At 36.5% G+C, this 144,179-nt stretch overlaps 1 protein-coding gene across 1 annotated transcript; it reads right to left on the reverse strand.

Moving 5' to 3' along the window:
- Nucleotides 1-17,827: 17,827 nt before the first annotated feature.
- daw (activin beta chain dawdle) lies at nt 17,828-82,311 on the reverse strand. The gene is made up of 5 exons (XM_081761356.1): nt 81,790-82,311; nt 34,769-35,005; nt 26,487-26,662; nt 22,743-22,943; nt 17,828-20,099 (listed from the first exon to the last, which is right to left on the reverse strand). The coding sequence occupies exons 1-5, from the start codon at nt 82,268-82,270 to the stop codon at nt 19,944-19,946; spliced, it is 1,251 nt and encodes a 416-aa protein (XP_081617482.1). The 5' UTR covers nt 82,271-82,311; the 3' UTR covers nt 17,828-19,943.
- Nucleotides 82,312-144,179: the final 61,868 nt, after the last annotated feature.

Below are 144,179 nucleotides of genomic sequence, written 5' to 3' on the forward strand. Positions count from 1 at the left end.
TCCTTTAGCCTAACCAGCATAAGCGTGGGACGTAAAACTCAAAGATTTCATTTCATTTTTTTTCTTTTCATATTTCTTTAGTCATCCGCTTCGTTTAGCATAAGAGGCAACACTGTGGAATGTTTTATTTGTTTAAAACAAATTTGGGAGGATAAGTTACCAACTCTTCTCGAGATATCTACCTTGTTAACACGACTTTCTCTCTTTTTGTTAGGTAATCAGTATTGTTCCCTTTATGTGTCATCTCCCATAAGTTTTCAACAATCTGTTTTTCACTACTTGGAGGAGGAAAATGTGTACATGGCAACTCAGTGGTAGTGTGCACCTATATGGCAAAGGGTCCCTCTTTCGATCCACGACCAAGTGAGTTTGCGATGTAGAATATTGTATCAATTGTTCATTTTTTCCTTTTCTGCGGAGGATACTCCCATTTCTTTGCTAATCCTCATTGCACAAATTCTTCCAAAATCATTAAGTATTATTAATATGTGTCCTCTCCACCACAGATCATGGGTCATGAACCTATAGATGTAACGATTTTATTTAATTTCATTTTATCCATTACATTTAATCCCTGCTGCAGTTATACAATCACGCACAACACACCCAAAATCCTTCGCCATCTTGATTCTGTTCAAAATATCGATGGTCTATCAACGACATTTTGATACTTGCTAAGACGTCGTTCCATCTGTTATGAATTGGACCCATCTTTCCTAACGAAATATCTGGGACCTCCAACTTCCTGTGGGAAACTCCCTTGCTCCGTCAATGAACAATTCAGAATCGTACATTTTTGGGTAGAGCAGACTACAGGTCTAAGGCAATAATATGCCACCTCAAGTCAAAGGCTAATAGTTTTGGAGATATTCGCCCCAAAATTCATTTTCCCACTGTTTTGAACAGCCTTAGCTCTGAAATTATGCACTTCTGATGACTGGCCCATTCGAACCTTTTTCTTAATTTGATGTGACGAATCACCTGTTTCAGTTTGTTGGTCTAGTTCATTAGCACCCTATATATGTGTATATATATGGACCCAACAAGATCATAGCTTAAAATCGGCAATGATCGGAATTGAGTACAAAACATTTAATTTGTTGTAATGATCGTTAATTTGTTAATATTTTTAAGTAATATTTTTAGGTTAAGGGCCGTGACTTGCCACCTTTTTCATATGCAGTAAATCAACTGAGCTGTTTAAAATGTCATATTCAAAATCACTACTTTTACGTTACCAGATAGAATCTGTGTCACCATGATACATTTTTCTCAATCTGTGCTTTTCCTTTCCACTGGTTTAGTGGGTCGTGACTGATGTAAGGGATTCCCTCCCATAAAATCTCAGTGCTGACAATGAATATTAAGCTCCAACCAATCAAACCGTTTCTTTTTTCTTATCTACCAGATTGTTGCACTTCTCGTATATTGCTACAAGTAATCCAGCAGCTAGGAAAGTCCTGTTGGGAGTTTGAAAGCCAGAAGGTTTGTTTGCTTTACCGAGTTCTACTATCTTTAGTGTTTTTAAAAAAATTGGTCACATGTTCTGAATCATGGTCATTATTGCGCAATGGCCGCCATCTTGAATATTCCTTTCGTATTCACTACATTTTTCTTAAATACACCTAGCTCAAGCTGTAATTGTCGCAAAGTTATCAGTTATACCTCGTTCGATTTGCAATAGTATAGGCTTTTAGATGGCGTTATTCACTTGTCAGTAATACACACAAGAGGGAAAATTTTCCCTTTTACCGATTTTTTTGCTATTGTTATATGGCAACGCTGAGTTCTAGGCGAGAAAGAAAAATTACATACATTTCCTGTAATGTGATAAATATATGCTGAAAGTTTTGTCTTGATTGGTTCACTAGCAGAGGAGTAATAAAATATTTTGTATTTTATGATTTTGGTCGCTCTAACAATCTTTGGATTTAATGAAAGCACTTTTGTCACATAGAAAGACCTCGAGCTCAGACTGTAATTGCCGCAGAGGTACAAATAATATTTCGTTTTATAATTTGTTTGATTAGAGTAATACATGGTGTGGTGATACAGTTGACCTGCAAAAATCTGAATTAAATTATGAACAGTCACGGCGAAAGCAATGGGAAGAGTTGCTTTACGAATTAGTACCCTCATTTTGTAAATCATCAAGTACTCAACGTAGACGTGATACCTTATTTCAGATATCCTATTTCTTAATACACAATGGCTTAAAAAACACCGTTACATGTCACTAATGCTCAAGCAATACACCATTTAAGTAGATCCAAAACTCTCATCACCATGTTGAACCGTCAAGGGCTATGCTGCAGTTATGATGATGTACTACGTCAAGATCAAATGCTAGCAAACAGGACTATTATTAGGGCTAAAGGACACCGTGTTCCCATACCTCCATCAATAAAACCCAACATTCCTGTTAAAGGTGTTATGGACAATTTCGACAAAGAAGCTACATTTTCAGGAATGCATGGAACACACGACACAGTACTTGTCTTGTTTCAAGACCATCATCTGAGTGATAAATTTGACGTCTCGTTAGAAGAACCTGATAGTCCAGAGAGACACCTGGGAACGTTTGGCATTAATGTCACTTCACGAACTCTCACTAAAGATATAGATGCCCAAAAACTATTGTACTACACAAAGCCAAAAGCAAGGTGCAGTATCCTCAGTACTTTCGTTCCTAGCAATGACATAATTACAACAAATGAAATAAAACAGCCAGGCAAAAATTTAGATCTCATATGGTTTATTTCAAGATATTTTAAAAATCCAACGTACCTCAATTAGATTTCCCTCAGGAAGTTGAGATTTCCTCTAGAAACGCTTTTATGAATGCACTGTCTGAACATCCATCTAACAGGACTATTACGGGATATACTCCAATACTACTCTATCCTGCAACTCAGTATGACTCTATTTATACAACAATGCGTAATTTCCAAGATATCTTACACCAGTTAAATATCGAAGAGAGTTCCCTGTGGTGTGACAAAGGCGTATATCATATAACTAAAGAAATTAAGCTTCTTCAACCCGAAAAGTTTTCCAACATATTCCTTGGCTTTGGAGGATTTCATCTTCAGAAAGTCGTGCTTGCATGTATTGGTCTATACCTCAAGAGCAGTGGAGCTTTGGAAATTCTTGTTCAGACTGAAACCATGGGTCCACACACTTTAAAAGGAAACCACTATAGCAGGGGAATTAGAGCAATAGGAATGCTTTGTGAAGTAATGGAAACATTGGGTGGAAGGCGTTTATAGAACAGATTAATACAACTAAATACTCCGAATTGTTTTCAATAGCAAAACGCATACAGTTATCAGTGTATGAAGAACAAAGTTTATCTAAAGAAACTAAATGTGCTATCGAAAACCTGAGTGCCATCAAAATGGACTTTGAGAAATTTAGAAAAAGTGGAGCACAAAAAAATGAAATGTCTGCTTATTGGGATCAGTTTGTCTCCACACTTGCTCCTCTTCTCCGAGACTTAATTCGAGCGGACAGAGAAAATAACTGGGACTTGCATGTTCGCAGCCTAAGAGAGTGTTTGCCACTTTTCTTCTCATTTGACAGAACAAATTATTTACGGTGGTGTACTCTATATTACCACGATTGCTTAAAACTAAAACAAGAACATCCTCTGATCTATAATGAGTTTAAGAACGGTCATTTCACAGTTCAACATAGTAAAATGAATAACAATAGCTTTAGCAGCGTTGCATTGGGTCAAGCACTAGAGCAACACTACAATAAGCCAGCCAAGGGATCTGGAGGCATAATCGGAGTAGCCAGACGAAAAGAAGCCGTGACAAAACGTGCTCTTATCAAACATGAGAAAGAAAATGTAACATACTTTTTGAGACGGTTTTGTGGCCTTAATGAAGACGATGAATATGCTCTGCATCATGAGTTTTCGAAGTCTTTAACAATTCAAGAGCAGCAAAATATTTCAGAGATGATAACTCTTGTGTTTGGATATGAAATCCCTTTTCGAGAGTTGATAGTTGTGGAAATTCTACCATTATAAGTAGAACAAAAATTGATCAAGTAATAGCTGAGTACTTACTCTCTATACAAGGAAAAGGAGATACTAGCTACAAAAACTTCGTTCAAGAAAGGCTTATTGACAAATCCAAAGGTATTCTAGATCCCATACATAAACAATTTCCAAAGACAAAGAAACACATATCTGCAACCGAGACGGCACTCCAAGAAACAAATAATGCTATTCGGTTTATAGAAATAGCATGTTCAAGAAATTTCGATATTGAGACAGTACTAAAATACGAGCTTACATCTACATCGTATTATCTAACAGATGATGGGTTCTTAAAGAAAGCAGATAAAGCACAACTCAGCAAAGAACTTGAAAAACACTTTTTAAATAAGAATGATGTGGTTAGTCATCTACCAACGCAGGAAACGAGAGCAGCAATGGTGATTGACTTTATGGTGTACGCGCGAAAAGTCTATGTCAAACGACTTATGTGTAAGACGTTTGGAGACTACTTTGACTATTTATGGAAAATATTTTTAAAACTCTCCGAAGGTTGTTTGCACACTGACATAGTGTTTGACTTGTATCAAGATAAAAGTATCAAAAACTGGGAGTGACTGAGGCGACAAAAAATGTTGAACCTATTTATGTGATTCCTAGTAGCCCAAATGCACCCCTTCCTGTCAACATGGATACTTTTTGGGCTTGAAGCCAGAACAAAGCACGTTTGCAAGAACTCTTCATTGAGTGGATTGTCGATCAAGGAAATTCTATAAAATCTTTGTACTTGGGAGGAGATCACAAACATAATCCAAAGCTATGCCTGAAATTAACCGAAGGATCTGTTAGTTTGGTACCAGATCTTTACTGTGAATGTGAGGAAGCTGATAATAGAATCATGAAACACATCCAACACATGGTCGAAACTGATTCCATTGAAAGAGTTATGATTGCCTCAGTAGATACAGATGTTATGATTTCCACACTATATCATTTCAAAAGGAGATATAAAAAATCTGGCCTGAAAGAACTGTGGGTTGTCAAAGACACACGACCATCTATGAGGTACATACCACTTCACAAAATGACGGAGAACATGGACGATACACTTTTATATGTTCTTCCTGCTGTTCACAGTTTAACTGGTTGCGATACCACAAGTAAGGTTGGGACAAAACTTATGGCACATAAAACAGCAATGACATCAGGAACCCTGTTGAACAATTTTGGGGTTGCTCCCTTGGATGAAGAAATGATACAAAATGCCGAGCTTTTTATCGCAATAGTACTTGGTTCATCAAAAACAAACTGTGATATGGTACGATTTGAACAATGCCACAAAACAAAAGCTATCAACTTTTCTCAACTATGTCCACCATCATCAACGATAGTCTTTCATATACAGCGTGCATATCTTCAGTGCTACATATGGATGACTGTGCTGGACGAATCCATTCTCGCTGAGATGAACAGAAGATGCCGTTTAAATCCACAAATTCAGCCCCATTAGTACTCTAAGTGGGATGATGACATGTAAAGATAATTGAAAATCATTGGTATTAATGTCAAATTCATAGTTTTAGGGCTCCATAAGTTCATTGGTGACAGTTTTGGTGTCCTTTATGTCCAAAATGAAACGTATTCTCCCCGTGCGAAGAACGGGTATTCTGCTAATAATAACTAACGGACGTTTCACATAATCAACCCTTTAATGTATTTCTCGCTGCTCAAATTTACTCACTTGTGCGGTATATGTGTGTAAAGTAGAATTAAAACCTGTTGCTTTAAGTATTTTTTCCGTTAGCGAAATACATTGTAGGCTATATACAGTAGGACGTCGATAATCCTAACGTAAAAAATCCGAACGCGTTCCCTAGAAGCTCTTTACATTTTGTCTTAACGCTAGCGATAAACAAACAATAGCGTGTCCCGTCGACGTTATGTGAAGTCAGTGTTTTTACAAAAGTTCATTTATATGTAATTGTTTGTCATACATATTTTTATTTTTATTTTTTCTTAGGCCTATAAGTTTTAAGTGTTACTTACAAGATCAGTGTTATTTAGAGTACAAGCGCGTTCTTCAGAAACATTAAATCAACTGAATCCACTAGAGTATGATTACATAGAAGAAGCAGGATATCTTAAGCCAATAATAACGACTGGATATTTCAGACCTCCTGAATTTGTCTCTCCTTGTATGTGCAAGACATGTGCAAAAGTTAATGTTTGTCCTTGCAGAGTGAAACAAATACCGCTTTGTCCATTCTGTAAATGTAAAGTGAAGAATATGTGTGTAGATGTGGGATGAAAGTGTCAGTTTATCAGACATTTGTGGACTGTTATGTAAGAAGAAGAATAAATTGATGTTTGAAAATATCACTTGATATCAAATTTGGAACTCATTTCTTAATTACGAAACATGAAATGTTACGATTTTTAAAAAATCTATGTCTTCACTTGTGAATTAAATATTGGGTATTAATGTTTAGTGAATTTCTAGTAGTTCCACTTCTATCTTTTAGTGTTTCCACATCATTAAAGGAAAATATTTCGTGTGAATTTTATATTTATTTCCCTTATACTTCCTTGTCATAAGTTATAATGGCACATATGTTAGATTAATCCACACCATTTATTACTCTAATCAAACAAATTATAAAACGAAATATTATTTGTACCTCTGCGGCAATTACAGTCTGAACTGGAGGCCTTTCTATGTGACAAAAGTGCTTTCATTAAATCCAAAGATTGTTAGAGCGACCAAAATCATAAAATACAAAATATTTTATTACTCCTCTGCTAGTGAACCAATCAAGACAAAACTTTCAGCATATATTTATCACATTACAGGAAATGTATGTAATTTTTCTTTCTCGCCTAGAACTCAGCGTTGCCATATAACAATAGCAAAAAATCGGTAAAAGGGAAAATTTTGAGGGAAATTTTCAAAATTTCCCTCCTTTACTTCCCTCTTGTGTGTATTACTGACAAGTGAATAACGCCATCTAAAAGCCTATACTATTGCAAATCGAACGAGGTATAACTGATAACTTTGCAAAATTACAGCTTGAGTTAGGTGTATTTAAGAAAAATGTAGTGAATACGAAAGGAATATTCAAGATGGCGGCCATTGCGCAATAATGACCATGATTCAGAACATGTGACCAATTTTTTTAATAACACTAAAGATAGTAGAGCTCGGTAAAGCAAAGAAACCTTCTGGCTCTCAAACTCCCAACAGGACTCTCCTAGCTGCTAGACTAAAGTAGAGAAATCTGCTTGTAGAAATTTAAACATCTTAAGCCAATTTGTTAATCGTGGCTGAAATTTAAATATGTAAACAGATACAAAGAAAACAACGTAAAATAATAGATTTACTTTTTGTTTGATGAATGAAGTGAAACGAAAACTTTCACTTTAATATCCCACGATTATTGCACGATTAACTCTTTGAAGCACGGTGGTATATAAAATGTGCTATAATATTAGTGCCACCGTGCTTCAAAGAGTTAAGTGAATGATGATAAAAGAATTGGTGGAATGAGAAACTGGGAGGAAACTGGAGTACTGCGAGCAAAGCGACGACCACGATTTTATCCATTACAAACTTATTTGGCCGGGTATCGAACCAAGGACCCCACGTACCAGAGGTAAGAGCTCTACAACTGAATCACTGTACCTTCTTCAATGAATGTTTGATGATAATGCACAAACTTATCTTGTACATTTGAAGCTTTCAGAAAATGAGAATACATTCAAATATTTTATGTATTTTTTTCGCAATTGAATTTTTAAAACAATTATCCGCTAACGAAAATAATTATATAGTTTTTAAAATGCGACGAGCTGATTCCATCTCTCCGACAGCGGTCAGAAGTTTTCCACAACTCAATTATGGCGTTATTTAAAACGATATTTTCTTTGCGGATTTATCAGATATCATCATCGTAAAGATTAACACATACTTTTGACGCAATAAGCAACGGTTGCCAGGAATCCCTATTTTTTATTCTCTGTGAGTAAATAGTAAGCGTTTTCGTTTTGCGAATGAGAGATGGAACGTGGTACTGTCTGTATCCATCAAGGATGTTATAAAATAGAGAGTCTGCCTATACGTATCTTCAGCATATGAACTCAATGAAGCCGGAAAACAACTGAGCATCGTCTGAGCCGGCACATGTGATTGGCTACTCTCGTTTCCGCCATGATTGTTGGCTCGGAACATTGCGATCTTAATGGCGCGGAGTGGGCAGAGTAGGTGTGGCGAAGCTGTGACGTATGGCTTCACGATTTTGTTCTACGGGCAGATCCTCTATTTTATAACATCCTTGGTATCCATGCTGTTTATAATAAAAGACATGGCTGTTGTTACAGTCGTCGGGTGTCCCTTAGCTCCTGCGTCAATTATGTGTTAATCTCCATGATAATGAGATAAGATAAAATAGCAATAACAATGTTGCGGTAATCTGCACGAAAATCGAGTTGTGGCAAACTGCACTGTGGCAATCTGCAAGTAATCTTTCCGTCTCATAAACATAGAAAGAAGACTAATGCTTACTTTCATGGGTTTTCCTCTTTCTTTGGATTCAATTGTCTTGATTACTTGATTGAAATAGTCAGCACACTTTCAAATAAGATTGATGTGTGTAAATATACTAACTAAACCCACAGGTTTAATGCCTCGTTCACAAGAGCTTTCCATTGACTTCTGCCCTTAGCCAACTGGATCCAGTTTTCTACTTTCTACCTAGGTATTCCTGTTTCTGCGATCCATCTCAATATTGTCCTCCCATCTGTACTTAGGTCTTCCTAATAGATGTTTTCTGATTAAATTTTCAGTAAAGACTTTGAAAGCGTTACTATTTTCTTCCATTCTGGCAACATGACCTGCCCACCAGAGCCTCCTAGAGCCTGATAACCCTAACAATGTTTGGTAAACGATATATATTTTGCAGTTTCTCGTTATGAAGTTTCCGCCATTCCCCATTTATGTTCGACTTGGTCCGAATATTCGTTTCAGGATCTTGTTCTCAAACACTTTCAGTCTACGTTCTTCCCTCAGAATAAGCGAACATGTTTCGCAACCATACTGTACAACGGGCTAGATTATCTATCTATATTAAATATATTGATCACATATTTCTCAAGATCTAACTATTGAACTAAAATAATCTATATGGGAAGAACATTTTGTATACAAGACACTGAATTAGCATACAAAAAATTATGTCTGCACCAATTTTATTAGAGGAAAAATAAGTCATTGTTCGATTGGATACTGAAGAACAAGATTTCATCGTTCAACAAGAAGATATCTGGATATATGACATTTTTATTATGCAAGCTACAAGATGGTCGAGTGTACTAAAAATTGTGTTCTTTCTCATTATGTTGACAAATATGAAAATCTGTTATCTGTATCATAGTATTTGGAGAAGAAAGTCCTGTAAAATTTTAACAGAGATGATTTGAGAGAAATTCTATACATATTGCACGAATCTACTTTTATTCACTGATCTGAATGGGTTTTACTAATTCACGTATCTATTTGTTGGTTTGTTCGTATAAGTTTAGCTTTCCTTTTTAGCACCGATGCTATACGAGACATGAACCTACAGTTAAGGTAGAATTTAAACCACTACAATATGCTCAGTGATCTTCCACCGGAAACCGAACCCAGAATCACGTGCACCGTAAGGTGCATGCGGTAACCACTAGGACAGAGCGTAATTATCGTCTAGATTTATGTTGTTATAATTAAATTGTATTTTTTTTCATTTAGGAGCACATACAATAATTATTGCTAACACTGTTCACTATTTGTCACATTCTGTCATCAAACATAGTCTAATAGTTTTACGAGCTATTCATTAGAAGTAGAGATCCCGTTGGTCTAACACCCATTCGCTTTTTTCTTTTTATATCGAATGACCAAATTTATTTCGTTATTGAAATTTTTTCGTGTCTTTTTTTCTTCAGAATATAGAAACTAAATATTTTATCATGTTATAATGAAAGAAAGCAAGTGAGTTCCGTTTCACAATGTGAGACTATGATAGACTTTCAGAGTATGGGAATTCAATACTCAAACTTCAAGTAGTATATCTATAACTATTGGTTGCAATGGATTAATAAGATTAAAGATAGGACCAATTTCTCTAAGGCTGAATTCATATCAAAAATCCCTTAATCACTGTGCCTTACTGCTTTTGTTCGACGGCGATAAAAGTAGGAACGAGAAATAGTTCATTTGAATCAATTTCAAATTCAATAGATGGTTAAGGAAGTAGATAGAGCTTACTATTGAGAAGCTACATCGATTGCAAAACATTGAATATCGATTACTTTTACCGTGTTTGCTCTACAGAAATTAGTATTGACACCGGAAGTGGTAGTAAATTTCAACCACTTCAATTTTTGGTAAAGTGTTGGGCATTGTGATGGTATGGCCACTTGACACCCTGAATCAATTGCCGAAAACCACTTGTTGCTATTTATTGCTATTTTTGTTATATGGTGATAAATATTGATGATAAATTTTCAAAAATGTCGTTTACTTTTCGAGCCCTTGCACTTGTAGTCAGGATTTTTACTGTAGTTAGTTCGTTTTTACTGAAGTTATGTAAACCCTTTACACAATCGGTAATAGATAATATTTTATAACTTCAAAACCGGCTTAAATCATTTTACGGCAATCTAAAACGGTATAGATTCACCTTAGTTCATGCAAACTAGTAAAGAAAATACACTTCTGCTGAAAAATTAAGGGAAATGTCAGAAATATGTGTTACAGTCATAGTGTTAGTACAGACTGTATACAAAGGATATAACCATCACGGCACCCGTGAAAGTAGATACAAAATGAAGAGCTTATTTTTAAAAGGAAACATTTGAGTTTTTAAAATTCGAATTCCAACAGATGAGCTTTGTCGAATTACGCAAGAGGGTTTATGCAAACAGAGATGTTTTTTGGTAGAAATCACAATGTACAGTTAGTCGTTTTTACCAAAAGAGAATATATCCACCTTGTCTATTCACGTCTTTTACTTCTACTGAAAAAATACTAAAGGTGGACATGTTTTCTTTTACAAAAATAAGCTGCTCAAATAAGCATAAGGTAGCCAGTTAGAGCCTGAAGAACAGGCAACACTTATCAGGGAGGAATCAGGAGAGTTGTATCAAAGGCGTATCACATCTTGCCTTGAGATAATGAAAATGTGCTAATGACCTGTGTAATTACCTTAGACTACAAACATCTACAACAATCGACCATATTTTTCACAAGGTTATCCAACACCACTTGGGGTATGGTGTCCTACTATTGCATTAATGCAACTTGCAATGCATTAAGAATCGTAGGAAGTAATGTTGTCCAAGCGCATTCTTTATATGCTCAATGGAGCTTAAATCAGGAGAGTGGGCTTATGGGGATATCCTCGTCTCAAGTTACTCATCAACTGAAGATACTTGATGTGGATGTCCCTTCTCATCATCCATAAAAACGAAAGCCAGCACAAGTGATAATTTCATGGATCGATCAGGCAAAATTCTTCACCCGGAGGAATTAAATTTCTGATCGTGCTCAATGTGGATTACCAATATTTCTGCAGCACTACTTTTCACCATCCCTCATATAACGAAAGTGCTCCCGGGGAAAATCTGAAATCGCCATCGGGCAAGACCGACTGCATCCGTGGAAAGCTAAAAATGCCGGTGTAGTATGAGGCTGCAATGTGTTTGAGCTGTAACAGATTCCCGTTTCAACAAGAGTAACGGTATGGGACTCCCCAACATGATGTCACCACTTCCTCCATAATGATCCTGTTATCGAATGTTTGTGGGGCGGTAACGGGTTTCAGATACTCATCGAGAGTCACTTTATACACTGAGCTTGGACTCGTCTGTATATGAGAAAATGATAGTTTTGTGAGAACAAATCCGTAAAACTTAATTCTTAAAATCATCTATTTGGATTTAAAATGTTACCAAAGCAAACAACAGCAATTTCGAAGGTTTTAAAATTGTTCATAAAAGTTGCATATAAATTGATGCTTTAATAAAAGTGTGAAATAAAATATTCATCTATTAGAATATACAATAACAGATCTCACATATGAAGATAATTTATTTAGTGTATCCAAGGATTGTATCCAAAGATGTAAATGAAACCAAGAAATCACATAACCACTCATATTCTTTTTTAAAACTTTAAGTAAAATGTAAAGTAAAGTCTAAGTAAAACAGCTCTCCCAAGCGAGAGAAAAGTTTTAAAATTTCCATGTTGCCCACCAACCTATGGTTGAGGTGAACAAGAAGAAGAAGTAAAATGTAATGATAGCACTGGAACGAAAAGCCATTATTGGTAACAAATTTAAAATTATTTTTCAATGACACCACTTAATCTGAGTTCATTTCAATTTTATTATGTTTTATTATATAAAACATTTCGAAGATTTACAGGCACTAATATGTTAAAAAAATAAATAAATATTACAAACATGCGAGCAGACAAAGGCGATGTCTTTGTCAGGTAAATAGTAATAATAATAATTAGCAAAGATAATAAATTAGTTGGAAGAGAATTAGTTGTCTTAACAGCTGCCGTCATTTACTTTCCTATTCCTAAGCAAATTTGTAATATCCTAACCTTCATTTTGTAACTTTATTATAAAAATTTGACATGCAGTTTTTTTATATAAAAAAAAGTTTGTAATCGCAAGTAATTCATAACTTTTGCTCATTTGAAGATTTCTTGCAAAATTTAATTTCTCTTACCTACCAGTAATTAAAAGTTAATAATGAAGAAGAAGAACGTGGACAAATCATTTGTATATTTATACTTTGTGTAGAATTATGATATCTAAAACGAATGGCAGATTGTCATGAAGCTCGATTATACAAGTTGATATATAATTATAATCAAACATTGGTGCCTACATTTTATTAAAAACATATGTATATCGAAAATTGTGGAACTTTTTTTATGTTTAGATATATTTTCAATAAAACATCGTAAAACTTTTCTCAAGAGTCATACAAAACATTTGGATGCTATTTGTTATTACCTCCACAAAAAGACATATAACAATTTAATTTATTTGCTGAAAGAATCTCTATATTTTATATAAATGATTAACAATTTTAAAAATTAGATTTTTATTCTAGTACCTTTAACAAATTGTACATTGATAAACCATGTCCCTTGTTGTATAGTGTCTAATACAATACCTCTGTATACACAAGGCAAATATAACTGAATTTATTGAATGGTTTTGTTCTCAAATACTCAAATGCAGAAAGCTTTTAACCGTTACAATGAATATAAAGAATTGGCTTGAAAACATAGATGCAAATTATAAATTATGACCACAGATCATCATTCAATAAATCAAGAATAAAACTGACTCTAATTATTGTTATTACTATTTCAAATTCATTCGGTTTTCCACATATATTTTAACTGTATTAAACTTGTATTTATATCAAATGAAACTTAAATTTCAAAAAAATGGTCACAACCATTCACACAATTGTCGCACTGTGTTCTACGTTTGCTAATTGATACTTGGTAATCATTTGAAAATTACATTAATTCTTTAAACATATAAGTAGTTAGTAAATGTTTAATTTCTAGACGAAAGTTGCATTAAAATGCAAGCAACTATTTCTATAAAATATTTGTCTCAAAATTATGTTATGAATAATTATGTTGTTGTGAATTCTTCAAAAGCCTATTGCTGACCTACAATCGGTTCCAAATAATCCTTGTAATAGCTATAACGATAATGGCATAATTGACATATATTAACGTGAGATAATAATAATGTTTTCTTAAGATGGAGCAATAGGTTAACTTTAACGAAGAAAATAACATTCTGTCATTTATATAATGTCATAATAATTTACTTCGAACAAATATAAGGGGAAAATACTTATACAAAAAAAAATAATAAATTAAAATTTGATTTCTTAGATGAGCTTGTTTATCTTCCGAATTTTTGCTAGAGAATAAAATAGCTTTTTCATTTGAAAACATTTCGAAACAAAACCATTCAAGTATTGTAGAAACAAAACAATTCAAATATTGTTAAAACTTGGCTCAAAAACCTGTATATGATATGATTGTACTAAAACTATTAAACCTTAAATATTAAAAACCACATATGAAACAATAAGTGGGATAATAAATCAAATTGTACTTTTCCTCGATACAAAATATTAGTTTTTTATTCATTAAAGTAAGTTAAGTCATTTTAGAATTCAACAAAATATTTAAATACTATATTTTAATCTACTTTAAAGTTGCTTCTGCTTTTCAGAAAGAATATAGGAAAATCAAATAAATTCAATACTGTTCCTAGGTAATGTATTCTCGGATTCAGTAAAGTTTCATTATATAAGTCTCATTATTTGCTTTCCTAATTAAATTTTACATTTTAAAAGAAGTGTACCAAATACGTACTTGGTAATGTTTGTAAATTCTAGAATTGCTTCTTGTTGTTTTGCCAACATATTGACTGATTTTACAGTCATCGAGGAATTGAAACAAAATATTTTAGTAGGTAAAAGTAACACATAAATATTAAAATATACGTATAAATTACTACAAAATAATTATGAACTCAAATTTCTTCACTGATATTATTACATTCTTGTAGTTGCTTCATTAGATACAAAAATCTTTTAACACAGTCAGAGGTTATCAAGCAGTTGTAAGCAATCTCAAGAATAAGAGCAAACAATGAGAACTTCCCACAATGTTTCATTATAAACTAGTAGATTACATACTGAGCAAAATTAAAAGTAAAATAGTAGTTTATAAACTCTGAGTAAAACATACATTTGAAAGTATTAATGATTTAATTCGCTTGTGTTTAAAAGAAAGTATGTGCCTTTATAGTTACTTAGGGTTAGGCAATAAAAAAGAACAAATTTCTGTATAACACATACGTGTCACTATGATTGTTTGATTACTTACTTCTAGTATTAGTGATTACTTATCAATTACTATAAATTACAATTACTGTATTACTTAGGCAATATTTAGATAAATCCAGAGCAACATGTTCGTTGTTACGTTTATAAACAAAAATAATATTCAACACTGTGTCCAAGCAATCATTTTAATCATGAAAGTATGACAAGACTTCTTATTCAGAGAGCTCCATCATGATTACATAGTTAGCTTACGCACTTTCGGCGCGGGAGACCTGGTGGGAGTTCATGTGATTCGGATCTTAGGTTAAACTGTGAGTCCATGTCTCATATAGCCTTGATGTTGAATGGAACGCTAAACTTCAAATCAACCAAGTAAACATTTAGTCATTCAGGAATAAGATTCTTTGAAAACAGAGCAAACGAATACGAATAATCAAATAAATTTATGAATATTGTACAAAACATCATCATCACTTAATTTATAAAAAATAACATGCTTAGGAATATAAGAAATTCTCTTCCTTCTCTAAAGATTTAGTTTGTAAATATAATCTACACAATCTAAAGGGGACTACACACCTTGCACTGACAAACAAAAGAAAATACGAGGTCAGTGACGAGATCAGTGGGGAAATAATTTAACAGCACTACGATATCAACAATTTTCGACTATTTTTCTAAACAAAATATCCACAGCAACAAGTGCTAAAATACTTTTTAACGTGCTACTTGCTCTACTGCTGTACTTATTATTTGTGCGTTTTTAAGTGAAATACAAACTTTGTAATATCGAGATTGGAATGGGAATTGGTGTAAATTGATCTTGATAATATCTTGGGAAGAAACCGATTTTGCATCATTAGCAACATGGAAGAGGCTCTGGTAGGCAAATCTGCTGAAGTAATTGTCTTCTCAATGGCTTACAATAATATCGTTTCAGAAATTATAATTTTATATATATCTTAATAAGGAAGAGAACGAAATTAGCACAGACTAGTATGTCCCTATTACCCAATATATAAGTTTCATAAATATCGATTTACAGAAGAAATGATATATTACAGAAGTGCCGTCTACATGCTTGCTCCGGGATTCAAGCATCCATTGGGGACTTTTAATAAGTTTCCAGCATCCACTGGACTTTGGCACTAGGATTAATTTCGAACTTATACTTTTGTGTCGTAAGAAAATGAAATGAAGGCATCTAAGGCGAGCTTTATCAACATGGATACAATCTATTTAATTACGTAATGCAATCTTGAACCTATGATGACAATCAATCCAGCAACATGTTTTGAGTAGTGTGCGGTATATTTATAGGTTTGATTGCAATCAATTTTAATATTTTTTCTACTGCTAAACATTTTTGAACTGATAAAAAGAACGCCGTTGCAGCTTGAAAATACTTTTTATTTCAGTAACCTCTGTTCGATTGATAGTCATTCACACTTCTCAGAGAGAGCTCCTAGTTTGGGAAGTACTGATCAAAAGATAAAAACAAGATATGATTTTTTCTTTAAGTATCGAAGCGTGAGCACACATGGGGAAAAAGTCGGTGTCCATGTTATACTGAATAATTTAGTACTGTCAATGGTCCAAACGAATCAAGAGTATATAAATTAGGCATATTATCACTTACAATGTACTATTTATTACCTTTTACTCCCACCGCTATTAATGATGTAAATGGTTATTAGGGATTGTAAACATACTAACACAGTTAATTACTAACATGAACACTGAGTATTGGAATCTTATTGTTCATGGTAATAAATTTTAGAAATTGTTTTTTTTAATGTTTCCAAGCTTTATCCTTGAAAGATAAGTCCATTTGGAAGACTACTTAATTAAAATAAATTAGTAATAATATTTAACTTTGAGATGTTATGTAAGTAACACAAGATTTTGTGACAGTAGCAGCGATGCCAAAAAAATGACTTGCTGCTTACGCATAAGATGAAATTCAAGTCTTTCATTCTGTGTTAATTTCACAACTTTTAAAAAGCACCGAGAACACAAATAAAAAAGAATGACGAGAGCATCAGAACAGAAAGAAAAATACATAAAACAAATACAGTATTCAATTTTGTATATTCTAATTAGAAAACTTATTCAATTTTGCATTTTAAGAAATGAGAAACTAACTTCTACAACGTTCGACTAAACACCTGAACTTTTGCAATGAAAACCATATAATTCCACTATGAATTCTCAAATATCAAGTTACTAGCAACATCTTCCACAATGCGGTGGCTTGTTTAAAATACCTGTGAATATTTTGATTCCGATTCTTGGTTTCTAATGATTATGGCAACTATGCAAATAAAATATACATTATTCTTCAACAAATTGAAACTTTATGATAGATTTACTAAAGCAATAGAAGGCATTTAAAAAATTTCGCTATAGTGCAAGTTCGTTCTTCATTGATTTTTAGCAAATATTTATTATAAATAACCACTGCCTTTGCTTAATATTTAACAGGTTAGTTAAATCCAAACTCAAGTTTTGGTAAACTACAATCTCGGGTACTAAAAATGTTCATTTGAACACATTTGAAATGGTGATCGATCTTCATGAGCCCAATAGGTGTGAAATGTACACAGTTATGGTGTACACAGTTTTGATCCCCAAGTTAGTTGTGTATCAAATTTGGGATTAGGAGTTAGTCAAAATATAAGCCCAATTTCCAACTTTGATAACTACAGAATCAAAGACATACACACTATTATATTTCATACGTACCTTGAGTTTGTCAAGATCTACTATCATGTTTTTGGATGAGTTTTATTCTTCGCGCCTAAACAACAATCACTGACTTTTGTTATATATATATATATATATATATATATATATATATATATATATATATATATATATATATATATATATATATATATATATTGCATAAATTGGAATAGGAACAAAACCCTACTTTGGCTACCTAATAACTCGGGAACTAAAGGCCTTTACTTGACTACATTCAAAATGGTGGACGTATAAAATATTGAGATGTGCAAATTTTTAGTTCCCGAGTTATTGCCTGTGAATTTTGGACCTTGGATTTTTTTTAAGAAATGGAAATCTAGAAATAAATACAAATCACAGCTAAATTAATAATAACCCAGGAGCCAAAAATCTGCATATGATAATATTTATTTTAATATGCCTACTAAACTTCTTAAGGTTTACCACTATCCCAAATTTGGTCAAGATAGAATGAATTTTATCAAATATATAGTATCCTAGAGGCTGATGTTTTAAAACCAAAAATCAAGTGAAGAACGAGTGTTTTTTCCATCACTATTGACATTGGATCTATGCAACAGGCAAATACATTACACAGCTTGCATTTGCAGTTAACATAGAAATAAATATCTAATTGAAGATATATATATGTTAAAATAACATTTCATTCATTGTAAAATATCCTGTTATGCAGATACACTGATCAACGGTCAAACGTTCACGTAGAACAGAATAACTCATGTATATTTCAATTGAAAACAGTTTTCCTCGAAAATAAGGTAATTATTGTTATTCTATGCACAAATCGTCAATCATCATTGGCAATATCACAATGAAACATAGGTTCATACCATTCGACCTGAACACTTAGGAATAATATTCACAAAAACACTAAATCAGTACAATCATATTTAAAATAATCCCTTGCTGCAAGTAGTTCGTTGTAAGGAGATGCTAATTTCATAAATATTTGAAACAATAAATGAAATGTATCAGACACATGGCTTAATTTAATAATTTACAGTTTAAAATATCTTCTACCGAATGAGTACTGCAAGCAAACCGCCGGAATAAATATGTCACAGAATTAAAATGTAGAACGTTCCTAGTATCTCTGTCTTATTACAGTTTGAAGGAATACATATTCATCACTATAGTACAACACAAGATGTAAAGAAATGATACACATGGAACAACGAACTACTTATCTTTCATATACCCTGTGCAAGAATTAATGTAATAGTAAATGAACAAACAAATACATGAATAACAACGTGCAACTAAAACCCCAATTTCTAGGCAAATGAACTGAAGTAAGGATTTTAGTAAGTCTTCTCGGGCTATCAGCCAGGTGAAGGTATTGACATCCAACGTTTCGAATGCAGACGGATGTCAATATCTTCACCTGACGGATAGCCTGAGAAGACTTACTAAAATCGCGTCGCCAGGGAAGATTCAATTCTTTCTTGAAATAAGCAGCAAGGTAAGGATTGGAGAATATGTATCTGGTGATTCCAGCATGCATTCCTTTACATTTTGTGTCTGCTTTAGTGTCTCCGCAGGCGGGTAGCTTTTCCCTGTTTAGATTGACCGCATCTTGCTGTCACGTGGTTGGCAGATTGCAGTTCGCATACAATAAGTATCAAAGTTACTGGTTGCAGACGGACCTTCTGCTGAATACTGCTAATTGCTGTAGTCAAATCGCAGTCGATCTCGCTATCTACCGCAGTGGATGCCAAAACTGAAAGCATGTTTTTTTCTTTGCCAGGCACTTACAATTCGATTTAGAGCAACATGCAGTCCGTTTGGAAATATGCTACAGTCAAAATTAACCATTTTGCTGGTTATGGTCAACTGCTGAAAGCTACCTATCTGTTTATCCCCTTGGTATGATACTGTAAAAATTTGTTCACAAGTAAGTCAATATTATGGGCAAACTTTACAAAAGTGTTATCCTTATAGCTCTGACCATTCCAATCAACAAATTGCTATACTTACTTAACTGTAAAATAGCTAGTGCACAATTAACACTGATTTCACCTTCAGAATTAAACTTAAGTATTTTTTTTTAAAGAGATGTCAACTCCGGGAATTTCAGTATAATTCACTAAGGAGTGTGAGATACTTGACTCCTCTTCAAAGCAGTAGCTCTCGTATTTTCCTTTTTCTCTGTTTTCTCGGTGCTTCCAACTACTCACACAGATGCAAAGATTGAGTGAGAGCATCCGTTCACGTGCCATTGTTCTTAAAGTTACAAACAACCACATGCCTCTGCTACCATATTTGGCAGTGTCTTTTGTTGAAACACTGTGTCATTAACACGAACCAATACAGTTATAGAGGACATCGATGTTGGAGAACAACATGGAATCAGTTCAGGACTGTAATTTCCCCTGGAAACTGCTCTCTGAAAGAAAACGAAACAATTATATAAATGTATGCATTGAGAATTAGATATAGGAACTTAGATCAATATGTATATCATACAATTGAAGGAGAAATATCACAAAATTTATTAGAACAGAAATTAAACAGATGTATCAGAAGTATATTGGTAGTCACTAGCATATAACGAATTGAATTGTTAAATGAAAAAGCTGAGTTAAGTGATAGTTTGGGTTTGGCTACACTGTATGTGGTGCTCCAGATATAAGTCCTACAAGAAAATTTTTGGTTGAAATATATTGGAGTTTTTTTTTTTATTCAAAAAGCATTTTCTCAGTGAAACAAACAAATGCAGCTTTACTATGCAAGGAAGGAAACATTAATTTTTAAACATTAAATGAACACCACAGGAGAAAAGCCAGAAGTTTAGAAAAATAAGAAGCTCTCACATTTGATGCTATATTTGGTCACTTTCACGTTGTTTATACAATGGAAAGGTAAGATACAAGTATTATTCCAGTGAAGTAAACGGATCACTAGATCAGTTGTAGCATGTATGTAAAGTAACATTGATCTCAACATCTATTCCTTGTATTCCTTTCCTTCGTTCTGTCGTCTCTATGTGAAAGGAAAGTCTATGAAATCTATGATGAATGTACTTCTGATAATGAAGCATTTTCTGGTCACGTTCTGGACTATCCCAACTAGAAAGTTGTATAGATTCATAACGATTGTATACTGTAATATAAACATTATTATGAACAGAAAAACTAGTATATACCATGAGGTTCTTTCTTTAGAATTGAAGAGTAAATGAAGGGATATTAGCCATGCTGGAAAATTCGCCGTAGTTGTGGTTTTTGTAATTGTAAATTTAAAAAAATATAGGTTGGAAACGCTCACTCATGCCGCTAAAAAATCAAGTAACATGTGCCTTGTTTGCACTGATATCTGCAATGTGGTGAGCGAACTAGCAAGCAAGCACTACAGTTTCTAATGCACAGTTACGTAGAAAAAAAACGACAAAGAAAGGCGCAAAATTACAGTAATACGTTGGAAGTTCTTATTTTTTTTGTGAGGTAAGAATTATATTCAGTCCCAGTAATTATTGATATAATAACCGTAAACTGCACTAATGTTGTGAAAAGATTTGCTTTAGAAAGCGTGCACAAACAAGTAAACAATCGTTGTTTTTTTTTTCGACTATGCATTTGCAGGTAAGTTCGCCAGAGTAACGTACAATGCGGCGAATTTAAAATTTATGGCAAATGTGGAAGGCCAGAAATTTGTCTGTTGTTCTTCTAACTCGGAAGAACATTTGTGCAGCGACAAAATACAGCAACAAGCAAGGTGTGGGGAAAGTGGACTCCGATGATAACGACAGCATTCCTACAACTTCAAGGAGTGAACAATATCAAGACAGAAACCAAAGTGCAGTGGCTTCTCAGAAATAAGGATGTAGTGGAATAAAAAAGAAATGGGGGAAAGCTAAACGGATCAATTCAACATTTTGTGGTGACTGTGGAGATGATTACTTCAATCCCAAAGGTAAAAAAGTGGATTGGTACCAATGCTTAATTTGCGTAAGTTGGTTTCATGCAAACTGCAACAAAGGTTCAATAAAACGGCGTGGTTTGTATACAATGTGTGATAATGGAAACGCACTTGATTCCGATTTAGAATCTGATTAAAATAGCGTTTGTCAAGGTCGTATACATCTGTAGATCTACGCTCACCCTTGTAATATGTTTCAATTGTATCCTTTGAAACATGGTAATTATACATGCTTATATTGTATTTTACAATACTTTTTTATCTTCTATGGTAATTCTGGCTCCTTTACGTTTTGTTGTCTTTGGCACCTCTTTTTACACATAGGCCTACACACACACTAAAAGTGACGATAAGATTATATATAAATTATATGGCGAATTTCCCAGCGTGTGATGGGAAGTTCGCCACTTTTCTTTATTTTCGTATTTTTAGTATTACGGCTTAATTATAAGTAACACAGTATTTATTTTGCTCATAATCTACAATGACTACTTTATGTATAGTATAAATTTGGTCCTTCTTCCCTAATTCGTTTAGAAGAGAAAAAATAAATGGCATTTTAGTGGCGAACTTCCCCTCACTTACCCTATATATATGGTAATGACTGATTTAATGAAATTACTATTACGTGTCGATGATGGATGAATTGCTGGAATGAAAATGTGGGAGGGAGCGGGTGTACCTCAAGGAAACCAACGGACACGATGGTGTCCACCAGAAACTTGAACCAGTTACCTTACACACCAGAGGTAACCGCTTATCCACTGAGCCACGGTAACCTCAATTGTGTTTTCAAACTGTAATTGCTTCCCAAGGCATTGCCTGACACCACCTGACCAAAATGTCATCAAAACATATGCGTATACGATTTTTTTTCAATATTTTGTATCCGTAAGATTGAATTATAATTACCACCCATTGGAGAAAGATTTTTGGGTAGTCCAAGTAGAAGACAGCAATATATTATCTAGGTATAGATTTTGGGACAAATATTAGTGTGAACAAACGTGATTAGATTGAATTACATTACCAGAGCGACTTTTTTTGTATGTGTAACATTAAATCTGGGAATTTCACAAACCACATAATTACTTCATTTAGTCGTACTTACCAAAGCGACTGAACCACGTCCACGAGATACAGTTACTGATCCACCATCTGCACATGATCCTTTACAAAAGTAAGCGTTGTACCCAGGGGGCTGAATGATCCACTCGTCCCACTGGATGTCCGCAAAAGACACGTAAAACACATCTCGACAACAGCCTGATACTTCTGGAGTACAATTGATGTGTCGGCGCGGGCGTACTGCCTGGAATGGAGTAACATTGGAATTTCGTTTGTCTGTATTATGTAATATATGTTAATTGCTTATGTATAAATAATTTAAATATACAGCATATCACAAAGTAAAATAAATATAATACTACTTAGAAGGCACAGTGGCAGGAAAGAGATGGAGAGGGCGAAAGAGACTACAATTAATGGACGATATCAAAACAGAGAAATCGTACGTGAAGACAGGGCCGGCGCTAGAAGTTTTGCCGCCCTGGGCGATACTTTTACATGCCACCCCTTTACTATTTTCTTTTTTAAATTTTCCTGCCCCTGAATTCTTTTCTTTTTTAAATTTTGCCGCCCATCAGACTTGCCGCCCTGGGCGATGGCACGGCTCGACCCCCCTTCGCGCCGGCCCTGCGTGAAGACCTTGGAGAATGGAAGCTTCTCAGTTGCAGCAAGTAACCTGCCAATAATGGCAGAATACCTATGATGATGATTATGACTTCTCTAGGAACTTCTACGCTGTTGTCTTTTGTGTTGAAGAACCGTGTTCGATTCTACGTAGATATGTCTGTGATTTTAATTCCTTAAACTGTATGTCTAAGTATCATGACATTTGGTGCTGAAAATGTGATCTTACACTCCAATTAAATAAAAACTACATATTCATTTATAACCTGACCCAAGATTCTTTAGTACCGGAGCTCGCAACAGCGGAATGATTAATGCAGTTATCTTTGCTCAAGTATTGATAATATTATGTTGTCATAATGTTGTTTTATATCTATAATTTTTCAGTTGCAAGCTTAACACTAATAAATAAATAAATAGAAATTTACCTAGGCGCACGTTCAATATCAATAATTTCACTTCTCTTGAAGATGATGCAATAAAAAGTAGCTGCGTTACTAATCTACCTCAAATGATGGCCTATATAACATTTTAATGTTTAATCTCAACCCGTTTGCGAGATAGAGAGTCGTGAAATCCTCAAGAAACACAAAAAGTTCAGCGTTCACTCACTGACTCATCAAACTTTATAGAGCACTTTCTTCCAGTGGACATGGAAACTTTAGATTTAGCACAAATGTGAGATTTGTGATACAAATCTCAATACTTGAAATTTCACATCCAAGAAGGAAAATTAGGAAACAAAGGCAGAATTTATATATAACTACTTCACTTGATTGAAAACATATAGGGTACAGCTGGTAGACATAGAAACTTTAAATTGGGGACAAATGTAGGATTTATTGTGAAAGAAAAGGGAAACAAGTCCAAAAGTTGGAAATTTCTACTCCAAGAAGTAAAATTAGGAGCAAGCGCAAAATTACACGTAGTTACGTCACTTGATTAAAAATCTATATAAAAATCTTGTATACATGGATACTTGAAAATTGGCACAAATGCAGGATTTGAGATACAAGTAAAGGAAAATAATCCACACACTGGAAAGTTTTCCTCCAAAGAGGAAAATCAGGTAGAAAGAGCAAAATTACACATTGTTACATCACTTACAACAACGGTTCAAAACGTATCGGGTACTTCCTGTAAACATGGGAACTTGAAATTGAGTACAAGTGTAGAATTTGTAGTAAAATGATGAAATAACATCCGAAAACTCGAAATTTCCTCTCCATGGAGGAAACTTACGGCTACATTCCATACCAGTCTTCTCTAAAATTGCGTAACGCAACGCAAAACGGACAAAAATTAATTATAAATACTATTAATACTAAGTAAAGCGCAAAATTTGCGTTGCATTGACGGAAACCTTTATGCAATGGGGCCCTTATAGGGGCAAAGGCAAAAATTAGATATTGTCACATCACTTCTGCAAACGATTGGAATCTTTTAGGTGAACTTGTAATTTGGCAGAGGCGTAGGATTTTAAAAAACAAATAAAGGGGAAGAATCCGAAAACTCCAACTTTCTTCCTCCATGGAGGAAATTTAGGGTAAAAACTGAAAAATTTCACATTTTTATTTTTATTTTATTTATTTATTCTTTTTTGATTTTTAATTTAAAGTCCCATGCTTATGCACCGACACTAAGGCAGACGGTAATGATAAGACAAAATGATGGAATGACAAAAGTGGGGGAAACGGAAGAACCCAAAGGAAACCCACGCATACGGTGTTTATGGACCATAAAGTTCACTTGACAAAAGCTGGGATAGCACCAGGGGCCCGAGGCGCGATATTTTATGTCCATACAGACAAGGCGGACATCCAGAAATTTTATTGGGGGTCCAAGCTTTTGGAGGGTCCAAAACTACAAACCACTACGTTTATGTATGCGCCCCTAATACAGACCTTTACATATGGATAGTCGCTGGAGACTTATCCAAGATGGCGAATTCTGGAAATGAAAACGACGAGCTCTAGGTACAGATGTCCCAACTTGTAAGCCTGGATCTGGTAATCAAGAATGGAGCGAAAGCTCTGTGCGTAGATAGCAAGAAAGAATTCAAGTCCGAGCAAGGCGTGTCCAAGATTAGTGAGGGAAAGTTTGAGGTAGTGTGAGATTAGCGAGTGGAGTCCTCGTTGAAAATGATGATTCCAAGCCCACGCGAGCCAAAGAAAACTCCGATTCCAAAATGGCAATACGTTATGATGCGAGTAAGCAAGGGCGTAAATAAGGGCCCGTAGACCCCACATTCCGGGGGGCCAAGCCATCAGGGGGCCCACAACTCGTGAAGTGAGACATAGAGAATGGGCCCCACTCCACGTTGTCTGCGTGGTGGTCCCCAAGCCTTTAGTTACGCCACTGGAGTAAGGTACTGTCTGCTGTAGACATCCTAGTCCAATGATTCCCGAACTTCTTGACATGGCGTCCCCTTCATAAACCCTGCATAATTTGCACCCTCTTTCTGCCTGGTCACGAGTGTTTTATGTCTGATTCCTTCTGTAATTTAAGATGCAGCATTAACTTAATTCATAATAAATAAATAAATAAATAAATAAATAAATAAATAAATAAATAAATAAATAATAATAATAATAATAATAATAATAATAATAATAATAATAATAATAATAATAATAATAATAACCATATTCTCACCAATTTATGTTTATTTCCAGTAAAACTTCTGGATACCATTTTAGTGCAGTATTATTATTTTTTTTTTTTTACCAACTTTGTTGTTAATGAAATCATAGTTCTTACTCAAGAATTATTTCGTGAAAATCAAGTAAAATAAAATGCATAGTTTTACGTCCTACGATTATGCTTTTCATGCTTAATGAGGCGGATAATCAATGAAATTTAATTATGATGAAAGAATTGGTAATACGAATGTGGGAGAAAACAGGAGAACCCCGAGAAAACCCACAGACATGATGCTGTTCATCACGAATTAATTTGTTCTGGGACTGAACCAGAGCTGAGCACCGTCTCCACTTAATAGTAATTTTGTGTTTCTGCTGTATTTAATAATAATAAATAATCCTTTTTGTTACAACATTCGTAAGCTATGTGATTACGAATGTAGTTTATTCCTCTCAGTAGTGTGCGTCCCCCAGATTGCCAACCATTGTCATAGTACGAGATAGGTTTGAAATCGTCTTACCTTCTGAGCTTCGGTGTTAATAACAAGGAAAGGTTTATATCCTTCATCTAGAGATAAAGGACTCCTGGAAGCTTCCATGGCACAAGTTTTACATTCCACTTGAATCACTTGAAACCATTCAGAATTATCTAACCATAACTTGATAGACCAAGACAAATTTATTTTCACCCAGCCCTCTGTGGAAGAAAAAAAAAAGTATTGTTAATTTAGTACAATTAGTTTCCAGATACAGTCAAAACACAGTAATAATTTTGCTTGTATTATAAGACGTGCATAAGGTAATATGTACAGTCTTGTTTTTTAAAAACGGTTACTCACATTTCCCTAAAAATCCACTCTCTCAAACCAGAGACATTATTCGGAGCAAAAGAAGGCGGGGCTAATTGCGCTCTCTGAATTTCAGAAATACATAATGTTTATTCGATTGTACAATAATTTGTTAATAAAAAATGTGAAATTCTTACACGAGTGGAGAACCTTGCTCCGTCTAGCAAAATCTGAAATGACGCAGCTGTCTCAACCGTAGAAAATTTTAATAATACTATTTATACACGGTAAATGTCTCAGTGCGTCATGCTTGTTCCTAATAATAAACAGTTATGCTAATAGATGTCGCTATATCCGTTATCACTTACCTGCCTGATTATAGTAGATGTCGCTAGCGTCCAGGCAACTTGCCGATTTAAAACTGTTGTGGCGATTTAATTGCAGGCCATAGTAATTGGAACGAAGCAGTTGGTGTCAAATATAGAAGTAGGAGAGGAGAAAATTGAATAGGTGACTAGTTTCCAATACCTGGGTAGTATTACTAATAATGATATGAAGTACGAATGTGAAATAAAAACAAGGATAGGAAACTGCGAAAGAGGCTTTTAGAAGGAAGAAAATTGTATTTTGTGGGACTTTGAATAAAGAATTTAAGAAAAAAAGTTTCATAAAAGAATGCGTGTTGAGTATTGTACTGTATGGATAAAAAACAAACATTACTCAAAAATGATTAAAAACGTTTGGAAGTTTTCCAAATGTGGATGTCGAGAATAATGTAGAAAATTAGTTGGGTCTAGCGGGAAACAAATGAGAGGGTGTTAGACATGGTGAGGGAGAAAAGAACAATTTTAGATATTAATGAAAAGAGGAAAAGAGACTGGTTGGGATGTTGTCTAGGAAAGAACTGTATCATGAGGGACGTGCCAGAGGGTATGATGGTAGGAGAGAGAGGAAGGAAGCGAAAGAGGCCACAATACATGGATTATATCAAAAAGAGCACGTAAAGACGAGGAAGTTAGCGGAAGACCCTGTAGTATGGAAGCTTCTCAGTGGCAGCAAGTGACGTTTGCAATAATGGCAGAATACTTCTGATGTGATATATATATATATATATATATATATATATATATGATGTGATAATGATGATAATATGATATAGTTTCAATTTAATTATTTCAAAAAGAACAGTTTTAACCATATTTTGATTTGAACATATGGTTGATGACTGGAGAAACACAAAAAACAAAACAAAAAATGTCAAATGGAAAGAATTGGAGCTCTTAATTGGGCACGATTTTAAACTGCAGTGTACAGCGAGCAAAAGCTTTAGGGGGAACTACTAGTATGACTTAAAATAAAGACCGCAGTTGTCAACAAATTCACATTCATTTAATTTATTGTATCATAAGTTCAATTACGGATAAGAATGCACATCTTATCAATGAGCGGTGGTAACCACGTTTTTGTTAAATAAGGCTGTACACCATGTATGCTGAAGATGTATGGTAAAGAACATAATACCATATATTCTAATATTATATTTATAAATAATATATGATACATCCTTGTTCAAAAAATCCTGGCCTTCACTTTTATTTAAAATAGCATACTTATTCAATGAAAAGTTCTTGACATTCTTCAGCCGAATACTCGTTCTTCCCAGAATATCGTTTCTTCGCACGGGGGGAATATAGTTTGGACATAAAGGGGTGAATTTTTATTTAAACGGCATCGGAAGTGTCACTGTTCGCCTCAGCGACCCTTAAAAGTATGCATTCGACACTAACAACAGTCATTTTTGATCATTTTTAAATACCTCCCTCCTCCTCCTCTCCTAAGTTTCACCGTCAAAGTGAAATGATGAACATCATCCCAGGTCCAAAATTCATCTATCTTGAAAATTTGATCAAGATCGGTCGGGTGGTTTAATAATTTTTAAATCACAAATATAGTGACTTTCATATATATATATATTAATTTCCTTTTGGTGCCCCTTTATTGTGTCAAATATATCAATAGTCAAAATATACTTTACAATAGTGTTGAAGGAATTGCCAATTTTTCATATTTGAGAATCTCTTGCAACAATTCCGAACTTTAAATCTAGTACATTTCATCGTGGTAGAAAAAAGTATTCTTCCAACAGCACGTACGAAACTGTAATGTTTATGCTTCAAAACAAAAATCACACTTTTTTAATTTTCATTTCATCTATGGACAATACGATAACAGGGCATTTCAAAGAACAGTAGGTGGTCAGTTTTTCATGAACAAGGCTGCATTTATTTTAATATTAGCAGAAATTCTTATTCTTGACATGCGTCAGAAAAAAAAATGTCTATGTAAACAAACTAAAAACGAAAGAAAAATATCAGTCATTTTCTACTACTTTTACATGTCTCGGTAACACTCCCTCTCCACAGGCAATAGCGTACGGAGGAATTTATTTCGGGAGGGGCCCAAACTCAATATGAGGATATTTTATATTAAAGTCCCTAAAATTGCCCCTAAAATTAGGATAAATTTACACAAAAGTCAAAATTTCGGTGGTCCTAACCCCCAGGACCCACCCCTGCGTATGTTCCTACCCGCAGGTGACTCCCGGCCCGAATACAATAGGGACTGTATTTGGAAGTCAACGCCCGTGGGAATTAATCTTTTCTACAACGAAAACTATCAAATTGACACTAACATCAGTCATTTTGGATCATTTTTACATGCCTCGGTATCCTCCCCCCTTTGATTCCCGCCCCGCAGCGGGATGGGGTGAATTTGGAAGTTAATGTGATCGATCTCAGGAATCGCGAAAACTAGAATTCATCACTAATATCGGTCATTTTCTACTACTTTTACATGTCCCGGTAAACGCCCCTGATACCCCCTGGTTCTCAGCCGATGGGGGCTGTATTTGGAAGTCAACGCCTGTAGGAGTATAACCATTGATCTCACCGGCCGCGAAAACTACGGACTTGACACTAATATCGGCCTTTTTATTATTTTTACATGTCTCGGTAACTCGCCACCACAGGTAACCCCCCGGCCCGCATACAATGGTAGCTGAATTTGAAAGTCATCGCTAATGGATGTATCACCGTTGATCTTAGTGACCGCGAAAACTATGGATTTGACACTAATATCGGTCACTTTGGATTATTTTTACATGTTTCGGTGTCCCACCTGTGACCCCGGCCCTCAGCCAAATGGGGTGAATTTGGAAGTTAATGCGATCGGAGTTTCACCATTTAGCGACCGTGAAAACTATGAATTCGACAGCAATATCGGTCATTTTCTACTACTTTTACATACGCCCCTGAGACTCCTCTGATTCGAATTAAAAATAAAGCGCTTCATCTTGGTCTGGGGCCTGGACTAAGGTACCCCTGACCAATTTGGTGATTCTTCGGCTACTCGTCTGGTCCCCAGGCCGCACACAGATAGACAGACAGACAAACACACAAACTCTTTATTTTATTTATATTAGATTATGGTGAATATTTCGTACAAATTAAACTATTTGGAACGCGAGTAGCAAAATATTTATCAATTTTCTGGAGTAAACAAAAGGACAATTTTTTTCTTGGTACGTTGTGTATTATTGTTAGAGTGCACTGAAACATTATTCAGCAAACTATAATTTTGCACATAGTTTAGCAATTTTTTTGGAAATCAGTGCAGATTTTACTTTAAATCGTGTATAATTAAAAGATCAAATTTTCTGAGTAAGTAGCTTGATTGAAAGATTTGAAAAGTCAGCAGCATGTCAGGAAATGAACTGTGAAGTTTTAAATCCAATGGGGTCAAGGACAAATGAACAAGAGAGGGATCACGAGGAAACTGCATGGAACATTTCAAGGGAGCTAAGTTAACAAGATAAATACTACCATTTTCTAAAATATTACTATTTCTTAAATGACCACATATACTGGTGCACTTTCAGGAGAAGAAAAGAAATATAAAACTTAAAATAACGTACACATTTGTATTTTTTTTTAAATAAAGAGAACAGAATATCGCTGAAAGATTACTATTTTCTCGCATTATTTCTTTAAGATCATTGACATAGTAACTACATAGATGTGATGAATGACAACAGCAATAAAGACATATTTACACAATTATCTACACAAAAGTGAAGGTGAGTGTAAATCCTACACCGGTAGCATTGTTGTTTCCACTGACACTTAAAGTCAGTAGATTGAGAATGTTTCGTAAGACACATGGCAATCGACTAAACTTCCCATGAATGCTGAATGTGTCAAAACATGGTCTTTGATTATTTTTAGTACAGCAGATGTGCCTTGTTTTATTGATTAATCCATCATTGTATTTCACGTGTTGGCTTTTATCTAAGTCGATATTTAAATAAAAATGTATCCACAGTAATGTTTCTGGAAATTTAAAATTCTTACAGTTGAAAAATTTTCATCTCATTGTCAGAATACATTAGCAAGAGAAAGAAACTCATGAAAGAATTAGTGTTTTATGAGTCTATATATATAAAATTGAAAATCACTATGTTTGTGACTCTAAATCTCCCGAACCGTCCGACCAATCTCGATCAAATTTTTGACATGGATGAGGTTCGAGGCTGGACTGGTTTTCGGCTATTGACTCTGATGGTAGAACTGAGGGATCGGGGGAGGGGGAGCGGGTATAAAAATAAATAAAACTTAACAACTCCTGAACCAAGCTTTCAACATAGATGAGGTTCAGGTCTGGGATCGTTTTTATGATTTAAATTTGACGGAGCAGCTATGGGAGGAGAAGGAGGGGGTAGATATATAAAAATCAATTTATGTAGACTGAAAGTTACTATTTTTGTAACTTAATAACTCTTGAACTATCAGACCGATCTCAATCAAATTTTCAAGATACATGAGGTTTGGATCTGGAAACATTTTTTGTAATTGCACTTTAACGGTAGATCCTAGGGTTGGGAAGGGGAGGAGGATGTATAAATAAAAACTAATAAAACCTAATAACTTTTGAACCACCCAATCAATCTCGATCAAATTTTAACATGTATTGAGGGTCGGGCCTTGGGTGTTTTTTATCGTTTCAGTTTGACGAGCCAACGTAGGGGAGGGGGAGGGGAGATATATGTAAAAAAAATAAAAATGGCTGCCTTTGTGACTTCATCACTCTTGAACCTCCCAAACGATCTCAATCAAATTTTCAACCTCATGAGTTTAGGGGCAGGAATTACTTTATACTATTCACTTTGACGATGCAACATGAGGGAGGAGGAGAGAAATTTAAAAATCATCACAAATGACCGATATTAGTGTTGAATTCATAGTTTTCGGGGTCAATGAGAGAAACAGTGACACTTCTGATGCTGTTTGAATCCAAGTTCAGCCCTTATAGTTGGGTAGGGAAAGGGTACAGCCTTTAAACATTTAAAAATGGAAGGGGGATAAACATTTAAAAATGATCGAAAATGACTAATATTATTGTCGAATCCATAGTTTTAGGAATAGCTGAGATTAACAATGACAATTCTGATGCCGTGTGGTGCAGCACGGAGGAGGGGGAGGGCAAGCTATATATAACAATGATAGAAAATGATCAATATTAGTGTCTAATCGATAGTTTTCGGGATCATTCAGATGAACAGTGACATTTCCTATCCGGTTTAAATCCAAAATCAGCCCCGCCACTTAAGGGAGGGGGAGAAAGAGACACATATATATATAAATGATCGAAAATGGCCACTATCAGTGTCGAATTTATAGTTTTCTGGGTCGCTTAAATGAACAGTGATACTTCCGCTCCCGTTTAAATTCAAATTCATCCCCGCAACTGGGGGAAGGGGGAAGATATTTTAAAATGATCGAAAATGGCCGATATTAGTGCCGAATCCACATGTTTTGGGGTCGCTGAGATGAACGGTGACACTTCCGATGCCATGGCCCGCAACATGGGGAGGGAATATATATATATATATATATATATATATATATATAATATATATATATATATATATATATATATCATAGTTGGGGCAAGGATCGATATTAGTGTCACGTTATCTCAGCGACCCAAAACATGTGGACCTTCGGCCTAATGGCCGTTTATCGATCATTTAAAATATCTTCCCCCTTCCCCCAGTTGCGGGGATGAATTTGAATTTAACGGAGGGAGTATCACTGTTCATTTAAGCGACCCAGAAACGTAATATATGCTAGTAACTGATATAACTATACGGACCACAATTGCCCCGTGTCTAACAATTAAACGCAGCAAACCTTTGGAACGTTGATCAGAGTAGGGATAGACAGTGCAGTAAAAATGTTAAGGAAGAAAACAACGTAAGTGAGAATGATAAATGGTCTACAATATTTCAAGACAATTTTGAAGAAGTGAGATTTTAGATGAGGAATAGAAAGGTGAGTGGGAAAAATAATATTTCAATTGTCTTAATTTGGATTATGCAGAAAAATAGTTCCAAGGTTGTAATGAAATATGACAGAAAAAAAGTGTCCAAGAGATTTCTTAAACCCAACAATGAAATCATTGGCAATGTATCACTGGTGAAAAATTCGAACCTAGAATCAAAGAATTTTTGGTGATATCTCATGCAGCAAAAACTATTTTTCGAATATTAAACAGGTTTTCTCAAAGAACCGGCAGGAGAGTAAAGAGCCTACTGGAGGTTATTTAAAGTAATGAAAATACACAGGTTGAGAAGAAATTATTTTGTGAAAGACGCGGTAGAAACAAAAAGGAGAGGGAGAAGGCTCTAAAGGTATTGAAATAGACAACTGCTACGAAAAGACGAAAAGGTTAAGTGAGGACGGTAGTGGTTGGAACCTCCTCAATTCTCGACAAATTAAAGGATATTGTGATGGATGATCAAATTCGATGACTTCTTCATTTGAAATTTTCACCAGAAACTCAATGTCATATAATTTTCAAATTCAACTGAATTGCTACAAAAACTGAAATAAAGTACTTAATTTCTGCCTCTGTTGGAGATTACTCATTCTGGCTTTTAATTCTTCAATTGAGGAGACTAGTATCGAAACCTACCATATCCATTCTTCACTTCCACTACCATATCTTGCGTATATTGTCTTTTAAAAAGTATTATTAATCCTCAGTGCTCAATTTTGAGCGTGCGAACGTGTTTCTAGACAACAATGAACATATTTCATTGTTGAATGAACAAAATTAAAGTTGCTTGTTAGAACAGAGCTACATATATTTCTCATTGTTTCTAAAAACAAAAATATGAATATGGTTGGTTTTGATACTAGACCCCTCAATTACAGACACTGTGAGCCAATGTTCCACATTTGTGTAGATATTGAGCACTATCAACTATTGTGTCAAGAATTTGAAGACAGTGAACAAATGTGAACATTTTGACTTACCAATGTGATTTTGGAGCCTCTCTATAACCAAAGATTAGACTCATCACTTACTACAATACAACCAGTGTAGCTTTTCAAGAAAGCTACCTCGATAAATAATAATAATAATAATAATAATAATAATAATAATAATAATAATAATAATAATAATAATAATAATAATAATAATAATAATAATAATTCTATCCCTGCAGGCTAAGAGAAGAAACCAGGGGCGTCATTTAGGGGGGCAGGAGTGGGCAATTGCCCCCCCAAGAGTTTGAGGAATACATATACTTTAATCGATTGTCTACTAATATACTAGTACAAAACGTCAAAACCTTATGTTGGTGATGCTTTTACCCCCCTCAAGCGAAGCCTAAAATGACGCCCCTGGAAGAAACCCTACCTAATGTATTAATTCCTGTAGACAGGTTTTTTGAAGTTTGTATCAAGCTTTCTTTAATAAACATGTAGTGATACAATTTATATCTTCTTCAAGAGTCTCCGCTGTTACAACTAGAATTCAGATTAAACGGAAGTGAGTTAATACCAGTTCTAGTGGGTGCTTAATTTTTAATTAGTCAGGTGTTTGTATTACTAAGTAGAAATTTACATATTAATAGGGTAGTATGTTTCGAATATATAATTGTGTATTACCTTTTACTGCTACAACTTCAATGGCAAGCAGTTTCGTTTTCTTGACGCTTCGGTTGAGATCCCAATGAGCAACTTGCGAAACGATCATGGTTTGATTTGTCGTAATGTCTCGAAGATCTCGAAGCTTGTAGATCCACAATTCTGCAGATGAAACTTCGTGAGATTGGAGATCAGACGGAAGATCAAAGGTGAAACAAGCTCCAGGATTGACTCTCATGTTGTTACATCTGGCAGTCTCTGGAAACAAGAACAATCCACACCATGAAAAATAATACTGATTACAACCACTCCACAGTCAACTCAGTGTTCTACCTTTAGTGTATAAGATTGTTAATCAACAAACGCAATAACATTTTAATACTTTCGCTGCTGGGCTTATAAATCCCAGAATATCTATCTATGCAGCTTCCAGTTTTCTGTCAGTTTAGTGCATTTTCAGAAGATTCATATCAAGTAGTAAAAAAGTAAGCACGCATAATATATGGCAAATACATCTTTAAATGTTCTTTTCTAAAGACGAAAACAACACTAATTAATATTGTTGGATGTAATTGCTACAATATTACTTCAAACAAATGCTCTTTCACTTTATCAACTTTATCAGGTTTTCTAAAGATGGCGCCCTCGGACTACAGAGCGCTATCCTACAAGTGCAGACGCTAATTGCACAATGTGGCAACGTCACAGATAAAAACCATAGGGTGAATCTACCAATCTATTAAATAGTTGCATCTATTCTTTCCAGATGGCAGTTAAAGTTGATGTAGATTGATAATAGCACCATCTATTAGCCTAACAATCGATTTAAGTGCTTGATAGATTCATAGAGCAATGCTAATGATTCCAAGTTAATCTGCGACATTGCCACATAGTGAAATCTTCGATTCTTCATACCGGCTGAAGGAGGCCCCTGAGGGTATAATATTATATAGCACTTTCGCTTTATTTTGACCTGAAGAAAGCGATCTGTTGTCCGTGAGCACTATTTTTAGAACCCTTGATACATATACATATATGAGAGAAACATCAGGTGAAAAAGTTGAAAAACTTGTTTATTATTGCTATCATTGGGTAAAACTGCTACAATATTTGCTATATATTCGTATTCCTTCAAATGTTACTACAGAAAATAAGTGAAACGACTTCAGCACAAAATATTCATCTATGTTAGTCAGCAAAGTATCGCTAAACAACAAAATTGACAATAGATTTCATTCAGCATACAACATTTTCGAAACTTAATCGCTGGATGTCAAACAAATTATGTTTTCTTTTGGATGTAAGCCCGAATAATTTTCCCACAAACAGAGAACCTACCACCACCGACTACCCACAGAAGATATCTGAAAGACTACCACTAATGTGTGTACCGAGAGCAGTGTTGCCAAAACTTTGATCTCAAAAGTCCCAAGACGAGGGATTAAAAAACTAATTAGATGGAAAAGTCGCCAACAATTATTCACGAAATTCCTTGTCTGTATGCACAATTTTCAACTTTTAAATTTAATTTGTATTTTCAACAAAGCCAAGTCTACCAGTACTGCTACATACACATGCAATATGCTCTATCTAAAGGATGCAACCAATTCTTATATTCGGGGGTCATTTCCTATTGTTTTCTATGCTGTTGATCTTAATTTAAAGTAGTGGGTTCAGTTATGTTTGGAGTTTAGAGGACTGCTTCAATTTAAGTTCCATTTCTGCAGCTAATCAGTAATGCTGTATTATTTGTCAATTAATGGAAGATCTGCAAACTAAAGACACTGAAAGCTTGAATTGTTCTTCATTAGAGGGCAAGAGGTAGCAGAAAACAAGGTGGGACACTTACCCAACTCGTCGTCTTCTGCTGATTAAAATAAACAAAAAGAAAGAAGAAACATTTGAAAACTATTTCGAACTAAGAGTGCCAATTCCACCGATATGCAAAAGAAACAATTATTTGGAGCACAAAAGTCTCTAGATTTGTAAGTCGCTAAATCGTCATTTTAAAAAATCACCAAAAAAGTCGCCAATCGGAAAAATGAATTTTGTTGATATCTTGACTTTCCCCACAACCTGGCACCACTGACTCAGAATCTCACTCTGTCCTAGGATTGAAAGTGCTAAAACGTTTGAATTACGTCATTGCAACATCGAAGAGAAAAGTAACGTGAAACACAACAATGTCAAATGTTTCTCAATCTTAAACATCTAACTACCATCACTAGTCTACGTGAGCGTTGTGTAGGATAAACACTATCTAATTAGGTTTTCTTACTGTGTTCCATCTCCATCCCATGATCATTACAAAAGCAAACGAATCATCATTCGTTTGCATTTACTATTCGTTTCTTTCTCTTAAAAATGCAGCACGGGATGTTAAAGTTATCTCGTATATTTTAATTGCACTGCAATTACGACTTGTTGTAAGAAACTTTTAATAATAAGATCAATGAATCCAATGCAGTTATCATCACAAGTACATTGACTTAAGCAGTAAATAAGGAAAGTTCTACTCCAAAGTTGAGCTGATTTTGAACTTAGTTCATGAAATTCAAGAAAGCTCAAATTATCAGAAATAGAAAGTACCCATTTTTAGAAAACATTACTTTCTTTTTCTGAAAGATCCCATAACTGGACACGCTTATTTTGATTCCAGTTTCGGGTCTAATATAAAATGCTACTTATTTTATACAACAGTAATTTTATTTTGCTCCAATTTAATCGGTGTTTACATTTTTCTCTCTTTATATACTGTATATGTAACTTAAGATCTAAGATAATCAAATTAATTATCGATTTACGAGGTATAACTCCTCCATATGAATTCCAAACAATGGAATTATGACCACTAATCAGAATCAGTAAAATCATGTTTTAAAAATGATAATGAAGTTAGATTCTTGTTTTTCTATTCAAATCATGTATATCTTGGCTCTGGGAGTATCATTTTATTAAAATGAGTTTTTTTATAAAAAAATAATATAGCTTCTTTATTGTAGAAATTCAACAATATGAATACTTCACAAATATTCTAAAGGGTCTTTCAAAGAAAAATTAGAGGGCCTACATCATTCAGTTAGTCATGAGAAGTGTCATTTATAATCAACCTTCCTTTATCCAGACATGGTGTCAAAATATAGATGTTTTATTTAGGTTATTCTAAAAATTTTACCATACACCACACAATGTGAATTAAAGGATCACTTGTCAGATAACACCTTATTGTTTATATATAGAGAGGCGTTGTTACAGTGTGATACGGGTAGGACATGTTTCACCCAATAATTTTGTGCTTGTGTGTCACGTTTCATATTAATATTAACTTCTACGATGTTAAATGTGGTTAGGGTACATTAAAGTATTAAAACTTGAAACAGACCTATCAGAACTTCACCATAAAAGTTGCTGTTGTGCCTACATATCTATATATTCTGATACACTATGTTCTGAAACAGGAAAAGACTGCAGGCACAAAGTAAATCGGGGATAAAAATATCTAGAAGTTCAGACGCGACTTACTCGGGAGAAGTCCACAAAGGGTTAAAGGTAGTTGTAACTATCTAATGTTTCATAAATTGATTATGAATTGGTACAAAATTACCACACGAGTTGAGAAGTAATATTCAAACAAGTTAAATATGCACAGCCCTAAAAACGTTCTTAATTTAATTTTCACTTTTTCTGTGCAAGATTGACACCTAATTGCTATTTAAACACTAGTTACTTTTTATGTGTAAGACTGCCCTTTAATTTATGTTTATACAGTATTTATTACATTTTTATTATGCTCAAGTTATTGATTTAGAGGTCTGTGCATGACTTAAGAACGAAAAGCCTTTACAACATATTTCAAACAGCCAAAGCCTACTCCCATTCAAAGTTTTATCTCAGTCGGATGAGTGCGAGATATGACTTCATGTTTTCGAAAATATTACTCAAAATTTGACCGCCCGTAACTCGGGAACCCAAAGTAGGCATAACAATATTTCACGCGCTTGTATAGGGATAGCCCTAAATGATTCATCGGGTTTTACTCAAGGGCCTCCCAGGTGGCCAGATCTCACGCCTGTGGGTTATGTTAAGGACAAAGTTTATGTACTCCCAATGCCAGCAACGCTGCAAGAACTGCAGGACTGTTGCTGCGACGGGCATAGACGGAAACATGCTAGTGAACGTTTGGACGGAACTGGGTTACCGTTTGTATGAGTGCCGGGTGAGGAAAGGCACATACATTGAACATTTGTAGAATGTGATGAGTGTGTGTATCGTTTCATGTATCACTCGTCTTTATATGTCGTATACTTGTAAATTAAAAGTGTTTTGACACCCGATGAATTAATTAGGCTAAACTTTGTGTATATCAGGTCAAATTCTACTACAATGCCAAGTTTGTTTTCGATCGGATAAATTTGGTTTGAACTCTTACAATATACTGTGTCCTTGATTTTTTAAAAGCTATAAATCAAATTGAGGACGACAATTGTATGAACCACAAGGATTTAATTTCCTCTCTATGGGTGTTCATGTTACACTTTCTAATAGTTGAGTTGATTTTGAGTTTAACGTCCCGTTCAGCAACGAGTTTATATGAGACGTGGACCTACTAATTAACGTGGAATCGGAATAACATGAACACCATCCGGGAATCGAACCCGGGTCTCCCACGTCAAAGGCGCATGCTTAGCCACGAAGGAGCTCAACTGATGGGAATGGACTCACATTAGAAAATAGTGATGGGAATAGGTACCGCAACTCACGTGGAGGATCTAGAACGACTCGAACACGTTGCTTTGTTCCAAACTTTGATTACACTTTGAAATATTTCAAAGAAATACATTAGAAGAAAAATAATATTCAAAAATTGTAGGTGCATTTTTATTTCAGGTAAGGGGGCCGGCACGGTAGCTCAGTGGTAGCGTGGGGTCCCTGGCTTGATGCCAGGCCAAGTAAGTCCGTGGTGGACAACATCGCTTCCGTAGGTTTTCTTGGAGTATTCCCGGATCCTCTCACATTATCATTCCACCGTCATTCTCTTGCCTTAATCATCCGTCTCCCTTAGCCTAAAGGGCAAAAGTCGTGAGGCGTTAAACTGAAAGATTTCATTTTATAAGAGAAGAGAAATAATTCTCATTCCACCAATTCTTCCATCATCATTCACTTGCCTTAATCATCCGTCTCCCTTAGCCTAAAGGACATAATCGTAGGATGTTAAACTAAAAGATTTCATTTTATAAGAGAAGAGAAATAATTCTCATTCCACCAATTCTTCCATCATCATTCACTTGCCTTAATCATCAGTCTCCCTTAGCCTAAAGGACATAATCGTAGGATGTTAAACTAAAAGATTTCATTTTATAAGAGAAGAGAAATAATTCCCATTCCACCAATTCTTCCATCATCATTCACTTGCCTTAATCATCCGTCTCCCTTAGCCTAAAGGACATAATCGTAGGATGTTAAACTAAAAGATTTCATTTTATAAGAGAAGAGAAATAATTCTCATTCCACCAATTCTTCCATCATCATTCACTTACCTTAATCATCCGTCTCCCTTAGACTAAAGGACATAATCGTTGGACGTTAAACTGAAAGATTTCATTTTATAAGAGAAGAGAAATAATTCTCATTCCACCAATTCTTCCATCATCATTCACTTGCCTTAATCATCAGTCTCCCTTAGCCTAAAGGGCAAAAGTCGTGAGGCGTTAAACTGAAATATTTCATTTGAGGCAACGCTAGTTGAAATATTTAACATTATGTAGATCGGGGACACCCCTATTGTTACGCCACTGCATTAAGAGAAAACGAAACATAGTAAAAGAAAATTCTCGGACTTCGCAGGCCGAGATTTGTTATTGAAGCTTACAGTCAGATCGTTGGATTGAAGTGCCACATGTGATGGCTTTGTTTTATATCTCCCGAGAACCACGAACTGACAGCGTGCAAAGGCCATGGAGGCTCATTTCTTTCTGTTCGTGTAAGGAAAATGCGTCACTTAATTCGTTCCAAAGAGCAGTTATCAAAGTCCATAATAAGCATCTTTCAACCAGGATGTTTCAACATAATTCGTCAGGTTAATAGGACTCGCAGTGTGAGCTTCAACTCATAAAAACAACAGTTTTAAAGCTGAAATGCGATAGTGTCCACGGGCTTCAGTATTAATGATAACATATCACTGGACATCATAAAAATATTATTTATAGATATTAAATAGAGCATTGGTCCCATTTAGCTGAATGAAACCGTATAGGATTGTTTTTTTTTTTCTGAATACTGTGTGCTGACTAATCAAATCAACACAATTAAAAATATGTTAATCTTGATGAATTTTTCTCTGAATAAAATTAAAATTCTTCCTATAAGAAGACTATGAAGGTTAGGTAATTCATTGGACTAAAGTTTAATGTCCCTTTCAGCAGCAAGGCTATGTGAGACGAGGACCTATAGTTTAATGTGAACACCGAACCACAATAGTGCACTCAAATATCAAGGCTTTCCCATCGGGAATTGAACCCGGCACTCTGTGCAGCAAAGATGGAACGCGCTAGTCACTAGACTATCTGGGAAGGCTTGTAGGGATTGGTCTTGGGAGAGGAATAGTCAGAGTACTCTTTACAATATCCACTTGATATTGATAATATTTTTTCCCTGTATGTACGGAAAACTGTACCGTATAAATTTTATGGACTATGGAACCGGGAGGTTCAATTTTGCGTTCGCAAAAGCTCTCCCTTCACTTCTGTCCTTAGCCAACTGGATCCAGCTTCTACTTTGTATTCCTATTTCTGTGAGATCCGTCTTAATATTGTCGTCCCATCTGCGCCTAGATCTTCCTAATGGACGTTTTCCGATTGGACTTCCAATTAAAACTTTGAAAGCGTTCCTACTTTCTTCCATTCTGGCTACATGACCTGCCCGCCAGACAATGATGACCCAAACAATGTTTGGTAAACGGTATAAATTATGTAGTATCTCGTTATGAAGTTCCCGCCATTCCGCATTCCCGTGCCTTTTGGGTCCGAATATTCGTATATTTTATTCTAAAATATTCTAAATCCCGGATTTTATTCTAAAATACCCTAAGTCTGTGTTCTTTCCTCAGTTTAAGCAACCATACAGCAGAACACACAAGTTTATCATTTTATATTTTTTAACTTCATATTCCTCGACAGAATTCTGGACAACAAAATATTTTGAACTGAATAATAACAAGAATTTCCTGATTTCAGTCGACATTTAATTTCTTCGTGAATATGATTTTGGTCTGTTTATATTAACTGTAGATATTTGAAAGTATCCACTTTGTCGAAAGCATTATTTGATACTTTGACGCATCCATAATTTCCAGTATTACGATCCCGATCAACTTCCATGTATTTAGTTTTCTCTGCATTTAGTTCTAAATCCATATCCGTGTAAGCGTTTAATAAGTCCTCTGCTTTTCTTTCTGTTGTTCTCCTATCATCCTCCATCAGATTTACATCATTAGCATATGCATAGAAGTTCCAACATCTACTACGACATCCATACGTACACCTCTCCTCTCTAGTAGACCTTCATCTGCAAGTAGTTGATCTTCAACTCCAAAAAATGTGGTATCCTTGTCAGACTTGTTACCTGCCTCTACTTTTTTCATAAAAATCAGACAAACCGCAAACGCGAAGCTAAATTTCTCACGTTCTCAGATCACGGTAAAACACCTAAGTAATCTAAGGAAAGTAAGACAACGTAATCATCTCGGCCTCAAACTACAAAAGACAAACTATTCCCCTTGTGAACTAATACTAAAGGAGATCAGTGTTCAAAAGAAATAAAACGCCAAGTAAACTGCAAGTACCTTTAGAAGATTACTGTGCTTTCTGTGGGCGATACTATTATAATCCTAATGTCTTTCGGTTGAGTGGTTACAGTGCATTGGATTCAAAGTATGGTTACATTAAACATGCACCAAACAACCAGACGTTTGTGATTTTTGATTCAAGAATAAGAATACTGGAAAGAAAATATAGTGTAGAATGTTTACCCAAAAGTTAGTACCAATGGATTGTGTATCATTGTCATGGACATGAACAATATACTCTAAAAGTGTAAAATAATCAAACATTATGCTATCTATGATACTTTATATGCTTGTATATTTCATTTATAATATTACATATTAAGGAATGAAAGCGTACTTGTTTGGAACTATACAATTACGTATTTTTAGTTCACTATATATTCTCTATCATGTAATCTCTTACTGTAGATCAACCTCACTTTGTATTTTATTTTCTTCTCAAAGTAAAAGAGAGTGCAGACATGCTTTGGTTTGCTGTAAGTAAGTTGAATCATAAATTTTTATCTATTACACCTATTCCTTTCCTAATACGCGCGTGTTACAAGAACTAATTTCTGAGTCATCTTACCCCAATTAATGAGGCATCTTTCTCATAGTTGGGGGAAGATTGCAAATGTCCTCTTCCAACGTACTGGCTATGCAATGTTCTGAAGATGTGCAGGTTACCAAAAAATCAAACCTTCAAACTGTACCAGTGGTTTTTTTCTGTACACAATTTTCATCGTCTTACGATCTTCTAAATATAAAATTAGAGCGTCTTCGCCCGAACCACTCTACGTACATTAAAACCCTACAAGGACATAATTTGATTTGGTGTAATTTTTTTATATATAGAGCCAGCATCTATTCTCTCACAGCTCTTGAATATCATTAAATTTGCAATAAATACGAAATAGACTACTGCGATCTATTTTTTCTTACTAAATAAATGCTGTCATAATATCTACAACTGTATAATATCACTTTGTTCCTTTATTTGCGTTGCGAAATATAGTCGCTTTCTCTGAGAAAAGAACGCAGACTGAAAGTATTTGACAGTAAAAGACAGAGACGAATATTCAGAGCCAAGAGGAACAGGAATGGAGAATGGTGGAAAGTTCATAACGAGGAACTACATAATTTATACTGTTTAAAAACACTGTTAGGGTCATCAAATCTAGGATGCTCAGATGGGCAGGTCATGGAACCAGAATGGGAGAAAGTAGGTACGCTTCCAAAGGTTTTACTGGAAAGCCAATCGGAAAACGTCCATTAGGAAGACCTAGACGCAGATGGGAGGATAATATCGGAATGGATCTCGCAGAAATAACAGTAGAAACTGGATCCAGTTGACAAAGAACATAAATCAATGGAGAACTTTTGTGAACTCCCTAGTCCATAGGTCGTAGAGTTAGTTATTAGAACTTTGCTGTGGATGTATGGTTATCACAGTAGATCCAAACTGATGTGCCGTGAAATTTCAAAATTTAATAAGCCAATCAATTAGAACCAATTTTCAGGCAAACTGTACCATTCAACGTCTCCAACAAGAGCAACTATGAACAACACTACATAGAACCACTACTCTATAGAAATTTATAGTTTTACATTATTATCAGTGTCGTGTGCAAGGGGAGCTATAGGGTTCTATCCCCGTCAACCAAGATAAACAAAAATCATGCAAAATATGAGATTAAGTGATTGATTTCCCCTTGATAAAAACTGTGTACGTCACTGACTTATAATTTACATTGTTTTAATAAAAAAATTAAGCAAATGTGTCGCAATATCAAAGGCGTACAGTAAGGTGTGTCGTCAATTAAAAAGGTTGAGAAATACTAGATTATCGTACATGCATTCGACGCGAGAGATCCAGGTTCGATTCCCGGTGGGAGCAAGTGTTGCTCGGATCTTACGTTAAGCAGTAGGCTATAGATCCACGTCTCATGTAGCCTTGATGCTAAAAAGGATACTGAACTAGCAGAGTTATTTCAGATTTTGCTTTCGGGAGGGGCAGACAAAACCCTAATGTCAGTAGATTTTTAAGTTTTTTTCATTGGATTAAAATGTATATAAATGTCAAAATCAGGGCAGAGGTGTCCTCATGGAGTTCCAAATGATGTCCCTGCATTGAACTCTAACCAACTGAGTTTGATAGTCATCTACAACAAGATTTCGGAATCAAAGTATAGCAACAAGCGAAAATATAAAAATTGTAACATATTCAAGGATTTGATATTTCAACTTCTGTCCGCTTTTATTTTATGGTTTTCCATATGAACAAATCCCCAGTAAGAGTTTGCTTCCAAGAAGATTCTCTTTTTATCGTACTTCCAATCACGAGAGAACTAACTTACATAATAATGTTTATCGCGAACATAACGAGGACTCTTGACATGTCACATATTAACCCGGAACCAAACAAAACTTTTCATTAGAAATTAATTGACGATATCTAAGTGAAATTTGTAACAGCGTTTTTTTTTATGACATCTAGAAAGCAGAGATAAACCAGTATCTGTGATAACTATTAAAGTGAATGAGTTTGAATTGTAGAACATTACCTTGTGGAGTGATCAAAAATAAAATAAGCATCTTGTCAACAAAAACAACAAAATCTATTTTGAAATATACGAGAGGAATTTAGTACGTATAACGTGTGATGGATGCTAGAAAAATGAGAATGGATCAAAGATTTTAAACCTGTGAAATAAAGTTAGTAAAATGAATTTTCAAATTTCCTTTCGAAACTTAGCAAAATTAATGGATGATATACAATATGTATATACAGAGTATAGCAAATAATGAGACATGTTTTTTATAGCTTAGCTTAAAAAAAACACTCTATTAAGTAAAGCACATCTTTAAGACGGACAATTTTAAGCTATAATCTGGAAACACTGTGACATGGTCCACTAAGCATGACTATATATACGCCGCCATTTTGTTAGCCGTTTTGTTGTTTTGTGGTTAGTGCGACGCCATTATCACGGAAGCAGCATCAAGTAAACTGCGGACCTTAAATTATGTTCTAAACTCAACAAAAGTCCTACTGAGACGCTGAAATTGATGAGGCAAGTGCATATGGATAACTTGTTTATTTCCTGCACACTGTGTAAACACTTGAAGATGAACTCAGACTTTGAAGTCATTATACGTATTCATGCACGTATGAGTTTCAATTTGAAGTCAAAACTGTTGGGCCCACTTTAATAAAAACCACATCAACGTGTTCACTGAAATGGCTACAAATTACACAGGGCCGCATAGGTTCTGTTGTTTTTATAATTTTGGGTGTTTTATATGTATTTGAACATGCTGAAACCGAAACTGGCACTAGTTTTCTCATATCACGTAAGAATTTCTCACAATTCACGATTTATATATGTTGATTGCGGTATGCATGTTTAAGCGTAATTCAACTGATTGACGCTAGATGTCAAAAGTACGTGGTGAAATTATCCAGGCTGTAATAAAAATGACCATGTTTTAAATATAAGGAAGTTTATTTTAATTAAATTAACTAAAATTTTGCCTGCATGAATATTTAAAATATTTCTATATCAAACCTTGTTATCTCATTTCAAATAAATTTCGTATTTAATTATCGCAAACCTTAGATGTGCTTCAATAGTATGAAATGTTAATATCTTAGGCTAGTTTTTTTTTGTAGTTCGTTGAATACTGTATTGCAATGGCATCTCGTGGTTGTAAGAATAGACCAGATTTATTTTGTTACATCTGTGGTGAATTTCTTCCACACAAACAGAGACAGAAAATTGCAGATTTTGTAAGAAGGGTATATTTCGCATACTTCCGTATGGAACTTGGAGATCAAGATAAATCGTGGACTCCACACAATCTGTGTAGATCTTGTGTGGAATCGTTTCGGAACTGGAGCACTGGAAAGCGATCATCTATGCCATTCGCAGTACCAATGGTGTGGAGAAAACCCAAAAACTACAGCCACGATTGCTACTTCTGTTTCTGTGAAATTGTAGGACACAATACTCGAAACAAGACAAATATAGTGTATCCCAATATTCCCTCTGCAATGAGACCTGTGCTGCACGGCCTAGACTTGTCTGTTCCGACACCTCCATCAAGTCTTGAGTTTGTAAGTGATCCTAGTTCGTACAGTAATTCAGTGGAAAATAGTGAAATAGAAGATGAAGTTTACAACCCCCCTAGCGGATCTCGTGACCCTATACCACTCACTCAACGCCAGCTCAATGATCTAGTTAGAGACATAAATCTGTCTAAAGAATCTGCTGAACTTCTTGGTTCCAGACTTAATGAAAATAACTTGCTTGCCTGTGGAACAACATTTTCTTGATACAGACACCAGGAAAAAGAATTTGTGCAGTATTTCTCAAAAGAAGGTTCTGTCGTGTTTTGTTGTGATGTGTCTGGTTTGTTGACGAAGCTAAATTTCTGTTGCCTTTCTAGTGATTGGAGGTTATTCATTGACTCGAATAAAACAAGTTTAAAATTTGTTCTGTTATATAATGGAAATAAGTTCCCCTCAGTTCCTATTGCTCATTCTGTGTCACTGAAAGAAACATATGATAATGTGCAATTTATTCTTAATAAAATTAAATACGAGGTACATGGTTGGGTGATGTGTGGAGATTTGAAGATTTTGAGCATTGTACTTGGGCAACAAGGTGGGTATACAAAAATATCATGTTACATCTGCGAGTGGGATAGTAGGGCACGAAATGACCACTGGGGAAGGAAACAGTGCCCATTACGGAAAACACTGAACGCGGGATCAAAAAACATAATTCAACAACATTTAGTCAGTCCCGAGAAAGTTATACTGCCTCCCCTTCACATAAAATTAGGATTGATGAAACAATTTGTTAAGGCACTCGACAAGGAAGGCGAATGTTTCAAGTTCATATGCAACAAATTTCCTTCACTTTCATGTGCCAAAGTGAAAGAAGGTGTCTTCGTCGGCCCAGACATTAGGAAGTTAATGAAGGATAAAAACTTCGAGGCAACAATGACTAATGCTGAAAGGGATGCTTGGATAGCATTTAAAAGCGTGGTGGTGAACTTCCTGGGGAACCACAAAGTGCTGATTACAGAGAAGTTGTTGAGAATATGTTAGTTAAATTTGAAAAACTAAGTTGCAACATGAATCTCAAGTTGCATTTCTTGCATTCTCATCTTGATTACTTTCCACCAAATCTCGGAGAATTAAGTGAGGAACAAGGCGAACGGTTCCACCAAGACATGAGGGATATGGAGAAAAGGTTTCAGGCACTTTGGAGTGTTAGCATGATGGCTCACTACTGTTGCACATTGCACAGAGAAACTTCTGAAGAAAATCACAAGAAAATTAGAAAAGCTTATAAGGGAAAAGATGTGAAAAATTAGTATGTTATATGACTGTGTTGATTTCCATTTTACAACGTATATATTTATGTATATACTTCCATATTATATGTATATATGTAGTAATCTGTATGTGTAGAGAATCTTATATTCTTTTCTTTGTCTGTCTGCATTCACAATTAAACAAAACATGTTCAGATATTTAGCATAATAAGCTCTTTAGTCTGATAGAAGATAAGAAATAAGGTATAATAAAGCAGTATTGAATACCGAAGAAGGCCCAAATTTTGACATTGATTTGTAAGAAAACCTTACGTGACAGGGAAAAACGAATTCATTATTCGTAATCAGCTAAGAACAAAGAATTAAGTTCACCTATTAATCAAAAAACAACATGAACTTTTTTTCAATTTGCAGCCCTGTGTTATCTATGTAAATTTTGAATAAAGTACTGCCTATATAGTTAGTATATGCATTATATTGGACGGACATTAACAATCACACAACAGCAATGACATACACAGAGAAGGTTTCGGAGTTTAAGCACCAACGTACAAAATCACGCGTGTTCTGCAGGGTATGAGATTGAGTGCTCGAACCTCCCTTGATAGAATTCTGCGTACGTTGCTGCACCACAGACTTATTATACAATCTCCTCCATTGTTTTGCACTGTTACACAAATCTGTAGTAGTTGCCCTATGGCGTTGGTGAAATTGGTTTGGTGGATCTCCGTAATAGACTACAATTCAGCAACAAGAACAACATAGGTATCTAGAAATCTGGTACCTCGAGGGGCTCTTTCAACTGTGGAAAGAAGGCAATGTTACAAGAATTCACATCCGACGAATGTGGTGGATGCTCCAAGACCTTTCAAGGCCACTTGGCCAACAATTAGGTCATTATATCTGTCACGTGACAACGAGCGCTGCAATTTCTCTTTTAATATGAGCCACACAGTTTGACAACTAAGTCCAGCTTTTACGGATATCTCCCTGTCAGTCAATTTCAAGGAGACCTTGAGCTAACTCCACCTAGATGAATCACCAAGACTTTGGGAAAGGTACTCGTAGATTAGAACTCTGGCAGTTTAAACTTATATCAGTAAGTCTCGTATGGTAGATGTCTGTATATAATTCAAATCTTTTGCGTTAACTCTTCAAGCCGATTCAGCGTACACGTTTACGGACCCTCATAGTGCTTCTAGAGATTGTTCGACGTACACGTATACGTTCCGTGGAGTCCTAATAAAATTATGCATATTCTGCCATCCGTTGTTTCTTCACATGAACGAAAACGCATGTCACTCGACTCAAGAGTAGACAGTAATGCGCTGCCGTCTGTTGGTTTTCCAAACTGCACCATACAAAGTTGGACTTTAAACCAACAAGCACAATATAGAAGGAGTACTTTGTAAGTGCAACATGTAAGTTATTATTATTATTATTATTATTATTATTATTATTATTATTATTATTATTATTATTATTATTATTATTATTATTATTATTATTAAAGTATAAATCTCATTATTTATATATTTTTGTGTAGTGTGAAGCTTCGTTTCCAAGTCCGGAAAATTTCATTGTAATTGAGCAAATGATTCTTAAGATATGTTCAATTTTGCGACATTATGCGAAAATTGCTGTTTGGGTGATTTAAAATTACCGCCTCTCGCAGAGGCTGATGGGTATTTAGTTCCTGGCTCGAAGGGTTAGTTCTTCTCATTTGCGGGTGAAGGACGCACACTTCAAATGTGTGTGGAATAAATGAATTGTAAACTAGAGCTACAACAAGCAAATGTTGATTTTCTTTCGCCAAATTAAGATCTTTATTTAGAGTGAAAACAGTAGTAATATTTACACACGATGACGGATTCTTTTAGTTTAGCGTCCCTTTCAGCTGCGAGGCTATATGAGGACGATACCGCAATATTGGCTTCTAAAGCAAGGTGGACGGCCAAGACTTTTAACAAGACTAAATCATATTCTATCTTACGAATTGTCTAACTTTAATTTCATTTTTGTCGTTCCTTTCTGATTTTAGTTTCCACAAATAATAGTGCATTTCAACACAACACTACTCTATAAACTTACAAATTTGAAATGTTAATTTTATACAATAATTCTACTTAACGCCAGTACAAAATCAAAATTATGTGTCTAACACTATAAGGAATCTTAATACTATTTATTGTTTCATAAGGCTGAATCAGAAGCTCTTACATAGACGATCACAAATCATTAAATTATAATTAAAATATTAAAAAAAAATCAAATCAAATTCTGAAATGACTAGAACTCAAACTGATATCTGTACTAAATGTTTATTGTTGCAAGTTCTTTGAAGATATTAAAAATTAACATACTGAAAAAAAAAATGGGAACAATATTTATCTACACGTAAAAGGAAGTTTAAACTGACGCAAAACTCGAAGATATAGAAGTAGTATATTGTAATAGATTAACAACATTGTTGAATAGCAGAAAATGATAATTTTCATTCAATCCCTGAAAGATATAATATCTCAATCTATGGTGGTGCCAAAAAAAATGATTATGTTCTCTTGATAATAATACTTTTTTATTTCTTTTAAAGAATAGGTATCAATGTCGATTGCCATGTGACAGAATTGCATGCCAATTCTATCTTGAAAACCTTTGACCTTTGCTATTTCTTTTCCGAGTCTATTGCTTGTAGCAATTGACCTATTTGGTCTCAAGAGGGATACCATTGAACGTTCTTATTGGACTTCTATGTTGAAATGAAGATCATCCGGTCATTTGACAGAATTACAACATTCCCCTTGGGAAACTCAATAAGTTTAGTTTCTTCTGGACATCCACCGAGCTCTTGCTTTGATATTCCAAGCATCTACAAAGTCAAATACCGTGTTGATTGATAGAGTTAATGACCTTCAACGATCAGCGTGCTATTTGATCTCGTATGAGTAAATCCATATCAAAGGAACCAATGAACCAAACTAAGGGTGCTACAGTATCGTAAAACATTCAAATTTTGGTGGCCTTTAGGAGGAACAAAAGTATATTTTGTGGGACTTCGAATAAAGAGTTGAGAACAAGACGCATACAATGCATCGTGTCGAGTAATGTAATGTAAGGGCAGAAAGACGGACATTACGCAAAAATGATGAGAAATGACTGGAAGCTTTCGAAATGTGGGTGTGAAGAAGGATAGGGAGAATTAGTTGGGTCGAACGGAAAATGAATGAGGGTGTTAGTGATAGTAGAGGAGGAAAAAAGAAACAATTTTAGATATTATTAAGAAGAGGAAGAGAAACTGGTTGGGACATTGGCTAAGAAGCAACTGTATCATGAATGGACGTCCTAGAGGGTATAGTGGCAGGAAAGAGAGGGTGGGGGCGAAGGAGGCTAAAATTGATGGACAATATCAGAACAGAAAAATCGTACGGGAAGACGAAGAGGTTAGCTGAAGAGTGTGAACCATGGAAGCTTTTCAGTTACGGCAAATGATCTGCCAATAATGGCAGATTAACTATGATGATAATGATGATGGCGTCTGGGGTAAAGATAAAACGGCTAACACTTTAGATTGTGCAGATACATCCATGAAATTTCGAGAGTTCCCATTGGGAGAAAGTCTGAATTCATCACTGGATGCGAAAATTTTAATATGTAGATTGCCAATTTATGGAGAATAATCGATGAATTTGCGTCATTTCTCTTTCTTGTGCCATTTTATAAACATCGTTGGGGTCCACATGGACCTAAAATTGGGAAAACACGACATTACTATTAAAACTTCATATAATGAGTAAAGAACACAGTACAGAATGAGAAAAATGATAAAAGTGAGCTCGAAACTTCATAGAAAGAAATGTCCTAAGCTCTAAAAATGACGAGAAAGGCAAAAGGCTTTATGCAGAGTCGTTATGACGTATGATTAGCGTCATACTAAAGGCCTGGCTACTGCAGGAAACCAGGGGCGGATCCAGAGGGGGGCGATCGGGGCGATCGCCCCCCCCCCACAAGAGGAAACTTTCTTATTTTATATATAAATAAACCCATCCATAACAAGTTTGGAGCTCTTAAAAGTAGCAGTATTACCGCCGACCGCCCCCCCAGAAGTCCGTCCTGGATCCGCCCCTGCAGGAAACATATATTAGACGAACTCTTTAGTATGGCACTAATCACGCGTCAGAATGACTTTGCATAAGGCTCAAAATGTTTAAACATAATAATGCTTCAGTTCCGCGGAGACCTCAGGTTAGCGTTACAAGGCTAAAAGACCTCGATCAAGTCTGTGTCTATTTTTGATTGCAACTACAGAAATAACTGTGATGCTTTATTTTTTTACAGTTGTAATTGAAACAATAGAACGAAAAAGAAAGAGCTTAACTTACTTAGTTAAAACTTTGCCACAGGTTCTCCTTATTGAAAAATAAAAAAAAAAGAGTTGCAATATTATACAAAAGGATAAAAAGAAAACTACAGAGTAAAGCTTTATTATTTTGCCAATGTGAAACTCGCCATTATGGAGAGAAGGTAAAAATCACGGAAAGTGTGTTGAAATTATACTGACAAAATGAAATTATTTAATAACTCCGAATTCGTCTGTACCTGAGAAGGTTTAAATCAACGCATTGCTTGTAACCCTGCAGGATGGTCTAGTTGCTACCGCACGCGCCTTTTACACGGGTTCTCGTGTTCGATTCCTGGTGGGTAAGCACTAAATGCATTACAGTGGTTCAAGTTCCATATTAAACTGTATATAAGAAAACTTGAGGAAGGAGTCTGGAGAATATGGGATGAAAATAAATGTTAGAAAGACGAAAGTCATGATAGTTCGAACGAAGAGGTCGGTCTGAAATATAGAAGTAGGAGGGGAGAAAATAGAACAGGTGACGAACTTTCAATACGTGGGTAATATTATTAGCGATAATATGAAGTGTGATAGCGAATAAAATCAAGGATAGGAATGGCGAAAGAGGAGGAAAAGCTTGTTTTGTGAGACCTTGAATTAAGAGTTGAGAAAAAGACTCTCAAAATATTTCCTGTAGAGAATTGTACTGTGTGAATCAGAAACATGGACATTACGCATAAAAAAGATGACAAACGACTAGAAGCTTTTGAAATGTGAGAGTGGAGAAGAATTGAGAGAAGTAATTGGTTCGAGCGGAAAAGAAATGAGGGGTGTTTGAAATGGTGTGGGAGAAAATAACAATTGTAAATACTATTAAGAGGAAAAGAAACTGGTTAGGACATTGGCGCAGAAGAAACTGTATCATGAGGGACGTGCTAGAGGGTATGGTGGCAGGAAAGAGAGGGAGGGGGCGAAGGAGGCTACAATTAGTGGACGATATTAGAACAGAAAAATCGTACGTGAAGACTTAGAGGTAAGGGGAAGCATGGAAGCTTCTCAGTTCCGGCAAGTGGCCTTGCAATAATGGCAGAATAACTATGATGATGACACGTCTTACACAACCTCGTTACTAAAAATGGACATTAAACATAAAAGAACAAACAACATACCTCACAATACAAGCCTATTATTGAACATAAATTATTACTTTTAGTTCACGTCTATGGCCTTTACGCAAAAGGAGACGGATGACTAATGAAAGTGAACGCTGGTTAAATGAAATTTTTGTAATCTCCCACAGGGAATTGAACCTGGAACCATGTAAATCAAAGGCACACGTACTAGCCACTACCTTAACGTGGAGGGGTGAATGAATTTTCAAAATTTTGCTCATCATACTGAATTATTAGAAAACTAGTAGAGAAGATAAACCTCTGATGCCAAATGTTTTTTCTACTCGAAAATTTTTAAGTTTTACGTCCCACGATTATGCCGTCTAAGCTAAAGGAGACGGTGATGATGAGAAATGAATGAAGAAAGCTGACGGAAACGGGAGAGCCCGAGAGAAAACCTACGCAGACGGTGTTTGTCCACAACAAAGCTCACTGAGCGCGATCTGGAATCGAACCAAGAACCCCGTGCACCAGAGGTTAACGCTCTACCACTGAGGCACCGCGGCCCCCTTTTCCTACTCGATTTCTTCCTATCAAAAACGCAGCACGAAAATCGTTGTTTATACGAGGGTGGCACGGTGGCTCAGTGGTAGAGTGATTACCTCTGGTGTGTGGGGTCCGTTGTTCGATCCCCGGCCAAGTAAGTTTGTGGTGGACAACTTCCCCCATGTATGTGGGTTTTCTCGGGGTACTCCCGTTTCCTCCCACATTTCATTCCACCAATTCTTCTATCATCAATCACTTGCTTTAATCATCGTCTCCCTTAGCCTAAAAAGACATAATCGTGGGACGTTAAACTAAAGATTTCATTTAATTCATTTTCCTTGTTTATACGAGATTATTGTTAAAATTCATCCTGATTATTATTATTATTATTATTATTATTATTATTATTATTATTATTATTATTATTATTATTATTATTATCATCATCATCATTAGAAAGCATTACACCATATAGAAAAATGTAGCGATAATATTTGATGTTAACCCTATGGTATATATGTATTAAAGAGTTTACCCATATAGAAAGTTCACACGCATTCTGGAAAGTAATTCAGATCGCTATAGTATGATTAAATGGAGAAATAATCCTTCAAGATAGCACGAATGGCAGGAGGAATTCATAAACCACCTTCAAGCGAGGGAGCAAAATATATTATGTTCCCCCTGGTGAATTGTCATGATCTCTCACATCTGACGTGAGACAATCCTCTGGAAGAGAACTAAAAATGCATCCACGATTTCAAAACATTCATTTATAAACCAGGCTGGCAGATGACCTATTGCCTATGTTCTGCTTATCAACGCCTTCACAGTTCATATTCTTGACCTATAGACCCCCTAGGCCACAAAAACACTCCAGAGGTTGCCGCTGATTGGCAGTTGCTCACGTGCAATTGAAACTGAATCTACTTTTTTTTTTAATGAAATTCTGGTAAGGATTGCCTGGCTATAGAATGTATCGGGAAGAGAGAGGATCCAGTTTATGTTAAATGATCAGAACTAAAAATGGAAGTTCTGATTTTGAGTATATATATATATATATATATATATATATATATATATATATATATATATATATATATATAAAATAAAAAGTACAATGGAACTTTACAAGACACATTTGATAACAGAATAGTTTAATAGTAACATACATGTTTTCGTAAACAGATTACCGACCAGTGGTGTGCAAAGAATTTCATTAAGAAGGCTTTAAGCTCCCAAGTTCATATATTTTCAGAAATTTTCTTTATATATATATATATATATATATATATATATATATATATATATATATATATATATGGCAAATTTATAATTTTTCATAATATCTTGTTGAAAGGAGGTTAAATCACAAAATCCTCCCCTTATGCATACGCCACTGTTTCCCACAATAAATAAACAAATGTAAATACCACGAGTATGAATTATGAGTGAATTGACAATGTATGATGAAACTGAAATGACCTCGAGAAAGCACATGCACACTGTGTTGGTGATTTCCTGAGGTTACAAGATGTGACCTTACACGCTTCACCGAGATATATTCTACATGTGACCCATGATAGGATGCAGTGCAGTATCCACTTTTGCAGATAATTTAATTCATACCAAAGGCTGTACGAAAAGAAAATACCGCTAGAGTCTCGTGAATTGAAGATTTCTCACACCGCCTTTCTGGGTACTGTTCATTTGTTGTCAATACTGCAAGTACAGGTCTTATAGTATTTTACAAGATGAATTTGACTCCTAGTTGAATATCTGCATCTCAGTTCCGAGAGAGAGCTTTTGCTGATATTACAATACTTATCAGATTGCAAACAATCTCTGGATACGAGTGATACGAGCGTGGAAATAATTGATTTGATTTGATTTTGAGTTTAACGTCCCTTTCAGCAGGGAGGCTATATAAGACGGAACATACTGATTAACGCAGAATCCGAACCACATGAACTCCCGCCGGGAATCGAACCCGGGTCTCCCACGCGAAAGGTGTGCACACTAACCGCTTAGGAGCGTGGAAAAAAATCAGGGAAGGTTCACTTTGATTTAACTCTAGAAACATAAAATAAAATGAAGCTATAGTTTATATACAAACCTAAAACGTACTAAATAAAAAGATATCGATTTGCTAGTACTCATTGTATTCTCTTCATACTTCCACACTTTACGCCAACCAGTAAGTTACACCTCCAAAATTATAAAGTTGTTACAAAAAATAGATTTGATAGACGTAAATACGTTGGTACATACTAGCTTTAAATTTTCTATAACAATTCTATGGATTTTGTTTCTTCTGCCTACAATGTCATCAATATCGAAATGAATCAAGTTCCTTTTTCATTCCATTAGTTTCCAGTAAATCAAGAAGCATTCGAAAGCAAAGTGCGACTTTTCAATGCACAATAATATTAATAAACTGATGTGGCATAGAAAGCGTAATAAATAACTTTAAATTTCTGATGTATTGGGTTGGAGAGATTGAATTGTCCAATTTACATTTGTGGAGAAATCATCTTCTGTAATGCAGCAAAGGAGTGGTATCAGGTCGCGCTTTCGTCATCACAAACTGTGTATGTGTTTAGAAAACAGAAAGGTGTGACAAATCAGTCAGGAGGCAATGTACAGTCACCCACATAAGTACCTGGCCCCCTGACTGTTACAATTCCATTACTTGGGGTCCACGTACTTATGTGGGTGACTGTACTCCTTGAACAGGACCCTTTGAAAGTACACCATTGAGAGTATACAATTACGATAGATTTTCTTGTAGAAGTTCGAACTGGAAGAGGGGCCACATTAACTCAGTGCAGAGTTGGCGTGGGTCAATGAAAACTTGACCCACGACCCACTGACCCACCACCCACGGTGACCCACTGTGACCCACCACCCACCATGAACCACTCATCCACTGTGACCTATTCTGACTCACCAAAATCCATCGTCATCAACTCTGAACACGATTCACGGCCTCTTCTGTACTGACTAAAGAGTTTACACTTGTAATAAAACATGACTGTGAAATTCACTAATCGGAGTTTGAATTTCTAGTCAATCGCTCAAGCACCGCTCTGTCAGAATAATGGTGGATCTGATCTTTATGATATAAAATGGTAAAGTGTTTGTCAGTGAGGAAATTGAAACAGTTCGAGGTGAGGGGAAATTAGTGTGTGTGTAAAATATACTAGCACTAAGAGAGTATTCTCGCAAGTGTTAATTTCTGAACGCATTGCAAAAGAAACTTCTATTAGCAGGAAAATACCCCTGTACAATATGGAAAAGCTTATGGTTTCTCAGTTCACAGTATTTTTCTCACAAAAGACTTGAAAAATCAGTTTTTCATAGGGTATAAAGGTACTCGGGTACCCTATGTGAGAGCATCTCCTATAAAGTATGCTCATAATTGTAATTTGTGTAATCACTGAACACCACGTTAAATTTAAGTTACAAATATGCATAATTGCAATTATTATGAATATTTATTCAAAGTAGTTTACCTAAAGCAAAGAAGAGACTTATTAAAAAATAGGTACAAAGTTGAATAGCACAAATAAGCCATTAGTAATACAAGTAGGCCTATATATTTTCTATAGTTCGTAATTTTCCTCTTTAAAACAAACCTGAAATCGGGTTTATTTCCTGTTGGTAACATTTTCGTGGTAAATCATCCGCAGCGGAATGGTGTCCATCCTTCAACCAAGAAATAAATAGCTCGTCGACTTTGAGCTTGTCTAGCGGTGGGACATTAACATTGATGAACAACAAGTTAGACAATGTTTGAGCACTTAGTCTATTTCTAATATCAGTCATCTGTAAATTCATAAGGGGAAGTCCCCGTTCGCACTCTGTCGTGGAAATTGATAATACTTCTACCCGATTTCTGCAACTCCTCTTGGACAATCTGCTTGTTAGACTTAAGTCTGATAACGATTTTCCTTGGTCAGGTTTGAAATACTCAGCAAGAAGTATCATCTCTCTACCACCATACAACATCTTTTCCATATCGACCATGTCAGTTGGCAATGTCGACTCATGGAGAACAGAAACTTCATCTACCACGCCTTCGATAGGGAATCTTGTGAATATATTATCAATTAAAGCCTGATGAACTGAAGATTTCTTATTTGTTTATAAATTTATTTTTTGTAATTACACATGAAGGTTTGATGAAATTACGAAGTTCCCTCTCCCGTCTAGAAAGCGAAAGAGATTCACCTCTGGTTCCTGGAAAGTGTTCAGAGGTGAATGGGAATTTCTCTCCTTCTTCCCCTTCAATTACCACACTGCTGTTTGCCATGTGCCAAATTACGATGAATTTCAATTAAATTATCATAGTATAATTATTTCCTTGTTGAATTATCAATACTTTTCAGTGGAAAAAAGAATGAAATTTGAAAGTTCCAAATCAAGGTAAGTAGACCAACGTAAAGGGAAAAAAGTGTGAAATTTTCCATATAATTATGCGTACAATCCAAACTTAAAATTTCCGTGTAATTAAGCTTACAGTACAAATTTTATGCCTATTTTTCTCACAACTTTATGGGTTGATTGCCCTGTGCTGTAAGCGCTCCATATAATAAACATAAGCTTCAGCAATTATTATAACAGAAATCAATGGATATATGAAGCCAAGCACTGTATTTTTTGTTTCTGATTTTTTTCTTAAATAAAATCGATCGTTTTCGATCATTTTTACAAACCAACTCACTACCAATTTTCCATATATAGAAAGAGGAGAATTTAAAGGAGAATTTAAAAATATACTAGGACACATTTTGTTTATTTTCAATAAAGAGTTAATACACTGAATTTCAGCTCAGTAAGTATAACGGCTTGCGAGATACTAATTTTTTTTCCGCAAAAATTCGGATCCTCACCCTCCTTAGGATATGTAGCTTTTATAATGAAAATAATACAACATCCCAATTTGGATTAAGGCCTAACTACATACCAAAAGTAATTTCGTTTGACTTTGCAATTCGGCCGTGATGATCAGGCACACATAGTTACATTCAATTTTTTTATATAATAATTTATATATTACAGTGATTCAAAAATGTATTTTTTCCAGTAGTTAGCTCCTCTAAAAACGCACAGATCTCGAAAGCCAAGTAGTAGTATAAGTCTATTTGTTATTATTAGAATTAAAAATATCAATATCCAAAAGCGCCTGAAATTCTTTTTTCACTTGGTTAGATATACTCACCTCAGGTAAGTAGACAGAAACAAGTGGAAAAGAAAGGGAAATGAAGGTCTTGGAAGTAAAACGAAGATAAATTTACCAGTCTTCAGAAGATACTATCTACAATGCAGTGACCAGAGAGGGTCGGTAGATCATACTGAGTCGGTGGTCGCAGTGGGTCACGGTGGGTGGTGGGTCGCAGTGGGTCATGGTGGGTGGTGGGTCACAGTGGGTCATGGTGGGTGGTGAGTCACATGCCGTTGATTCACGACCCACTGACCCACTCAGAAAACTTGACCCACTTGGCCCATTGACCCACTGACCCACTCCATCTCTGACTCAGTAGTAGAGCGCTTCCCTCTAGTGCCTGCGGTCCTTAGTTTGATCCCCGGTCAAGTAAGTTTGTGGTGGACAACATTGTGTCCATTGTTTTTTCAGGGTACTCCCGTTTCCTCCCACTTTCTCATTCCACCAATTATTCCTTCATTATTCATTTGTTTTAATTATCGTACCCCTCAGCTCAACGGGCATAATCGTGTCACTCTGGGTAAAAAAAAAGTAAGACATATTTGAATTACTTTGTCGATCATTGATAGAGGTCTCTCTCCCTCTGGCGCGGGAGATCCGAGCTCGATTCCCGGAGAGAGCTCATTTACTTCGAATTCCACGTTAAGCTGTAGGTCCATGTTTCACATAGCCTCGCTGGTGAAACGGACAGTAAACGCAACTCAAATCAAATCAAAATCGATAATTCATAGTTTAGAAATCTACCCGTATACTCATAAGTTTACACTATTTTTTAGTGTTTTGTAATAAGTTTGTCAACGTAGTTTACATGTCATTCCATTTCATCTGGGAAAACATTAAGTATTAAATTTCAAGAATTTTAATCTTTAAGGCTATCTTAGTTGAAGTACTTTTCTATAACTTTCAGAAACAAAGTTAACTAGTGAAAACATTTCGTTAAGTATTGATTTTCTCTTTAATGAATTAATTACTCACTTTTTAATGAAAAATGTCGTCATGCATTCGCATGTCGTCATGCACAGCAGTTTTCTAAACTTATTGATTGTTCACAAATAACGTAATTCACTATCATTCACGTTGTATATTAAAAAAAAAAATATGTTTTGAAGATGAGCCATGATGATCTGCACAAATTATTGTTCCTAGATTAATAAACATAGAAGAAAAGACATATTTACTATGTCATTCATTTCTGACTTCCCGAGTTCACGTTTCTACGTAACCAAGTTATCACAAATGTTGTAATGTAACACGTGGAAAGCTGCAATAACTTCCGGAATTTACAAATGTTGGCAGCAATCATTGTGTATTTACATAATGTAAAATCATTTTGCATCATGTGATCCACCTCTAAGACGCCAATTCGTTGTTGAATATCGCACGACAACTAGGAAATTGGAACATTCTTTAATTCGCTAAAATAATGAGATAACATTTTCTCTTGCTTACATAATAAGCTGACACTCATCAATACAGGATGCATTTAAGAGCATTTCTTACGTGTAGCAGTAGTGTAGGGAGAAAATTTATTAGTCTGTAAGAACAAAACAATGAAGTTCTGATTTAACCGATTAGTTTGGTGCGGGTGGCTCCGAATTCGATTCCCGATAGAAACCCTCTTAGGCAGGGCCGGATTTCCCAATAGGCCCGGTAGGCCCGGGCATATGGGCGCAAGCTCCAAGGGGGCGCACGGCCGAGAGAAAAAAAAATAAAAAAATATCTAGAAATAAAAATAAATAGCCATAACTTAACATATTTTTTGAATTGATTAAAAAAATCAGGCTAATAAATCATTCTGATTTTGAAGTTCATTGGAACAAATAATTGTTGGTAAAGTTCACCAATCTTTTGTTAATACATTAACGGTATTTTGTTAAGCCCAGAACTAAGTAAATTCCTCAAGAAACTTGCAATGATAAAATTGCATCGTGGAGTGGTGTTTAAGCAATTAAAATATAGGCCTGATATAATTTTTTAATAAAGGTTTTTAGGAAAGTAACTTTAACCAGACTAGGGGACGGAAAAAATTATTCGGCCTAGGGGTGCCAAAATGCTAAATCCGGCCCTGCTCTTAGGCTATAAGGCTTATTAATTGAGCACTTGAGCTGTAGCCAAAGTAAATTAGTTTCCGTTTAAAACCAATCCTTTCGTAATAAAAATAATCGTACCAAAATAAGAACAGCATTTATCTTTTTGTATCTGTACCCTCAGTTAGGCTCTTCGTAACATATTTTAAAAAATGCTAATTAAACGTATTTCGAAACACAGACATGAGCATTATCTAAAAAAAAAAATGTTTTTACTTATATCTTCTAGGCTAATGGACAGCTATAACAAATTACGGTCAAATAACTTACAAAAACATCAAAATCTTTTAGTTTAACGTTCCACGATTATGCTCTTAAGCTAAGGGAGATAGATGATCAAGGCAAGTGAATGATAATGGAAGAATTGGTAGAATGAAAATGTCGAAGGAAATGGGAGTATCCCGAGAAAACCCACAGATACGATGTAGTTCACCACAAGCTCAGTTCGGTGGGGATCGAACCACTGACTACGCGCCAGAATTAAGTGGTCTACCAGTGAGAAACCGTGCCTCCACGGAAACATGAAACGGAAGACATAGGGTCAATCTATTAATTATTTTTTTTAAAAAAAGAATGCAAAACAAGTATTATTCTTGTGCAATAAACAGATGCAATTTTGTTATGCATAGGAAGAATTATGTCTTAACTAAACTAATATCACAGAAAAAAAAAACTAGAAATGTCGGAAAACATGAAAACAGATAAAAGTGACACCTGGTGGCAAGCGTGGATAGCTTTCTGCTGGTTATGATAGCAAGGATAAAAACAAGTTGCGCCTTATGCAGAGTTGTTCTAACGCGTGATTAGCGCCATACTAAAGAGTTCATCTAACATATGTTTCCTGCAGTAGTCAGGCCTTTAGTATGACGCTAATCATACATCAAAATGACTCTGCATAAGGCCTGTTAAATCTACATACCATCGCATCATATAATATTTGCTATTGGACAAGAAGGAGGATTAGTCTTTAAAACATTAAATTTTGCCATTGTAACCATTTGTTTCTTTGTGACTTTTCTTTTAAATTTTACCTTCTAATACGAAGATGAGTTTTACAGCACTTAGCTACCGTATGCTTATTTTTAACACGTACTGAATATTTTTAACATTACGATTTTTCCTCAATACCAACAGCGGTGACCCTAAGATCTCTTTTAACGTCAACCAATGTCATCTCTGAGATGTTTTATCTAAATGTGTTGAACCACGTTGTCACTGCGTGATTCGTGTATAACAATTTATTTTGGAGTAAAACTAGACATTATTTACTGTATATACATAGAAAGAATAAATTAAAATATTTTCAAAGGTTTGGAGATAGAGTTGCCAGATCTTAGCCGCCCTCCGGAGTAAACGGGTTCAAAATCATTCCACGGGACTACGGGCCTATAAAATAAACCTACGGACTTTTCAAGTATTAAATTACTTATAATTAGTGTGCCCACGAGACAATAAATAATATATTCGTGTTTCATCTCGTCACGTCTCGTATTGTAAATTTATGTACCAAATTTCTCAAAAGTAAATCCCCACGTTAAGCGGGTTTGCATATCCAGGCTCCTAACGATCACTCTAACCCCATTCATTTCACAGATTCAACCTGTTGTATATAGGTTATTAGGACGTAAAATTGAATATAATTTATACGAAAAAGACTTTTATGCATTGCAAGACCTGTAACTGCCAAATATTCACCACAAAACTTATAGTCGTATCGACATAAACAAAAAGAAGTGTGGAGCAGGAAACTACTTTACCCAAAAGTCAAAAGAGACTCAATGAAGACATACGAACTGGTCGAGCGGTTTGGGTCACTAGTATAGTTGTTTTTTTTTTCTTTTCTTTTTTTTTTTCAAAGCGTGTTCCTATTTTCATCAGAGGACTGAGAACATTTCTTTAAATAAATCTTTGGCAACTACTTTTCTCTCAAATTCCATTAGAAGGAAACATTATATGAATTGCAAATCTAAAATCCACAGCTGAGAACAAAATATTATGTTCGATATTTCATTATTATCCTTTGATTTGTAATGAAAAACTAATTATAAGCATTGACGATTTCAGAAGATTCTCCCCCGGTAATGGTCAATATATGAATGAGAGAAAACTGATAAAACATTATTAGTCCACTTTGAGCATGATTGAAGATAACTTATGGCCACGAAGGGGGAAATTTATGTCGACAGAGTCTCAAATTCTCCCACAGTTCATGCTCTGAAATCATCAGTTTAAAAGGTTTCCTTAACAAATAGAATATTACATTTATTTCTCGTTCTACGTTTTGAAATGGAAAAATCATATTTTTAAAGTGAATTATAATATGATAAGCATAAAGATTTATAGAACTAATGAAGTAAATATTCTTGTGTAAGTTATCGATTTCTAATCAGATTAAAACTCAAATATTCGTTTGCATCGCACTTTAAAGTAAAACTCTCTCTTTTTATAATTCTTACTGAAAAGTATGTTTAACTCCAATTACTTAATCAATATTTTTAATAATATATTTTTATTGTAATACTTTTACTATTCAATGTTGTATACACTACATTTCCCAAAGCAAAACCTTGCAAATGTATAGTGGACTAGTGAATATTATCAAATAAATCATCATTTTGTTTACGTAAATACTGCATCGCCTCATTTGAAACTTCGTACTTTAAATAATAATAATAATAATAATAATAATAATAATAATAATAATAATAATAATAATAATAATAATAATAATAATAATAATAATAATAATAAAATCATAGCCATACCTTTATCAGAATTTCAGGCTTAGTCAGTAAATGAATTCAACGTGGTCTCTATTCGAAGTTCTATTTAATCGAATCCGATAGAAATACAAAGAGAAACTTCGAGAACAAGTAAAAGGAAAATGCTACTTTGGTGGGATTGGAAGTAACTTTTAGGAGTTCTTTACAATTTACAAACAAATGCCTTGGACACTTTTTTTTTCTTTTCTTTAAGTTAACTTATTCGCCGAACGTATCTGAGTAACTTGTCTCTATTTTCTACTCGGTTATATATGTTTTACAATCATTTCCGTTAATCTTGAACGACAGGAACACGAATACAAAAACATCTAAGAGAATTAAAATTCTAAACTCCCGCCCGGGAGTCGAATCCGGGACCCCATACACCGTAGGCACACGTGGTAGCCACTAGACCAGCGGGGAAAGCAAGTGAAATGCATTTTGTAGTATCTGAAGTTTACACCTATTTCATCCTGCTGTAATAATGTTTACCGTATTCGTAACTTTGAGGAATGATATATGTTATTCATATAGGTTCTATTACATATTCGTTCATAAATATTATATAAATTATCAGAATTATTCATGATCTTTCATAAAAATTCACTGGTGCATGCGCAGTAGAAACAGAAGAATGCAGTTTACTGATATTAGTCAGAGTGCAAATTTCTAACAGGCTATCAGAATTCCCTAATGGAAAGTAGTGGTTCCCAACCTGGGGACGCGCAGCTTCCTCCTGATTAAGCATGAAGTGTGAGTAAAGGGGCGAAAGCTACTGGCAGAAATGAATTGTGAAATAAATTATTATTATTATTATTATTATTATTATTATTATTATTATTATTATTATTATTATTATTATTATTATTATTATTATTATTATTATTATTATTATTATTTGTCATACCGCTAAATCAATTTCTTCACTGCTTTCTCGTCACAGCCCAATACCCAAGCGATCTGAATGAGAGTTTGTTCCACTTTTACTCGACTATAATTTCTCCTCGCAGACTAACAGATAGTTCTCTACAGCCTTTAGAGCTAGGCATTTTGACAACTTGTAGAAATTTGCATTGTGATTCGTATTAGCAATGACAGTAAAGTGGATCTTTCTGTTTCTACTGTGCATCATCAGCATCATTATATCAGAAGTATTCCGCCATTACCAGCGGGTCACTTACCGCAGCTGAGAAGCTGCCATGCTCCACAATCTTCTGTTAACCTCTCCATCTTCATATACGATTTTTCTGTTTTGATATTATGTTTCAATAGACTAATTATGTTTCTATATAGTCTAATTCGTCCTCTCCCTCTCTATCCTGCCACCATACCCTCTAGCACATCCCTCATGATACAGTTCCTTCTTAACCAATATTCCAACCAGTTTCTCTTCCTCTTCTTAATAATATTTTTCTCCTTCCTTTTCCAACCCTCTCATTCGTTTTCCTCTCGAACCAGCTATTTCTCTCCATTCTTCTCCAGTACGAAGTACGAAGTACGAAGTTTCAAATGAGGCGATGCAGTATTTACGTAAACAAAATGATGATTTATTTGATAATATTCACTAGTCCACTATACATTTGCAAGGTTTTGCTTTGGGAAATGTAGTGTATACAACATTGAATAGTAAAAGTATTACAATAAAAATATATTATTAAAAATATTGATTAAGTAATTGGAGTTAAACATACTTTTCAGTAAGAATTATATAGAGAGAGGATTTACTTTAAAGTGCGATGCAAACGAATATTTGAGTTTTAATCTGATTAGAAATCGATAACTTACACAAGAATATTTACTTCATTAGTTCTATAAATCTTTATGCTTATCGTATTATAATTCACTTTAAAATTATGATTTTTCCATTTCAAAACGTAGAACGAGAAATAAATGTAATATTCTATTTGTTAAGGAAACCTTTCAAACTGATGATTTCAGGGCATGAACTGTGGGAGAAATTGAGACTCTGTCGACATAAATTTCCCCCTTCGTGGCCATAAGTTATCTTCAATCATGCTCAAAGTGGACTAATAATGTTTTATCAGTTTTCTCTCATTCATATATTGACCATTACCGGGGGAGAATCTCCTGAAATCGTCAATGCTTATAATTAGTTTTTCATTACAAATCAAAGGATAATAATGAAATATCGAACATAATATTTTGTTCTCAGCTGTGGATTTTAGATTTGCAATTCATATAATGTTTCCTTCTAATGGAATTTGAGAGAAAGGTAGTTGCCAAAAATTTATTTAAAGAAATGTTCTCAGTCCTCTGATGAAAATAGGAACACACTTTAAAAAAAACGAATACTCCCTTCAAGGTTTGAACACATAAACTTCTAATGGATAGACTAGTGACCCAAACCGCTCGACCAGTTCGTATGTCTTCATTGAGTCTCTTTTGACTTTTGGGTAAAGTAGTTTCCTGCTCCACACTTCTTTTTGTTTATGTCGATACGACTGTAAGTTTGTGGTGAATATTTGGCAGTTACAGGTCTTGCAATGCATAAAAGTCTTTTTCGTATAAATTATATTCAATTTTACGTCCTAATAACCTATATACAACAGGTTGAATCTGTGAAATGATTGGGGTTAGAGTGATCGTAAATGTTTTCACAGTTAGGAGCCTGGATATGCAAACCCGCTCAACGTGGGGATTTACTTTTGAGAAATTTGGTACAAAATATGTAACTAATTCATTGTATGGTCCATAGAACCCAAAGGATCAATGGAGGGCCGCGGTGACTCAGTGATAGAGCGTTCACCTCTGGTGCTTGGGGTCTCGGGTTCGATCCCAGCCCCTGCCAAGTGAATTTTGTGGTGGACAAACACCGTGTGCGTGGATTTCTCCTGGTTCTCCCGTTTCCTCCCATTTTCTTCATTCCACCATTTCATTCATCACTCATCATCACCGTCTCCTTTAGCCTAACCGGCATAAGCGTGGGACGTAAAACTCAGGAATTTCATTTCATTTTCATTTTCCAAAGGTTCAATGCCACGTTCACAAAACCTCTCCATTGACTTCTATTCTTTGCTAACTGGATCCAATTTCAACTTCATATTCCCATTTCTGCGAAATCCATTTTAATATTGTCCTCCTATCTGCGCCTAGGTCTTCCTAATGGTCGTTTTCCGATTGGATTTCCAGTTAAAACTTTGAAAGTGTCCCTACTTCCTTCCATTCTGGCTACATGACGTGTCTACCTGACAATGTCAGCCTTCATGATTCTAACGATATTTGGAAAACAGTATAAAATATGTAGTTCCTCATTATGAAGTTCCGCGAATCCCCATTTCGTTCCTCTTGGGTCCGAATATTCGTCTCAGGATCTTGTTCTCAAATACTTTCAGTGTATGTTCTTCCCTCAGAGTAAGGGAGCATGGGGAAACATATAAAAATTATCGTAAACGAGCGATTTTAGTGTCGAAACCATAGTTCTAGGAGGGGGCGCGGTGGCTCAATGGTTGAGCGTTCACCTCCGGTGCTTGGGGTCCCTGGTTCGATCCCAGCTCGTGCCGTGTGGACTTTGTGGTGGACAAACACCGTACTCGTGGGTTTTTACGGGGTTCTCCCGTTTCCTCCCACTTTCTTCATTCCACCGTTTCACTCATTTCTCATCATCACCGTCTCCTTTAGCCTAACCGGCATAATCGTAGGACGTAAAACTTAAAGATTTCATTTCATTTTCATAGTTCTAGGAATCGTTTAGATAAATGGTGATGCTTTTAAAGTCCAAGTTCAGCTCCCATTAGCATCCTTGAGCGGGGTGAAATATTGACATGAAAAAATAAGCGAGAACGCCAAGTTTCCTAAGTCGATTGGTGACAGTTAAGTCCAAAGTTCAACTCCTATTAGCTATAAGATCCCATAGTGGCCTTAGGGGTTAGGAAAGGGAAAATATTTAAAAGTAGTCAAAAATGATCGATATTAGTGCTTAATACTTAGTTTCTGGGGCTACTGAAGTAAATCGTGATACTTCCGGTACTTTAAGCACACGTTTGGTCTCCATCAACATGCCGAAAAGGGATGACATGAAAAAAATAATCGAAAAAGATTGATATCGGTGTCGAATCAATCCTTTTTGGGGTCGCTAAGTTGGATAGTGAAAGTACAATTCGACCAACCAGCAAATCCACAATGAGGTCCCTTTCAAAATCTGTCAAATGTTGGTAACGTTGTTACACACGAGCTCGTGGCATTTTTCTTGATCTTTCGCACTGCTCAATAATTGTATGACGCTATGATCGCCACATATATACCCAATTAGACCTGATAACACGGTCTCGTGGTGACAACACTAATCCACTCTGGTGGCCATTCTAGCCGTTATAGATCATTACAACTCTAGTATTTGGCGATGTACGAAGTTACATCCACATTGGACCATTCCTTCCAGGTACATAAATTTGTTGTCAGTCAGTGTATTATTATTATTATTATTATTATTATTATTATTATTATTATTATTATTATTATTATTATTATTACGAATATTAATGGATAACTGAGAATTCAAGAGTATAATAAGGATATGACAAAAGGCAAGTAAGACCAACGAGCTGGAAGGGGGGACTGAAGTATGCAGCACTTATGACGGGTGCCTGTTAAACAAGATTGGGAACCACTAATATATGCATATATGTATCTATATTTGGATGTAAGTGTGAGAATGTATATTCCAGCGTAGCTCTGGGATGTCTGGAGCAATTTCTACCAAACTTGAAAGACATATGACTTACAATCTGGGAAAAGAACAATGGAAGGGCAACACCCTAAAGGTAGAGACCTGTAAGGGCCGAATTTTTCGGCCCGAGCCCAATCCAGCCCGAATGTACCTAGGCCCGGCCCAGCCCGGGCCCGAAAAGATTGGAGATTTTCGGCCCGAGCCCGGCCCGGCCCGATAAGTTATTTAAAATTCTTGGCCCAAGCCGGACCCGGGCCCGAAAAGTTTTAAAAGTCTCATTTTGTAACATTTTTCACGGGCACACTTCTTCAACGTTTGCCTTCATTCTAATTATTGTTTAACGAAAGTCAATAATTATTAAAGAATTGCAATTAATCGGCCCTAGTCCGGCCCGACTTGAAGAGAAATCAGTGTCGGCCCGCCAAGCCCAGTCTGGCCCAAAGAAATAACAGAGTCGGCGGCCCGGGCCGGGCCGGGCCGGGCTTCGGGCCTCGGGTTGAGCCCAGCCCGTGCAGGTCTCTACCTAAAGGGTGGAAGCTGGCAGGGGTGACATGTAGGCTTAAAAATAATCCAAAATCACTGATATAAGTGATTAGTGCAGTCCATAGCTTTTGGGGTCATGAAATCAATAATGATGCTTCTAATGTCGTGTAACATCAAGATGAGCCTCATCGGCAGAGGGGGTAGGAGTAGATGTGAAAAATATAATTTTAAAAGTGACTGCTGGTGAGATTATTGCCGAATTGATAGTTTTCGGGTTTGGAAAAATGGTGACCCGTTTGAAATGACTTTTGGAACACAATTAAAATCTAGTATCTACCTCAAGCTGGGTTTTCTAATTATATCAATTTCATTAAAGGGCGCATTCTGTGAGGATAGGATGTTTCAAAATGTATGCCAAAAACAGAGTATCTTCTGTATTTCTAGCATTACACTTTCACTGAAGTACGTGACCTAAGAGGGAAGGAGATTCAAGTATTTTCGATAAAACTATAATTTCCGTGCAAAGAACGGGCATCCTAGCAAGTATAAGATCAAAGCGAGAAAAAATATCAATGGAAAGTGTGTATTTATTTAATATAATTTTTGAGTATTACTTCTGCGAGCAACGCACTTTTTTAGATTGCATATATGTTTATGTTACAATTTAGTAATAATAATAAATGTATATCATGTCAAAGTCATATCAGGTGGTATATATACTAAGCTTCGATAAATTATTGTTTTATCACAACAAAATCCATGAGTATACAACATATACTTTAAGGTAAGTTGGGACCACTGTGGAGGCAAGTTGAGGCTAATAATACACTTTTGTACTGGTCATCCGTGATTTTTTTGGAATAAACCACAAAACAGTGCTTGAAGAATATTCATTTCACATGATTTGAGGAAGAAATGTGTCTAACGATTAATATTTTAATCGTTATAACATTTTTAACCTTTACCAATTAAAAATTAAGTCCTTTAAAATTTAAATGACTAAACAAAATGTAATAATTTTTAACGGGTTAATTTAACGTTATTTTTAACGGATTATTTATAAGCCTGGTAATTTTGTATTCGAATTATATAAAACCAAGATAGTCTCCCGCTGTTGTAATAGTAGTTGGGGCCACGGTAGCTCAGTGGTAGAGCGTTCACCTCTGGTGCATGTGATCCTCAGCTCTATCGCAGCTCGCGCCAAGAGAGTTTTGTGATGAACAAAAACCGTGTGCATGGGTTTTGTAGGAGTTCTTTCGTTTCCCCTCACTTTGTTCATTTCATTCATTTCTCATAATTACCGTCTCCTTTAGCCTTAGCCGGCATAATCGTGGGACGTAAAACTTAATGATAGAACGTACAAGCCTCTGTCCTGCCGGAAGGACTTCTGTGCATGAGCCGCCGTCCTGACGGCAAGACGCATCTCCTCAATGGAAAGAACGTGAGTTTGTCCCTCGGGAAGGACGAAAACCTTCCAGCAGTAGACATTTTAAAATCTACAATAAACAGTAGAAGAGTAGGTTTAGTGCTTTCCAGTTATTACAGAAGTTCGCTCTACTCCACACATTATTGGTGTTTGGTGGATCAAAATAAGGATCGTAAACGTACACACAATCATCTTTACAAAACATACCACCATTACTGAACTAACAGTCGTACAGACATGATTCTTTTGGCGCTAAAACTAAGTTTCATACTCTTTCCACCAGGAGAACTTTCCGTCCTCCTGGATGTATACAAAGTACTCTAATTTATAGATAAACATGGTAGGACTTTTAGGACGTTATGTCCTGCCGGAAGGACGTTGTGCGTTCTAAAGATTCCATTTCATTTTCTTGTAAAAGTAAAAAAGTGAATAGTTCGGTGGTAAAATAGCATCACCTCTTAAAAACACTTTTAACAATTAATTGTGCACATTTCTGTATTGTTCTCCACGTTGTACTTTTTCTTTGTACACCAACTTCTTTGTTCCATATTGATATATTCCGTATACTACGAAGAGATATAATCACATGTATTGACAAGTAAAGAAATTTGAATGAAGCGTATCTATTTTGAAACAAAACCGTACTCGTGTTTCTGAGATTACCTCAAATTTCTTTTGGAGGCGAGGCAAAACATATTACTCTCAAAGAAACGAGACCCTACTGACCATCTTACTCTCAAAGAAACGGGACAAGCAGATACGATCTGTGGATAGCTTCTTAACTATTTTAATGAGAACCTCCCCCCTTCCTTACGAGGACGCTACTTAAATCATATCTTTTAAGAGCATTATGGTGAACAAACCACCTGCTTTTTCTTTTTTTTTTTCACCTGGGAAAATATTTTTTAGGGGCTGAAAAGAATTAGATCTTTTTCCACATGGATTAATATGAGGAAACTGACAACAACATTGTAAGAATGGTAGAATACAGGTTGCCAGGTCCTAAATCCTATTCATCTGATCAGTGGATTGTTTGGTGCTTTGGTTAGAAGGGAAGAGGACAAAACAGTGCCGCCAACACCCATATTTTTTTTTAAAGAAGCCCTTAAATACTACACAAAGTTCACGTGATATCATAGGAATCGTAAGCTTGTTCACGTGATATCTGTTCCTTGCTTGGTACTCTATCATCATGAACCATTTCCCCTGACAAGCAAAAGCTTATTCACCAGTTCTTGTAGTTAAGTCCACGCGCTTTCAAAATAATAATAATGATAATAATAATAATAATAATAATAATAATAATAATAATAATAATAATAATAATAATAATAATAATAATAATAAACTTTATTTTTACGTGCTAAGAACAGCTAAAATACAGCACTTTGTCTTATTCTACATTATTTTAGCAATGAATATATAGTACAAGCGATAAAATTATGATTACATCTATAACATAAATTATTAATAATACAAACGCTGACAGTGTAGTGTACGTCAATTATTAAAACAAAGAAGTGTCAAAAATTAAAAGTAAAAAAATAAAAACTACTAACTGTAAGTTATATTTAAAATTCTAAAATAAAGGCTTATTAAAATACAAAGGTTTTGAACACTAATTTCATATCATAAACTTTATGTAAAAGATATAGTTAACTAATTTAGACTATTTAAAATACAAATACTTAAACCGTTTGTCTGTTAAACGTGAAATCACACACAACCGTAAATGAAAGATTTGAAAGCTAAAGTTAGGTTGGAACTCGGGCACTTTCAATTGCTATTGTAGCATTTTAATAGATAATAATAATAATAATAATAATAATAATAATAATAATAATAATAATAATAATAATAATAATAATAATAATAATAATAATAATAATAATAATATAATGCATTTGAAAAAATGGAGAACGAAAGAATAATGTAGCATGTTCTAAATATTGTCTATATTTAATCTGCTAATATACAAGAATTTTAGGAATGATCCAAAAAAAATGAATCAAAAGATTGCGATCTTGGCCAAGAATTTGATTTTGGATCAGGGACCACAAAATTTTTAAACGGCCCCTAAATTGAGTTTTCGTATTTTCTACGGAATAAGCACATCATGTTGAGAAGTGTTAGTTTGTTTTTGACTATATTATATGTAGCTCTCCAGATATAAAGTCCACAAGAAAATTTTTGCCTGAAATATATTGAATCTTTTGATCCAAAAACTAAAATAAAATTATATAGTGGTTTGTAAACAGTAATACCTGTTGTAAGTTGTCCATCTCTGTAGCTTTAGGACATGCTTAAGTTTCTGTGGAACCATGTCGAAATGGGAATGTGACATTCACACTCTCCAAATTGTTTGTTTGTGTAAATTATACATATTTTATGAAATCAGGTGCACGTATAGAAAATCGGAAAAACATTGAAGAAAAAACCTTTGGATAGATCAAAAAGAAAGTGAGAGGATTTTAGGAAGTTCTCACTTGGCTTGACAGGAGATACAACTCAATGGCAATATTCGGTTGGTTGGTTATTTTGGATTTCGATCTCCACAGTTTAACTTATCTGTAACAAATCTGATCCACCAATAATCAAACCTGGGTCTACTGTGTCGAGAGCTTTAACAGAGCTCAATTGGCCATCCTGTTTAGTGTTTACGACAATTTTCGGACTGTGGTTAGTCATCAAAGATTTTGTATATCTATTCTAAAATGGTCTTCCAGGTAGCAATACCTTTCATAGAAATGTTATCAAGGGAAATTTCCAGTGATGGTACAGAATCTTTGGTGTTAAACCAGTACCATGATTTAATTAGGTATCCTCTAAAAGCTCAGGTATATAAAAACAGAATCAACCAACGCACTGATCACGCACCACTCACTGGAATGTGCAGTATTTGGCCTACTACACTGTTTCTCGTTGCTGAGTTTCAGGAAGTATAGAAGAAAAATTTTGAATGACATCTAATATGCAATGGGCGAAAAGAGCAATTTGGCCTCGATTCATTAAAGGACTCTCATGAAAATGTGCTTCTCTACTTTGGACCTGAGTTCACAGTTCCTTCATCAGCAAAAGAGTGTTTCAATAAATAATTACATGAACCATGACATAGTTCATAAGCCAAAAGATTGCATATCTTCTTCGTGCAATCAGCAATTCTACCAGTTCTCATATTACAATATACATTGCTCTTTGTGAAAATTGCAACACACACACACACACACATACTACAGATTTCTTACATGACTATACAGAAATGATTACTATTTTAAGACTGTACAACACCTGTAATTTTGAAAAATCCGTGATATAATCAGAGTCTCTACACATCGTAGCATTGAATCGAAGAAGCGTTTGGCGTATTCCTGAACAATTGCCTATCACGCAGCCTGTATGTAAGTCCACAAGGCATTGCCACTGTCTGCTGGAGAACGGTGACGAACATGGTGGCAACCAAGTTGAATGTCAAGGCATCGTGCAGACCGGAGAAGAAGCAGTACTCGTTTTCCTAGAAGTAAGTTTTATCATTTAGTGATATAGTTATGTGGCCGGACATTACTCTGAAATAGGGCTTCCGGAGAAGGCTAAAGGAAATATATGATCTCGGCCTCTAGAAGTTTCCTGACATAGTGGTCACTGGTGACATTTCCTTCATTGTGTAATAACCACACTGTCATACCTGTCGCTGTGAGAATCGACAGCGCAAGCTCACAGATTGTGCTACCTATGATAGCGTCTAACACTATGCGGCAATCCCTATACGTTATGTTAAAGTAGAACTTGACTACAAACACTACTGTGCGGCAGTAACCTCATTGAGGCAGTGGTCACGGGCCTATTGTAGCCTAAGGTGTTTGTAGTTCTTGATAAATGAAAGAAACGACACAAAAGAAACGCGTATCGCCATTCCAACGGTCAGCAAACACTGTGGAACTGTCCTTATTGTTTGAATATGATGTTCGAAGCTACTGGAATTAGCATCGGAGCTTTTAGACATTGAACTGAGAGAATTTATTCAGCATCTTTTTCTTTATGTGAATTCTCGAAGTAGTTCCATAGTGACTTTGTTTCTTGGAATGTAGGTAAATCGCCTTCTCGTATGGAAGGATCGTTAAGACGTATGGTTTATAAAGATTGAAATTCATTTGATGAACATAATTTCCCCGTAATTACTCAAATTTACTTGTACATCATTTTCTTCTAATTCGAACCCTAAGTCGCTTTCTAATACTCGAGAACGTTAGATTCGTTTCATTTCGTGCAAATGGTTAGTCCACATAAGCGCCCAAGTGGCTGCCAGAAGAGACTCGCTTGCGCCATCTTGAATTTTAAACCACTTTGTGGATTATTCTTTCTTTTTTCTTCACTGATTTCTTTCTTAAATTCATTTAATTGTCATTTACTTCGTGAAAATTAAATTATTTTTTTTATTATTTTATGAAAATTAACTTTAGTATTTAATTTAATTATAGTTGTTTCGGCCAAGCCTTCGACCTGCCCTAGGTTAAAATCGTGTTTAATTAAAAGCTCTAATTATTTATATTTAATTTTCTTTCTTTAATTTCCCCACCAATCATTTTAAATGAAAGGTGAGATTTTCCTGCTACATCAATCATTTCCCTGTTAAATAAATATAAATAATTAATTGTTAAACAAATATAGTTTTATTGAGAAAATGTACAATAGAAGTTATAAAGTTTTTTTGGGGGGGGATGGTCTGGACACAATGGACCTACCGTGGGGTGGAGATAGATTCTTCAGTTTCCTGAGATCTAACGATTGGTATTTCTCTTGGTTAGACTTTTTGGGGACGCGGTGGCTCAGTGGTAGAGCGTTCACCTCCGGTGCTTGAGGTCCCTGGTTCGATTTCAGCTCGCGCCGTGTGGACTTTGTGGTGGACAAACTCCGTGCTCGTGGGTATTCTCGGGGTTCTCCCGTTGCCTCCCACTTTCTTCATTCCACCATTTCATTCATTTCTCATTATCACCGTCTCCTTTAGCCTAACCGGCATAACCGTGGGACATAAAAAACCTAAAGTTTCCATTTTTTTCTTTCGACATTTTATATTTCGTTAAACGCTAATCATTTCATAAAATTTTGTTTCCCTTTTGTTGTCGCAAAAATCTTTCACAAGAAATTACAAAGCTTTTAACAACGGTCACAAAAGGTAAACGTTACGATTTGTTAAATAAGAACTTTCGTAATATAAGAGTACTTTACGATTTCTAAAGCAATTAACATAATTATAATTGAGTTAAGAGAACTTTTGTTTTGAGCAATATTAGTTAACATAAAGATTATATTCTAGGCCTATCGTAAAAGAGTGATTGTAAACAAACATGTTGTAATGTTGTAAACAAACATTAAGTTAAATCAGTGAAAAATTAGCTTCAATTGAAAGGTTTCTCTAAAAGCTTTCTTTTCTTTTGCAGAGGCGCTCAGGAACAAGCTAACCTTGCGTCTCAAATATAAAATGTAATCCTTAAATAAATAAATAAATAAATAAATAAAGGATATTGTAATGACAAATATGTTGCTTACCAACAAGAGTACCCAGAAAAGAAATTAAGGCAAAGATGGGTTTTCTAATTTAAAAGGAATAAATATTCCTTATTATCAGGAATTTAAAATGTCACTTTATCCAACATAAACATGAGAATTTCCGGAGGGGAATTCTGATCTCATCCTCGCACCCTACGAACTTTCTTTTTACCATTACTAATTTTATTAACTCGATCGAAGCTGATCCTTATATACATATGATTAGTGATGGGCAGTGGGAATATTCCCGGTGGGAAGGAAAATAAAAAATGGGAATATTCCCGGGTTTTTTCCCTGGCATATAAATTCCCGGGAAGGAATTTATTTCCATTTCTTTACTTTATCTTCCAAATTATAAGAACCATGTGTCTAATTACTTTATTTTCATGTATTATTATTTACTTCTAGATTTTAAATAATTTGGAAATTAAAAAAATAAAATTCTTTGACAGTACTTTAAATAACTAATAATATGATATTTAAAGTTCCATTTCCATTTGCACTAAAAAATAGCAAAGTACTAATTTAAAAATGATGAAAAGGAACCAGTTTGTAAAGCAATGTAGAAATTATGTAGAAATAGAGATGAAGTACTATCAATACAACCCAAACCACCGTTAGTAATAGACGTCGGTCTGTTTCCTGGCTCTTGATTCAAATTTCTGAAAAGGTGCTCAGACTTCTTTTATATGTAAACTAACGCATGAAATTTCGAGAAATAGGTAGAAAGAAAGACCGTGTGTTACAATGTTACGTGCTAAATTATAAAACCAGGTCAGTATCTTGCAAATATTGTGAACATAAATATGTATGCGGAAATGTGTCTTCTGAGACATGGTGAGACATATGTCTTCTGGCAGTTACCCAACCTAATTTGTTTACAACATATAAAAATTTAAGATGTTTATAATATCAATAGTAGGGTCAAGTTTAGAAAATCCACTTACATATAAATTTAAACTGTTTAGCGGTGTAAAAGTATGTGGACTTACTATACCATTTTTCCACATATTTACTTGCATAGAACATATTGTAAGTAAATATACATTTATGCGTATTCTCTAAATATAATAAAATAACATAATTCCGTTCAGAATATACATTTTGAAGAATCCTCTGGACATAACAGTAATAATATACGGTGATAAGAAACTAATTTACCTTTGAAATCATAATATATTAATAGAATTCAATTTTCTTTGTGTCTGTACATAAATTCCCAGAATATTCCCATTTTTGGGAATATTCCCGAAAAACATCTTCCCGGGAATTTACCCATCACTACATATGACCACTTTTTTTTTTCTTATAATTGAAGTTTTGTAAGTAGGAAATACATTTCTCGGCTGTCGGCATCAATGCATGTTAACCTGTCACATATGAGGAATAACATCTCTCGGCGATCACACTACCCAAGGATTGGGAGAGGTATAAAGAAATGGTTCTGGATCCATTACGTTACGTACCATCCCGGCATTTGCCTGATGTGAATGAGGAAACCCAGGAAAAACTGACTCAGAATAGCTTGGCTCGAAAAGTTTTTTACGCTTTTTCAACCGAGTCTACTCACCGAAAATGGAATTCGGAACCCCTCGCACCAAAGACGAAAGCGTGCGTTAGAGACTATACTCGAAAGCGTGCGTTGGGCTACAAAATTAAAGTTTTGGAAAATGAAATGAAACGAAATCTTTATGTTTAACGGGCAACGATTATGCATTTTAGGTTAAGGGAGACGATGATTACGGTAAATGAATGGTAATGAAATAATTGGTGGAATGAGGAAGTGGGAGGAAACGGGAGAACAACGAGAAAACCCATCAACACGATGTCTACCACAAACTTACTTGGCCGGGAATAGAATCAGGGACCCCACGTAGCAGAGGTAAGCGCTCTACCAGTGACCCAAAATACCCCCGATTTTGGGGAAGTAAATGGCCGGAACACTCTAAGAAAAGTACTGTCGCCTGATTGTTTTGTTAATTTTACGTGCTCTACAAAACTTCTGTCCTGGTTTTTACTTTCCAGCGACGGTAGGAAAGAAGAAAGTATGGTGATCCTGAAAAAATCAAATTCGAGATTTCAACGGATTTACACCTTTTTAAGGGTCATAGATACCCAAAAGTGATTTTTCGGCAATTGTTCATCTGTTCGTCTTAATGTACACTCATTTAGAAGCTATACTGTTCAACGTATCGAGACCCAAATTTTAAACTTAAGGTTTTTATGCCATCATTCAAAGTTTTTTCGAATTTTCTTCCTAACCGTAAAACATCGAAAGTTTACTTAAGGGTAAAAATAAAAAAAAAAATAGTGATTTCTTCAAAAATGGCTCTAACGATTTCGATTATGTTTCATAAATAAATTTTCCAAAACAACTCCATCATGTACTATGTCACTTCTCTGGGGGAAATCGAGAAGGGGTAATTTGTTCTTGAGGGTGAGTTTTCTTTCGTACGATTTTCTCAGAAACGACACAGGCAATTCTGTTCATACGTATTTCATAAGTAAATATTTCATTAATAATCTAAGAATATAGTATAACTCATTTGTACTGAAGAAATCTACGAGGGCTAGTTTATTTCTTGGGGCCGAGTTTTATTTAGGACGATTTTCTGAACAATGAGTCATGCCATTTTGCCCATATTTCATAAATAAATATTTCATTAATAACCCTAACATATGGCACAAGTTATTTCTTATGAAAAAATCTACAAGCAGTAGTTTACTTTTGGGGATGAGTTTTCTTCCGGGGAGGTTTTCCGTAAACGCCTTAGAATTTTGTTCGTATTTCAGAAGAAAAGATTTCAATAATAACTGAAGCACAAAATGATTTAGTTAAAGAAATCGGAGCGAGGAAATTTAGTGCGGTGGCCTGTATCTTTTATCTTCCTCAGTTTCATCTAGAAGTTATGAGAATCCTTTCCCGTTATTATGTAATGACTTGCGTTTCTTTAAATGGTCTTCATTATGTTCCTACGATCACTTTATGAATTTCTAGCTTTTATACTATGAATCCTGTAACACTAAAACAGTGTATGAGATCTAAGTCTTCGTTGAACTAACGTTGCCCAGGAAAGTCTTAAAAATTCTTGTCTTGTGTAGATTCTCCTTTGGAAAGCAAGATGAATATTGCCATGATTTTCATCTTAGTCTCAAATTTACAAAAGCATTTCTCATTTCGCAGGCCAACACTAACTGCGCATTTATCAAACATAAAAATCTGTAAGTATTAATCAATAATTTATTTCACAGCACTTACGAAGGTAGATATACCTAGGTCACACATAGTCTCGCCTTTTGTAAGTTGTTGCAATATATAAATGCAGTACGCAGAAGGCTCTGCGAGACTTCAAGTCAAAACAGAACAAAAACAAAAATAAAACTGAATTGTCCCATAGTTATTGATTAGGATTAGGAATTATATTTCTAGGCTTTCGGCATCTATGGCCATGTTAGCCCGTCACGTATGAAGGATGTCGTCCCTCGGCGAGCACACTGCCCGAGGAAAGGGAAGAAAGAAAAGATTGGGGAAGGAAGGAAGCATGGAACATGTATGTTAGGTAACATCCCGGCATTTGCCTGGTGTGGATGAGAAAACTTTCACTCAGGACGACTGGTCTGAGGAAACTTTTACACTTTTTCGACTGAGTATCCCCACCCAAAATTGAACCCGAGACCGCTCGCACCAAAGACGAGAGACTTAGCGACTACGTTACGCAAAGCCACTCCCATAGTTATTGAGAAGAAAAGTATATACGATGTGTATATCCATTTTTGTTACTGACTGTACATTACAAATTACCTTTCTAATGGTTGTGTGATACTAGTTCTGCTCTCACTCTGTTCTTCTTACGCAATTTACTTCAAGGTTTTCTACAAAATCCTCTATAAGATCCTTCCCTAATATTGACAACAAAGAATCCGCAAATAATTTTCGATTTCAAAAATAAAGAACACCAACTGAATTGTGAAAGCAAATCAAGACTCAAGCAAATCAAATATTTTGGAAGATAGAACTAAAATAGGCCTATATTATTGTTCATCAATTCTTGCGTTTCAAACCCAGAAGTAAACCAAGGAGCCTCTTTTGGGTCTGAGAGGAGATAAATGATTCGCTCTATCGCTTTTTAAAAATACAGTATTATCTCCGGTTCTACTCGCAGTGTGAATTTATTCTCCTACAAAGGACACAATCGTGAAACAAAATTTAAGATTAATTCATCAATAACTTACAGTCTAATGCTGATTTTATCTACCACTAGCTGAAATACCAATTCTTCGCATGGGTCAAATAAAATATCTATCTAAACAAACTGAACAACAAAAGGAAAAAATATCGGTCATTTTCTACTACTTTTACATATCCCAGTAAACGCCCCCTGAGACTCCCTGGTTCGAATTTTGAAAAAAAAAATCTCTGGCCCCCAGCCGATGGGGATTGTATTTGGAAGTCAACGCCTGTGAGAGTATCACCATTCATTTCAGCGACGGCGAAAACTGGGTTGATACTAATATCGGTCATTTTGGATTATTTTTACATGTTTCGGTATCCCCTCCCTCCCGGTGACCCCGGCCCGCAACCGAATGGGGTAAATCTGGAAGTTAATGGGATCGAAGTTTCACCATTGATCTCAGCAACTGCGGAAACTATGAATTCGACACTAATGTCGGTCATTTTCTGCTACTTTTACATGTCCCGGTAAACCTCTTCCTGAGACTCCCGTCGTTGGAATTAAAAAAGAATGCTTCGTCTTGGTCTAGGGCCTGAACCAAGGAACCCGTGACGAAAATTTGGTAACTCTCGGTCCCCAGGCCGCACACAGACACACAAACAAACAAACTTTTTATTTTATTCATATTAGATTATCATCACCTATCTCAAAATATCAAAGACTTGGGAGTTGCATGTATTTAGTTATACAAATTTTGATAAATTAACCTCATTCGGACAAAAATGTACAACAAAACTGAAATACAAGCTATGTTCTTTCATGTAAATTAAGAGCTGTTAGGTAGAATTTCTAGAAACCAGATAAGTATTGAGATGATATTTTTAATTGAGACCAAGGATAGTATGTCATATTTCTTGTTCTACGGATAAAACTAGTTAGAAAAATTTACTAACAAAATAGTGAGATATTTTATTACTATTTTTTTTTAATATCTGTTTTTGATCTCTCATCTGCTTTTTCGTGTGATTGCTGATGTTCTCAAAGCCATACCAGTCTTCATTCTTGTTAGATTCTAAAGTGAAATGGAGATGAAAATCTCGAAAACAATTATCTCTATTTCCACGCAAATACTATTTTAATATTTAAAACGAGCTTTTGATTTATTGTGCACTGTCCAAAAACGTGGTAACAAAACTGAACGGAAAATATAGAAACAAAAAATGAAATGAAGTGATCTTTAAGTTTTACGTTTCGCGATTATGAAGGCTAGGGAGACGGTGATGATGAGAAATGAGTGAAATTGTGGAATAAAGAAAATAACAGGAAATTGGAGAACACCGATAAAACCCTAGCACACGGTGTTTGTCCACCACAAATCTGATTTGGCTCGAGCTGGAATCGAACCAAGGACCCCATGCACCAAAGATGAACGCTTTACCCCTGAACCATCGCGACCCCACGGAAACAAAAGTGAAACTTCATAACTTACCTTCTTGAAGAAAAAGAATGACTTGATCTGTTTTCCCGTAGTAATCATCCAAAAGTTTCTCTGCCCGGTGGGTCTCCTTTCCTTTACTCATGATGGTTCCATTAACCAAAGGTGATGGCAGAGCTGAACGTGGAATTGTGATTTTCGGCGGTTCTTTCAAACCAAGTTTCCTCAATATCTCTTTCTTGATCATGTCTAATCGAGCAGCTGTGAGGCGTTCGGAGCTGAGATTGCTTTCTAATATCTCCCTCCTCTCATTACACCTGAGACATTCTGGAATTTCCTCGCTTGTGGCCGTTTGGTTGGTCGTCTCCGGCATTGCACTCGGACGTTCCTTCTGCGGCACTAGGTATGGGTAGAGAGTTTTGAATACCGATGTCGGGTGATAATGATGGGTATGCGGCCGCGTGGTTTGATTCACTTCGCGAATCGCGTCCCCTACCACGACCAACATAAGAACTCCCAGCGCTCGCATGGCCATGATCACTCACACTGACTGACACAGCTCTGTCCAGTGTCAGAATTTCAATGCGTTGAGCGCGGCGCTCACACGGAATCCCCAGCTTCTTATTGGTCTAAAGTTACATTGACCTTGAGATGAAGATCTTTGATACAAACCAATTTTGTTAATTATGAACGGAAGCGAGAGATTTGTTTTTAAAATTCTTGATATCTTCAAAATACTGGCAAACGCTCCGGAGATATTTCCGTAAATAACTGATTTTTAACATTTAACTTAATCACAACTAGTATGGCTTTTTAAGTTAAACGAACAGAACAGAAGATGCAATCTTAGTATTGATTTGTTATCGAAATGTCCTAATTTCGATTCCCAGTTCAACTGTTCCCATTATCGCAAACATAATACGAAAATAGTACTTTAGGTCGGTGATTTCCAATGCATTTTGGCACACACTACTCAACGTCCATGACACCACAACACATTTTTTTTTAAAAATAATAATATAAATTATAATAGTGTAAGCGTATAACTTTCTATGAAGTAATGACTCCACTAAGTACACAGCATTGTTGCTTCCACTGGAACCGTTATTTCTTTATTACATTTTTTTAGGGTACACTGAAAGCGTTGAAATTGAAAAAAAAAAAAGCATCATATCCTACGCGTTATACATTCCAACACCACACTGTTGTATATAGGGGTTGCATGTGTCTCAGGCGTTCGTTTCATGGCCAAATAATAATGAAAAAGGAACGATAACCATTTCTCCAGTCTAAGCAGTAAGATGAATCTTTATTTTTGGAGTGTTTTGCCCAATGAACACCATATATAACTTCCATTATAATTAATTGTTTATGTAATGTATTTGCTTATTGCATACTGCATGCAAGAAGAAAGAAAACAATGGTCATGCATGAATTAGAAACTCCAACCGGAAGCAGGCTCAAATCTTCCAAACGGTGCGACATATTGAGAAAAAAATAATTGATAAAATCTCCCCTTTATGATACCCCTTGTCGATTTTTTTTAAGACTTCTTTTACTTGGGTCTGTAAAGGGACATGTACAGATGTGAGAAATGAGAAGGATATTTATGCTCATATGCGAATGATGCGCTGTGTAGAGAGCGCAGGTTCAGCTAGTCTATATATTAAAATACTACGTTTATATGTTTGTCTCCAAAGAAAAGTTTATATGTTTGTCTTCAATTCTTTCTACAATGAGATCTCGAAAACCACAAGTGCTAGAAATATGCCGCTTTCAGTGGTCGATTCCAAATTTTGTGTAGATTGTCCAGTTCTAATTGAATATTTAAGAAAAAATAAACATCATCATTGTTTCTTTATAACATTTTCTACGGGTACACTGGAAGTTTTGAAATTGGAAAAAAGCATCATATCCTACAAGTTATTCCAGCACTACATAGTTGTATACTAGGGTTGTACAACGTCCTCAGGTGTTTGTTTCATGGTCATATGATAATGAAAAGCGAAGGATAACCATTTCTCCAGTCAAAGATGAATCTTTATTTTTGGTGTATTTTGCCCAATGAACACCATATATCACTGACATTATAATTAATTGTGTATGTAATGTATTTGCTTATTATATACTGCATGCAAGAAAAAAGAAAACGCTGATCATACATGGATTAGAAACTCCAGCCGGAAGTAACCTCAATTCTTGCAAATGGTGCGAGATATAGATAAAAATACTCGAAAAATTCGCCCCTTTATGGTACTCCTTGCATTTTTTTTAAACAAGGCGTCCTTCATTTGTGTCTGTAAAGGGAATGTATAGATGTTGTGAGGAATGACAAGGAGATTCATGCGCATATGTGAGAACACATGTTCAGCTAGCATGAGTTTTAAATTCTAAAATTTTGCGACACACCTTTTGTAATTGCATGACGCAACAGTGTGTCACGACACATCGGTTGGGAACCATTGTTTTAGGTAGCTTGTTGTCTCTACCCATGAAAAGATTGTTTTATGAGGAACGTTATCTCTAAGAGTTCTCTTTAGACATGTTAAATCTTTTAGTTTCCTCTCAGAAGCAAACAGTGATGCTTTCGGAGTTTTTTCACCGGAACATTTAACACATAGGGGATGATAATAGTAGTACTGTAAAAGTACTGGTAACTAACGTTGAGCACTATTAGAGATATGTGTCAGAGGGAAAGAATTCCGCAATTTTAAGCAAAAATTACGTATTTCACGATCCTCTTAAATTAGGAACATGATATTTGGTATAGAATTTATTCATTAAGAAGATACGACTCGTGCTTCAGTGCTTCTGAAAATTCACGTTTTAAGGGAGCACTAGATCATTATATATAAATTATCCAGTGCTCCCTTAAAACGTGAATTTTCAGAAGCGCTGAAGCACGAGTCGTATCTTTTTAATGAAGAAATTTCGAACCACCCCGTCTCCCCTTAGGATACACATTTTACCAAATTAATGAGACAGAAACCCAAGCTAGGTTATGGTCCAGTAATGTACCGAAAATTATCAAAATCGGTACGGAGGGGGCGCGGTGCCTCAGTGGTAGAGCGCTCACCTCCGGTGCTTGGGGTCCCTGGTTTGATCCCAACTTGCGCCGTGTGGACTTTGTGGTGGACAAACACCGTGCTATTGGGTTTTCTCGGGGTTCTCCCGTTTCCTCCCATTTTCTTCATTCCACCATTTCACTCATCTCTCATCATCACCGTCTTCTTTAGCCTAACCGGCAAAAGTGTGGGACGTAAAACTTAATGATTTCATTTCATTTCATTTTTTCAAAATCGGTACGGATGAGTTGATGGATTAACAAGGAAAAGGCAGACTTTGGTAAGTGAACTTCGGGGCCATTTTTTGCGAAGAGGTAGTGCACATTTAAAGAGTTAATATTACAAACTGGGAGAGCGCAATGGGCAAAAATAAGGGAGAAAAACCGTCTTCAAAAGTTTTCTACTCGCCACATATACTGTTCGACGCGAAAATTTACCAAGCGACAACGTGGCAGAGTGAGTGAAGTGTGCAACTCATAAGCAAAGGGTCCCGGATTCGATTCCCGTTCGAGTCAATTCTTGTTTTGTTTCTTGCTTCAAATAATAAAGTAATCATTTGTAACTATAAATAAAATACTAATTCATCATATGTTTATAATGAATAAAACAATAAAAATTTTAAAATCACTTGTAAAATCTTTCAATGTTCCATGCTAACTAGCAAGAAAATTTAATCTATTCCGTAAATATACTGATATCATGAGTTGTATTATGGTTACGACAGTGACTGGCGCCGATTTCTTTGTAAATTTGAGGGGTCCCATTCATAAAAAATACATACAACAATACATGTAACAATAAAAAATACATATTCATAAAAATACATGGGGCCCACATGAGCTTGGGGGACGAGCCCCACGAGCCCCATGATCGGCGCCCTTGAGAACAGTCGTTCTTTTATTATATAAAATTAGTGTAACCATGTTTGTGATTTCCTTCTAGCCTCGCCGATTTGATTATTTTTGGTATATGAGTGTACCTTGGCCTACCTTGTGGTTTTAGCACGTTTTCGGCAAGGAGTGAAAAGTAAGGGATATGATACGTAATTATATATATTTGACGGCTAACTTCTTCTAAACCACTATATCAATTTTAAATATATTTTCGCATGCGGAAAATATATTTACGAGGGCTATCCAGAAAGTAGATTACGTTTTGGAATAAAAAATCAACAAAGTATAGGAAACAAATTTTATTATATACAGATGAAAGCCACACACAAATACTACTTTTCGACATAGTCACCATTCAAATTAAGGCATTTATCGTAGCGATGTACGAGCTTGGAAATTCCTTCGTCGAAAAATTCGGCCGCCTGCGACTTCAACCACTTCGTTACCTCTTCTTGTAGCTGTTCGTCGTCATCAAAACGCTGCATAGCCAGCCACTTCTTCATTGCTGGGAATAGGTGGAAGTCGCTCGGTGCCAGGTCGGGACTGTACGGCGGATGAGGAAACAACTCCCACTGAAAAGATTCAAGAACTTCACGCGTGACATTTGCCGTGTGGGGCCGGGCGTTGTCGTGAATCAACAAGATCTTAGAGCTCAACATTCCTCTGCGCTTGTTTTGAATTGCTCTTCTGAGGTTTTGCAGAGTTTGGCAATACCTTTGAGCGTTTATTGTAGTGCCTCTTTCCAGGAAGTCCACCAAAATCACACCTTTTCTGTCCCAAAAAACAGTCGCCATCATCTTCCTTGCCGACATTGTTTGCATGCATTTCTTGGGTTTTTGGGGAGAACCTGTGTGCCCCCACTGCATTGATTGCAATTTCGTTTCACAGTTCACGTGTTTCACCCATGTTTCGTCACCAGTAACGATGCGATCGAGTAAAGAGTCACCATCCTTATTGTAGGCGTCCAAAAAGTGCAACGCTGCAGCCATTCGCTGATTTTTGTGGTCCTCTGTCAAGATTTTTGGAATCCATCTTGCACAAAACTTGTGGTAACCAAGCTTTTCGCTGATGATTTCGTGCAACAAACTTCGCGAAATTTGTGGAAAACTCAAAGAAAGTTCCGTTATTGTGAACTTTCGATTTTCACGGACTTTAACATCGACTTTTTCGACAAGTTCGGCAGTCACTTTGCTGGGTCTCCCACTTCGATCTTCGTCGTGAACATTGGTTCGGCCATTTTTAAATCTTATGACCCACTGTCGCACTCCACCTTCAGTGATAATGTTGTCCCCATACACTTCACACAGCTGCCGATAGATTTCTATCGGTTTACAGTTTTTTGCTGTCAGAAACCTTATTACTGCACGCACCTCGCAGCTCGCGGGATTTTCAATTAACGCAGACATTTCAAACCGTCACAGTATCTTAACGGAGCACAGCACGAACCTCTCACTAGCACGGCTAGATGCCGACTGAGCTGCGCAACGCTCTGACCCCAAGATGGCCGCGCTAGCCCCGCCCCTAGCGGACACAGACGAAAACGTAATCTACTTTCTGGATAGCCCTCGTATATGAAGTGTGTGAACCACATCCTCTCCTTAGGATATGCATGCAGGATGAATTTTGACCTTAACGGCATCTGTACATTCACTATTGATCTCATAGATTGGACATTAACATCTTCGAACATTTTCTATATTTTTTACATCTCATTTTCTTTCTACCCGCACCATCATACATATAACTGCGACTAAAACTAAAAATTGCAACTCAAATTGCGATTTAATGGTGAGTAATTTATAACCGAAGTAAGCTTTATTCTTTTTTAACAATAAAAGAACATAACATAGTTTCTCCTTCGTGACAGAAGAGTTCCCTTTTAATCTTATATAGTTGTGATAGATATTCCGTCGTAAACCCGACTTTTTTTTCTTTAGGATATTCTATGGTTCTCAATAATATAACAGTAACAAAGAAAGTTCTGTGGCTTTTTGTGGAGGTCTTTGTTCCATTGACTCTCACACCGTGAATTGAATGCAAATGGAGATAAGACGAAGGTCAGTTTTTGGCGTTGGTATAACTAACATACTACCTGGTTGTGGCAGTTCAGTTACACCATGAATTTGCGTAAGGACAGAGTGAACATGGGACCTCCACAGAGCGTCATAAAGGCGTGTATGCTGTACGAGTCCTAACTGGGGTCTAACGCCACAGGATATGCCAGACCTTTGACGAGGGTGTCGTGAACACGCGGACAACGCAGCGGTTCTTTAACAAGTTTAAGGATGGTGACGAAACACTCGAAGACGAACCACGTGCCGGAATACCAACACATGTACAAAATGAAGATCTTCAAGCAGCAATTGAGACGTGACCAAACATGTGAGGAACTGTTACTACAAGTCAGTGTGAATTGAGAAACCATTCGGCAGAGTAGTAAGGGCGCCAGCTGAGAACACTTTTGGCCCTGGGTCCCTACCACAGGAACCATGGTCCCTGGCCCAAGGTCAATGACCTAGGGGTACCTAGGGCCACCCCTTCTACATTTTGACAGGAGTACCTTGGCCCACCCCCTAAACTTTGGCAGGGGTACATAGGACCGCCCCCCTTCAATTTTGGAAATTGCCAAATCTAAAAATTGGGTATGGTAGCCTAGAACCATAATGTGTACCTCTATCAGTATTGGGGATCCATCTTGATCCCTTTTATGGGTAGAAAATTGCCAAAAATTCAAATTTCGGAGGTTTCTGACCCAATTTATTTCCTTTGATGAGGTCTTATTACCTTATGTAGTTATATGGGCGTGTACAGGGGTCCATTCCCTTTCATAAAACGTGGGTACATTGATGCACCCCTTTAAAAATTTGGGAGGGGTACCTTGGCCCACCCCTTAAATTTTGGAAATTGCCAAATTTAAACATTTGATATAATAATACTGGACATCAATATGTACCACTGTAAATTTGGTTGGTCCATCTCGTTTCCTTTCATGGGTACAAAATTACCAAATTTTAGTACAACAATGTGTTCGGTTATTGACTCAATTTACCCTCTTTGATGAGATCATATAGGGTAATAAGGTATGGGTGTTTCCTTGGGAAGGGTATCCCCTTTCAATTTGGGAATTGTTCAAAACAAAAATTTGGGTGTCAAACATTAGTATTGTCACGTGATCGATGATTTGGTTTTGATGTGCGACTCTTTGATACGACGACGGGTCCCTGGTCAATGCTCTCTACGACATATGTCAGGTGGAAACTTTGAACAAGGTTCATGGCATTTAATTCTCGTCTTATATCGCACACTTCTTTAGGAGAACATTATTTTGAATCTGATAACACTGTATGTACCATATTGATGGAATGAAAAATAAAACACATAGATAAGCATAAATTGTATTTTATTCATTTTTCTGGTTCCTTCTTCTTCTTTCATGGTACACTAAGGTATTGACAATGTTTGTAGATTGAGCTGGGTTTCTTTATTGGACCTCTTCTTCTTCTTCTTCTTCTTCTTCTTCTTCTTGATTGTGATGATTTGTTTCCATGTTTTGCAGCATAGCACAGGTTTGCAAAGCTTCGTATTGTGATTTCTGTAAAAAGAACGAGGAAAAATGATTATTAGTATAGAAATAGATGATGACAAAACAAAACATGTAAAATGCACTCTCAATGACAAATATGATAAAATTACCTGGAAAGTGTATTTCAGCAGTCTACGATCATTAACCGAGGGTACCGTTGAGAACAAGTATTGAATTTCACGCAGAGATTTTCCCTGGGATTTACAGCACAAATAAAAATAAGCATAATAGCCACATACGGATGAACCAAGACTTTGCATTTGGCGATTATTATATTTATAATATATACAATGAAGTTATAAGAACGCAACATGTTGTGGTGCATAAGAAAGAAGACCATAGCTGTCAAAATATTCTCCATAATCACGATTATCAATATAAATTGCAATCCAATGGCTTCCTAATTTTGTGGATTGATCTGTATTTACAATGATTGCCAAAGGAAGAGAAATCCGTGAGGGCAACTCATCGCTTGCAAATACCTTGGTAAAATGATTTCTGAATAATGGACTACCGTTTAAAGCACTAGCTAATTGTAGTGTATTCAACATCGTGAATGGAAATGATAGATAACGTATACGTACCTTGTTATTTATAAGTTCAGGATAATGTTGCGCTGGTAGTCGATCTCTAGGAGTGAGGAAAACTCCCCATACACAATACAGTTTGCAGGTGCTGCTAATTTCTTTTGGAAATGAACTTCCAATCGGATAGCTCCACATCGTTGTAAATTCCAATAGTGACAATCTCCAGCAGAAGAATCGGGAGTTAGGTCAAATACAAACAGTGTATATCCCTTCTTGTAGTCGGCTCTTGAAATTGTATTTCCAGTATTGGTAAAATGTATGCCAGAGCCTGAGAACAACGTGTGGTACGATGAAATGTAGAGATTTTCTTCAAAGCTGGGTTGCAATGGTTTTGAAGGTACAGCTTTTCCATCCACGTACAATGTAAAGAAATTAATGTTTAGATGTTGAAATTCAAATGGATTGCTGGTAATAGTTCCACTGGATGCTTCATTCGATGTAATCATGTGGGTCGGATTCCACGTTAATCAGTAGGTCCACGTCTCATATAGCCTCGCTGCTGAAAGGGACGCTAAACTAAAATCAACTCAACTCACTCGATGTAAATCCTACAATAATACGAATTGGCAATGTTCTCATAAACAGGTTATCGATAGTTTTGGATTGTATATCTTTGGGGATGGTAAATGATTTCATTTGAACTCTTGTCAGTGGATACTTTGCCGGTGTAGATTGTAACATTTTATTGTGTGCCAATTTGACACTAGGGCTAATGCTGACTTATTTTACTTTTGCACTGGCACCACTTTCACTGGCCATGAGATAAAAGTTTGGTTTTGCAGGAATAAGTTTCACACGTAATTCTACTCCATGAATTAAAAATTTATCTTCATTAAAAATATCACAATGAAGATCTCCAATCATATCGAATTTCATACTTTGTTTTGTCAGTTCATAGCGCTGTTGAAATCCTTTGTTCTCACTGGTGGTTGCATTCATATGACCTGCTGTATCTTGAAACCACATTGCTGTTTGTAAATCTGTATTTTTAGCTCCATTACTATAATTGAGCAGTTTTTTCAGGTACGAACGATATGGATGATTATGTGACGGAAATGAAACCAGTTTATTGTTCAAATAGAATTGTACTTCACTATAGATGGCATTTAGAAAATCATTGACGGGTGCAATTCGTTTATCCGTTTCAGTGAAGGTGGAACCATCTGATTTCACAATTTGTGCTTGGATGTATAATAAGGTTTGTGGTAAATCAATATATTCATCACTGCTACCATTCACTACAAATTCTATTGGCGAATTTTCAGCTATTGAACTAATTGGTTTGTAGCCAATAATACGACTGTCCACAACAATGGTTTGCGTGGGTAACGTTGAAAAATGTTCAATTCACTTTCTACACATTCACAGGATTGATGGTGCAAGAAAGCCATCGTTGAATTAATCGAAAATATCTGGTGACAATGTCAATGGTTTCTTCTTCTTCTTATGTGATAATTTACGTTTCTTAGTAGGGTTGGTGACGTTGTTGATCGTTGGAAGGTCAACTTCAAACTGAGAGCAGTCGTCCCACTTTTGTTTATGATATCCACTTCCCAGCATAGTTTCAACTTATTTTTGCTTTTTCTTGTAAATTTGATTTTGCCTCTTGCATACATTGATGAAACGATTCTTCCAGCGGTTGATTCAAGATCACAACATCATTAATCATACTGGCACCTGATTTTAATAATTCTTTTCCTACAGTTTTAGCTCCTTGCTTCAGAAGTGGTAATGCTGATCGAAATAAGCCACCAAGGAAACTTCCAATTCCATGTCCTGCTTGATAGGGACTTCCCACATAGACGTTTCCGATACCGGACAATGCTTGTTTTTGGTAGTATTGCAAATACGAATCAGTCATGACGGTGAAGACGGAAATTTAGTTTTGTACACACCGTTCCAAAGGTGAATGGCATACGATGACCTGTGCTATCCCTTATATCGATTTGTATTTGCTCAAAATTCATTTTTTCCACCGGAACATAATGTGCAGGATTAAATATTTGTACTGCATAACTTCTAAAGGTATGATTCACAGGATCCATGTTGACAATTTGTAGCAAGGGTACCATTGTATCTCCAACAATGACAGATTCAATAATGTCACAGTAGACGTTCATTTGTAATGGTAAACCTAATCGTACATTTGGTGTATATTGTCTCTTTTGCATATCTTTTAAATCACTTTTCGGTTCAAATCCAAGCATTAAATTTACACTTAGTGAGAATTGTACAGAAGTATGGATTTCCTTATTGGGATGTCTTATGAGGCATATATTATCAGTTGCATCGTGAGATATAAATAAATTGGTTTCTTTATGATGTGTATTAATTGCGTGAATAAGATCCCGTATATTGTTAAAATAGCGTACAGGGATCGTTACAACCTTCCACGGTTCCTATCACTGTTACTTGATGGTTTGTAATATATTTTACTGTTTTCACTGTTAATGTTCAGCAAAGAATGTGAATAATGAATCTCTACAATTACCATACCCCATTTCTGGCGAAACTCTACACGCTATTGTATTTTGGTAATGTATGAAGTCAATGTATTTTCTGGAAAATAATCTATGGAACTATTACTGGGAAGTGTAACGTAAAAATCTTGATCAGATTTCATTCTTCTTCTTCTTCAATGAAGTTGCAGAGATCCACGAATTGAATGAGGTAGGATATCCTTTCCACTGGACGAGATACTCCTTTCTGCGACCTTTAGTTCTTGTACGTAATATTTTATCGATGAGGAACGTCGAAGGGAGCGGTACTGATTGTAATTTTTCACTGTAGAAAACACCATCGATGAGTTGATGATTTAAATCTTCTACTCAATACACTGGTGGGGTTCTTGGCACAATGGCGCTTACTCTAAGTATTTCCCAAGTCCAGTTCTCGAGGTAACCATTGTCAAAGATACGTTATGTTTTACTGATACGAACACTATCGCCCACCAACAGATAAATCTGTATCTTGTTTTGAACGTTGTAGCTTTTTGTCGTAGAAGTTATGCCACACCCACAGTAAATTGTCTTGAGAAACGTTTCCAGGTGCCATTTTAATACTGGAATGTCGACTTTCATTGTATGCTTTTACAAGTAAAGGTAATACTTTGCTGTAATTGTACGTTTGATATTTGATAAAGTATTTCCACATACGATGTTTCAATGTCTGATTAAATCTTTCTGCAATGCTGGTTTTAATATCTGGATCCTTTGTTGTAACATGTTGCACGTTGTGTTTCCTGAGAAACTTTTGTACTGTCTTGTTGGTAAATTCAGTTCCTTGATCACTACGTAGCACAATTGGTTTCCTGTCCTGGAAAATCATTTCAAATGCATTCACTATATCCTCGGCACTTTTTGATTTTAGTGGTACAGCCCATCCGTACCGACTAAACACATCAATCACTGTAAGAATATAACGGTTGTTGTCATTATAGTTTTGAAGTGATTGTAAATTATTTAAATCACATTCCCATTGATCATCAATATTGTTGACAAAATAAAAATCTCTATGGAAACGAAGACGTACAGGACGATGTAACGTGTAGTTAGGTTGTTTGTTTAACCAAAGTTTTATTTTGGCTAAAGGTATAGACTTTCCTGTGGCTTGCCATAATTTCTTTGCAGTAGAAAATGATGCTGAATGTGCTGGATTATAATAAATGGATTTCAACTTTTTGTTTATGGTTTGTACGTTGACCATTGTGGAATGATACGTTTTCTTTTTGGTCGGACTTCTAAGACATCATCGTCGTCATCATCTTCTTCTTCTCCGGAAGAAAATAATTGTGGTGCAGGTTTCGATGGTGCTGATCCTTCAGATGCTGTTGTACTATTATGCTTTACAATATAGTTCAATCTTCGTGGATTACCAATTTATTCTTGAGGTGTATTTGACGATGCAAGGTAACTGCAAAACAATTCCCAGCCTTGAGAATTGGTATGTTTCCTCGGTCGAGTCACATCGCACATTAAATCTACAATATTGGATTCATGTAGTTTATTATCATTGATGTTCACTGTTCCTTTATGATCCCACATAATTGCGTCATCTTGTTCTAAACGATGAAATAGTAATTCGGCTTTCTTATGATACATTTGTGGTATTGCGGCTAAAATTTCTTGCTTTGTGCTATCACCAACATTCAGAGCGTCCCCATCAGGTTTCATTAATGTAATTGTAAGTGGTATTGGTTCTTCTTGTTTACGTATCACATAACGATATTTCTGTAATATTCTATTGTACTGATTCCATTTTTCTTCATCACTTGGATACGATGTATTCAATATAGATTGCATTTCACGATCGAGATTAGATTCACGCTTTTCACTCACACTGGCTGATGATGCATGCATTTGTTGAAGCATTTCTGGTGGCACTACAACCATCTTTTTGCTATGTTCCATGATGTTTATTGTTTAAACAAAATACTGGATAACACACTTCCTACAATAGGTGCAAGTAGTGCAGGTAAATATCCTCCTTATTGTACGGCTAAATTTTTCTTCTTTTTATCCAATGATTTTGTATTGTCCACGAGGTAGCGGAGCGTGTTCTTGTAACGCTTTAATCTTGCCTTCTGCGCACTTGTCAGTGGAACATTGCCTTTTAAGACACTATAACAACATTCACAAATACTATGAATTAATGAACCGTCTACATTGGCAATAATAGCTTTACGCAATCTTGGTTGAGCTTTGTGCAGAGCACGTAGCAGATCAGCGTGTTTCACTGTAGGAGACATCATGATAGACTGTCATCCTTTTCACATGCACAATAATTTAAACATGTTTTGTTGGTACATAAACATAATGATGCAAATCGTCGGGAAAATATTTGTACGAAATCAAATTTCATCGGGTGTATCTTGCTTAAGATGCATCAGTAAATAGCCATGTGAATTTCTTGTTGCGTCTGCATAACTTTCTTGTAGAAACAGTGGATGTTCAGGCATGATTTCACAACTCATATGTTGGATTTGTGACTTGTCACGTGGATTTTTAAACAACACCAAGTACGAACAATTTAAACTCATATTTCTATTTGCTTTACTTTGATGAAACACATTTTGTGTTATGAGAATCATACTAATATTTCGATGATGTGATCCTTTCGTGAACAAATCAACAATATCAGTATTCACTTCTCGCATATAGTAATCAACAATAATCAAATGTGGTCCATCTTGAGGCTGAAAATCTTTCATTCGTGGAAGTCCTTCGTGAAATTCTACTGGAATCGGCATTGTTGTATATACATTTTGCCATTCTGCATAATACCAGTATATCTTATGAAATTTCGTATTGATCATGCTTGGGAGATGAGACAGTAAATGCTTCACAGAATGCGTTTGCCACACCTACTAGATCCTGCGAGAATACATGTAAATGGATGTTTCCACTGTGTATCCATGATGAACACTATAATCTTGTATAAAATATGATGCGTATTTAAAGTGACTTCAAATTTTTTGTTTGAAAATTTTGTTTTAGTTTGTAAATTCTTGCCCTCACTGTTAAATGTTGGCGAAGAAACGTAAAACCGTATATTTGTTAATCAAATCGTTGAAAACCGTTTATTTGTAAATCGAATAATTGAAAACCGGATAAAGTTTGACGATTAACCGTGGAAGTTGATCACTGTTTGATCTTAAATTCTATTTGAAATTGTATTCGCTTGAAAAACTTTTGTTTGAATTTTTTTTTCAAAATTTTTAATTTTTTTGTTTCAAAATTTGTTTTAATTTTTTGTTTACAATTTTTAGTATAAAAATTTTTTGTTTCGATATTTTTAGTTTAAAAATTTTGTTTTGAAAATTTTTAATTTTTTTTGAAATTTTTTGTTTCAAATTTTTAGTTTGAAGATTTTTCGTTTCAAAATCTTGTTTGAAACTTTTTCTTTTGAAAATTTTGTTTTGAAAATTATTAGTTTGAAAAATTTTGAGTTTTCGTTTCAATTTTTTTCAAAAATTTTTGTTTCGAAATTTTTGTTTGAGTTTTTATTTAAAATTTTTAGTTTGAAGTTTGTTTCGAAATTTTGTTTGAAAATTTTGTTTTAAAAATTTTTGTTGGAAATATTTAGTTTAAAAAATTTTCCGCTTCCAAATCTTGTTTAAAATTTTTTGTTTTGAAAATTTTGTTTTGAATTTTTTTTAGTTTGAAAAATTTAGTTTGAAATTTTTCGTTTCAATTTCTTTGTTTTGAAAATTTTGGTTTGACATTTTTTAGTTTGAAAGTTGAAAACATTTTTAAATTCTCTGAATCTTGTTCAAAATTTCCACCTGGCATATGTCGTAGAGAACATTGACCAGGGACCGTCGTCGTATCAAAGATTCGCATATCAAAACCAAATCATCGATCACGTGACCATACTAACACTTGACACCCAAATTTTTGTTTTGAACAATTCCCAAATTGAAAGCGGATAACCTTCCCAAGGAAACACCCAAAACCTTATGACCCTATATGATCTCATCAAAGAGGATAAATTGAGTCAATAACCGAACACGTGCTTGTACTAAAATTTGGTAATTTTGTACCCATGAAAGTTAACGAGATGGACCACCCAAATGTATAGTGGTACAGTCCGCAGCAAAGAACCTACAACATGGGCATGTAAGTTTATTGTGAAACTACGCCTAACAGCGCAGGGAATCAACATAACGTCCAAGTGGCCCGAATCACCCCAGGAGACACCTCGGCGTCCTCCCTTGCACGTCTATTTTCGAACAAAAGACTTCGTCGTTTGACAATAAACTTATGCTCATGTTGCAGGTTTTTTGCTGCGGACTGTACATATTAGGGTTCTATACTATTATACCAAATGTTTAAATTCGACAATTTCCAAAATTGAAGGAGTGGGCCAAGTACCCCTCCCAAATTTTTAAAGGGGTGCACCAATATATCTATGCCTTATGATAGAGAATGAACCCCTATATATGCACATATAACCATATAAGGTAATAGGACCTCATCAAAGGGGATAAATTGGGTCAAAAACCAAACACGTATTGCTTACGTTTATATTTTGGCAATTTTGTACCCCTAAAAGGGAACGAGGTAGACCACCCAAATTTATAGTGGTCCTGTAGTATGATACTATATGTTTAAATTTGACAATTTCCAAAATTTAAGCTGTGGGTCAGAGTACCCCTCCCAAATTTTTAAAGGGGTGCATCAATGTACCCACGTTTTATGAAAGGGAATGGACCCCTGTACACGCCCATATAACTACATAAGGTAATAAGACCTCATCAAAGGAAATAAATTGGGTCAAAAACCCCCGAAATTTGAATTTTTGACAATTTTCTACACATAAAAGGGAACAAAATGGACCCCCAATACTGATAGAGGTACATACTATGGTCCTAGGCTACCAAACCTAATTTTTAGATTTGGCAATTTCCAAAATTTTAGGGGGGCGGTCCTATGTACCCCTGCCAAAATTTAGGGGGTGAGCCAAGATATCCCTGTCAAAATGTAGAGGGGGTAGTCCTAGGTACCCCTACGTCATTGACCCTGCTCCAAGGACCATAGATCCTGAGGCAGGGATCAAGGGGCCAAAAGTGTCCTTAGCTGGCGCCCTTACTGCTGGCAGCACCTACATGAACTTGGGGAGCACAACAAGTTGGGTCGGTGGGTCCAACATGATTTGACACCGAACCAGAAGGCAACGCGAGCAGATACCTGTGTTTCTCTGCTGTCTCGTCTGAGGAAGGAGACATTTCTGGACAGGGTGTTGACGTGTAATGAGAAGCGAGTCCTCTAGGAAGCTCCACGGTGCCGTCATTATTATAGTTAGTATCCCATGAACCGGTTCCAAAACAGTCGAAACCAGCACTGCACCAGAAGGTCCTCCTGTATGTTTGGTTGACTGCTCGCGGCATCGTGCATCGGGAACCGCTACCAGATGGTCAGAGATCAATGCAACTGTGTACTATCAGCAGTTGAGCCGTGTTCAAGGAAAACTCAAAACTCTGGAGCCAGCACTTGTGAACTGCAAAGGGGTCCTTCTGTTACAGGGCAACTCTAAGCCCCATGTGGCTAGGATAACCCGGGGCGCCATTCTACGCCTTGGATGGGAAACAATATTCCATCTGCCATACTCCCCGGACATTGCACCGTCCGATGATCAGCTGTTACATTCCTTGGACAATCACCTTAGAGGACGCCCAGTTGAAATACCTGTTAGAGGTGCAAAATGCACTTGATACTTTCTCCGCTTCACGGCCCACCAAGTTCTACCGCGAAGAAATTCATAGCCATCCAGAACGTTGGCAGAAGGTCGTCGATGCTGATGGAGCTATTTTTTATCTTCCAGGTACGTCTTTGGTGACATACCGATGTTCGAAGGTGTGAGTGAACAAGCGACAGAACTTTCTTGGTTACGTTTATATGTAAGAATCCATTATGATCTAGACATCATATTTCTAGAGAGCTATCCACAGAATTGATGATAAAGAGACCGCTTGAACTTCAATATAATAAAGCATGTGGAAATAAAGCGCCTGAATGTGTTTAGATCACTTTTCGGAAATTAGATAACTAGCAACAACAATTACTTTAGAAGTACTCCCTTTAATGTTCTTCCGTTGTTTCCAGCTCTGGGCTTAAATGTTCATAAATAACGTATCTGTTAATTATTTTATAGCATTGACCTAGAAATATTACTTCACTAGGTTCCCTTCTTTGGCCCTGAAATGGGAAAGAAAAGTTCTGTTCGATTCACAGTTGAGAAGTTTGATGTAATTGTAAGGGCGTAAGCAAGTTTACGCCTTTTATGCATCAAACGCATTTGTGGCTTTTGCCATGCTTGTTTAGCCTCCTGGTAACATTTCAATTCAATATCGGAATAAAATGCTGCATATTACATTGTTTTATGTAAGAAAAAACACTACTTAAATTTTCAATATCGTTTTACTCCAACTGCGTGTTTCAGATTTACGCCCTTATTGCATCAAACTCCTCAATTTAAAAAGAAATGAAAAAAAAAACTTTCGCTGAGCATCATTTGACTAGAATATAAGTTAGAAAATTTGTGTGAAATAAAGTTTATGTTCTTTTGTCACAAATATACGTTCTTTTCTTCCTTCTTGAGCTGCCTAATGTCAATTCTTCATTACCTTACGTCATTATGGCTTCAGCACTTTATATAAATCTCCATTTTGAAACATTCAAAACAAGATAACATTTTAGCCAATCTGTAGAATGAAAAAGTTAGTATGCATACACACGTATACATACAGTATAATTAAGTAAATAGCGACACAATTGGTTGAGTATTCTGTAAGTGCAATGTAGATTTACGGTATAATAAGTCGATTTAATATATAAGAATGTAAGTTTCCCAGTTGCGAATTAAAGTAGACCAATCATTTTAATCTAAATCTTTTGTTAATTTGTGTGTGTGTGTGTGTGTGTGTGTGTGTGTGTGTGTGTGTGTGTGTGTGTGTGTGTGTGTGTGTGTGTGTGTGAAAATGTTACTAAGTCCACATTCCACCTTGATTTTGAGTTTCTCTAAATAAAACTCGAGAACCGTAAGGATGCACATCACAATATTTCACGTGGTTATATAAAAAGTGAAGTCTATCATCATGCCGAGTTTTATTTAGATCGGATCAGTACGATTGAATTCGTATGATGTATAGTGTCCTTGGTTTTTCAGGAAACAATCAGGACGAAAATGAATGAAGGAACATTTTTTCCTCCAATAAGGAAAAAATACATGGTTATATTGTGAAATTAATTACAGTAAATACCTCTGAATGTGTAAAAATATATTACTTAATAATTTTAGCTTTGTCATCACATTTTAGCAGAGAATGTTGGTTAAAGTATCATCCGCAATGATTGCCAGAACAAACTGTGTTGTGTAGGCGTACCGTTAAAAAATCTATTGGCATTGATTTCTTACAATTGGCGTTTTATGAACTTATGCTGTGCACGATGACTAATGACATTTTTATCTATATTTTATAAATATATCGCAATTATATCCAAAGAACCGTCATACGAAAAAGCAACTCCTAGCACTCAGTAATGAAATAAAAAGAGCTTGAACCATTACGCAACACTGTTGCCCTCACAGACCATAAAGCTATCCAAACATTTATGCCATTTGTACAACTTATCGAAAGTTTATAGTATTATAGAGGTTGTGAGATGAATATTAAATTTGAATCGCGTGCACTGTCTTCATGTACGTGTTTGCAACACCGTGTGCGTGGGTTTTCTCCAGATTCTCTCGTATCCTCCCACTTTCTTTATTCCATCATTTCATTCATTTCTCATTATCGTCTCTTCAGCCTAGCCGGCATAACCGTGGGACGCAAAACTGAAATATTCCTTTTTATTTTTGACTAAACGATCGTCTCCCTTAGCCTAAAGAGCATAATCGTGGGACGTTAAACTGAAAGATTTCATTTCATTTCATTTGAAACTGCAATTCATTTCAATTTGTCTTGGACAGAAAAAATAATAACCTAATTAAGGATATTTTACGACTATACCTATTTCATATGCCCTTTGTGACCTTTGGCACCGTGAATAAATTTGGTGAAAGTTGCTCGGAAAGCATAGAAAAAAAATGAAATAAAAATCACGCTAGTCAACCACAAAGTCAAAAGCACAGAACGCGGTAACTTTATTTGTGTCCATACGAAGCGTCCAATTGCAATGTCGATGCTCCAGCCGCCTCGGCAAACAGACGGGGTTTCTTGCACGTAGCTCCATTGTGCTTGACATTGACGATTTTGTACGATTATGTGAACATTTTAGGTGAGCAAGTGTATCCTATGGTCCAAATGTAGATTCCAGCCAATAACACAATTTTCCAAGACGATACTGCATCAATTCACATTACTGGAGCTGATGAGGAATGATTCCGTTAAGATGGAGATGAGATTTACAACACCTCCCCTGGCTCGTCCAATTTCCAGACCCAGGGATGGATTAACCATTAAGCAAGATAAGTACGTACTTAAAGGATCAAGGGAAGAGCTAACAACAAAAATTTTCCATAGCCGAATTTACCGTGTTCCATAGGCTATTTGGTGCGGCTGAACCAGGATATATATGGGATATATATATATACATCCTATATATATATATAGGATGTTTCAGAACAACACCGACAACGTTTGGGAGGTGATACATAAGTGGGAGGTGAAGTCCAGTTTACATAAGCCATCTCCGCAACTATTGAAGGTACGAAAAAAAGATGATAAGAGAGCAATGTTGTTGGACAGTATGTGTTTTCAATCTAAAATGTTGGAATTTTCGGAATTGGACCAAGCGTTTGGGCTCTACACTAGTATAGTGCCCAATGGTAAAGAAAAAATGAAACATTGCCACGTCTTTGTTGGACAACAATGAAGGTAAGTGCATATAGTTTGAAGAATCCTGAACCAAGGAGAATAGAAGGGACGGCCACAATGAAGGATATGAAGAAGGATCACACGCAACGTCAAACCAAGGTAGTGACGTCACCGTCAGAAAGGGAGGGGGCAGGTACGGAGAAGAAATTGAATTGAATTTATTCACGGCAAACTGGTATTAATTGCTTAGTGATGTCAACGAGATGGAACAAGAGAACAAATCAATAAAATTAGAAACAGAATAAGTGCCAAAATTCAAAAACCAGAGAAAAATCGATAAACATGAGTTGTCGCAATACAAGTTAAACGGGTAGCTTACTGTGACCATGTGAGTGCTTTAATACAGAAGCAACAACTTCAGCTATAAACTCCTTACAAACGTATTCTGCTGAGTACTAAGACAACTTTGAACGATACAATTAAATTCTACTTATTGCGGCACTTAGATCTACTTATTGCGGCACTTAGATCTACTTATTGCGGCCCTTAGATTTGAGGTTTAGTGCATCCACCGTATAACCTGGATCTGACATCATAATATTGTCATTTGTTTCAGTTTCTATAGAACACCGTGAATGGTGTTAAGAAGCCACAGAAGTTCTATAGCGTCGGGATTATGATGTTGCCGGAAAAATGGCAGAAGATAGTCGAACAAAACAGTATACATATAGTTTTACAATTAATGAATTTTTTATTTTGATTCCACGGATTCAATACTTTCTAGAAAATCTGTTATCAATAAAGTAAAAGTATAGAAAGATAAACATTATTTTCCATCATACTGTGAGTTTTGCTTAATTTCGATAAATAAAAGTTTGTTTTATGATTCATTATTTTTTATATTTGTATTACATAGAAATGGGGGCACCAACATCTTTTAAGCGTTAAAAGTCTATGAGGGTCTTAAGATCTTTACTGTGGTCCGTTCCATGTTCTGCCAACAGTAATCAAAACCTGCACTGTTGAAAATGAGGTGTTGAAACAACACAAAATGACTACCACTTTAGCGTGTTACTAATGTGTTAAAACAGCACCAAGCATTTTTTTTACCAGCTAGCCAAAGTGGCTAGCAACCTTTAAGAGGGTTACGCCCTCTGTGAGGTGAGTGAAGAAAAGGACTTTAGGTGCAGAAGACAATGGATGGTCTATGTGCTTTATTGAAATTATTAATATCAAATGTTAAAATAAATAACAAAATGAAAATAGCAAAACAATAAAATGAAAATAACAAAACTGGATGTAAGGAACTTTGATCCTTACCATTATGAAAGGAATGAAACATACATACATATATAGCAAGTGTTAACTATAACAAAAAATTAATGTAAATGCAAAGATTCAATACAGATATACAAGAAGAAATGGGAAAAAATGAAAAAATGAAAAAGTAATGGAAATTTGATAAGCTTATAATGAAGATGAAGAATGAGGCGAGGTGCGAAGCACAGGACAACACGTGGGTTTTGTTAGTCAGACAAATGAAACTATCTTCTGCCTAGGGGCAGCTCTAGGCGATGATAAAAAACAAGGGAAGCCCAAGTGAGTAGACAAAGGTAATTACTGTGCAGGATATGATGGATGAATGAGTGGAAGGGGTTCATGAATAATGTAGTCAGAGATTATGAAAAACGAAGGATCTCTCGGGGGTAAAGTGTATTGATACAGCGTAAACAGGAGAGATAAGGGTGGATGATAATAACGATGTGGTGTGGGTTGGATGCAAACCCAGGTATCTCATAGTGTTATAAAGTAAAGTGTGGGTTTATCGAAAGCTGGTTTTGGAAACGTTTGCTTATATAGGTGAGACGTAGTTTTTTCGATGTAATACTGTAATGTAGGGAAAGTGACGCATTGGTATAGCTCCTGGGTGGGGCTAGGTAATCGGACACGGAAGGCTATACGGAAAGCATGTCGTTCTAGGATTAGAAGCTTTTGATAGAATTTAGATGATGTAGCTATCCACGCCGTGAATCCATATGTTAAGATTGGCCGTTAGAAAACTTTGTATGTATTTAGAATTACTTGTGTCTTAAGTCTCCATGTCGTACCAATTAAGCGTTTCAACAAATTGAGTCTATTGTAGACTTTTGCTGTGATAGTTCCTAAGTGTTTGTTCCATGTTAGGTGACGGTCGTCAGTAATCCCAAGACAGGTGACTGTGTTACTGAGGCGTATAGGTTCGTCATCTATACGGAGTGCGATATTGCGAGGATTTCGACGGACTTTTGATCTTCGGCGTGGAGGTAGAAAGATAATAGCTTGAGTTTCAGCCGCATTTATGGTGAGTTTCCAACGAGTACACCATGAGGTGAAGCGATTGATTGCAGTCTGTAGAACTGAATTTATTTGGTGGATGGTGTTGCACAGAGCAAGGAACGCTGTATCTTCGGTATATTGAAATAAATGGATTCCCTGGAAGCTGAGGCATGTCCGCAACATAAAGCAAGTAAAGTAATGGGGACAAGGCCGATCCTTGCGGTACGCCTGAAAGGAGAAAAATAGGATGTGATAGACTGGAGTTATCAGAGATGTATGCGAGGCGGTTTGAAATGAAGCTGTAAATGAAACGAATGTATACTATAGGAAGCTGTAGAGTAAGGAGTTTGTATAGGAGACAATTATGCCAGACTTTATCGAAGGCTTTCTCTAGATTGAATAGTACCAGACAGAATGGGTGTACGGAATTCAAGTGCTGAGTGATAAGTGAGGTAAGTCGAAAAAGCTGATCATTTATAGAGAATGATGGTCGGAAACCGACTTGTGTGAAAGGAAAAAGATTACGATCGGCCAAATAAGCATGCAGTCGTTTAACTAAAATACGTTCCAGGATTTTGCTAAATGTAGAAGTGAGTTGTATGGGCCGGTGTGAAGCAACATCCTGTGGTGGTTTATGAGGCTTGAGGAACATTAGCGTCTTAGAAGTCTTCCAAGAGGTCCGAAAGTGTCCAGTACGGAAGATAAACGTGTAGATATGAGCAAGTAAGATTAACAGAGAGCCAGGACATTCCTTAATATGGCGATATGTGATAGTGTCTAATCCAGGCGCTGTATTGCGTTTGTTGTGAACGACTGCAGTAATATCCTGTATTGTAATCGGTGCCGTTACAGGTGTATTTGCGTGAAACACATGATTATTACTGGGCTGGAATTGTGGTGATGAAGTGTTAAGCCTGTCGACCACATAAGAGGTGTTGCTCATCATGGTAGGTGTGAATATGGTCTGTAAATGTTCAGCAAAGGCGTTTGCTTTGTCAGTGTCAGTATTTGCTGGTATGTCACCGAGTAAGACAGGGTATTTTGGTTTGGAGAACTTGACGCAAAGTGCATCAAAACGTTTCCAATACATGCTGGGATGGGTATTGGCTGAGAGATTATTGCAAGCCTTACTCCAGTAGCGAAGTTTATAGGCTTTAATATAGTTATGAACCATACGCTGTAGTTGTCGGTGGTAACCCAATGCCTCTGGATTGCGAGTATGAAGAAATTCCCTGTATGACTGACGTGAGCGCTTGATCAGAGTGAGGTGTTGTGGAAGAAGGCGAGGTGTGTACGAAGTATATGTAGAGGTCGGGATGGATAAGTTACTTGCTTCTTGAATGGCATTAGTGATTTTGCCGACTGCAGTATGTAACTCATCTTCGGTGGTGGGTTCCGTGAGATTTATGGTGTGGCTGGAGATGTGAGAGCGATATTGGTCCCAATTTGCTCTATCAAAACGTAAACTAGTCTGTGGCGGTAATGGTAAACGAGCGGCGTTTAGTGCACGTGATTGATATGTTAATTTAATAGGTGCGTGGTCACTTCTAAGGAGATCAAGAACTTCAACGGTGAAGTGAGATATGAGATTACTTGAAATGATAGCAAAGTCAGGTGTGGTATCTGAAATTGGGCGAGTAGCTTGAGGGACATGAACAATAATGCCAGTGATATTAGCCGTGATGAAGTTCTGAAGAGTTGTTTCTTTCCTGATTGGTGTGGCTGTGCATATTGAAATCGGCCATGATGAGATACGAACGGTAGTTGTTCGAGATACATTGCAAAAATTGATATGGAAGGGGGTGACCCGGTCTAATATATATAGTAGCCAGTGTAAGGACGATACCTTTGAATTAAACTGTGGCTAGGAGGTATTCTGGCAAAGGTGTTCTATTGTAGTGGTGCTGCCGAAAATGTAAAGAAGGTGATAAACCAATGGCTACTCCTCCATTGACTCGGAGTGCCGGAACAGTGTTTTCTGCATGGATCATTGTATAATGTGGTATTCGGCAGGAGTGAGACGACGTAAGAACGGTTTCGTTAAGTAAGAACGCCGTGACGTGCTGTTCAAGGAGAAGTTGATCAAATAAAAGTTTTTTTTTTTTTTTGGCAGAGAACGTATATTGAGAAACAAAAAGACCAGAGTCATAATAAGAAAGAATTTAATCGATGGATGAAGTATGGGACTTATAAAAGTGGACAATATTGCCACAATAGGTGGCAGTGAAACCAACGTGAAAGGTAGTTTTTGCAGCTAGCTTTTGCTGAAGGATGTGAGGTCTGATAAATGGATGGATGTTTTGTAATGCCAATGTTAAGAAAGTAAGAAGCTGATTCAAATTAACAGGAGAATCGAGCGGATGTGGTGTGTTATCCGGTTGGGCCGGAGGCCTCAATGGAACGATCAACTCAGGACGTTCCTGAGTAGCTTCTGGTTTCGCTTTACACTTGTAGCTGTACCTTGGGTTTTGCTCATTACACGTAGCACATTTTGGAGGTTGTGTAAGATTATTAAAGAGAACACAGGTATTGTGAGGTCCTGCACAGTAACCACATTCACTGGTATTCTTGCAATCTGTCTTGTGATGTTATATAGCTGACAACGTTCGCAGCGTACTGACATAGGAGCGGTAGACCGACAAGGCTCTACATGATGCTTGTGATTATAGATGGAGGCTCCGGATTCTAACAGTTCTTCAATCGTGTCTTGATGTGAAGTGAGCACACGGATTATATAAGTAGGGACGTAGACAACAGTTCTGCCATCTTCTGTTCATAAGACACAAGAATAACCGAGAAAGAAAATAGTTGGAAGCACTGCTATCTGTGTAACTGTTGTCAGATGATTCACAGGTTTACAACAATATTATTGTGACCGATTACAGAAAACATAGAATGTTATTAGTTACTTGCCATAAATGCGAAATATATTTCGTAAAACTTTGCGTATACCAAACAATAAAAGACAATGCAAATTCTCCCAGGTAGTAACGAGGTATTTCTGATATGCTCTGAAGGCGATGTACTTGGTGTTGAATCGACACACAGGTAACACGCTGAAGTGGTAGTCATTTTGTGTTGTTTCAACACCTCATTTTTTGCTATGTGGTCCTCATGCACGAACGACTCGTGCATTAGACACATTATCATTGAAGACAAACGGATATTCTGAATGAAAACAGTGGCATACGCAAGGGGTGGCTTTCCAGCCTTAAACCACCTTGAACTAGATACGAGGAGAAATCAAAAACTAAAGGGACTTGCGCAATTTCTTGCAGCGCCGAATCAGTGTCGTCTGCAATACTTCTATTCAACATGTCAGCCTTATCCCCGCGTTAGTCAATGCTGTGTAGCAGACCGCTAAACATGGCAGCTCCATTGGCGACCTGTACCAAGGAGGAAATAAGGACAGTGATTCGCTTTTTGTTTGTGGAAAGTGTTAAGCCTGCGGAAATTACTCGCCGAATGCAAGCGCAGTATGGTAACAGCTGTTTATCGCGAAGCATAAGGCACAAAGGTTGGACATTTCTCGTAAACATTTCAGGAAGATGGGAGATTTTTTTTTATTTTTTTTTAAACAGCAAATCGTTACTGTAGATGAAACTTGGGTACACCATCACGAACCGGAAAGTAAGGCTGTGAGCATTATTTGGAAACACCCATCATCACCAGAAGTTAAGAAATTTAAACGCCAGTCATCAGCTAGTCATAGATGGGGTGCAAATTTGGTTCCAGGAGCAACCGAAAAACTTATTCCGACGGAATCAAAAAACTTGTGAGAGGTTGCGAAAACTGCGTTGAATGTAGAAAAATAACGTATGTTTCAGTTTTCAATCATTAGAATAAATGTACCTTTTCTCAAGTCCCTTTACTTTTGACTCCCTTTGCATTATGAAAATAAACATTTACCATATTAAGGTTGTAGACAAAAGTCCTGAAACGATATGAATTTGAGAAACTTCTGCGTATGTTACTGACTAGTGAGTAAAAGTGTGTGGAGTGATCAACGATGTAAGTGTGTGCAGTGATCAACGACGTGAGTGTGTGAATATCATGTGTGCCAGCGCGAGAGGAAATTAAAAAAATCTCCGATACCGAAAAGGAAATTACACGTTAGTAATAAATAAACAAAGAAAGCTACGAGACATCGCATTAAACTTTCTCGCTTCAAATTGTTAAGTTAATCGCGTTAGACTACAGTCATAACGGAAACATTTATTTCTGAAAAATGAATAAAATTACAAAGTGTCTTCAAGGAACGTCTTCCGAAGGAAGCTCTCCCCTGAAAGTAAACTCTATTCTCAGTTAACGGAACATTTGTTTTCCCAAATAATAACTTTATTCATTTTAGCTTCAATTAGTGCCTTATTCAAGTTACACACAATACAAATCTCGATATTTTTAGCAAACTTTGCATTATGAAGTAGTACTTAGTAATAGGATTATTATGATTAGAAATAACAGGGTTATTTATAACAAAAACAAACCATTTTTGTTGCAGTTTGTTTATTCTTGCGAACTAATAAATTACGGATAAATACATTATTTTTATTAAAGTAAAAATGTATGAACTTATTATTTGAGTACAAAAAGTACACATAAAATTGTTACTTTGCGCGGGAATTTAAATTAGGATCTCTGATTCCGCAGGCCAATACACTAACCGTATGACTACACAGTAGAGACCTGCTCGGGCCGAATTTTTCGGCCCGAGCCCAATCCAGCCTGAATGTACCTAGGCACGGCCCAGCCCGGGCCTGAAAAATTTTGTAGATTTTTGGCCCGAGCCCGGCCCGGCTCGATAAGTTTTTTAAAATTCTTGGCCCAAGCCCGGCCCGGGCCCGGTAAATTTTAGAAGTTTCATTTTGTAACATTTTTCACGGACACACTTCTTCAACGTTTGCCTTTATTCTAATTATCGTTAAATACGAAAATCAATAATTATTAAAGAATTGCAATTAATCGGCCCCAGCCCGGCCCGACCTGAAGAGAAATCAGTGTCGGCCCGCCCAAACCCGGCCCGGCCTAAAGAAATAACAGAGTTGGCCCGGCCAAGCCCGGCCCATGCAGGTCTCTACCATACAGCGCGGGCATGCCACCTTACATTTTCATAACGTTTTGATTTCCCTCTTTCGCTTATGTAAGTGCTTATTCACGTGTTGTGCATAACCCCTCCCCGAAACAAAATACCAAATACGCCACTGTATTGATATCACTAGATATGGTTACCAAAGTCGTTGTGTAAAAAATGTTCTTGTCTATATCAGTGGACAGTATGCGAATTACAAGGATGATAAGCGGAAATCCCATTGTGCTGGATGTATGTTATAACCAGGGGCATCATTTCAGACGACAATAGCATGGGAAACTATAACAGTTGTAGCCAAGGACGTCATTTAGGGGAGCAAGAGAGGACATTCCTCCCCCAAAAGTTTGAGGAATATATATACAGTACTTTAATCAATTGCCTATTAATATACTAGTACAAAATTTAAAAGTCTTATGTCGGTGGTGCTCTTGCCCACTCAAGTGAAGTCTCAAATGATGCCCCTGGTTGTAGCATATAGCCAGTATTACCAAAGGGGATTTCCCCCTCATATCCCTTGTTATTCGCACTGTCCACATATATGGATACGAAGCGTCAAGGACACTTTTTGCACAACAACTGTGGTAACCATAATATATTTAGTGATATCAACATACAGTGGCGTATTTAGGATTTTGTTTCGGGGAGGGACTATGCACAACACGTGAATAAGCAGAAAAATTTTAAAGAAATTGTGCATATACGAAATTTATTTCGGGGGCTTGAGCCCAATAACCACCCATTAAATACGCCACTGTCAATATATTTACGGATACAACTGCTTTGAACATTTTATTGTTGTATGCATTATAAACATGTGGTGAATTAATATTTTATTTATAGCTACTTTATTGGTTAAAGAAGAAAAATGACTCGAGCGGGACATTTTGCGCATGAGATGTAGATACTCCTCACTCTGCAATTTGATAACGCGTTCTATCCAGGGCTTGCTAACTTAACATAACTATAACATAACGAAATAGACGGAAGTAACGTAATATATTTGTTAACACATTATGTTATGTACCAATTGTAAATTCATATATTTGTTACGAAACACTAATGTTACTATACTTATCAAATAACTATAATGGTACCGTCTTAAAGGAGCAAACTACTTTCTGTTTATCACTAAATAACCTTATGAAGAGATTGATAGGTATATAGTATATTGTAATAACGTTATTACTTTATACGTTAATCCCAAGGCTTGCTGATTTAACTTAACTTTAAAATAACGAAAAAGATGGAAGTACAGCCAAGTATAGCAATATATTTGTTAAATATTTTGTTATGTACCAATTGTAACTTTATATATTTGCTTCGAAACAGTTATGTTACTATACTTATCAGATAACTATAGAGTAACGAATTACATGATCAATCTACTTTCTGTTACCACTAAATAACTTTATGAAAAGATTGATAGGAATATAGTATATTGTAATAACGTTATTACTTTATACGTTATTCCCAAGGCTTGCTGATTTAACTTAACGTTAAAATAACGAAAAAGATGGAAATCCAGCCAAGTATAGCAATATATTTGTTAAATGTTTTGTTATGTACCAATTGTAACTTTATATATTTGTTTCGGAACAATTGTGTTACTATACTTATCAGATAACTATAGAGTAACGGATTGCAGGATCATTGTGCTTTCTGTTACCACTAAATAACCTTATGAAAAGCTTGATAGGAATATAGTATATTGTAATAACGTTATTATTTTATAGGTTATTCACAAGGCTTGCTCATTTAACTTAACGTTAAAATGACGAAAAAGATGGAAATCAAGCCAAATATAACAATATATTTATTAAATTTTTCGTTATGTACCATTTATAACTTTTATATTTGTTATGAAACAATAATGTTACTATACTTTTCAGATAACTATATAGCGACGAATTAGAAAAAATGAAATACTTTTTGCTATCACTAAATAACGTTAAGAAAAGATCAACTGAAATATAGTACATTTCAATAACGTTATTATTGTATAGCTTATTCCCAGGACTTTCTAACTTAACGGTATCATAACTAATAATTACCGGAACAAAATGTTTTTTGTTATGAGTGTTTTATCCAGGCATGTGAGAAGGGGAAAATGTCCTCTCCAAAGTTGTAGAATTCCTGTCCCCCCCCCCGCGTATTTTAAAACAACACTTTCAAGGTTTGGGAGGTGATTCCTAACACCAAGATAAGACAAAAAATATAGACGAAAATGTGTCCAAAAATGATTCCTTTCGAACCTATAGGCTGCCGAAAACATGAAAAAATAATCCTCCAAAACAATGGGAAGTACCCTAGTTGGGTCAGGACTTCACTTATGAACTAGTATCTGCCCTATCCAAATATCGATGTTTCATAATTTGCGGTACTACCTCAACAATTTTTAGAGAGATAGTTGGTAAGTACTTCAAATTATATGCCCATAGCCAAACACCCTCTATAAAAAATGTTGCATGAGTATTTTAGGATTTTGAAACATTGATGTTTGGATATGACACATATTAGTTCCTAAGTGAAGTCTGGGGCCGCGGTAGCTCAGTGGTAGAGCGTTCACCTCTGGTGCTAGGGGTCCCGGGTTCGATCCCAGCCCCCGCCAAGTGAACTTTGTGGTGGACAAACACCGTGCTCGTGGGTTATCTCGGGGTTCTCTCGTTTCCTCCCACTTTCTTCATTCCACCATTTCACTCATTACTCATCATCACCGTCTCCTTTAGCCTAACCGGCATAACCGTGGGACGTAAAACTCAAAGATTTCATTTTTCATTTCCTAAGTGAAGTCTTGACCGGACTAGGGTAAGCCCCTAGTTTTGGAGCTATGGACCTTTAAAGTTCATTTTTCATGCCTTTGACAGCCTCTAGCTCCGAAAGTATGTATTTGTGAACTCAGGTTGGTCTATACTTTTTGTCTTATCTTGGTGTCAGGAATCACCTCCCAAAAGTTGTCAGTGTTTTTTAGAAACACCTTGTATATATAGCTAGTTTCAAATTTAACGTTCAGTTTATGTTTTTCCTATGATAAGCTCCATAATGAAGTTGTGCGACCATATGTGATAACATTGTTAGAAAATTTTGATAGATTTGGGGATACCGTTCGAAAAGTTTCTTTATCGTCCCAAGTGTTCAACTGTGGTGACATTATGCTTATGGAGTGGCCCCGTGTAGCGTAGTCGCTAACTCTCGCCTTCGGTGCGAGCGGTCTCGGGTTCGATTCCTGGTGGGGACACTCGGTCGAAAATGAGGTTTTCCTCATTCACATGAGGCAAATGCCAGGGTGGTACCTAACTTATATGACTCAGGCCACTTCCTTCCTTCCCTTTAGTTGGATAGTGTGCTCGACGAGGGACGAAATCCCTCAAACGTGACGAGCTAAATGCATTGATGCCGAAAGCACAGAAATCTAAATCCTAAAATCCATTTCTATTATGCCTATGGATAACGCAATACAAGAACTCAAATCTTTGTGTGATTTTCTTTCTTTGAATTTTGAGGAGTGTGTACCTGAATATAAGTGTTTTCATTAAATTTTAAAGAAGTGTGCAGAGAAGAATATGAAGTTGAGTGAAATGTTACGCAAACTTCAAGCGGATAATATTGGGGACGGTTTCCTACACTAAGACATCTAGCTGCCATATTAAGTGTGTGTCCTATAGGTAATTGCAAACTTGAAAGATAATTCTCAAGTATGGAACGAATTTGTACTAAATTAGGACAGCTTAGACCATGTCGCTTAAGTTCACTTGTGCTTACGCGCTTTTGGCGTGGGAGACCCGGGTTCGATTCCAGCGGGAGCTCATGTGGGTTGGATTCCACGTTAATCAGTAGGTCCACGTCTCATATAGCATCGCTGCTGAACAGGACGTTAAACTCAAAATCAGCTCATTAAGTTCACTTGTGTTAATATTCATGAAAAATCCTCGTGAACTGGAACTTTTCCATGTAAGAAATTGTATCAAAATTTGATATAATCCATCCCCACAAAGAATTGCACTGCCTTTTCTAAAACTTCAAATGTAAACTACGTTGGCTTAATAAAAATGTGTCTTTAAATATTTAGTTCATGGAAAGGTAAGAACCTCTAGATTAATCCTAATATTTTAATAATTGAATAAATATGAATATTTATCTAATCAAAATATTATTAGTAATAATTCTTGTATATGGAGAAGCTTTATATTTCAATACTTCAAAATTAATGTATAGCAGTAAAGAAGAAAGATACAATTCTCTTAAAGTATACTGACGGTTTCTTTACACACAGTATATGAAGGTATGGGTTGCATAAGGTACATGGATACTTTCCACATTTTTAATTAGTTCTCCTCTAGAACTTAAAATTACCCCCCCCCCAAAAAAAAACGAGACGACTGTATAAAATTGTTGTTACTACTAAAAAGGCATCATTAAAATACTGGCTAAATATTTTGTAATATCGTTATCAGTGTTTCTTCCAGACATGTTTTTGGGGAGCACCGCCCCCCCTGGAGGAGACCAAAATAATACATCTATAATACAATAATAAATAGAATACTACCAACAGTGCCCCCCCCCGGAATACTAAGTATGCCCCCCTAGAATATTGTTTCTGTAAAAAAAAAAGATCGATATTATGGCATATGGTAAAATATTGCGAACAAGAACAATAAACTAAAGAGTGAAAAGTAGCTTTTCATGTATATACAAGGCCACAGGGGTAAAAGCGGATCTGGAAAGGTAGGGGGACACATGACGTCACGCCGTCCCCTGTGCCTATCTTTGCCCATTGTAATATTATTAGAAAATGGGGGGACGCCACGGATAATTCCTGGAAGCGGAGGGACGTCGTCCTCCCGCGTTCCCCCACACTTTTACCCCTGCAAGGGCATAAAATGTATACAATAATGATTGTACGTTTGTGTGCATTATCAAATGCAGGTGTAAGTATGCATGATCTTGCTACATGTCGTAAGCGTCGGTGGACCACCGATGGGCAACTAGCGACATCTCGCCAAAGATTGGCGGCCCCGCAGCTTCAATGCGCGGTGACTCCACTTCCATTTTGAAAATTATACCACCAGCGACCCACTAGTGCCAGAGACGCGACGAAACACCAATGAACAACAAAACAACTCCCCCCCCGAAAAAAAATATGTTAAATCGTCTATATGCGTAATTTATATACATTAAGGTGAGTCTAAAAATCAATTTTAAAAGTTTTAAAAAATCACCCCAAGATGGGCGCGAACTACCGAATTTTCTATTATTAGGCACGTGCGCTTCCGACTTGGCCACTGAGGCGATGAAGAAAACGTTGCATGTAAAGGGATAAATACTTGAGATCTTTTTAATTTTGCTAATCAGTGTGCTACTGTAACCGTGCATATTCGACTATAACCGTTTGCGATCAGATAAAATTCGCTCGCCATCTAATTTTATAACAAAATAACGCGCGTCTATTTACTTTATCTCATGATTCTCCCATATTCACTTTCAAATGATCGGTGACAGTTGCCATTTAAATTCATATAATTATACGCACTCATCTCAAGATTGCTCACGCCGTGTGGTCTTTGTGGTGGACAAGCACTGTGTTCGTGGGTTTTCTCGGGGTTCTCCCGTTTCCTCCCACTTTCTTCATTCCACCATATCACCCATCTCTCATTATTACCGTCTCCTTCAGCCTCACCGGGTGATAATTTCAATACCCCGACTATAGATATCTCTTTCGACCCGATGAAACCCTGCCGCCAGTGGCACACTAGCGGCAATCCTTCGACGCGTCGCTATATCGATGATCGACATTTACTGGCAAGTGGGCCACTAGGTGTTGGCAACGTTTACGGCATGGGGTATAGGTTACTACCAGGTATGATGTTTTATTTCTCGGTAACTACTGGCCGGATCTGTACTAAACTTGCTGGGAAAGTAGCTCATCGTCCATGAAAAAAGAAAAAACTATACACTAGGTCGTTTGCTTATATCCGACCATATTCGATTCGGTGCTGTTACCTGGTGTATCATACTGGAACTATGGGTCTGTTGGCAGAAGCGGTGTTGTGTGTGACCTTCTAAGTGCGTGAGTGTTATCAAATGTCGTCGAAAAACAACCAGTATGGGCAGATTAGGTAATGGTCCTTTTCCATGCTAAGTTTTCGTACGTACGCAAGTTCCAAGTACCTGGCAAATTCCAAATGGAAGAAAGTTGTCACAGTGGATTATCCATATGTCCATCTCACTGCTGGTGCTCTCATTCCGGCAATCATATACCGTGACATTGACGGTAAAAGACACAACAACTTTATTGGTGAGTGTAGGGACAGCTTTTCTCGTGGCATCATGGTTTTTGCTGGATTCAGATATGAGGATAAGTTGATGATACACAAGATAGACAAAAACGTGAATGTGAATGCTAGATACTTCCGAGGGTCTATTTCAACACCTATCTATTGGAAATAGATCCCATAATTGTATGGAATGAGCGCGAATCAAGTGATGTTCCATATAGACAAGACTTCGACTAATACCACCAGAACATTGCTACGGTTTTATCAGGTGATGGCAAAGGAATTGAGGATTTGTGTTATTCTTTTTGAATACATTCCTGTGGAAAGCTCAGATGCCAGCCCAATAGATTGTTGCGCCTTTGGACTGTTGAAATATCTTCAGAGTCACCGACCGCGCACCCTGGTAACCTGGTGAATATCATTCAACTCTGGGCCCTGGTTGCTCTCTTTGATTTTTCTTATAGCGTATTCCAGGACAAAGTTGAATAATAATGGAGACAATGCATCTCCTTGTTTCAGGCCATTCTCCACATAAAAGCTCATGGAAAAAAATCCTATCCGGACTTTACTTTCGGATTCATTCATTTACATAATAATAATAATAATAATAATAATAATAATAATAATAATAATAATAATAATAATAAAGGAATAACAGAAATACAATCCCAATTACGAAAACATTTCCTTCCAATAAAGAAAAGTAGTTGCCATGACGGGATTTCGAACCCAGATCGCTGCATATAGTACCCTGCTTTCACACCTTTTATTTTTTTAAAATTCGTTCCAATGTATTAGTGTTATTGATGGTGATTGTTATTGGTAAGAGAAGGGCGATTTCTACATCAAATATGATTGTTCGCCAGGGGCACCTCATGTCCTTTCGATGTATTCCAAACACGACAGGGACACGAACACAGAAATATCGAGGACAGTTAAAATTCCGACCTTGCTTTTCAGAGGGATTCGAACACCTAGTGGATTGCGGCTCATGATCCGAAGCCGAAATCCCGAGGCTTTTTTTTTAATTTTTATTATTTTTGTGGGCTACTCGGCTATTGCCAGCGGCTACACTTCACCAAATTCATCATACGAATATAAAATAAACTAGTAGTTACGGAAGACAAAAATATAACTTTCTATTTCCACACGAGTTGATACAATTAAAAGAGTGCTAAACTAATGTCTGCCGTGTTTCCTTCTTTGGAAATCAGAAGTTAAGGTGATGAAATGTAATATAAATCGAGACCATCGTTGAAAACGATGACGTAGCGTCAACTTGAAGAACGTTTTGTGATATTTTTCTCATTGACGGAGATCTATATAACTTGTTTTTGAGTTAAAGAAAATCTCGAGTAAGTGATTGTGACGTTCACATAAAGAACGTCTCTTTATACGAGCATTAGGATCGTGTGTATAGTCTTACATGCAACGATTATAACTGGCTAATAGTGCGGATGGATGGCGAAAGTGAAGCGGTAGGTATGTGGTTAGCATATTGAACTTCTATTCTGTAAACCCTCGCTCAAGTCCCCGATAGGTCCATTTTTTTTTCAAATGTTTCAATTTCAATTTCAATACATACTCAGACGGGAGGGTCCCACAAGTTGTCACTAAAATCTGATTGCCCCATAGTACATCTGATAGAGAATCATCAGAAATGAACATTAGCAAAATTTAAGGTGCTATGGACCAGAAGGATAGGCGCTAGGAGGCTTCAAAATTTGAATATCCAAAATATTGTATTATAGAATTTCGTACGTTTAAAGTAAATATCTTGAAAACCGTTAAAGCATTCAAAACAAAAATTGCACAATATAATGAGAACAAAATGCCCTATCGAAAACCATAAGCAATGTTGCCATAGGTGAAGCAGTGTTGCCAACTCAGCATAAAATATTTTATTTGAAATAGCACCATATACAAATGTGCACAGATTTAAAATGCACTTTTAACACTAAACATAACAGTGAAGTGTAGTGGTGCAGTGTTGCACGTTATTGCACCTACGTCTGCTGAAAATGTACAATGGAGAAGTTTGATATGTGGCAACAGATGGTAATAAAGTAATATGAATTTAGTTTAAATGCATAAGACAGATAGTATAACATAACAAAATGTCAGCAGTGTCACAAAATATTGATGCATTTGAAAAACGAAATTGAGTGATACCATTTTTATGTTCTATGTCAGCTTCGAATCTATATAGGAGTGTAAACTGGGATCCGAATCACTATGAAAGAGAAAGATTACAATGAAATGTAAGGTGAAAAGTACACTTTGATGCTAGCGGTCTACTGGTCTACGCTTAGTTGCATGCATGGAGAGCATACCCGCGACCGTTCGGTCTATTTGATGGACGGGTACCGCTCAAATGTATCGCACCCCGCCCGTAGTTCCTCAATACGCTATTGAATGCTCGTGCACATGCTGCACCGTCAGAATTTGTCCCCTAATTCTGACTCGCCTAAACGATGTAACCCCCATTCTCTGAGGGAGTGGGATACGCCCACTGCGCGGCCGGACCGAAGTCCTGAGTGCCTACCAGTTGACCTACTGGTTGAGGCAGACTGCTAGCGAATCAGTCCTACTATGCTCTGCAGGCATGGCGCCCGAGCGTTATAAGGCAAGCTCACCTCCCGCCCGTGTTCACCGTTACCCAGATTCCTGGGATTGGATCCCACAAGCTACCGAATCCCACGGTATGACCACAGCCCAACAGAGTCCAACCAAATCCGGGGCCCCAGACAATGCCCGAGGGGGCTTGTTCAATGCCGGCCCTGCCTGCCTCGTTCAACTGGCAACCGCCTTGTCGTGTAGAGGTACCACGCACACGTCGAGATACTCCCGTATCTCATCCCGGACCAAATGGTACGTGTTAAGTCACCATTTGAGTTTGGTGCCAGCCCATACCCACAGAATTTCCTCCCTTTAGCAGGATCAAAACCGTTACCCAGATTCCTGGGATTGGGCCCTCCCCACCTCCGTTTGGTCTCCCCGCAGGCAAGAATCCGACACCCCCCCCCGGTAGGGTCGTGCAAGCAATACTGGACTTCCTCTAATTACGGTAGAGGTACACCGTACATTACCAGAACCAATGACTGATGTAGACCGTTTGCTGAAAGGCAGACATTGTCATTTGGGAGCCGTGTCTCCCCTGGTAGGCCCGCTCAAACAATACGGGGCTACCTATCTTTTACGTGTTTAGGTACCACGTACACGTTTTAGCTAAGCTACTTGTCCGAATCCCAATGGTACGTGTAACCCACCATTAGAAGGGACACCCACACCCTTCCTTCCTTAGGGCCGTTCGAACAATACGGAACCACCTCTAATTACGGTAGAGGTACACCGTATATTACCAGACCCAATGGCTGATGTAGACTGTCTACCTTTAAAGACAATGGCCATTTAAGAGCGGCGGCTCCTCTAGTAGGGCCGTGTATTGCTCACTTCCTCAGCGCTCCTGAGGTACGAGTATGAGTTAGGATACTAAGTATCCCATCTCGGACCCAAGAGAACGCATTACACTCTCCTTGAGGGCAGTACCTACATCATCCTCCCGGTAGGGCGCTGGATCCGCCGACACTCTTGGACACATCAGCTACCCACTCTTTTTTAGCGTGTTAGGGTACCACGCAGCCTTCTCTCCCAGACCCAAGGATACCTGCATAGACACCTGGATCAGCGCTAGTAACTGCTGTTAGTGTACAGAAAAGTTTCGTGTAAGTTGGGTTCCATCTGTCCAGGCGTTTTACAAAGTGCAAATTATCTGGACCCCAAGGAATGGAATTAGAACACTTAGGAGGGAGATACTTTTGCTGGTGACTGTACATTTAAAAGAATAATATCACACCAGCGACCCTTAAGAGTAATAAAAGAAAGTCTATTAGTAATAAATTCAACGCGCTTAGTTGCTGATACTCTTCGTTTGTGAACGAAAAACCCTGTTCCTAATTGGTGAATTTTATTTCCTTCCCCGTAAAAGAACATAAAATTTCCGGAATTCACAGATCCATTTCCTTCCAACCTAACTTAATGAACTCCTACTAGGTCCATCCTGTATTCCTCTAGCTCATTCGTTACGTATTTTAATGCGCCTGCCCTATAAAGACTTCTAATATTCCATGTTCGAAATCTCATGTCCATTTTCTTTTGCTAGGGACGTGCAAAGTTATCAGTTCCGGTCCAAGGCTTCTGTGAGTGTTTCTGAACACATACATGTTTTTTACATGTAATATTTTTAAGTAGTCATATCATTTTAAAGTATAATATGTTTTGTCCTTACAAACCTTCAGTAAATATAATCATCGCAAACTTCTGTCTACACACTCTCTTTGTAAGATATCAAGGCTGACTTACTGATAAGGTGGCACTATTATAAGGACATTGTTGATAAGGGCAAGAGTAAACTGACATTTTTTAACATAGGGCGAAAGCATACATGCCCATGAGACATGACGCGAAATACGGAAGGCGCGAATAGAAATGATGAATATGACTTCGCAACTTGTCATCAGTTTTTATTTACATTACGATATCCTTCCACACCAAACCCCGTTAAGTTTTTTTTTCTTTTATCTTATGACGTAATTTTAGCCCTTTTCTCAAAACTCTTGTCTGAAGGGGATTTGGCCTATAATTTTTTCGTCTTACGAAGTCTTTTGGTGATTGACACATGGAAAGGAACAAGACGGCGAGAGAAATTTTCTTGTACCTTACATGACATAAAGTTTGGCCCTTTTTCAAACCTTCGGGGTCTTACTGTAACCAAAAGCACCCGGTTTGACGCGCAAGACTTTTTCTTACGTTCCCGCCGACCTGCACCAGATATAGGGGTGAAACAATTTGTACCTCATGACGTGATTTTTTTATGTGCTAGCTCCCTGTCCAATACTAACTCCAAAGGATAGATAGTTTTTTTTGTTCCCTTCGTGTAACGTTTCCTTTTTCTCGGTAGTGGTAAACACAACACTCGAAACATTCTGCTCGATCGCCTGAAGGCAAGACAACACAGAGCAGCAAGCAAGCAAGGGCTACCTCTCTTAGAACGATTGGGTGCTGCCAAGTTTCAAGCTACGTCTTATCAGCAACATGCAAAGTTGAGTAACAGTAGCGAGACAGGTGCAATTATTCCGGTGCAATTACCGGGGTATAAAATCATATGATAGCACAATAATATTTTACGTTTCACTTCTAGACAGTACTTTCTGTGAATCGAAGCAAAATAGAAAAATCTATTATTAACAATAGTCAGGGCCGGCTTTAAGCCGATTGGACCGATTGCTCCTAACCGGGCCCTGCGCCTAAGGGTGCCCTGTGCTATTGCCGTCTACTCTACCCTCCAGTCTAACCTACTCTCTAGTAACGTTTTAACAACGTATTGGGCCGCAGAGTAAACAAGTGTGTTGTGGTCTCTATGACTAAATTTTGTTCCTAGTACATGTACTTAATACATGGCATTTTGCTCGCGGGGCCCCGGCCAAGTGGTCATGGTACCGTTAAGACGGCACTGCTACTCTCGGTTTTCAAGTACACAACATACGTATTGCAATACATGTACTACATCCGTGGACTCCACAAGAAAGGGTATGGCCTCTCCCTAACAAGTAAATGAATAGTTTGTATTAAGTTACCGGGCATAAGCAAAAATTTTCTGAATTAAATGCTATAGTAGTTTCTTTATTTTTTTACGCTTACAACTTTTGTTGTAAAAATAGATATTACGTCCAGGGAGTATTCTGCAGTGTTTTACAAGAAAAAATGTTTCTCTGCCACTTTGGTTGTAAACCCTTAATTACGGAGAGAGCTAATTAAAAAGTAATTACTGGAATCAGTCATCCTCCTTGCCCTTTTATTATCCCTATCCCCGTAATTAAGCGTTTTCGATCAAAGTTCCTGATTTTTTCTACCATTGAAGTTCTTAACACACATGCGAAGTTAGAGCTCCTTCGTGGCTAAGCGGTTAGCGTATGCACCTTTGGCGTGGGAGACCCGGATTCCATTCCCGTTGGGAGCTCACGTGGTTCGGATTCCACGTTACTCAGTAGATCCATGTCTCATATAGCCTCGCTGCTTGACAGGACGTTAAACTCAAAATCAACTCACTCAACATAAGCGAAGTTTTGAGGTTTTTCCTGGAACATCCTGTATATGATTACGTTTACACATACATTTGTAAATTATGTGTTTGAATGTTTAGTATCACACACATGTATTGCTTTAATTAAAACTTAGAATTTATCTTATTAACAACTTTTTACTTTAAATCTCAAATTACATTTACTCCTGTCAGCCAAGGGCGCACATTAGGGGGGCAACGTGGGGTGCTCGCCCGCTAGAAGAAATCGTACTTCAGAATATCGAAAACTTAATTGAATTTTTAAAATAGTTACAACAAAATTTGAAACTATATCTGAAATGTCCATATACGTGCCCCCCCTTGGAAACTACAACATGGGCGCCCTTGCTGTCAGCAGTTAATCATCATAATTATCATAGCAGAAAATCTGAGGGTGATATCGGTGCGAAAAAACGGATTGCATTTTCGTTTTCAGGATATGTGAGTTAGTAACGATTGTGTTGTTTTATCTCTGCATATTTTTGAAACTTGAAATTTGTAGATACTGTAGTCTATGTGTTGTCAGTTCTTTAAAGCTTATTACTGAAACTATATGTAAAAATATATAAGTAAATAAATATATAAATAAATAAATTGAATCCGGGGCTGCTATTACTTACGTTATAGAGAGTTTTAAATTTAGGTTTCGCCCTACATTTCTTGCTTCCTCGCTAACCTTACTAATCAACAAAAATAATTGAAAGAGGGAGCTAATGTAAGTTATGTGCAGAACGATACTGAAGTACACCCGTCGCGTCGACAGATTTACATTTGTTTGTGTCACAAAATTAAAAAAAAAAAAGTGTCACTCGTGTGCGTTTTCGTGTTGTAAACACATTTGATTGTACTCATGCCCAGTGAAAGGAATAACTCAAATCCTAGGACAACAGTTTAACAGACGTGAAACCTAATGCATAAATTGTCATTGAACCCAGCAGCGTTGCCAGGTTTCGGAGGGGGTTCGGGAGTCCTCCAGGAATTTTTTTTTGGCAGTGTGTGGATTCGAAACGCAATTTTCGGCTTTATTGTAATGACTTAAATCTTTCGGGGGTCCGGGGGTTCTCCCCTAGAAACTTTTAGCAATATTTAAACTGGAAACGGAATTTAAGGCTTTATTTTAACAGCTTTTTACAATTTCCGGGAGGTGGTAAACAGACTCCATGACCCTCCCGCTGGCTTCGCCATTGCATTGAACTCAGTGTCTACTAAATATTAAATTGAACTATTACTCATTTGAGTAATTTGTGCGTGTAGTAAAGTTGTGAATTTATTTGTTTTGAAGTGATGTGAACAACATGGCAGGTTTTCCAAAGAATCTGATTTTACTTGAGACAGTGTTGTAAATACCTAGGTAGATAGTAATAGGACATTGACCATAAGAGCTCCGAAAAACCCACTCGGACTTCCAGTAATTTCTGTTTTGAGAACTGAACAAAGGATGATACCACAATTTCATTCCACTATTTTATTCATTCTCTCATTATCACCGTTTCTTTTAGCCTACCCGGCATAACCATAGAATTTAAAACTCAAATATTTCATTTCATTCTGTTACCTTTATTTCATCTTTTGGCAAACGCTCACAAGTTATTTCGCCCAAAACCTTGCTTTCCTTGTAGCTTTTGAACTAATAGTTACATCTGTTTTCAGCTAGTGTATTTTATATTTGCAACTTGTAAAACATTTCTTCCTAACACAATTTGAAAGGAAATGAGATGAAAAATAGTTACATTAAAGTGTTCTCAGTCTCGGGGTGAAGTTAAAAGAACATGACACAAATCACAGCTCAGAAATAAATAAAGTGTTAGCGTATTACTCGAAACCACTTGACTTTTCCTCATTGCAAGTGACACTTTTGGGTCACTTGCTGGTTTTTATGTTTAAATAATGCTTTTAATTTATATATTGTTTTATATCAGTATATTGGTATTGATTTATATATTTTAAGTTATTATTATTATTAGGTTAAGAAATCCAGATCTGGTCATTGGTGATTAATTATTGTTATTATTAATTGTATGTAAATATAATTGTCGTATTTACTATGTATATTTATATTATTTCTATTTTCTGCTATTAGAAAAAATACCTCTAGTAAAAAGAATAGTTAGATAGCAACTCTGTTTCAGAGAATAACATATTTAAAGTGTTCAGAGAAAGCTTCTTTTTGGTAGAACACCCTCCTCCCTACCACTCGTTTTTTCTACATAGCTTATGATATGATAGCATTCCTATATAAACGGAAGATTTTTACAGGGAAGGGTGTCAGTTGACCGTCAGTATTGGGGGAGACTTCGAACAGTTTTCAAAAATGTAGTCTATAGGAAGGACTCGGTTCGGTGAGCCGAGTGGGAGCTTTTTTCTACCCGTAAGAGAATATCATACTTCAAGTAAATGAAGGGGGAGTATTACGGAGGTCTTGCTTAGACTCGTTAGGTTCTCCGAGTCTTAAATAGGGCAGAAGGCATGAGCTATATTAGGTTCTAACTTCTAGTAGGTTTTCATTTTTAAGGGACTTCTTTCTTGGACTAAAATGAGGTTCTGTGAGAAGAAGGGATATAGAAAAATAATTCTTATACTAATTCAAGAAACAGAATGTTGCTAGGGAATTAGGCCCCGTAAAATAGGGACAGGATTTGATCCTTGAAATGCTACATTCCATATTCAGGTGGATATGGCATTTAGATTAACAATTCCCTGATACTAGAATTTTTGAGTACGTGTTCAAAACTGAAGCTGTATACGGTTTTGGTCGGTTATAAGGTAATTTGTTCCTCTTGCAGGACACAATAGTTTTTTTTATGAATACTCTGAACACAGATTCCTGGGTTCGATCCCTCGAAGTGGACTCGTAAGAGGCTACTGGTAGAGCTTTTAGATTTTTTAAAATCACATCTCCTATTTCAGGGAGTATGGTTCTTACCTAACCTTTACATCCCAGATCTATTTAAGGATCTTTCGTTACTATAAGGCGAACTCATTCTCCTTACCTACCTATCCCTATAATAAATTTTTAGATAGATATTCTTCTAGTGCATCTCCTAGTTAAGGGAGTACACGAAATAGGGTCGTAGGCCAGGACTTTTGATGTAGTGAGTCAATGCCCTTTATAAGTTAAGGTTGACAGAGGACGCTTTTAGTGAGTGACCCTTCTGTCTGCCACATGCACATAATTAGAGAAACCTTAGCTTTATAAAGTGTACTAAAACTAGAGGAATTAGAGAAGAGGATACCCAACAGGTATTTCTCATGCGCTTTCAAAGATAGATATTTCATAGAATTATCAACTTTTTCTAAATAAACTTTTAATAGAGGTAACTCGTGTGTTATGATTTCATATGTAGATAAGATCCTGAGTTATAAACCTGTTTATTAAGTTATTTACCCTAGAAATTGCTTATTTTGTTTTAAGACACGAGTCTGAATATAATTTATTATATTCTATTTTATTTTTTAAAGTTTGTCGAAAATTTTGTGATAGAGACACGAATAGCTATAGCTCACAGTCTGACGAATTTCAGCGTTACATATAATAAGTAACTTGAATCATTTATTATATTTTTTTCCCACAAACATCATGCTCACTCTTTTTTTCACTTTTGTGTTAATTCTTTGCTTCACAAACGAGATTCAACTCAGGTCACGGCGAATGATTGGAAGCTAAATCTCTTGCAATGTTTGAATATATTTTTCGAAGAAATCAAATGCTCCGTTTTAGTCATAATATCTTACAAGGTTGAATTCACGTTTAATATACACCGTGATCAAAAGTACCCGGACACCTGTCTGAAAATGACTTACAAGTTCGTGGCGCTCTGCATCGGTACTGCTGGAATTCAATATGGTGTTGACCCACCCTTAGCCTTGATTACGGCTTCCACTCTCGCAGGCATACTTTCAATCAGGTGCTGGAAGGTTTCTTGGGGAATGGCAGCCCATTCTTTACGGAGTGCTGAACTGAGGAGAGGTATCGATGTAGGTCGGTGAGGCCTGGCACGAAGTTGGCTTCCAAAACATTCCAATGGTGTTCTATAGGATTTAAGACAGGACTCTGTGCAGGCCAGTCCATTACAGAAATGTTACGGCCGTGTAACCACTCCACCACAGGCCGTACAGTATGAACAGGTGCTCGATAGTGTTGAAAGATGCAATCGCCATCCCAGAATTTCTCTTCAACAGTGGGAAGCAAGAAGGTGCTTAAAACATCAGTGTAGGCTTGCACTGTGAAAGTGCCACGCAAAACAACGAGGAGTGCAAGCCTCCTCCAAGAAAAACACGACCACACCATAACACCACCACCTCAGAATTTTACTGTTGGCACTACACACGCTGACAGATGACGTTCACCGGGCATTAACCATACCCACATACTGCCATCAGATCGCCACATTGTGTACCGTGATTCGTCACTCCACACGTTTTTCCACTGTTCAATTGTCCAATGTTTACGCCCCTTACACCAAACGAGGCGTCGTTTGACATTTACCTGCGTGGTGTGTGTGGCTTATGAGCAGCCCTCGACCATGAAATACAAGTTTTTTCACCTCACGCCTAACTGTCATAGTACTTGGAGTGGATCCTGATGCAGTTTGGAATTCCTGTGTGATGGTCTGGATAGATGTCTGCCTATTACACTTTACGACCCTCTTCAACTGTCGGCGGTCTGTGTCAGTCAACAGACGAGGTCCGCCTGTACGCTTTTGTGCTGTACGTGTCCCTTCACGTTTCCGCTTCACTATCACATCAGACACAGTGGACCTAGGGATGTTTAGGAGTGTGGAAATCTCGCATGCAGACTTCTGACACAAGTGACACCCAATCACCTGACCACGTTCGAAGTCCGTGAGTTCCGCGGAGCGCCCATTCTGCTTTCTCACGATGTCTAATGACTACTGAGGTCGCTGATAATGACTACATGGCAGTAGGTAGCAGCACAATCCACCTAATATAAAAACGTATGATTTTCGGGGTGTCCGGATACTTTTGATCACATAGTGTAGCTTCTGATACGAAATGGACGCAAGAAACTAGTCCAACCAACCAATCTCACATCCAGTAAGTGTTTAGATAATACATTAAAGACGCAAAGAGTTCCAATGCCATTAATATATGATATTAAACAACACGCTCAAAATAATAGAGATTAATCTTACCGTTAGAATGGAGAAATGTTTCTTTCTTAGGTCCAGGGTCTTAAGGAAGTGGCTGTACCAGTGATCACAACATAATGTACCTTGGATCACTCACTTCATGTAGGCGGAATTATAAGAAAAGAAACAATAAATTCGGCTTTTTGTAAACATTTTACATTACACACCTTATTGCAAATTTTGCATTACTTTTTGCATGACTACCTTTTACATATGTATGTTTTGTATCAGGTGATATGAAACTGTTTGAATAGCATTCTTCATGACTTTAAGGTCTACAGTATTTCGTTTTCCCTTGTTTTACTTCGTGATACTGTTCTGCAATAAAATTTATCAATAAATATAGCATTATATACAGGGCCGCAATTCCCATTAGGCCAAATAAGTTCGTGCCTAGAGCGCAAACTCTTTTAAGTAGTTATAACCTTTTCCAAAACACTTTGAGTTACAAACTTAAAAAGAGCAAATTAAGGATCTTTTACGTTAGATAGAAGCCAGTGCCCTTCAAATCTATGTTGTAATAAATACAAAAACAGTCATCTACATTAACAAAGAAGCACCCCGCATCTCCTCAGTAACGATACAACACGCTTCTTTTCCTATACCAGGAATGGTCTCCACGCCCCTTCAATTAATTTGGAATCAAAGGAAGGGGGTGGGTGCCAGCATATTTGTTGGGGGAAGGTGTCGCCGAGGTTCTAAATGCGGAACTGACCGTGTACCTGTAGCCCCGATGAACACGGGCAATAAGTGTCGCACGATCAATCCGCGACTATGTCCTGTGTTGTTGATGCGAGGTCGTGTAGGCATTGCAGTGACAGTTGGCATTATTGGCAGCAGAAACAAATCTATGGATAGCTAGTGATGGCCAGACGAATCCGGATCTCGAATATCCGGATTCTATAAGATCCGGATCTCGGATACGGATCCGAAATTTCGGATCTTGGATCCGGATCCGGAATTTCGGATATTGGATCCGGATCTTGGATAAGGATCCAGAATTTCGGATCTTGGATCCGGATCAGGATATCCGGATCTTGGATCCGGATTAGGAATTTCGGATCTTGGATCCGGATTAGGAATTTCGGATCTTGGATCCGGATCCGAAGTTTTGGATCTTGGATCCGGATATCCGGTTCCTGAATCCACACCCGAAATTTCGAAGTTCAGATTTCGACTCCTGTTTTGAATATTTTAGGCCTTAGATTGAGAACCAGAACTAAAATATCCATATGTATAAAATTTACTAGGTGAATTTTATCTAACTCTGTGGGAAGACAATTCAATTTAAATGACAAAAGATTACATCAAAATCTCATTTTCACATTTTTCGGGATTAGACCACTGTTGCGCACACCCCATCATTTAGCCTTTAGTAGGCCTATATCTTTAAACGTACTACAAGTATGCCACTTTCATCTCAAGTCAGTAGTTGTATAGATCTGCCTTATATTAATCGAGTTAGGATTAAAATTCGATTGTTTGTGAGACCTATGATAATATTTTCAGACTGAGTTATAACATTGAAAAACTGCATAGTAATGTTGCATATTTTCTTTGTGCCACATTGGAATTTAATGTAGTCTATCTTATACAGTCGGCTCTTATGATTAATTCACTGATCTGAACTCCTGCAGCATTACGCTAAAATCATGGATGTCTGAATATTCGCCATCATTTCTATTTTTTTTATTACGAGCAAAATAAATATCATAAGCGGTATTTTACATAATACATATAGACGCGGATCAGTCAGTTGATTGCTTAAAGTTTATAGCAAAGCTATTACATTTCTAAGACACTGGCGGCCTTAGGACAAAATCCATGGCTTTCCCATAAAATCTTAAATCTCTCTCTATATAAAGGGCAAAGTCCTGAGTGACTGAGTGAGTGAGTGATAGATCACCGTACAGACCAAATTGCTTAAGCTACAAACTTGAAATTTGGACAGTTTATAGGCTTTGTGACGTAGGATACCACTAAGGAAAGACTTTGGGAAATTCGACGAGGAAGGGGGGAATTGGGGTGGAAAATATTGATGATTCTTGACGTTAGATACTTCAAATTTGGTATTTGGGTTTCTCTGTGAAAATAATTTGATACTTGTTTAAGTGTTTTTTGATATTTAAATTAGAAGGGGCAGGGAAGATGTAGAAAGTAAAAGAAGGGGTGGTAATTGCAATTGTTGCAATTAGTATAATAATATGCCTATATCTCGGAAACTTAAAGGATTAGAAACATGGAATTTGGTATTTGGACTTCTCACTTAAAATAATTAGATACGTGTTTCAACGTTTTTTTATATAGGTAGCCCAGAAGGGAAGAAAAAGGGCAAGAAGAAAATTAAGTATGGATTACAATTATTGTATTAATATGTTCAATCTTTTAAGGTTAGAGACTTGAAATTTGGTATTTGCATTTTTCATTGAAAATAATTTGACATATGCTTCAGTGTTTTTTGACGTTTTAGTAAAAAGGAAAAGAAAAGAGATGGAAAGGAAAGAGGGTGGGGATTGTAATTTTTATAATAACATGTCGATATCTGGGAACCTCTGAAGGTTAGGAGCATAGAATTTGGTATTTGGACTTTACATTTGAAATAATTAGGTATGTACTTAAGCGTTTTTTTTACGTATGTCTTAGAGGGGAAGAAAAGGGGCGGGGAGAAAAGACTTTTATATCTCGGAATCCTGGAATGTTAGAGAAATAAAACTTCTTATTTGAACAAAAATTCGTTACGAAATGAAATCCTTGAGTTCTATGTCCTACGCTTATGCCGGTTAGGCTAAAGGAGACGGTGATTATGAGGAATAAATGAAATGAAGAAAGTGGGAGGAAACGGAAAACCCCGAGAAAACCCACGAGCACGGTGTTTGTCCACCACAAAGTCCACACTGCGCGAGCTGGGATCGAACCAGGGACCCCAAGCACCGGAGGTGAACGCTCTACCACTGAGCCACCACCCTCCGACTTTTCGCCCTCCCCCTGCATCCGCCTGTGTGTTTACATGAATGATATAGCTCCTTATACAACCTATGCAGAGTTAATAGTAGTGGATTACTAATTACAAAGATACATGTTACTGCTCGAGGCTCCATATGGTATTTTGTATACACATACAGTACATTAATACATTGATTTTGATACATTAATTGCCATTTAGAACTTCATCTCTACTACAATTCTTAATTCTAACTGGAGTGGTACGGTCACAGAAAAACGTATTTTTAAAGAAAAAAAAAAAAGCTCATCAAGAGCAAGAAAAGGTAGTTGCTCCTTAATTTGATTTGATCTATATTTTATGGGCTGTTCTATTAGCAATGGCCTAGCCCATCACGACTAGGAAATGGCCTCATTCAGTGACCACAATAACTCAGAAAGAATTAGAAAAGTAAGCAGCCTGAGTCTAATGAAGAAGCTTGGGCTTGAGACTAAGGTTTCATCCCAGCATTTGACTAGTGTTACAGAAAACAAAGGACAAATTTCCATGAGGACGACCGCTTTAAAAAAGATTTACTACCTTTTCGGTCAAGTATTTCCACTAGAATCGAATCTGACAGTGAGATTGCTCTCACCTAACTCGACAGTTTTACTCAATCAAATTTGGAGTAATTGTGACATATTAAGGCACGAAAACCAAATATCAACAGAATGAAGAGAACGCAAGGCTCTCACACGATCAGATACCAAAAGTGTCTTAAAATCTTATTTTAAGCATAGGAATGAAAATCACTTTGTCAATAATTTCGAAAATTTTGCTGATTCGGAACACCCGAATTTTCTGACACGGAGTTTCGAATCCGAATCCAAGATCCGGTTTTTCAGGTCCGGATCCAAGATCCAAAATTTCGGATCCGGAACCAAGATTCGGTTTCCCGAATCCGGATCCAAGATCCGAAATTTCGGATCCGGATCCAAGATCCTGATTTTCGAATCCGGATCTAAGATCCGTTTTTTCGGATTCGGATCCAAGATCCGAAATTTCGGATCCGGATCCAAGATCCTGATTTTCGGATCCGGATCCAAGATTCGGATTTTCGGATCCGGATCCAAGATCCGAAATCTCGGATCCGGATCTGGCCATCCCTAATGGATACGCATTCAAGATCGAATTTCACAGGAAACTAGTTGCTTTCGTATAATTAGTTTATAACTTTGTAACGAAGAAAAGGAATTAATTCCCATTTCTTTATGTTCGAAAAGCAATGGGAATACAACACTCGGGTACATCAGCTTATTGATTTTAGACAGGCCTACGACTTGGGAAATATTGTACAATATTCTTACCGAACTCGGCATATACCAAAATAGCTAATTAGATTACTAAAGATATGTTTAAATAAAACTCAAAGAAAAGTCCGGGTAGGAAAATATTTTGCCATGATCTTTCACATACAGAAGGGACTAAAACAATGAGATGCACTGAGAGAGGGAGGAAATAATGAGAGAGGGAGGAAATAATGAGAGAGGGACTAAAACAATTATTATTCAAATTTGTTCTGGAATATGCTATAAGGAAAATTAAATATAGCAACAAGGCCTTAGAGCTTAATGGCATTCAGCAGGTTATGGCTTATGCTGATCATGTCAAACTGATAGGAGATGATGTGAGGACAATTGAAAGACATGCAGAGGTTTTATTAAATGCCTGCAGGGATATGGACTTAGAAGTAAATACAGAATAAAACTAAATACATGAAAATGCACCGTGATCACAATACTCAAGTAATGGATACGTTAAAATATCAAACAATACTTTCGACATAGTAGACCTTTTCAAATATCTAGGATCCACATTATCAGACCAGAATCATATCCGTGAAGAAGTTAAATGTCGATTGAAAGCATTGAATTCAGTCCAAACTCTTTTGTCTTCGTGAATTCTCTAAAAAGAAAAACAAGTTGAAGCTTAAAATATATAAAACAGTTATTATGCCTCTTGGACTGTATGGTTGCAAAACTTGCTCAATTACTGTGAGGAAAGAACGCAGACTGAAAGTATTCGAAAATAAAATCCTGTGGCGAATATTCGGACCAAGAGGGATGAAAATGGTGAATGGCGGAAACTTCATAACGATTAACATAATTTATACCATTTACCTAACATTGTTAGAGTCATTAAGGCTAGGAAGTTCAGGTGGGCAGGTCATGTAGCGAGAATGGAAGAAAGTAGAACCACTTTAAAGATATTAATTGGAAAGCAAATCAGGAAAAGACCATTAGGAAGACCTAGGCATATGTGGAAGGACAAAATTAAGATGGATCTCACAGAAATAGGAGTACAAAGGACAATTGGCTAAAGACAGAACTCAATGAAGAGCTTTTTTGAATACGGCTTCGAATCTCCGGGTTCCATAGGCCACAGAATTCGTCAAGTCAGTTAGTTATGAAGAAGAAAATGAGGCGTTACTGGAGTAATCCTTACGTAAACTTCACCTGCCTGAAAGACCTTCACATCTATATTTATAGAATTGAAATAGCAGTGAACCAAAATGTTTCATATTTTTTCACATAAACGTAAATTCATTGGATGAACTGTTGTTGGTAAACTACACTGGAAGATAACTTTACTTGAAAGGTTTCATAGTGCTGTTGCAATTGATGGATCTGAAGTCCGAGTGCTTTGTTTTTTCTATTATTTTTTATGCTATTGTTTAAAAATAAACGCCCTCCATCGTAAGCAGACACAAATTTTAAAGTACTACACTTCATATTTTCGTGGCTATATGATTACTGTACAAACCTTTGGTGTGGGAGAGCAGGATTTGATTCCTGGCAGAAAATCAAGTCCTCATAATTCTACGTAAACTATAGAACCACGTCTCACATAGCTTCAGTGCTTAATACGGGTAAACTCCAAACCAATCAATTAACCAATCATAAACAATGGAAAATATGACATTGAAGAGTGATTAAAACAAGCTTACATGTCTGGAGTTTAATGTAATTTTTACTGTCAAAACTTTGTGTGATGTGTCCTACGTAGGATCCAAATCACATGAGCTCATGGCGGAAATCAACCCCAGGCGTCCCGCACAAAAGACAAGTGCCCAGAAGAAGTAAAACGCTGTTTATAATTTAATCGTTTGGATTCAAAATTGAAATAGTTCACTTTCCTGTAACATTTACGAGTTAGGATAATAATTCATCAAAATTTCTTCAATTTCCGTGCTTAACATTTTCTGAAGCGTCTATGGATGGAATTCCAATACTCTGTCCCTTTGGGAGAACGTATTCGTAAATTTAACAAATATTGGTGATTGGTTAAGTTTTAATATACTTTTCTTTAATTACATAAAGGATATTAGTCGTGCATGAAAAAGGAATGAGGCCGCGGTAGTTCAGTCGTAGAGCGTTCACCAATGCAACGTGGGGTTTCCGGTTCGATGCCAGCTTGCGCCAAGTGGCTTTATGGAGGACAAACACAATGTGTGTGTTTTTTCTTAGGGTCATCACGTCTCTTCCCACTTTCTTCAATCACTTCATTTATTCTTACCATCGTCATGCACTTTATCCTATCCGGCATAAGTATGGGACGTAAAATTCAAATATTTTATTTTCATTTTCTTTTTAGCAAGTCTTCTTCTTTACGACTTACCACACTAATATTCAATAACATTAATACAACTGTACGCAACTGATTCTTAATCGTAGTAACGAAATGCTGTTTTTTTTTTTTCTGTCAATAACATTATTTTTTTATACAAATGGAAATGGTAATAACGTATATTTTAATGAAATTATATTACGTTTAAAAGTTCTGTCTTTTAAATTATAATCCTATCTATTAAGTTAGCATTCAATAAGTTATTGCAACTGTACGATACATGTGCGCCGACTACGTGGGTGCTCCGAGGCTCTAGCACCCACACAAATAATCTTATGGGCGAGCCGCAGCCACGAGATTTTTAATTTGATAGAAATAAAATAAAATAAACATTTCTCACTTGATTGCCATTACCAAAAAATAATAAGCAATTAAAACATTGAGATGGAAGTTAAAATTTCTAACCTCTAAAACATAATTGTTTGTTTCAAATGTGTTTGCGCAAAGGCAACCAAACAGCACACTTAAGGGCAGGACATGCCGAAGACACCTTGCGATCGACGTCGAGGTTTAAGTCGCGGTCGCACCCTCGATACTAGCACATAAACATGGATTCAAATGGGTAAGCGCATGCCGATGACGTACGCTAAATGACGACCTAGAGGTCGACCGCGAGGGTGAATTAGTGGTCGCGATGATGAACAACTGAGTTTGTTTTGACACCGATGTTCAGCGGAAGCATTACTGTGCCTCGTATTTTCATTGGTTCTCCCTGAAGCGCTGCACGGAATAAAGTCTTCATTTGTTTAGAAGTTCGTCTGTAGCGGATTGAGTGTGTCTATGCTCAAGGTTTTGCTGCACTATTATATTTGATTAGGGCCAGTCCTACAATATCCTGATATTCTTTCTGATTACTATCAGTCAGAATTAGATATCAGGAAGTTGTCAGTTACTTTAACCCGTGGTTCGTTCTACAATATACTGTGCCTGATATATACTCTGTCAGATAGTTAACCCGAATCAAGGTTTTAACGGACCATTTGATTGGTTGGTTTTCTGTTGCTCATACAGAAAACAATTGAAACGTCAAGTGCGTTTTCAGTATGCTTGTTTAAATTATCCTATTGAAAACATGGGAAACAGAAATGAGTACCGGTATTTTTTCTTATGCACGTTATTGTCCAGGGGTACACTATCGTAAAGGCAAACACAAACTTAAGTAATAAACACTTTTTAGGCTACACTTACATATGCATTGGTACTATATACATAGAAATATTGCTGTTCGTCCTTACAACCTAAGAAGCATTACTAAAATATATAACGTTATATATTACACTCGTTATATATTACACTCCATTTTCGTTATATATTACACTCCATTTTATAATACTACACGCATGGGCGGCGATTAGGGGGGCAAAGGGGGGCAGTTGCCCCCCCACTTTTTTGAAGTGACCCATTAATGTATATATCTAGTTTCATTTGGAAATGTAAAGTTATTGTATGTATTACTGGTTCATAGGAAAAAATGATGCCATATAATATCTGCTGTTGTGTGAGTACGTATTGATTGTCTCCCCGTGGAATTAAGGAAGCTACAAGAACTGCATTGTGATTGCCACGGATAATGGCACAAAAATTAATGTATTGGAGCGCAATTCCAGTGTACTTTAGTTTCTTCTTACAAGGGCTCGATATGTTAGTCAGCCGCTTTGAAATTAATTGAGATAACATTTCACACACACACGCGCACACACAGAAAAACATCTCTTATAAATTTATTCTTTAAATGAACAAAAATTGACAATACCTAAAATGCCTTTTCTTCTTTCTAATACTAAGGATTAAAAACAGAGTCATAAGAAGCAACTTCTACCTTTTCCATTGTTTTGCAGTGTAAATACGAGTGAAGTGGTGTGTTTAGGGGTGTACGAGTGCATATACAATTAAATTCAGTGAATTTAACATAATTCTAGGTTTTAGGATTATTTTGTATAACTGCAGTATGGAGTGATTTTAAGTATTGTTGAGTTTTGATGTATCCCAAGAAAGTGAAAACTGCACCTAATAGCAACGAATATGTTTCGGAAGGGCCGCGGTGGCTCAGTAGTAGAGCGTTCATCTTCGGTGTGTGGGATCCTTATTTCGATCTCCGTTCAAGCCAAGTGAACTTTGTGATGGACAAACACCGCCTGCGTGAGTTTTCTCTTCCGTTTCCTCCCACTTTCTTCAATCGACCATTTCATTCATTTCTTTTCATCACCGTCTCCTTTAGCCTGGCCGGTATAACTGTGGGACGTAAAACTGAAAGATTTCATTTTCATTTTAACATGTTTCGGGAAGCTGCAAAAGTACTTCTTTAAATGTCGTGTCATATGCTTGTAATATTTACTGTCTTTCAAAGAGTAATAACATACATTTAATAGCATGTGTTTAATTAAAATTATAAACTGTTCATTAATCCCAAGTTCAATATAACTTTTGCAAAACAAACCTCGTTATTATTACTATGATTAATATTATCCTTTCTATTTATTTGTTTTGCAAATTTGTTACTAAATAATCCGATCACACAATTTTCCAGACAGAATTTTAAGGTGTTCATAAGCAAGAAATCAAATCTCTTCTTACACCTTCGTTGTTTAAGAGTACACACGGAAAAGAAAATATTTGACAGTTAACAAATTTTCTTTTGCCAATAACTCGGGAACAAATGAATTAATTTGGATCTTTTTGTTGTTATCCTTAGAGGCTTGTGTATAGCCCGCTCCCCCCAGTTCTTTATCACAGGAACTGGAAGAGTCACTACTACTACTTATATTGAGAACAGAACCCAACCAACCCCTGCGGGGCTTCTAACCCGTTCCTACTACTACTACTACTACTATTGCTACTAACTACCACTACTACTACTACTGCTACTACTACTACCGCTACTACTACTACTACTACTTATACTAAAACTTCCTTACCACAAGATGTACACCTTGTCTCAAAAAGGTTGAGCGCATTCTTTATTGGTGTTTTGAGGCAAAAATTTTCTAAGTCCAGCTTCGGGTATCTTCGGGAAAAAGTAAGCCAGGTTCGAACCTCCAAGCCAGCCTTTGCAATCGGGAAAAAGTTTGCAGATGTGTTTTTCTTCTTTTAAATATAATAAGACTTGTTACCAAGTGTTTAAAAAAGCAACATTGATTGAAATACTTAATGATACAATATTTCGAAACCTTTTATTAATGTGATCACATGCTTGTTTGTCATTTAGCTTTCTATACGTAATGGAACATTTAAATACGTTAAAGAATCTTTCCATGTGTAAAAGAATGCTCAAAGTTAAGAAATAGAACATAATTATCGCCTGAGTACTAAAATAAAAGTCAAAGTAGAACAGAAACAGCGTTTGTAATGGATATGAATGTCATAATTATCTTGAGATCCGTTATACATCGCTAGAAGCTTAGTTCTAGAAGTCCTTGTGTTAGCTCATTGGTAAGCTGTCGGATTTCAATTCATAAGGTTGTGAGTTCGAATCCTATCTGGGTCAATACTTTTTTTAAAATTATATTTTCCGCAATGCATGAAAAATTATATAAAATAATTACATTAAAATACATAAGTTGTTTATATATAACATAATAATTGCAGAATATAGTAATTATTATGTTTAAAATATAACATCTGAGATAATTTTCACAGTAGATCGGTATTATATATGAGGATGTAAATACAAGTTAAGAAACTCGTTCAATAGCAATAAATAAATCATGTAGTGTATTTATTTGCAGCTATTTGTCATATAGAGAGTAATTCTCAACATTCATAATATAGAATGTCATTTATGTTCTTGAAAAGTTATTCGATTCATAAACAGAGGGTATAAACAGAGAATCCAAAGTCGGAACACTCGCAAAAAAATTCATGAACCCCAAAGGTCACGTGAGCAGACTGGAATTGTCCTTATGAAGCATGCCACAGCAGAAAGTCTTTACATAGATTTTCAATTCAATTCCTGATATATGCTTTTGCAATGTGGAAGTGGTGATGCCTTGAGTCTCCCTCTCTCGCTCGCTCGCTCGCTCACTCTCTATTTATACAGAATATAAAAGTGGATTTATGTGTGTGTTTCAACATAATTCTGATATATCTAGAGCAATTTTAACTATATTTCTTACAGTCTGGAAAAAGAGTACTGTCGGGATACATATCAAAAATGCTAGAAACGGGTCGATATTATTATTGAATCCATAGTTTCGTGGTCGCTTAGGTGAATAGCTCTACTTTCAATTCAAGTCCAATTAAGCTCCCATTAGCACCCAGGGTTGTTACGTAGCGACATAAAGATATCGAAATCAACCGATATTAGAATCGAATCGTAAGTTTTCAGCGCCGCTAACAGTGCAGCATTTCCCATTAGTCCACATTAGTCCCATTGCCTAGAGGTCAACATATTTGCAGAGTGCAAATTTTAAAACTTGAATAATATTTTAATTTTTTCCGTATGAAAAAGTTAAAAATCATGAGCAAATATACTATTTCACGAACAATCCTCTTTTACTATTCTAATATGTTTAATAATAGCGTAAGAAATGTAATAGTAATTCAGAACATGTTTCACAGTTGTTATTTTTTCTTACATAGTTGTAGCTGTAGCATGTAGTGAGTGGAATTTAACTGTAATAAATTCACTAATTTCACTTAACCATATTCGAATTAAGTTTTATTTTTAAGTTCGGAATGAAGGGGCGGAGAAATATGGAGTTATTGGGGGCACCGAGCTTTTCTACATTTTACTTTCAAGATCTCCATTTTTCTTTTGTCATTTGTTCCTAATAAAAAAAAGTTCAGTCACTTTTGGATTGTCATAGGATAGTAGGAGTTGGATTTTGGGATGCAGCCTGTGAGATTCTAGAGGAGCTAACTGCTTGAAAAAATATTTTTGAATCATCTGTAACATATGAAATAAGGATATGTATCATAAAAAATTGAAAGTAACTATGTCTGCGTAATCATCACGGTCAAATTGCAAAGTCAAATGAATTGACGTTTGGTATATAATCAGGCTCCAATCCCAACTGGGAAGTTATCATACGCGTGTCACTTTCATTATAATACATATCCTTAGGGGGAGTAGAAGTCCGAATTTTTGCGAAAAATTTAGTATCTCACAAGCCGTTCAACTGAGAGCTGAAATTCAGCATATAACTCTTTATTAAAAATAAAGAGAATATGCCCTGGCATTTTTTAAAATTGTCTTTTATGAGCGGGGGGACGGGGGTGCATTTTCTATATATTGGAAATTGGTAGTGGGTTGATTTGTAAAAATAATCGAAAACGATTGATATTAGTTGAGAAAAAAATTGAGTAATGCAAACTAAAGTTCTTTTTGAATTTTATACCCACTGCTTTCTATTTATAATTGCTGAAGCTTTTGTTTAATACATGGAGCGTTCCAAGCATAAGGCAATCAAGCCATAAAGTTAGAGAAAAATGGCCATAAAATTGGTATTCTAAACTTAATTACATGGGCATTTTCAATTAGTACGGCATGCTTAATTATATAGAAAATTAGTTTCTCTCTTTTTTTACGTTGGTCTACTTTTCCTTGATTCGAAACTTTTAAATTTCACCCTATTTTCCACTGAAATGTGTCTGTAAGGCAACAAAGAAATAATTACATATGATAAATTTAAATTCATTTTAATTCGGAAGATGAGAAACACTTTGCCATTATATATCGTAAAGGTCAGACCCACCAGTATTGTAACAAAGAGGTGCTTGAGCCAATGACGGTAGAAATTCAAACTCCGATAAGTGATAATTTCACAGTCTTGTTTTATTACAAGTGTAATCTCTTTAGTCAATGGAGAGGAGGACGTGGGTCATCGGTCAGAGTTGATGTCGATGGGTTTTGGTGGGTCGGAGTTGGTCGCAATGGTTCAGAGTGGTTCATAGTTGGTGGTGGGTCAGAGTGGATCACGATGGTTGATGGGTCAGAGTGGGCCAATGGGTCATTTGGGTGTGGGTCATAGTGGGTCATGGTGGGTCGTGGATCAAATTTTCATTGACCCACACCATCTCTGGTTAAAATTGTACTAAAGATAAGAGGCACCGAAGATGCATGTCGGCTATTATGCTCAAATTTTGCGCATGGATAGTACTCCACCAGAAAGCAATAAATCTGAAACGGTTCACGGTATGACCTCCTAGAACTCGAGATGTAGGGGTTTGTCTGATTGGCTAAATTAAGACGTCAATGATTTATCCTTCAACAACCAAGCTTTTTATGATCGTTTCCGTGGGGAAGTCAGAAGAACACGTGCCTAGTAATCGTAATATTGATAGGTCGCGTCCACCCCGGGGTATTTGTTTTGTGTTTTTTTGTTTCACCTAAATATAAACAAATCACACATATAGGCATTTTAACATATTTTGGGAGAGTAATTTTGTGGTTCTCTGGCGTTTCATCGCGTCTCTGCCGCTGGTAGTAAAGTTTTCAAAATGGAACTTGGGCCATCACGGATCGTCGCTGCGGGGCCACCAATTTCTGGCGAGAGATTAATAGTTGACCATCTGTAGTCCACCGACGCTTACAACTTAGGGTAATGAACGATGTCTTTGCCTTGTAGACTTCATGACTACCGACGTCGGCAGTCAACTAGCTTTTAGAATTCCTTTACTAACCATCTATCGTTCATGTTTGTACACGGTGTTGTCATAATAATAATAATAATAATAATAATAATAATAATAATAATAATAATAATAATAATAATAATAATTATTATTATTATTATTATTATTATTATTATTATTATTATTATTATTATTATTATTATTATTATTATTATTATTTGTAGTAACAGTAGTATAATTGATGATAGAATAATTATTGTCTATGTATTGTCTAGGTAGGACTACACACAGGATTTGGCTCGTTTTGGTTCGACTTTACTCTAATCCGAGTCGAGTTGGAAGATATTTTTCGCGCCGAGTCCAAGAGTAGACTTCAAAGATGTCTGTTTCGAGTCGAGTCGAGTTTCAAAGAAAAGTCGTTCGTGCCCATCCCTACTAATGAGAGCTTAATCGGAGTTAAGCGAAATTGAAAGTCTCACTATTTATCTAAGCGACCCCGAAAACTATGAATCTAATATCGATCATTTTCTAGCAATCTTTTATATGTATCCCCCTCCCATTCACCATAGGTAACCCGACAGCACTCTTTTTGAAACTATAAGAAATGTGGTTAAAATTACTCTAGGCCAGTGGTTCTCAATCTAATTCCTATAACGATCCCCTTTTATCACACGCTCTTGCCAGCGACCCTTTTATAATTTGTTTTATAATAAGCTTGTGTGGGATTTTTAACATACCTATTTCTATAATAGTAGAATCCATTTTTTTGTTTATAGTGAACAGTGCCATGGAAAATCATTGCCCGGGGCGAGAGTATAGTATGATGTCACCGTATATATGAGTGACGTCGACAGACTAGCTACGAAGCGCCACCATGGTTGGAACGAAGCTCAATAACATTTTCAAAATAAACCCTACCTTTCCTTAATTTTGAGCACATTTTATTACGTTTTTCCTTGTATTTTACACATGTGCAAATGCACTTTCCTAACATGAGTAACACACTTCCTCCGAAATGTGTGGCCCCTCTTTTCTGCGCCCGGCACTGACAGTGGATTCAGTAACTGTGATATCTATATTCCCAACGACGAAGGTGCTGGTTCAAGATGGATGTTAAACTCCTTCGTTGAAGACGTCATTAACGTATCTGATCCCACAACTTCTTGACCAAATAATAGAATGATCATGCGACAAGCCTTTGCAACTGGTTTTCTGTAACGAAGACTTGGACAAGTTCTGCCTGATGAGGAGAGAAGAATATCCTGGTCTGGTGATTGCTGCTTTAAAAGTAATAATTCCATTTGCTATATCGTATTTGTGCGAAAGTATTTTTTTTTATGGTAAACATTAAAACAAAGATAAGAAATCGCTTATCAGTTGAAAATGGCTTGATAATATTCGTCATGAAGATTGAACCGGGCATTGCTGCACTAGTGAAATTACACCATGCTTAGGTATCTCCTTAGGTTTTAATTTTAATTGTATTTCAATGTGCAAGTTTTGTTTCATGTGTATTTTTCTAGTATTTCTATATACAGTTCTCATTAGTTTTATATCATACCTCTTTGATTTAAATTCATTTTTAAACAACTCTACTAACTAACTAACTCTATGGCCTATGGAACCCGGAGGTTCAATGCCGCGTTCACAAAAGCTCTACACTGACTTCTATCCTTAGCCAATTGGATCCAGTTTCTACTTTGTATTCTTATCTCAGCGAGATCCATCTTAATATTGTCCTCCCATCTGCCCCTAGGTCTTCCTAATGGTAGTTTTCCGTTTGGTCTTCCAGTCAAGGCTTTCAAAGCGTTTCTACTTTCTTCCATTCTAGCTACCTGACCTGCCCACCTAAGCCTCCTAGACTTGACGACCCTAACAATGTTGGGTAACCGTATAAATTATGTAGTTCCTCGTTATGAAGTTTCAACCATTCCCCATTCCCGTTCCTCTTGGGTCCGAATATTCGTCTAAGGATCTTGTTCTCAAATACTTTCAGTCTATGTTCTTCCCTCAGAGTAAGCGACCATGTTTCGCAACCATACAGAACAACAGGCATGATTATCGTTTTGTATATTTTAAGCTTCAAATTTCTCGACAGAATTCGCGACGACAAGAGACTTTGAACCGAATAGTAACACGAATTCTACACCCTTTGAAAATGTTCAGTAGACTTATTTTTATTGTTCTTTACAGTGTGTATAAAAATAAAAGTATGGCTATCAGAACAAAATTAAAAATAATATTTAAAAATAATTTCTGGTATTAGATTCTAACTATATTTATCTCTTCCGCCTATCTTCGCGATCCCCTAGGGGCCGCGACTCCCAGGTTGAGAAACCCTGCTCTAGGCATACATGAGTTATGATGGAACATACATACATACACTTTTATATGTATAAATGCAGATAAGAGAGAGTTGAGAGAGAGCGATTAAGGAATTACCGCTCTCAATCTCTTCACTTTACTTTTGCGATTCGTGAATTTCTTACGTGACAGTTTGGGGCTAGCTAGTTTTTTGTCTTGAACCACGATCCGATTTTCGATATGCTCTACCTAAATGCTGTAATGCGAATATTGAGAAGTTATCTGAGATGAAAGTAGCTGCAAATAAATATATTACATAACTTATTTATTGCTATTACACGATTTTTTAAATTTGTATTCAATATTCACACATAACCCACCGACGTTCTGCGAATACCTCAGATGTTATATTTTAAAGATAAGAATTACTTATGTCGTGAAATGATATGAATATATATATTCAACTGATATATACAACTGATGATATGAATATATATATTCAACTCATATATACAACTGATGATATGAAAATATATATACAACTGATGAATTGTAATGTAACTATTTTACATATTTTTCATGCATTGAGGAAAGTAGAATATCATAAAGGAATCTCACCTGAACGGGTATTGAACTCACGATTTAAACGCTCGGTGGTGTACCACTGAGCTAACATGACCGCTTTTCGGAAGCTGCTTCTGAAATATAACTGAGCTCATACGTAAATGCTCTTTTCCGTATGGAAATCACAATGACGAAACGAGAGTGTGAATACATAGTCTCGAAATATTGTATCATTAAGTATTTCAATCAATGTTACTTTTTTCTACACTTAATACCATTTCAACATGTCTTATTATATTTAACAGAAGGAAAAACATATCTGTACATCTTTTCCCGATTACTAAGGTTGGCTTTGGAGGTTCGAACCAGCAGCTTTAGTTTACTGTTTTCCGAAGACACCCGAAGTTGGACTTCGAAAGTGTTCGTCTCAAAACAGCTATAATCATATCGCTCAATCTGTTTGGTATATGGTATATGTTTTTATACGTTTAAAGTCAGTATAACAATTCATTCTTTAAACAGCTTTTCGTATGTATTAATATTCCTTTATAAAAACTGTTTTTATTATTATTATTACGGCGCACCATTTTCAGATTTCTTTCGCGAGTCGTTGACCAAGTCGTTCGCCACCAGCGTTGCCAGACTCACAGCTCGGAATTATTCCAAAACCTGATCGAACTTATGCTAGATTCGGTCAAATTATGCTAGATCCTCATAATTACTAATTCAGGAGTTTAAAAAAAAACAAAGTTGAGATACGATAATGTAACTTAAAATACACAGAGAGCAAGAATGCATGGATAGAACTCAATACTTCACGCACCAAAATTTTAACTCAACTAAATTAGGGGGCGCGGTGGCTCAGTGGTAGAGCGTTCACCTCTGGTGCTTGGGGTCCCGGGTTCGATCCCAGCCCCCGCCAAGTGAACTTTGTCGTGGACAAGCACCGTGCTCGTGGGTTCTCTCGGGGTTCTCCAATTTCCTCCCACGTTCTTCATTTCACTCATCTCTCACCGTCTCCTTTAGCCTAACCGGCATAACCGTGGGACGTAAAACTTAAATATTTCATTTTCAACTAAATTACTGCAGTCGTTGCCAAACTCAATGGCATATATATCGTATAAATGAATGCAAAGTTTTTGTTTACATATTTTGAAAGAAAATTACTTCGCAGCATAAGCGGAGTTGGGAATCGTCTGCTGGGGGAGGGGGCAGATTTTTGGTCGGTCTCGGAGCTGTCATTTCAGGAATAAATATGATCATGAAGTCAGAAGTAAAGATGGTGAAGTTGTCAAAAAGTTGGGGGGAGAATGGCCCCCATAGCTCCGCCCATGCCTCGGAGTTAAAGGATTAGAAAACTCTGGGTGGAGCCACAAAAAACAAAAGCCCAAAGCCGTTCCGAACTTACTTAGGAAAATAAGACTGCCTGTATGGTTTACCGAGTGTATGAATCAATGGAAGAGGATACATTTCTGCCGTTCTTTTTCTTCCCACGACCAACTTCTCCAGGTTTTACGGCTTTTTGATAACTTGCTGAAATTGTGCTAGATTTGGGCAGGATGCTAAAAGCAAGATGCTAGATGCTAGAGACATGCAAATTATGCTAGATCTAGCATCATTATGCTAGATCTGGCAACGCTGTTCCCCACAATAGGCGTGTCGTGCAAGTAACCAATCACACGTCAGGTACTAGCTTTTACCTATTGCTTTCTTCTCACAGCTCAGAACATTGGTAACTATGGATAGACGTACAGCAGTAATTACTTTATGGGAGTTGGAAGGTTATTCTGCAACTGCAGCTAGCAGGCGAGTAGGTGTCCCGGCCTCTACAGGAAGGCAATGGATTCGGAAATATGGTGCTACAGGTCAGACTGGTAATTTACGATCTCCTGGTCGTCCGCATGTGTCAACCGAAGCCCAAGATGCGAGATTAGTAAACGAAGCCCGGTTAGACCCACTAAGGACGTCTAGACAGCTAAGGGAAGCTTCTCTCTTTCCTGGTA

Source organism: Thermobia domestica, chromosome 6, assembly GCF_964235325.1.
Source record: "Thermobia domestica chromosome 6, izTheDome1.hap1.1, whole genome shotgun sequence".
Lineage (NCBI taxonomy): Eukaryota > Metazoa > Arthropoda > Insecta > Zygentoma > Lepismatidae > Thermobia > Thermobia domestica.

Bases quoted from the DNA above. Each gene is read 5' to 3' on its own strand.
- daw (XM_081761356.1), bottom strand. From the start codon at position 82,270: ATGGCCATGCGAGCGCTGGGAGTTCTTATGTTGGTCGTGGTAGGGGAC. The intron at 35,006-81,789 runs GTAAGTTATGAA...TCTTGTTTCCAG, and splicing joins CATTCTTTTTCTTCAAGAAG to AGACTGCCAGATGTAACAAC. The intron at 20,100-22,742 runs GTAAGTACGACT...GTTTTCTTTCAG, and splicing joins GACGTGGTTCAGTCGCTTTG to AGAGCAGTTTCCAGGGGAAA.